This window comes from Pseudorasbora parva, chromosome 25 (genome assembly GCF_024679245.1).
Source record: "Pseudorasbora parva isolate DD20220531a chromosome 25, ASM2467924v1, whole genome shotgun sequence".
Taxonomy (NCBI): domain Eukaryota; kingdom Metazoa; phylum Chordata; class Actinopteri; order Cypriniformes; family Gobionidae; genus Pseudorasbora; species Pseudorasbora parva.
Window position 1 is genome coordinate 32,882,725 of NC_090196.1, and position 144,179 is coordinate 33,026,903.

The 144,179-nt window shown below is 32.7% G+C and overlaps 3 protein-coding genes across 6 annotated transcripts in view; 1 reads left to right on the top strand and 2 right to left on the bottom strand.

Annotated features, from left to right (window-relative positions):
• The window catches only part of mon2 (MON2 homolog, regulator of endosome-to-Golgi trafficking), a 65,536-nt gene extending 57,890 nt beyond the window's left edge, over positions 1-7,646 (top strand). For 2 of the 4 annotated variants that reach the window (XM_067437288.1, XM_067437289.1), the window contains 5 exons: positions 1,220-1,343; positions 1,682-1,738; positions 3,081-3,288; positions 6,263-6,345; positions 6,964-7,646. In XM_067437288.1, the coding sequence (XP_067293389.1) occupies positions 1,220-1,343; positions 1,682-1,738; positions 3,081-3,288; positions 6,263-6,345; positions 6,964-7,127 (636 nt within the window). In that variant the 3' untranslated portion in view covers positions 7,128-7,646. The remainder of the gene's footprint in view (positions 1-1,219; positions 1,344-1,681; positions 1,739-3,080; positions 3,289-6,262; positions 6,346-6,963) is intronic. The other 2 variants (XM_067437290.1, XM_067437291.1) reach the window with 1 other exon arrangement.
• Positions 7,647-18,982: 11,336 nt separating this feature from the next.
• On the bottom strand, positions 18,983-114,966 carry ppm1h (protein phosphatase, Mg2+/Mn2+ dependent, 1H). Its single transcript, XM_067436293.1, has 10 exons — positions 114,568-114,966; positions 110,587-110,749; positions 107,969-108,331; positions 106,217-106,329; positions 104,055-104,139; positions 103,732-103,850; positions 101,890-101,953; positions 98,793-98,900; positions 21,973-22,124; positions 18,983-20,503 (listed from the first exon to the last, which is right to left on the bottom strand). Exons 1-10 carry the CDS (start codon positions 114,795-114,797, stop codon positions 20,347-20,349), a joined length of 1,554 nt encoding a protein of 517 aa, XP_067292394.1. The 5' UTR covers positions 114,798-114,966; the 3' UTR covers positions 18,983-20,346.
• A 28,589-nt stretch (positions 114,967-143,555) lies between these two features.
• Positions 143,556-144,179, bottom strand: part of avpr1aa (arginine vasopressin receptor 1Aa) — a 9,937-nt gene continuing 9,313 nt past the window's right edge. The window contains exon 2 of the mRNA XM_067436844.1: positions 143,556-144,179. This exon is cut by the window's right edge and continues 1,415 nt beyond it. The gene's annotated coding sequence lies outside the window, so the exon portion shown is untranslated.

The window sequence follows — 144,179 nt, forward strand, 5'->3', positions numbered from 1 at the left end:
GAACTTCTTTTAAATTAAGCTCACTGTTTTAGAATGCCGTTTCTTACGCGACGAGAGACGCAGGCACAAAAGTAGTCAGCAACTAGTAGAAAGTAACGTTACTAGCCTACTGTGCGTTTGAGATTTCATGTTTGCATAATATTGACTGGCTCAAAGATGTTATCATAATCATTTTATATCAGGTTAATGATATGTTATATCCCCTAACCCAATCCCTATCCCTAAACCTACCCATCCCAAGAACGTGCAAAACAATAGATTTAAATAAAAACATGTTTTGGCCGATTTATAAGCCTTTTTAACTAGTCAGTTATCATAATATTTTACTAGATAAGTGAGGACATTGGTCCCCTTTACAATTATAGCACAACACACACACACACACACACACACACACACACACACACACACACACACACACACACACACACACACACACACAGCACAACAGTGTGTGTTGGCTGTATTCAGATGACTTTAGCTGTGCTCTTACACTGCTAGCCTGCATTGTACTACTGAAGAAATTAAAATAAGCTTTTAATTGTTTAACAAGATTTCATTTTTGTTATGAATGAGTTTGTCTGGAATTTATAATGTTTACTTTTATATTTTACGTTGCATTTATTTTGTTCTTTAAGATAGGCTAATACTCAGAGGATCTATGTCAAAAATATCAAATATAATTTTTTAATATCAAAATATAATTTATTTCATTTTTAATCTCCAGATCGTTGTTTGTATAGGTCATAGTTTGACTCAAGCTTTTTTGCTTAAAGGTGAAGACCCAACTTTATGCATGTTTTGTAAGGCCGTCCTGGGTTTAAACAATAATGCTCATTTATCAAGTTATTTCACTTAATGTTTAGTAAGATTAAACTCTAATCTGTTAATTAAACTTTGCTGAAATTAAAAACCTTGATTTGGCCTCTACACTTCATTATGGTAACTCTGCTAAACTATAATTACTAAAACTAAAACTGAAACTAAATAAATAAAAACTAAATAGAAATGTATTTGCAAAATAAAAACTAAACTAAAACTAGCAAAACCATTTGTAAAACTAACTAAAACTAAACTGAAATTTGTAGCAAAATTGAAAACGATACTAAAATAAAAACTAATTTCAAAAAGCAAAACTATAATAACCTTGACACACACACACAATAAATGTTATATATGTATAATGTAATCTATTAAAAATTCGTTTTTTGTCCTCTAGGTGGTGCAGTTGATCAGCACAGAGATTTTACCATTTGCCAATTTCATACCCAAAGAGTTCGTAGGTCGTATCATGAGCATGCTCAATAAAGGATCGATTCACTCCCAGTCGTCTTCATTCACAGGTAGAGAACATCAACTGTCTTCATCTGATTCAGAAAGTGTCAACTGTTCTTATAGCAATAGTTTACTCACTAAATGAAGATCTGCTCATTTACTCCACAAGATGATGTTAGGAAGATATTCATGCTGATGTTGTCAAAATCCTAAAAGCATCAAGTAGTACATAAGACTTCATAAGCTTGTGTAAAGAACAGAATGACATTAAAGGGGTCATGAACTGCACAAGGTTATCAAGATTATTACATAAAAAAACATCCTAATAAAGAAGTAATAAGGTATTTTTTGTGCTGTTTTTGACCCTCTCTTTTGAACACGTTTTGATGGGCGTGTCGCATTCAAGACTTGGAAGTAAACGCCCACTGCTTTGATTGGGTAACCGTGTTGCATATTAAAATACGTAAGTATTTGGAGTTACCACTGTTATAGTTGACAAAGGATGACTTGCGTGTAAATTATGAATGAATGTACCATTGTTTGTCACACTGTCGCTCTTATATTAATATATTCATAGTTCATAAATGCAGAAGCAAAGGAAAGAAAATCATATCTATTCAGTTTGACTGCGGTGCTATAGTATAAATACTCAGCACATATCAACGATCTGTTATCCTCAGAGGCGTCTTTGAGGTTTTGTTGCTGGAGTAATTGTGTGTTTCTGCCGGTGTCATATTTGCTACTACATGACGTGTGATTCGGTGGGCGGGGCTAAAGAGGTGATGATGTAGAAGTGGGCGTCGATCTTCTGCAGAGGCGGTCTTCCGCAGACTATGACATCATAATGTGACAAAATCCGAAACGAGACTTTTCTGAGCTTGGTTCGACTATCGAGGAAGTTTTAAAAACTTGCAGAACATTATTTAGTGAGCTCTTGTATGTCAAAAGATCAAGGAAAATACGATTTGGTAATTCATGACCCCTTTAAAGTCACTTAAAGGCACTTAGTCACTTAAATTTCACCCAAAAATGTAAATTGTGTCATTAGTTCCTCCTGTGGTTGGACACCCGTCAGACCTCCGTTCATCTATATTAGTGTTGAAATCCGATGGCTCAGAAAGGCCTTCATTGACACCAATGTCATTTCCTCTCTCAAGACCCATAAAGGCACTCAAGACGTCGTTACAAAGCCCATCTCACTACAGCGGCTCTACAATCATTTATGAAGACACCAGAAGAGTTTTAGTGCGGAAAAAAACTAAATAACGACTTATGTAGTGATGGCCGATTTCAAAACAAAGATTCGAACAGTTATGAATCAGTGAATCGATTCATGATTCGGATCTCCAAAGTCATGTGATTTCAGCAGTTTGACACGTGATCCGAATCATAAATCGATTCACTGATTCACAACGGTTCGAATCTTTGTTTTGAAATCGGCCATCACTACATAAGTCGTTATTTAGTTTTTTTCCGCACTAAAACTCTTCTGGTGTCTTCATAAATGATTGTAGAGCCGCTGTAGTGAGATGGGCTTTGTAACGACGTCTTGAGTGCCTTTATGGGTCTTGAGAGAGGAAATGACATTGGTGTCAATGAAGGCCTTTCTGAGCCATCGGATTTCAACACTAATATCTTCATCTGTGTCTGAAGATGAACGGAGGTCTGATGGGTGTCCAACAACATTAGGGTAAGTAATTATTGACAGAATTTTTATTTTTGGGTGAACAAACCTTTTCATAACAATGGTCAAAAGCAGGATTTGGAGTATGAAGGCACTAACTGTCCCTTCTCGTCCCGAGCAGAGGCCGAAATGGACATCCGTATGCGGGAGGAGTTCTCTAAAGTGTGTTTCGAGACGCTCCTGCAGTTTTCCTTCAGTAATAAAGTGTCGACGCCGCAGGAGGGCTACATCTCCCGAATGGCGCTGTCAGTGCTGCTGCAGCGGGCGCAGGACGTGCTCCGACGATACGTGGAGGACGAGAGACTCAGTGGACGCTGCCCGTTGCCCAGGTCAGCTGACGGAAATACACACTCAGGCCCTGTTACGCTGGTATTAAAGGGATAGTTCACCCTAAAAGGCAAATGTGATGTTAAAGCTACACTGTGTAACTTTTTTAGTGTATTCTTAGCCAAAAAACACTGTTCTTTCAAAAATATCTGTGCTCCTTAATGTATATTTACTTCTTTCAAGTAATAAAGTATTCTCGTAAGTTTATAATATGCCATTGAAAACACATACGGGTGAGGGGTTCGAATGCCGGTCGCCATGTTGCTCCTCCATCTTGAAAGTACATTAGCCAAAGAGGGACATACCCGTAAATTCAAGCTTCGCCTTTCGCGTTTTAACACTCGATGGCACCGTGTCGAATGTGAAGAGGGGGATTGCCATGTTAATCTTGGACTAAATCGGCCACCGTAGGAGTTAAAACGAAATCAGAATTGAGAGGAACAGAAACTAATATTCACTGGATGGTCCAAGCGGCAACCTCCCGCGATCTCTCTTGAAGCCAATACGGAAGTAATGTAAACTGTAATTCCTCAACGGGCCTCTAGGGACAGGCTCCAGAAGGAGCAGAATCTCATTGAGCCCCATGTTAAAATGCCTAACTTTACAGCAGAAAAAAAACATGTTTTCAGCCTGGCACAAATTGTGGTTTTGGCCTATACGGCTAATTTTGACCTTCATGACAACTGTGAGGGGGGTGAATTTATTTCTAACTCATTCGTTTACGTTATATAAAGCCTTAAAGTTCTGCATAATTAAGGGCGTGGTTACTTTGAGTGACAGGTGGATGGCCATTTATCCGCCGTCTATAGTCATTGTGTCACATATGCTCCGCCCACATCCCGCCTTTTTGCCCATTTTCTGTTTTTCGGGAGTGACACGCGAAGACTCACTCGCAAGATGGCGACGCCCAGCTCGCCCCTAATTTAAGCTTCAGAACGGCTTATCAGAATCCTATGGGTGACGTCACGGACACTACGTCCATATTTTTTTAGAGACTATGGGATGGTCATATACCTTTTCACCGCTAGATGGGGGAAAATATCACAGTGTAGCTTTAACCTGCTTACCCACAGGGCATCCAAGATATAGGTAACTTTCAATCAATCAACTTTATTTATACAGCGCTTTTACAATGCCGATTGTTTCAAAGCAGCTTCACAATGTTAAACAGGACAATATTGCAACAAAAATGTTTGGCTGTACAGTCGTTCTGGAGAAAACAATGATGTTATCAGTAAGCAGAAAAAAAAAACGCATGAATTCCGATATCCTCAGATCAGATTCAGGCCTCACTCATATGTGGGAATAAATCCGATATGATTCGGATGTGTGCATTTGCGTCTGCCATGTAAGCGGTCCAATCGGATATAATCCCCAGTTAATGCGAGTCTTACGTCATTGAAAAAGGGACAGAGGCGAAAGACGTCAACTCGGGTGGACACGAACTACGATCCCATGACACCAATCGCTCTCCTCTTTTTTTTCTCTGCTTTAGGAAAGCAATGTTTAGCTGGCCTTTAAAGATAGTGCTGAAAGCTAAACATTGAATAATAATTTCGTCTGCATCCATTGCGTCCATTGTATATTGTGCCATTTTACTTCCTTTTCCGGATCAGAACGTCTTGGGCTGTTTCACCAGTGTAAATGCAAATATCGGATACAGGTCGCTTTTAAAAGATGATGGTAAGCGGGTCGTCAAAAAATAGCGAATATAGTCACCAAATCAGAATTAGACCTGAGTGTAAAGGCGGCCTTAGTTTCTTCAGTAGAACACAAATGAAGATTTTTAACTCCAACCGTTGCAGTCTGTCAGTCGTATAATGCATGCGAATGAATAAAATCTATGAGAGTAAGAAAAACAAACACAGACAAACGCAAATTAAACCCTGCGGCTCGTGATGACACATTGATGTCTTTAGACACGAACCGATCGGCAGAGCTGGACAGTAACTCAGCTCATTTACTCGAGTTCTGTACTTAAGTTCACTTTTTGAGTATCTGTACTTTACTGGAGTATTATTTTTTCTGGAAACTTATGACTTTTACTTCACTACATTTGAAAGACATCGTACTTTTTACTCCACTACATTTCTATCAAGGTCGAAAGTCGTTTCTGTTGCAGCTCTGAAAGTCGGTGGATGATTTTTTCCTTCTATAAAAGGTTTTTTGTTGTTGTTGTTTCAGACAGTCGATCAGGAATCGCTCTTATAGGGTCATATACATTTCCCCAACTTTTTTTGAACACTGATCAGTTCCAAAATGGAAGAAGACGGTTCTTAGGCGCAGTGTGTGCACTCATAGCCATACTTTGAAAGTATGTTTCAGTTTTTAAAAAAAATCAAGATTTGTTTAGTTGGCATACACTTGGTGCATGTCTTATACAATATTAAAAATATAAACATCTGGGAGAAAGAGAAGAGTAAAGTTGTGAGAATATCAGATGTGTATCAGTGTATTTGATCCGTGCATTCTGCCTTAAAGTGACAGCAGCTTTATAAAGAGCTTTGTAACTTTTCTACAAGTATTTAAATGAGTTTAAGTTAGTCGTATGCTAGTGTGTCAGACGGAGCATCACTGACTGGCTTAAACCATGATGGCATAATGTGCATTTAAACAACTATAATACAATAATGCATTGGCATAAAAAAGGAAATTTACTTTTATACTTAAGTACTTTTGAAAACAAATACTTCTGTACTTTTACTTGAGCAAAAATCTGTTTTTACAACTTTCACTTGTAACGGAGTAATATTTGACCAGTAGGACTTTTACTTTTACTCCAGTAATAGTGTACTTTGTCCACCTCTGCCGATCAAAATTGACAATTCTGAGGAAAAAAAGTCTGTTACCATTTTTATTTATGTTTTTGTTCCTTGGGAAAAACAAGCTTCCATAGAAAGTGCGCTGGACACGCTCACAAATTCAGTGTTTTCACTCCCCAGCCTTGATTCTGAGTGTTTTTCACTATTTCTATAGGCAACAAGTGACTGAGATCATCTTTGTGTTAAAAGCCATCAGCACACTCATGGATTCCTTGAAAAAGACTCAACCAGAGAACGGTGAGACGGCTTTGTCCTTCAATGTTCAGATTTTTTTAATGCAACCATGACAAACTTCTGCATTTACGTGAAACATATATGTGACACATTGCAAAAGATCCTATTGCATCTCAAAACCTAGCACGCTGCCTACCTAGAAAGCATTTTGAGGCATCGCAGCACTGCAAAAAATGCTTTTCTTACTTAGTATTTTGGTCGTTTCTAGTCAAAATATCTAACAATTCTTACATTAAGAAACAAAGAATAAAATGATTATCTTGTTTTGGGAAAAAATTACTCAAAATTAAGAGAGTTTTTGCTTAAAATAAGCAAAATAATCTGCCAATGGGTAAGAAAAATAATGTTGCTTATTGTTTGAATTAAGTTTATTTTGCTTACCCCATCGGCAGATTATTTCGCTTATTTTAAGCAAAAACTCTCTTAATTTTGAGTTATTTTTCACAAAACAAGATAATCATTTTTACTTGTATATTAAATGTTTCCTAATGTAAGAATTGTTAGATGTTTTGACTAAAAACAAGACAAAAATACTAACTAAGAAAAGCGTTTTTTGCATCGTTTTGCATCCTTGTTTTTTGCTCATTTCTCTCCTCTGCCTCTTCGCTGTCGGGGCATCAGTGGATGGGAACGTGTGGGCTCAGGTGATCGCGTTATATCCGACGCTGGTGGAATGCATCACCTGCTCGTCTCCTGAAGTAAGCTCCGCCCTTAAAGACGCCCTGGGGCCCTTCAAAGACTTCATGCAACCGCCCGTCTCCAAAGTGCAAAATGGCGAGTCGTGACTGAGCGTTTTTATTCCACCGCGAACATGAATGTGACTGTTTCATACACCACATGCAAGGACTCCGATTCACCCCCATCGTCATGGCAAACTGTTGACTGACAGCTCCAAACCCCATCATTCTAAGCTTCTTCTAATACGAGCTGAGGGTAGACTCTGATTGGCCGACTTTAACGATGTATTAACTGCTATGTTAAATTTGCAGTGTTTGTTGTTTTTATGGGTTTTTGGTCCCCCCCTTAATGTACAGTGTTCGGTGATAGTGTTAAAGATGTAATTAAGAATTACGTATTTGGATTGAAAATCAAATCCAAAAAAAAAGCATTTAAAAAGAGAGGATGGAAACATCATAATAAATACATGAAGGATGGTCTTTTTTTGTGTGAAATTTTCTCAACAGCAATGAATTTTATGCAAGATCTTACTGTAACATTCCATGTCATCTTTAGTCGCATTGAGAAGGGTTGAACCCGGTGTGTGTACAATAATAAATGGTACAGTTCTATGAACATCAAACGTATCGCTCCTCTGGTTATTCATTGAAAGCATTTCACTTCAGGCTGCGCCGGTGCAGTAGTTCATTAACGCTTAAATATGACTATGAAAAAACATTTCAAGCTCTGAGTGTACATGAAGGATTAAATAAGTACGTTTTAAAGTATAGTCGGGCAGTAATTATCGCAGGATAATTGCAACCTGACATGTTGATCGGGATCCCAGGGCCTGTCCTGTGTTTGACATCCAATACTGCATCTAAAAGTATTTTAAACTGTTATAATTGCATGCGGCTGCTTTCATATTGAGTAACTACATGGTATATTTGTGCTTTAAAAAAGGGTTTTACCGCAGAACCATTTAAACGAGACAAAAACTGATTAAAACTTCAAACAAATGACAACCTAAAATGTTTTCCAATCTGTATTAAAGGGATTGTTCACTTTGAAATTAAATGTTGATATGTTTTAGCTTACCTCAAGGGCATCCGTAAGAGTATTTGTTTCCCCAGTAGTTTCAATTTTGATCATTTTAGGTCAAACCGTTCTTGTCTGTGCCTCACATAATGCAGGTCTATGGTCACCACCTCAAAGAGCACACACAGAGAAGTCCAAATGAAACAATCCCCCATCGTAAGTACACACTGATGGCCTAAGACACCAAACGAGCGGTTTGTGTGAGAAAACCAACAGTATTTATATCGCTTTTACCTCTTGTACACCACTACGTCCGACTGATCCGAGGGCACGCGTGCGTGTTTCCTGTGGTGTACGAGGGGTAAAAACGATATAAATAAATATATAAATAAAACCGTATTCTCATTCTTTTGGGCTGTCAGATTGGTTTCACTTTTGAGGGATAGTTCACCCCAAAATTAAAATTGTCATCATTTACATATGTGACCCTGGAGCACTTCACCAGTCATGCGTCTCACAGGTACTGTGGCAATAGCCAACAATAAATTGTATGGGTCAAAATTATAATTTTTTCTTTTTTGCCAAAAAACGTTAGGATATTAAGTAAAGATCATGTTCCATGATGATATTTTGTAAATTTCCTACCGTAAATATATCAAAATTGTATTATTAGTTGTAATATGCTTTGCTAAGTCCTTAATTTGGACATTTTCTTAATATTTAGATTTTTTTGCACCCATTTTTTCAAATACGTGCATCTTAGCCAAATATTGTCATATCCAAACAAACGGAAAGCTTATTCTACTAGTATCTTAAATTTACAAAATGGACCCTCATAATTAGTCTTGTGGTCCAGGGTAACATATTTTGAAAAATGTTGGAAACCAGACAGTTGACTTCCATCGTTTTTTCTAATATGGAAGTCGATGGCCGTTGTCATGACAAATCCTGTGCTATGAAATTGTGTCTGCAAGGACCCCCAGATCGATTCTATTGGCTGAAAGAAATTTTAATAGGTAATCTGTTCAGAGCCTGATTACAATTCTTACAAAATTGCATAGTCTTTAATGTCTTACAAATCATATGTTTCATATACTAGTAGTATGTAACTGAAGCTATAAGTGCTTATATAAGTATATAAGATATACGCATATCTCGTATGTCATCTATTTATTTTGTGCACCTGTTCTGTATATTGCTGTTTTTTTTTTTTTTAATGATTTATTATTTACATTATAGGTACATAACTATGTCATGATTTTGTATTGGTACTTAGTTTATCAGTCAAAATAATTCAGAACATGTTTTTGCTCCCATAGCAATCAATTACATATTTAAAATAAATGTGTTGCGTGTGTACTTTAGTATGGCAATGAATTCATAGTTTATTTTAAAGCAATTGCTTGTCAGGAACCATGCATAACAACTTTTGATCAGGCATTTAAAACCGCTACCAGCGGACACGATTTCATAGGCGGACAGGATTTGTCATGACACCTTGATTACCACAGTTCTTTATGAAGATCTTTTGTGTTCAGCTGAAGTAATACATCCATGCAGGTTTAGAACATCTTGAGGGTGAGTAAATAATTTCATTTTAAAAACTTTCCCTTCAACAGGTTTTTTTTAAACTGCCATTTCGCCTCAGCAAGACTGGAACGCCCAATCGGCCAATCAGCATCCAGGACCTAACTATCCGTTTTATGAAATATTTGTATTGAATTATTATTATTATTTTTGATCTGAAAAGGCTTGAACAAAACACGTAATTTGCCAAGTTAACCCACTATTTCAGCAAGTGAGAGTGAGTGAGTGCCAATCTTCTCATTCAAAATCACGAGCTCAAACTCTCGTGTGACCGCAAGACAGCGCCATTCGCTGGAGAATGCCGGAGGCGTGGCTTATTTTGGGGGGGTGTGTGTCGTGGGCGGTGTCCCTCTGACAGCCCATTGGCTGCGCTCCCAGCCAATGGCGGAGCAGCTGAAGGGAGTGTAGCCCGCTCACGAGACGAGTACTACGACCATTCAGCTCGGAATCTTCGCGCGCTGTGGAACGCTCAGCTCAAATTCTTGGAATTCTCTTTTTTCAACGGATGCCAATTCCCCGCGTTTTTTTTTTACGGACTACGAATCCGATCTGGCCGTGTACTGGCTGAGGTAGTAGTTTGTGCTGTTGGTTGGGATGTGACATTGCCCGTTATGGAGATGACTGCGCAAGCTACTCCCTTGCCAGTGCTGGTTACACTCTTCCCAAACTGGAATTCGCGTTGGAATCCAAATCATCTGGGGAAAGCTTGTTTTATGAGATGTGTGTGTAAATGTGTGTGATAAAATTGTTCTTAGAGTTGTAAACGTGTGGTAAGTCTTCAATAAATGTGTATCTTTTGAAACACGCTGCATTCAAGTGTCTGTTTTTTAAGCTTTTATTAATAATTAGTTGTAATGATCTGTTAACGCACACTGAACTGTGCATTCATGAGCCATATGGTCCAGTTTTCCTCAGTTTTTTTTTTTTTTTTTGTCGAGCACAGCAGAAAAGCAGGTATTACCCTCGGGAACACGACTGGTGGGGTTATTAATTTTAATATATACCTGATTTTGCCCTTGGGATGGCTAGTACATGTAGGTCATACTCTACTGTTGCTATGAAGAGAGCTGTGACGTGGCTTTTTCTGCCCACTACCGTAGAATCATCGATCGTGACGTCACGTGGTAACTATAACGACATTACCTGGATGGGATGGTTTGGACTACTCAACTTGGGCACGTGCATTTACTGTAGTTAGGGTTAATAATTTAATCTGTGTGGGATATTGAATGACGTGCTCTGGTGTCATAAAAGGGTTGTCCTGGTTTAACCCTGAAGACTCGCGTTAAACTATAACTTAGAAATATGACTGTAGATATATTGCACGTTCGAATCCAGTTTCATCCCAGAAGGAAAGTACGAATATCTTAATAACGTGTGTGTGTGTTAGAAGTTATAATATATATTGATAAACACATTTTAACATCGTGTTTTTGTTAATTGACACTGCTAAAGTATCTATCTATCTATCTATCTATCTATCTATCTATCTATCTATCTATCTATCTATCTATCTATCTATCTATCTATCTATCTATCTATCTATCTATCTATCTATCTATCTATCTATCTATCTATCTGTCTGTCTCTATCTGTCTGTCTCTATCTATCTATCTATCTATCTATCTATCTATCTATCTATCTATCTATCTATCTATCTATCTATCTATCTATCTATCTCTGTATGTCTGTCTGTCTGTCTGTCTGTCTCTCTGTCTGTCTCTATCTATCTGTCTGTCTGTCTCTATCTATCTATAACTATCTATCTATCTATCTATCTATCTATCTATCTATCTATCTATCTATCTGTCTGTCTGTCTGTCTGTCTGTCTGTCTGTCTGTCTCTATCTATCTATCTATCTATCTATCTATCTATCTATCTATCTATCTATCTATCTATCTATCTATCTATCTATCTATCTATCTATCTATCTATCTATCTGTCTATCTCTGTATGTCTGTCTGTCTGTCTATATCTGTCTGTCTGTCTGTCTGTCTGTCTGTCTGTCTGTCTGTCTGTCTGTCTGTATCTGTCTGTCTGTCTGTCTCTCTGTCTGTCTCTATCTATCTGTCTGTCTCTATCTATCTATATCTATCTATCTATCTATCTATCTATCTATCTATCTATCTATCTATCTATCTATCTATCTATCTGTCTATCTATCTGTCTGTCTGTCTGTCTGTCTGTCTGTCTGTCTCTATCTATCTATCTATCTATCTATCTATCTATCTATCTATCTATCTATCTATCTATCTATCTATCTATCTATCTGTCTATATCTGTCTGTCTGTCTGTCTATATCTGTCTGTCTATATCTGTCTCTCTGTCTGCCTGTCTGTCTATATCTGTCTGTCTATATCTGTCTCTCTGTCTGTCTGTCTGTCTGTCTATATCTGTCTGTCTGCCTGTCTGTCTCTTGATCTGGTGTGTGTGCTGTAGGTGGTCACAGTGAATAGGTTTTATTGCGGATGAACATGATTAATGTCGATAATATGCTGACGTCATTCACAGTGAATGCAGCACGTAGGATCAAAGCCTTTTGTGTAAATCTGAGAATCCTTCAGTGTTTCACTTCTTTACCAAATTCATGATCTAAAGAGGAAACGCTGTCCTTCAGAAACTCAAAAGACGTTCATGTTTGGACCAGATTATTACAGGCGAACTCTGGGAATATTATCACAGCTTTTGCCAAATCCATCCATTTGTCAAAATATGTAAACTTCAACTCTCTCTTAGATCATAAGACTATAGCTTACAATCACTTCAGTGCCAAGGACAGATCATTCCCAGAGGATGTAAATGGCCAAAATAAGTGAAATATCAGCAGATTATCTTTATGTGTTGGGCAGAATATTAAAGGTTTAAATCCTAACCTAAAATAAAAATCAGTATCCCCTGTCACTCACCAAAACCCGAATGATTTTCTAAAACACAAAAAATTTGTCGTTCCCATTACAAAAAGTACAAAACACCAAAACTTAGTCGGGATGGAGGCTGTGTGTATTTGAACATGATAGGGCATTCAGTGTTGTTTTCGATTACTTTAATCATACATAGACTTTTTCATAGAGTTAAATGTTTGTTATATGCCTTTTTCACATGATGTAATATAAATCCCAGAATGTGTCTGTGAAGTTTGCGCTCAAAATACCTCTCAGATAATTTATCGCTTGTCACACTTGCCCGGGTGTGAGCAAAAACACCATTTTTGTTTGTATCCCTTTAAATGCAAATGAGCTGCTGCTTCCAGGAGAGGGCGGATCCTTTACACAAGCTTCAGGTCAGAGTTGCCAAGTCTGCGTATAACGAGTCGCGGTAAAAAAAAGTCTTGAATTGATAAGCAATTTTGTTTCTTTACATTTATGGTCGCTGTTTTGTCCAATACATTGACTGACACTGTCTTCTCACAGCTAATAGCCTTTCAATGCATCGATGTAAGTGCTGTAGTAATTCGTCCTCATACATCCCGCCTCCTTCTTCCCCTCATTGAAGGAAAATCACGTTTAACGTGCAGGCATTTGATGTGACCTTATAAATGCACGTAATGATAGTTAGTAGACATAGATGTATCTTATATATTTTTACAAACACTGCAACCAGCAGGGATGTACAGAGATTAGAGTAAACAGGGAGGAGAGGCGCCTAATTTAATGTTTTAAATATTTTTATAATGTATTTATCATTACAGGCTCTTTATTACACAAAAAAACAAACAAGTACACTGTAAAAAAAAAAAGGCAAATTTTGAACATTTGCAGTACAATCGACTTGGATGTTGAAGTTATTTCAACTTAAATTATGTTAAACTGACTTTAAAAAGTTAGTTACATCTTGTATAACTAATAAAAACAAGTTTAACATTTAACTTATTTTGATGAGTTAAAAAAATGTAAAAACATGTTGTCATAACTTATTGAACATATAATTTTTTACAGTGTAGGTCTATACTAATAATAATACTTGGTATGGTTTGATTTTATTTTTTTAAATATGTGGCTATATTGCAGCGTTCTCTTAGTGCTTGCCTGTGTCCTAATCATAGACTGTATAAACACATTTCTGCATATTATTAATCCTAAATAGTATCTGACATTAGTCATTTTCAATACTATTTAGGGCAGATTGCACATTGAGATGCAGGGCATATCTTTTTCACGGTTTTGGTGTGTGTGTGTGTTCACCACGTCTCCTAATTTGTGTGCGCTAACTCCAACAATGGGTTACCATAATTGGTCTTTACGTCAGTTTTTCTCTTTTTCGCCAAACCTTTTCCGTTAAAAGCTGATCGGAGGAAATTTCATGCCCTTTACTGCAATTTAAAGATTTTTGTAAAAGGTTTTGCTTTTCAAACTCCAAGAGGTTTCAGTTTAATATGTTGCAGGCTAATTTATTGATAAATTATTTATCATAAATTATATTGATTGATGATAAAAAAAAATCTATATTAATGTTGGGCTTGTTTTTGAAGCTGTGGTTGCTTATTTGTCTCACGAGAGTTTGTAACACTGCTTCAGATACTCCGTCAACAACAAAACAGGCGAATCTCATTCACGCAGCCTTACATGTTTGAACCGGAGTCAGGCACTGATTAAGAGGTTCACACTTTTAGACGCACCTGGACGTTTCTGAACGTTTAATGGATACATGTATGTAACATTAGTTGTTCTGGAGTTACGTTGATTAAACTCTTCAACTAGCATTACCATCATGATAATCTATAAGTTGTTGTATAGGTGCTCATGTGGGAAGTAAAAAGTCTGTCACTTGACTATACAATGCATAATAAGCGAAGCGTTGCTATTGACCCATCCTTCTGAAACAACTTTTTTGCAAATCTAGCGTTGATGAAGCAGTAATGCGTAAAATGATTTGCGCAAATACAGGGAGTGCAGAATTATTAGGCAAGTTGTATTTTTGAGGATTAATTTTATTATTGAACAACAACCATGTTCTCAATGAACACAAAAAACTCATTAATATCAAAGCTGAATATTTTTGGAAGTTTTTAGTTTGAGCTATTTTAGGGGGATATCTGTGTGTGCAGGCGACTATTACTGTGCATAATTATTAGGCAACTTAACAAAAAACGAATGTATACCCATTTCAATTATTTATTTTTTACCAGAGAAACCAATATAACATCTCAACATTCACAAATATACATTTCTGACATTCAAAAACCAAACAAAAACAAATCAGTGACCAATATAGCCACCTTTCTTTGCAAGGACACTCAAAAGCCTGCCATCCATGGATTCTGTCAGTGTTTTGATCTGTTCACCATCAACATTGCGTGCAGCAGCAACCACAGCCTCCCAGACACTGTTCAGAGAGGTGTACTGTTTTCACATTTGATGATGGACCACAGGTTCTCAATGGGGTTCAGATCAGGTGATCACCTCCTTCAGGCTATTTCTTCTTCAATCACTCCTGCACTCACTCACATTGTCAACACTTCTCTTCACACGGGAACCTTTCCCACAGCATTTAAGCAGGCTCGGGTAACCCCACTGCTTAAGAAACCCTCTCTGAATCCAGCACTTTTAGAAAACTACCGACCGGTATCCCTTCTGCCTTTCATTGCAAAGACCCTTGAGCGAGTTGTGTTCAATCAACTCTCTAGGTTTCTTGAACAGGACAACCTCCTAGACAACAACCAATCCGGCTTCAAAAGCGGCCATTCGACTGAGACGGCCTTGCTCTCGGTAACTGAGGCACTGAGACTGGCAAAAGCAGCTTCCAAATCCTCAGTGCTCATTCTGCTGGATCTGTCTGCTGCTTTTGACACAGTTAACCACCAGATCCTCCTGTCAACACTTAAGAGGACGGGGATCTCAGGATCTGCTCTCCAGTGGTTCAGGTCTTACCTCTCTGGTAGGTCCTACAGGGTGTCATGGAGAGGTGAAGTGTCTAAGTCTTATAATCTAGCTACTGGGGTTCCCCAGGGCTCAGTCCTTGGACCACTTCTCTTCTCCATCTACATGTCATCATTAGGTTCTGTCATTCAGAAACACGGCTTCTCCTATCACTGCTATGCGGATGACACTCAACTCTACTTCTCATTTCAACCAGATGATCCTACAGTCAGTGTTCGTATCGCTGCCTGTCTGACAGACATTTCTGACTGGATGAAAGAGCATCATCTTAAACTCAATCTTGCAAAGACAGAATTACTTGTTTTCTCAACCAACCCAGCACTTCATCAAAATTTCTCCATTCAGCTTGGTTCATCGACCATAACTCCATCAAGGACAGCAAGAAACCTTGGAGTTGTGATTGATGACCAGTTAAACTTTACTGACCACATTACTGCAACAGCCCGGTCCTGCAGATTTGCTTTATACAACATTAGAAAGATTAGACCCTTCCTATCAGAACAGGCTGCACAACTCCTGGTTCAAGCTCTTGTTCTCTCCAGACTGGACTATTGTAATGCTCTTCTGGCTGGGCTTCCAGCATGCACTATCAAACCCTTGCAGCTGATCCAGAATGCAGCGGCGAGAGTGGTCTTTAATGAGCCGAAGAGAGCGCATGTTACGCCTCTCTTCATCAAACTGCACTGGTTGCCAATGGCTGCTCGCATCAAATTCAAGGCACTAGTTATCGCCTACAAAACAACCTCTGGCTCGGCACCAATATACCTAAATTCACTTGCTCAGACTTACACACCCTCCAGAAGCTTGCGTTCTGCGAACGAGCGGCGCCTCGTGGTTCCATCCCAAAGAGGCATGAAATCGCTCTCACGGACATTTTCCTGGACCGTTCCTACCTGGTGGAATGACCTGCCGATCTCAATTCGTGCTGCCGAGTCTGTAGCCATTCTTAAAAAACATCTTAAGACACATCTTTTCCATTTGCACTTGACCAATACAGAATAGCACTTACTGATCACCACAGCAACGACCAAAAGCGTACACTCCGGGATCATATCTACGTCTCTCATCCGGATTTGGGCCTTCAGGCGGGTATGTTACATAGTAATCATAACTATCAGAATCCAGTGTTCTGTATATTGCGTACGTGAGTTTTTGTTATAGATGGCTATTGCTGCGCGTTTAGCTAGAATACAAAACCAACCCATTGGGCCACTGAATCTGCATTAACGACAACAGCTGGGGCAACAGCCTTAGTCCTAATGGGTTGTAGCTATCTTAGCTATCAAAATCCAGTGTTCGGCACTGTGCGGACGTGAGTTTTTGTTGTAGATGTCTGTCTTTTAAAAAAAAAAAAAAAAAAAAAAAAAAAAAAAAATGGTGTATTGTGCTAATTAATTGAGATTTCTTACAGCTCTTACAGGTTTTTGGCCTTGTCTGTTCCGTTGCTTCTATTACTCTCCCCTTTTTTGTAAGTCGCTTTGGATAAAAGCGTCTGCTAAATGATTAAATGTAAATGTAAATGTGAACAAGGAGGCCATATCATTAGATTTTCTTCTTTTATACCCTTTCTTGCCAGCCACGCTGTGGAGTACTTGGACGCGTGTGATGGAGCATTGTCCTGCATGAAAATCATGTTTTTCTTGAAGGATGCAGACTTCTTCCTGTACCACTGCGTGAAGAAGGTGTCTTCCAGAAACTGGCAGTAGGACTGGGAGTTGAGCTTGACTCCATCATCAACCCGAAAAGGCCCCACAAGCTCATCTTTGATGATACCAGCCCAAACCAGTACTCCACCTCCACCTTGCTGGCGTCTGAGTCGGACTGGAGCTCTCTGCCCTTTACCAATCCAGCCACGGGCCCATCCATCTGGCCCATCAAGACTCACTCTCATTTCAACAGTCCATAAAACCTTAGAAAAATCAGTCTTGAGATATTTCTTGGCCCAGTCTTGACGTTTCAGCTTGTGTGTCTTGTTCAGTGGTGGTCGACTTTCTGCCTTTCTTACCTTGGCCATGTCTCTGAGTATTGCACACCTTGTGCTTTTGGGCACTCCAGTGATGTTGCAGCTCTGAAATATGGCCAAACTGGTGGCAAGTGGCATCTTGGCAGCTGCATGCTTGACTTTTCTCAGTTCACGGGCAGTTATTTTGCGCCTTGGTTTTTCCACACGCTTCTTGCGACCTTGTTGACTATTTTGAATGAAACGCTTGATTGTTCGATGATCACGCTTCAGAAGCTTGGCTATTTTAAGACTGCTGCATCCCTCTACAATATATCTCACTATTTTCGACTTTTCTGAGCCTGTCAAGTCCTTCTTTTGACCCATTTTGCCAAAGGAAAGGAAGTTGCCTAATAATTATGCACACCTGATATAGGGTGTTGATGTCATTAGACCACACCCCTTCTCATTACAGAGATGCACATCACCTAATATGCTTAATTGGTAGAAGGCTTTGCAGCCTATACAGCTTGGAGTAAGACAACATGCATAACGAGGATGATGTGGTCAAAATACTCATTTGCCTAATAATTCTGCAAATTAATGAAGAAATTAAATTAATCCACAGAGTCCTCAGTCTATGAGACCTGTGTGTTCGCTGGTACTTCAACAGAAGAACATTAGTAATGTTTTTTAGCGCTGGTGTTGATATACTCGAGCGCTAATACAGCGAGTAAACAGAAATGGCGTCTGTGGTTCTCACTCAGGGGGCGTGTCTAGGCTATAAGGGCCAATCATCAACAGTCATGGGCGGGGCTTCCCTACTCTTGCGTAGGAGTTGGGGGAAATATGAAAGATTAATTATGATTGATGGGGATCATAAAAAAAGTATTAGGTGAATTTGTACCATTATAGACTGGTAGCTTACACACACTAAACACATCTGAGTTCAAACATCTTGTGAATGGGTGTGAATTTTGCTTAAAAGGTGGCCTTTAACGATCAGCATCAACAACTGTTTCTATAATTCACACCCAAAAACTTTTTTTGTTTTTGGAGAAATTATGCCGTTTCGATAAATCATGGCATATATTTAATTTACTGCCTAAAGTCCAATAAAAATATAAAAGTATTCTAGAGCCCTATCTACAGTCTTCTTTAATCATATGAATTATGGTCTCAAAACTAAATCATTACACTTTAAAAAATGCTGGGTTAAAAAAATCATCAAAAAAACAACCCAAGCAAACTCAGAAATTGGGTTGTTTGAACCCTACTAAATGAACCCATTCCCATTGTCCATTTTCAACCCAACTTAGGTTGTTTTTAACCCAGCATTTTTTAGAGTGTACTCACTGAGAACATCCAGCTCACAAATCGCTGAAATTTGGCGCTTAAAAAAATGATTTTAAAAGAGAGGTGATTTGCAAAATGATCAAAAAAATGATTTAGAGAAGAGCCAATGAGATTTGAAAGGCGCAGCGCAGGAAATTATCCATCACATACAGTAGAAGACATGGTCAATAATGACAAAATGTTCAATTTGGTGTGAACCGTCTTTATTCTTTTAACAAGTGAATGTTTTACATAGGGAGCACATCATTTCGGAAAACATATGAAATTATTCCTGTTGTTTTAGGAACATTTTAGTGAAACATCTTCCGTGAGTTTTTTTTATTAAAATCTGTCGGCCATTTCAATAAGCATTAATAGAGCCACATAAGCAGTTTATGAATCATTTTTGCAGTGCATGTGTGTGTGCACTTCCCAGAATGTTCCTTTAGTAAGCATGTGATGCCCTTGCAGTGCCGTCCACCCACACAAACGACTGCGCTCAAGTGTGTTAGAGAGCGGCACACACACACACACACACACACACACACACACACACACACACACACACACACACACACACACACACACACACACACACACACACACACACACACACACACACACACACACACACACACACACACACACACACACACACACACACACACACAGCTGAATCTCTGGCCAAATTAGTCTTGTTTTGGTCACACTCAGGTTGTGCTGACCAGATGGCCACTCTCTAGGGGAGTGTGTATATGTGTGTTTGTGCACTGTGTGTGTGTGCGTGCGTTTACGAAAGCCTTTCCAAATGCTCACAGCGAGTTTGTGCTGTAGAAGAGGAAGGTGCCACTGTGAACATGATGTATCGCAAGTCAGACCTCAGCGAACCTCCACACGGGAGCCCTGAAGAACAGATTGCAGGTAGGTGTTAATTCACGACGAAGGGAACGCTTGCTATACATGACACAGGATTTACTGGTCCTTAATGCTTCATCCTAAAAATCTTACTGAGATAAATGGAAGATCAGGTCGGCATTATTTAGCTTAGTACGTATTGCAAATATACAGCGCACAGGAGAAACTAAACACTGATTTTTTTTTTCTTCATTTGAAAACAGGATGTACAAATAACAGCCAGAATTGCTTTGATTTTTTTTTTCAGGGAACGCAAAGAAGGAAAACCGCAAACTAAACATTCAGAGGATAAATTAATATCCTGAAAGGACAAACAAAACACGGTTGGTTCCGCCTAGCTGCCAGATGAGTGCGGATAAACAAACTGCGGAGGGTGCGCATCTGTCCACGGAGAACTTCAAAGAGACGGACCCTCCTTTAGTCATTGTGCAAAGTTATAACATATACTGATCCCTCCATCCCACGCGGACGTTGACGTGGGTCTTCAAAGTCAGTAGATGTTGACTTTTAAGTCTTAAAAGCAAATGTGCCTATTGTAAATGAGCTCAAACGCACAACGAGTTCCACAGACTCCAGCAGGACGCTGTCTGAGCATCTGAGCGACGCGTTAGAGATGGACTCAGCCCGATTCGGTTGGCGCCCTGCCTCCTGATTGGTCAGCTCGGCTGAGGCTGTTTATTGCCGTGCATTAGAGGAATTATGAAGACGGAGATGTCGTCTCCAGAGCCGAGCCGATCTCCGGCGATTCTCCAGCCTCGGTCCCTCAAGACGCCTCTGGCCTTCATCACCAGGTCTTGAGCTGCCATTGTGTACCTGAAAAACAGTGGAGATGCTCTTCAGTTAGGTTCTCCAGAGCGAAGGGAAAAGGTCACCAAAAACATGACGTTAAATCAAAACCCATATGGCATAATAGATGCAGAACTGCATAAGAAAGTCATACAGGATTGGAAAAACATGAGGGTGAATAAATGATGAAAGCCAATATCTTCATGTGCCTTTAAAGGAATACTCCACTGTTTTTAGAAATAGGGCTTATTCAACTTCTTTCCTACATTTAGATGTGTGGGCAAATACATTTTTTGTCTCAGTGCATTGTTTTAGTTTGGCAGGGTCGCCACTAGCTTAGCTTAGCATAACGAATGGAATCCTATGTTGCCAGCTAGCATGTCCCGAGTAAAAGTGATCCAAAAAAACCCTTTATTTCGAGAGAGCCGTGATATTTCTGCTTCGCCTGTGCTTTCCATTAATATAGTCAATATCTGCCTAGGAAATCGCCCAGTCTTTATCTGCATCGCTATTTGTACTCGTTGTGAATACGCAGGCCACAAGAAGTAATTACGTGTTTTTTTTTTTTTTTTTGGATCACTTACTCGGGACATGCTAGCTGGCAACATAGGATTCCATTCATTATGCTAAGCTAAACTAGCGGCGACCCTGCCAAACTAAAACAATGCATGCACTGAGAAAAACATGCATTTGCCCACATATCTAAATGTAGGAAAGAAGTTGAATAAGCCCTATTTCTAAAAACGCTGGAGTGTTCCTTTAATTAATGGTGATGGTTCTTGGCTTGCACCTCCAACCCAGACCATGCCAGAACTTCAACCACTACACTCTAAAAAACATGAAGCTTCTTTATAGGAATTTATGGCTCCATCTACAATGTAACAAACCCATTTGGTTCCCCAAAGAACCTTTCGTTGAACATTCTAAAAAGAACCCCTTTGATCAATGGAAACGTTCCATGGATTTTAGAGGTTCTTCGTGGAATTATCAATGCCAGTGACAAACCTTCATGTGCACAATATGTTCTTTAGAGTGTTCTTTTTAGAATGTTAATAATAATAATAGATTTTATTTATAATGCACTTTTCATTCAGAAGCATCTCAAAGTGCAACAATGGAAAAGGGAAAAAAAAAGAAAAGAAAAAAAGAATACAAAGTAAAAATATAGAATAATAAAAACAATCAACCAACACATAACAGTTATGACAGCAACATTCACCCAGACAGAAACATAGTGTTGGCCCAGATCCGGCCCACATCTGATACACGCCGAATCCACACATGCCAGATCTGGGCCAACACTGTTGCGATCTGGGGAACCCAAAATGGTACGTGCAAAAAAATAAAATGTTTTTGTAAGAGTGTAGGCTTCATCAGCTCATATTAAAAGCCCATTCTCTTGTACGTTGCCCAAAACCGCCCATCATCCTGCATTGTGTTGTCTTCAGGGTAGCACGAGTGGATCGCTGATGCTCTACAAAAACTGAGGAACCTGCCTGTGCTGGTCATCAGGGTCACAGTTTCCAAGGAAACCAGACACCGCCTCTGCCACTTCCTGATTGGACAGCACGTCCCAGAGTCCATCTGTAGCCAGGATCATGACATCATCAGCGCCGTGCTCATGCTGACAGAGGTTATAGACCTTCACCTGCAGAAATGACATAATACGCAAACATTAATAAAATCCTACTTTAATGCGCTAATAATTAGTACGTCAGGGATTTTAGATTTTTGTGCTCACGATTTAGCTATATAACTTGACAGAAGAACTGTTGAGTGTGATTATTATCATTAATCTATTTTTATATTCAAATTTTAATATTTCAATATTATGCTATTCATATTTTGTCCAGTAAGTGATAAACTACTTTATGATTTTGCTTTGGACCAATGTTCTGCTGGGAACCCTTGGGTCCATTTGTTTATTTATTTGTTCGTTTCATACAAAGGAGGTTTATTTAAGAGCAGGGTAAAATCAGAGCAAAAAAAATACTATATTATATATATATATATATATATATATATATATATATATATATATATATATATATATATATATATATATATATATACAGTCTTGTTCAAAATAATAGCAGTACAATGTGACTAACCAGAATAATCAAGGTTTTTAGTATATTTTTTATTGCTACGTGGCAAACAAGTTACCAGTAGGTTCAGTAGAATGTCAGAAAACAAACAAGACCCAGCATTCATGATATGCACGCTCTTAAGGCTGTGCAGTTGGGCAATTAGTTGAAAGGGGTGTGTTCAAAAAAATAGCAGTGTCTACCTTTGACTGTACAAACTCAAAACTATTTTGTACAAACTTTTTTTTTTCTGGGATTTAGCAATCCTGTGAATCACTAAACTAATATTTAGTTGTATGACCACAGTTTTTTAAAACTGCTTGACATCTGTGTGGCATGGAGTCAACCAACTTGTGGCACCTCTCAGCTGTTATTCCACTCCATGATTCTTTAACAACATTCCACAATTCATTCACATTTCTTGGTTTTGCTTCAGAAACAGCATTTTTGATATCACCCCACAAGTTCTCAATTGGATTAAGGTCTGGAGATTGGGCTGGCCACTCCATAACATTAATTTTGTTGGTTTGGAACCAAGACTTTGCCCATTTACTAGTGTGTTTTGGGTCATTGTCTTGTTGAAACAACCATTTCAAGGGCATGTCCTCTTCAGCATAGGGCAACATGACCTCTTCAAGTATTTTAACATATGCAAACTGATCCATGATCCCTGGTATGCGATAAATAGGCCCAACACCATAGTAGGAGAAACATGCCCATATCATGATGCTTGCACCTCCATGCTTCACTGTCTTCACTGTGTACTGTGGCTTGAATTCAGAGTTTGGGGGTCGTCTCACAAACTGCCTGTGGCCCTTGGACCCAAAAAGAACAATTTTACTCTCATCAGTCCACAAAATGTTCCTCCATTTCTCTTTAGGCCAGTTGATGTGTTCTTTGGCAAATTGTAACCTCTTCTGCACATGCCTTTTTTTTAACAGAGGGACTTTGCGGGGGATTCTTGAAAATAGATTAGCTTCACACAGACGTCTTCTAACTGTCACAGTACTTACAGGTAACTCCAGACTGTCTTTGATCATCCTGGAGGTGATCATTGGCTGAGCCTTTGCCATTCTGGTTATTCTTCTATCCATTTTGATGGTTGTCTTCCGTTTTCTTCCACGTCTCTCTGGTTTTGCTCTCCATTTTAAGGCATTGGAGATCATTTTAGCTGAACAGCCTATCATTTTTTGCACCTCTTTATAGGTTTTCCCCTCTCTAATCAACTTTTTAATCAAAGCACGCTGTTCTTCTGAACAATGTCTTGAACGACCCATTTTCCTCAGCTTTCAAATGCATGTTCAACAAGTGTTGGCTTCATCCTTAAATAGGGGCCACCTGATTCACACCTGTTTCTTCACAAAATTGATGACCTCAGTGATTGAATGCCACACTGCTATTTTTTTGAACACACCCCTTTCAACTAATTGCCCAATTGCACAGCCTTAAGAGCGTGCATATCATGAATGCTGGGTCTCATTTGTTTTCTGAGAATCTACTGAACCTACTGGTAACTTGTTTGCCACGTAGCAATAAAAAATATACTAAAAACCTTGATTATTCTGGTTAGTCACATTGTACTGCTATTATTTTGAACAAGACTGTATATATATTTATTTAACCCTTATTTAACCAGAGAAACCCTTTGAGAACTCTTTTCCGAAGGAGCCCTAAATAGATACTGATTCATTTAAAAACAATGTGTATTATTGGGTAATAATGAATATGGTAATTAAATAATGTCCCTAAACGATTTATAAAATAATATCGATGTCTTCTCTGATTACTTCTGCTACGTCGTGCCTTTAACCGCGGTAAAATCACTCGTAGCAAATTACTTATCTTGTCCTGACAGACTCAAACTCAGTGTTTTTGGTGAAAGCTGAATCTCCATTTAATAACCGACTATGTATTACTGAATATATTACAATAATAGAGTAGAATAATTATATATACTCAATATTTTAATTAAATATTTAAGATCAAGAGTCTGGTTGTCCTCGCTGACCCATCCTTTCACCCAGTGTTTGTGCAACAGGAAATGAGCGCCTCGATCCAACCTCAGTCTGCACCGCATGCACAGTTCACACAGTTCCTCATGTTGCACAATCGTATAACGGGGGAAAAGTGCACCGAGGAGGAGGAGGAATAAGAAAAACAGATCAAAGCGAAGCTGAGAGAGAAAAAACTCGGCTGAAGCGCAGACGGCGGGATGAACCGTGGATGAACTTTACACAGCGTGTGAATTAAAGATCAAGAGAGCTTCAGAAGATTTCAGGAGGGGAGAGACTCGAGTCGCTGGAGGATTAACTCCACAACTTCATTCTGAAACCGTCTTAAAGCATCACAGGAAACACTGACATACAGCACATTATCTAAATATCTCAGGTTATATAACCTATAGAGGCTTCCTTTACTTCAACAAGGAAAACAACAACAACAAAAGCTGATTTCTAACCCAGAAGCTAAAGTACTGTGGTGGTGCCGGCATCAGATGGGAATAATATAGATACTGATACACATATGATTTCATATTCACTGACATTTTCAAGGTACTTCTGAAAAACAAGGCATAACTATGAAACATTTTGTGGAGGGAACATTGATAACATAGTAAAAGTCCCCAAAAAAAACATGATACCATGGTAAATTTCACCCCAAAACATGACGATAATATGGTAATTGAATAATTTCCACTTTTATGTCATAGTATACACTGTCGTAATTTTGTATTTTTGTCCATTTTGACTTTAAGATAATTGAATAAATTCCACTTTTATGTCATAGTATACACTGTCGGAATTTCGTATTTTTGTACATTTTGACTTTGACATAAAAGTGGAAATTATTCAATTATCACAAAGTCAAAATGACAAAAATACAAAATTACGACAGTGTATACTATGACATAAAAGTGGAAATTATTCAATTTTTTCAAAGACAAAATAGACAAAAACACAAAATTACGACAGTGTATACTATTTTGTCTTTGAAATAATTGAATAATTTCCACTTTTATGTCATAGTATACACTGTCGTAATTTTGTATTTTTGTCCATTTTGACTTTGATAATTGAATAATTTCCACTTTTATGTCAAAGTCAAAATGGACAAAAATACAAAATTACGAAGGTGTATACTATGACATAAAAGTGGAATTTATTCAATTATCTCAAAGTCAAAATGGACAAAAATACAAAATTATGACAGTGTATACTATGACATAAAAGTGGAAATTATTCAATTATCACATAGTATACACTGTCGTAATTTTGTGTTTTTGTCTATTTTGTCTTTGAAATAATTGAATAATTTCCACTTTTAGGTCATAGTGTACACTGTCGTAATTTTGTATATTTGTCCATTTTGACTGAGATAATTGAATAATTTCCACTTTTATGTCAAAGTCAAAATGGACAAAAATACAAAATTACGAAGGTGTATACTATGACATAAAAGTGGAAATTATTAAATTATCCCATAGTATACACTGTCGTAATTTTGTATTTTTGTCCATTTTGACTTTGAGATAATTGAATAATTTCCACTTTTATGTCATAGTATACACTGTCATAATTTTCGTATTTTTGTCCATTTTGACTTTGAGATAATTGAATAATTTCCACTTTTATGTCATAGTATACACTGTCATAATTTTCGTATTTTTGTCCATTTTGACTTTGACATAAAAGTGGAAATTATTCAATTATCTCAGAGTCAAAATGGACAAAAATACGAAAATTATGACAGTGTATACTATGACATAAAAGTGGAAATTATTCAATTATCTCAAAGTCAAAATGGACAAAAATACAAAATTACGACAGTGTATACTATGACATAAAAGTGGAAATTATTCAATTATCTCATAGACAAAAATACAAAATTACGACAGTGTATACTATGACATAAAAGTGGAAATTATTCAATTATCTCATAGACAAAAACACAAAATTACGACAGTGTATACTATGACATAAAAGTGAAAATTATTCAATTATCTCAATTTTGTCTTTGAGATAATTGAATAATTTCCACTTTTATGTCATAGTATACACTGTCGTAATTTTGTATTTTTGTCCATTTTGACTTTGAGATAATTGAATAAATTCCACTTTTATGTCATAGTATACACTGTCGTCATTTTGTATTTTTGTCCATTTTGACTTTGAGATAATTGAATAAATTCCACTTTTATGTCATAGTATACACTGTCGTAATTTTGTATTTTTGTCCATTTTGACTTTGAGATAATTGAATAAATTCCACTTTTATGTCATAGTATACACTGTCGTAATTTTGTATTTTTGTCCATTTTGACTTTGAGATAATTGAATAAATTCCACTTTTATGTCATAGTATACACTGTCGTAATTTTGTAAATTTTGACTTTGAGATAATTGAATAATTTCCACTTTTATGTCATAGTATACACTGTCGTAATTTTGTATTTTTGTCCATTTTGACTTTGAGATAATTGAATAATTTCCACTTTTATGTCATAGTATACACTGTCGTAATTTTCGTATTTTTGTCTATTTTGACTTTGCGATAATTGAATAATTTCCACTTTATGTCATAGTATACACTGTCGTAATTTTGTATTTTTGTCCAATTTGACTTTGAGATAATTGAATAATTTCCACTTTTATGTCATAGTATACACTGTCGTAATTTTGTATTTTTGTACATTTTGACTTTGATAATTGAATAATTTCCACTTTTATGTCATAGTACACACTGTCGTAATTTTGTATTTTTGTCTATTTTGACTTTAAGATAATTGAATAATTTACACTTTTATGTCATAGTATACACTATGTCACTGTCGTATTTTGTATTTTTGTCTATTTTGACTAAGATAATTAAATAATTTCCACTTTTATGTCATAGTATACACTGTCGTAATTTTGTATTTTTGTCTATTTTGACTTTGAGATAATTGAATAATTTCCACTTTTATGTCATAGTATACACTGTCATAATTTTCGCATTTTTGTCTATTTTGACTTTGAGATAATTGAAGAATTTACACCTTTATGTCATAGTATACACTGTCGTAATTTTGTATTTTTGTCCATTTTGACTTTAAGATAATTGAATAAATTCCACTTTTATGTCATAGTATACACTGTCGTATTTTGTATTTTTGTCCATTTTGACTTTGAGATAATTGAATAATTTCCACTTTTATGTCATAGTATACACTGTCGTAATTTTGTATTTTTGTCCATTTTGACTTTGAGATAATTGAATAATTTCCACTTTTATGTCATTGTATACACTGTCGTAATTTTGTATTTTTTGTCCATTTTGACTTTGTGATAATTGAATAAATTCCACTTTTATGTCATAGTATACACTGTCGTAATTTTGTATTTTTGTCCATTTTGACTTTGAGATAATTGAATAATTTCCACTTTTATGTCATAGTATACACTGTCATAATTTTCGTATTTTTGTCTATTTTGACTTTGAGATAATTGAATAATTTCCACTTTTATGTCATAGTATACACTGTCGTAATTTTGTATTTTTGTAAATTTTGACTTTGATAATTGAATAATTTCCACTTTTATGTCATAGTATACACTGTCATAATTTTGTATTTTTGTCCATTTTTACTTTAAGATAATTGAATAAATTCCACTTTTATGGCATAGTATACACTGTCGTAATTTTGTATTTTTGTACATTTTGACTTTGATAATTAAATAATTTCCACTTTTATGTCATAGTATACACTGTCGTAATTTTGTATTTTTGTCCATTTTGACTTTGAGATAATTGAATAATTTCCACTTTTATGTCATAGTATACACTGTCATAATTTTCGTATTTTTGTCTATTTTGACTTTGAGATAATTGAATAATTTCCACTTTTTGTCATAGTATACACTGTCGTAATTTTGTATTTTTGTCCAATTTGACTTTGAGATAATTAAATAATTTCCACTTTTATGTCATAGTATACACTGTCGTAATTTTGTATTTTTGTACATTTTGACTTTGTTAATTGAATAATTTCCACTTTTATGTCATAGTATACACTGTCGTAATTTTGTATTTTTGTCTATTTTGACTTTGAGATAATTGAATAATTTACACTTTTATGTCATAGTATGCACTGTCGTAATTTTGTATTTTTGTCTATTTTGACTTTGAGATAATTGAATAATTTACACTTTTATGTCATAGTATACACTGTCGTAATTTTGTATTTTTGTACATTTTGACTTTGATAATTGAATAATTTCCACTTTTATGTCATAGTATACACTGTCATAATTTTTGAATTTTGTCCTGAAAATTGAATAATTTCCACTTTTATGTCATTGTATACACTGTCGTAATTTTGTTTTTTTGTCTATTTTGACTTTGAGATAATTGAATAAATTCCACTTTTATGTCATAGTATACACTGTCGTAATTTTGTATTTTTGTCCACTTTGACTTTGAGATAATTGAATAAATTCCACTTTTATGTCATAGTATACACTGTCGTAATTTTGTATTTTTGTCTATTTTGACTTTGAGATAATTGAATAATTTACACTTTTATGTTATAGTATACACTGTCGTAATTTTGTATTTTTGTCCACTTTGACTTTAAGATAATTGAATAAATTCCACTTTTATGTCATAGTATACACTGTCGTAATTTTGTATTTTTGACCATTTTGACTTTGAGATAATTGAATAATTTCCACTTTTATGTCATAGTATACACTGTCGTAATTTTCGTATTTTTGTCTATTTTGACTTTGCGATAATTGAATAATTTCCACTTTATGTCATAGTATACACTGTCGTAATTTTGTATTTTTGTCCAATTTGACTTTGAGATAATTGAATAAATTCCACTTTTATGTCATAGTATACACTGTCGTAATTTTGTATTTTTGTCTATTTTGACTTTGATAATTAAATAATTTCCACTTTTATGTCATAGTATACACTGTCGTAATTTTGTATTTTTGTCCATTTTGACTTTGAGATAATTGAATAATTTCCACTTTTATGTCATAGTATACACTGTCGTAATTTTCGTATTTTTGTCTATTTTGACTTTGCGATAATTGAATAATTTCCACTTTTATGTCATAGTATACACTGTCGTAATTTTGTATTTTTGTCTATTTTGACTTTGAGATAATTGAATAATTTACACTTTTATGTCATAGTATACACTGTCGTAATTTTGTATTTTTGTACATTTTGACTTTGATAATTGAATAATTTCCACTTTTATGTCATAGTATACACTGTCGTAATTTTGTATTTTTGTCTATTTTGACTTTGAGATAATTGAATAATTTACACTTTTATGTCATAGTATACACTGTCGTAATTTTGTATTTTTGTACATTTTGACTTTGAGATAATTGAATAATTTCCACTTTTATGTCATAGTATACACTGTCGTAATTTTGTATTTTTGTCCATTTTGACTTTGAGATAATTGAATAAATTCCACTTTTATGTCATAGTATACACTGTCGTATTTTGTATTTTTGTCCATTTTGACTTTGACATAAAAGTGGAAATTATTCAATTATCTCAAAGTCAAAATAGACAAAATACAAAATTACGACAGTGTATACTATGACATAAAAGTGGAAATCATTCAACTTTCAGGACAAAATTCCAAAATTACGACAGTGTATACTATGACATAAAAGTGGAAATTATTCAATTATCTCATAGTATACACTGTCGTAATTTTGGAATTTTGTCCTGAAAATTGAATGATTTCCACTTTTATGTCATAGTATACACTGTCGTAATTTTGTATTTTGTCTATTTTGACTTTGAGATAATTGAATAATTTACACTTTTATGTCAATGTATACACTGTCGTAATTTTGTATTTTTGTCTATTTTGACTTTGAGATAATTGAATAATTTACACTTTTATGTCATAGTATACACTGTCGTAATTTTGTATTTTTGTCCTGAAAATTGCCTAATTTCCACTTTTATGTCATAGTATACACTGTCGTAATTTTGTATTTTTGTCCATTTTGACTTTGAGTGGAAAAGTCACTCAGTGAAAAGTCACTGTCGTATTTTGTATTTTTGTCCATTTTGACTTTGAGATAATTGAATAAATTCCACTTTTATGTCATTGTATACACTGTCGTAATTTTGTATTTTTGTCTATTTTGACTTTGAGATAATTGAATAATTTACACTTTTATGTCATAGTATACACTATGTCACTGTCGTATTTTGTATTTTTGTCCATTTTGACTTTAAGATAATTAAATAATTTCCACTTTTATGTCATAGTATACACTGTCGTAATTTTGTTTTTTTGTCTATTTTGACTTTGAGATAATTGAATAATTTACACTTTTATGTCATAGTATACACTGTCGTAATTTTGTATTTTTGTACATTTTGACTTTGATAATTGAATAATTTCCACTTTTATGTCATAGTATACAGTGTCATAATTTTCGCATTTTTGTCTATTTTGACTTTGAGATAATTGAATAATTTACACCTTTATGTCATAGTATACACTGTCGTAATTTTGTATTTTTGTCCATTTTGACTTTAAGATAATTGAATAATTTCCACTTTTATGTCATAGTATACACTGTCGTATTTTGTATTTTTGTCCATTTTGACTTTGAGATAATTGAATAATTTCCACTTTTATGTCATAGTATACACTGTCGTAATTTTGTATTTTTGTCCATTTTGACTTTGAGATAATTGAATAATTTACACCTTTATGTCATAGTATACACTGTCGTAATTTTGTATTTTTTGTCCATTTTGACTTTAAGATAATTGAATAAATTCCACTTTTATGTCATAGTATACACTTTCGTATTTTGTATTTTTGTCCATTTTGACTTTGAGATAATTGAATAATTTCCACTTTTATGTCATAGTATACACTGTCGTAATTTTGTATTTTTGTCTATGAGATAATTGAATAATTTCCACTTTTATGTCATAGTATACACTGTCGTAATTTTGTATTTTTGTCTATTTTGACTTTGAGATAATTGAATAATTTACACTTTTATGTCATAGTATACACTATGTCACTGTCGTATTTTGTATTTTTGTCTATTTTGACTTTGAGATAATTGAATAATTTACACTTTTATGTCATAGTATGCACTGTCGTAATTTTGTATTTTTGTCTATTTTGACTTTGAGATAATTGAATAATTTACACTTTTATGTCATAGTATACACTGTCGTAATTTTGTATTTTTGTACATTTTGACTTTGATAATTGAATAATTTCCACTTTTATGTCATAGTATACACTGTCATAATTTTTGAATTTTGTCCTGAAAATTGAATAATTTCCACTTTTATGTCATTGTATACACTGTCGTAATTTTGTTTTTTTGTCTATTTTGACTTTGAGATAATTGAATAAATTCCACTTTTATGTCATAGTATACACTGTCGTAATTTTGTATTTTTGTCCACTTTGACTTTGAGATAATTGAATAAATTCCACTTTTATGTCATAGTATACACTGTCGTAATTTTGTATTTTTGTCTATTTTGACTTTGAGATAATTGAATAATTTACACTTTTATGTTATAGTATACACTGTCGTAATTTTGTATTTTTGTCCACTTTGACTTTAAGATAATTGAATAAATTCCACTTTTATGTCATAGTATACACTGTCGTAATTTTGTATTTTTGACCATTTTGACTTTGAGATAATTGAATAATTTCCACTTTTATGTCATAGTATACACTGTCATAATTTTCGTATTTTTGTCTATTTTGACTTTGCGATAATTGAATAATTTCCACTTTATGTCATAGTATACACTGTCGTAATTTTGTATTTTTGTCCAATTTTACTTTGAGATAATTGAATAAATTCCACTTTTATGTCATAGTATACACTGTCGTAATTTTGTATTTTTGTACATTTTGACTTTGATAATTAAATAATTTCCACTTTTATGTCATAGTATACACTGTCGTAATTTTGTATTATTGTCCATTTTGACTTTGAGATAATTGAATAATTTCCACTTTTATGTCATAGTATACACTGTCGTAATTTTGTATTTTTGTCCAATTTGACTTTGAGATAATTGAATAATTTCCACTTTTATGTCATAGTATACACTGTCGTAATTTTGTATTTTTGTACATTTTGACTTTGATAATTGAATAATTTCCACTTTTATGTCATAGTATACACTGTCGTAATTTTGTATTTTTGTCTATTTTGACTTTGAGATAATTGAATAATTTACACTTTTATGTCATAGTATACACTGTCGTAATTTTGTATTTTTGTCCATTTTGACTTTGAGATAATTGAATAATTTCCACTTTTATGTCATAGTATACACTGTCGTAATTTTGTATTTTTGTCCATTTTGACTTTGAGATAATTGAATAAATTCCACTTTTATGTCATAGTATACACTGTCGTATTTTGTATTTTTGTCCATTTTGACTTTGAGATAATTGAATAATTTCCACTTTTATGTCATTGTATACACTGTCGTAATTTTGTATTTTTTGTCCATTTTGACTTTGTGATAATTGAATAAATTCCACTTTTATGTCATAGTATACACTTTCGTATTTTGTATTTTTGTCCATTTTGACTTTGAGATAATTGAATAATTTCCACTTTTATGTCATAGTATACACTGTCGTAATTTTGTATTTTTGTCTATGAGATAATTGAATAATTTCCACTTTTATGTCATAGTATACACTGTCGTAATTTTGTATTTTTGTCTATTTTGACTTTGAGATAATTGAATAATTTACACTTTTATGTCATAGTATACACTATGTCACTGTCGTATTTTGTATTTTTGTCTATTTTGACTTTGAGATAATTGAATAATTTCCACTTTTATGTCATAGTATACACTGTCATAATTTTCGTATTTTTGTCTATTTTGACTTTGAGATAATTGAATAATTTCCACTTTATGTCATAGTATACACTGTCGTAATTTTCGTATTTTTGTCTATTTTGACTTTGAGATAATTGAATAATTTCCACTTTATGTCATAGTATACACTGTCGTAATTTTGTATTTTTGTCCAATTTGACTTTGAGATAATTAAATAATTTCCACTTTTATGTCATAGTATACACTGTCGTAATTTTGTATTTTTGTACATTTTGACTTTGATAATTGAATAATTTCCACTTTTATGTCATAGTATACACTGTCGTAAATTTGTATTTTTGTCTATTTTGACTTTGAGATAATTGAATAATTTACACTTTTATGTCATAGTATGCACTGTCGTAATTTTGTATTTTTGTCTATTTTGACTTTGAGATAATTGAATAATTTACACTTTTATGTCATAGTATACACTGTCGTAATTTTGTATTTTTGTACATTTTGACTTTGTTAATTGAATAATTTCCACTTTTATGTCATAGTATACACTGTCGTAATTTTGTATTTTTGTCTATTTTGACTTTGAGATAATTGAATAATTTACACTTTTATGTCATAGTATGCACTGTCGTAATTTTGTATTTTTGTCTATTTTGACTTTGAGATAATTGAATAATTTACACTTTTATGTCATAGTATACACTGTCGTAATTTTGTATTTTTGTACATTTTGACTTTGATAATTGAATAATTTCCACTTTTATGTCATAGTATACACTGTCATAATTTTTGAATTTTGTCCTGAAAATTGAATAATTTCCACTTTTATGTCATTGTATACACTGTCGTAATTTTGTTTTTTTGTCTATTTTGACTTTGAGATAATTGAATAAATTCCACTTTTATGTCATAGTATACACTGTCGTAATTTTGTATTTTTGTCCACTTTGACTTTGAGATAATTGAATAAATTCCACTTTTATGTCATAGTATACACTGTCGTAATTTTGTATTTTTGTCTATTTTGACTTTGAGATAATTGAATAATTTACACTTTTATGTTATAGTATACACTGTCGTAATTTTGTATTTTTGTCCACTTTGACTTTAAGATAATTGAATAAATTCCACTTTTATGTCATAGTATACACTGTCGTAATTTTGTATTTTTGACCATTTTGACTTTGAGATAATTGAATAATTTCCACTTTTATGTCATAGTATACACTGTCGTAATTTTCGTATTTTTGTCTATTTTGACTTTGCGATAATTGAATAATTTCCACTTTATGTCATAGTATACACTGTCGTAATTTTGTATTTTTGTCCAATTTGACTTTGAGATAATTGAATAAATTCCACTTTTATGTCATAGTATACACTGTCGTAATTTTGTATTTTTGTCTATTTTGACTTTGATAATTAAATAATTTCCACTTTTATGTCATAGTATACACTGTCGTAATTTTGTATTTTTGTCCATTTTGACTTTGAGATAATTGAATAATTTCCACTTTTATGTCATAGTATACACTGTCGTAATTTTCGTATTTTTGTCTATTTTGACTTTGCGATAATTGAATAATTTCCACTTTTATGTCATAGTATACACTGTCGTAATTTTGTATTTTTGTCTATTTTGACTTTGAGATAATTGAATAATTTACACTTTTATGTCATAGTATACACTGTCGTAATTTTGTATTTTTGTACATTTTGACTTTGATAATTGAATAATTTCCACTTTTATGTCATAGTATACACTGTCGTAATTTTGTATTTTTGTCTATTTTGACTTTGAGATAATTGAATAATTTACACTTTTATGTCATAGTATACACTGTCGTAATTTTGTATTTTTGTACATTTTGACTTTGAGATAATTGAATAATTTCCACTTTTATGTCATAGTATACACTGTCGTAATTTTGTATTTTTGTCCATTTTGACTTTGAGATAATTGAATAAATTCCACTTTTATGTCATAGTATACACTGTCGTATTTTGTATTTTTGTCCATTTTGACTTTGACATAAAAGTGGAAATTATTCAATTATCTCAAAGTCAAAATAGACAAAATACAAAATTACGACAGTGTATACTATGACATAAAAGTGGAAATCATTCAACTTTCAGGACAAAATTCCAAAATTACGACAGTGTATACTATGACATAAAAGTGGAAATTATTCAATTATCTCATAGTATACACTGTCGTAATTTTGGAATTTTGTCCTGAAAATTGAATGATTTCCACTTTTATGTCATAGTATACACTGTCGTAATTTTGTATTTTGTCTATTTTGACTTTGAGATAATTGAATAATTTACACTTTTATGTCAATGTATACACTGTCGTAATTTTGTATTTTTGTCTATTTTGACTTTGAGATAATTGAATAATTTACACTTTTATGTCATAGTATACACTGTCGTAATTTTGTATTTTTGTCCTGAAAATTGCCTAATTTCCACTTTTATGTCATAGTATACACTGTCGTAATTTTGTATTTTTGTCCATTTTGACTTTGAGTGGAAAAGTCACTCAGTGAAAAGTCACTGTCGTATTTTGTATTTTTGTCCATTTTGACTTTGAGATAATTGAATAAATTCCACTTTTATGTCATTGTATACACTGTCGTAATTTTGTATTTTTGTCTATTTTGACTTTGAGATAATTGAATAATTTACACTTTTATGTCATAGTATACACTATGTCACTGTCGTATTTTGTATTTTTGTCCATTTTGACTTTAAGATAATTAAATAATTTCCACTTTTATGTCATAGTATACACTGTCGTAATTTTGTTTTTTTGTCTATTTTGACTTTGAGATAATTGAATAATTTACACTTTTATGTCATAGTATACACTGTCGTAATTTTGTATTTTTGTACATTTTGACTTTGATAATTGAATAATTTCCACTTTTATGTCATAGTATACAGTGTCATAATTTTCGCATTTTTGTCTATTTTGACTTTGAGATAATTGAACAATTTACACCTTTATGTCATAGTATACACTGTCGTAATTTTGTATTTTTGTCCATTTTGACTTTAAGATAATTGAATAATTTCCACTTTTATGTCATAGTATACACTGTCGTATTTTGTATTTTTGTCCATTTTGACTTTGAGATAATTGAATAATTTCCACTTTTATGTCATAGTATACACTGTCGTAATTTTGTATTTTTGTCCATTTTGACTTTGAGATAATTGAATAATTTACACCTTTATGTCATAGTATACACTGTCGTAATTTTGTATTTTTTGTCCATTTTGACTTTAAGATAATTGAATAAATTCCACTTTTATGTCATAGTATACACTTTCGTATTTTGTATTTTTGTCCATTTTGACTTTGAGATAATTGAATAATTTCCACTTTTATGTCATAGTATACACTGTCGTAATTTTGTATTTTTGTCTATGAGATAATTGAATAATTTCCACTTTTATGTCATAGTATACACTGTCGTAATTTTGTATTTTTGTCTATTTTGACTTTGAGATAATTGAATAATTTACACTTTTATGTCATAGTATACACTATGTCACTGTCGTATTTTGTATTTTTGTCTATTTTGACTTTGAGATAATTGAATAATTTACACTTTTATGTCATAGTATGCACTGTCGTAATTTTGTATTTTTGTCTATTTTGACTTTGAGATAATTGAATAATTTACACTTTTATGTCATAGTATACACTGTCGTAATTTTGTATTTTTGTACATTTTGACTTTGATAATTGAATAATTTCCACTTTTATGTCATAGTATACACTGTCATAATTTTTGAATTTTGTCCTGAAAATTGAATAATTTCCACTTTTATGTCATTGTATACACTGTCGTAATTTTGTTTTTTTGTCTATTTTGACTTTGAGATAATTGAATAAATTCCACTTTTATGTCATAGTATACACTGTCGTAATTTTGTATTTTTGTCCACTTTGACTTTGAGATAATTGAATAAATTCCACTTTTATGTCATAGTATACACTGTCGTAATTTTGTATTTTTGTCTATTTTGACTTTGAGATAATTGAATAATTTACACTTTTATGTTATAGTATACACTGTCGTAATTTTGTATTTTTGTCCACTTTGACTTTAAGATAATTGAATAAATTCCACTTTTATGTCATAGTATACACTGTCGTAATTTTGTATTTTTGACCATTTTGACTTTGAGATAATTGAATAATTTCCACTTTTATGTCATAGTATACACTGTCATAATTTTCGTATTTTTGTCTATTTTGACTTTGCGATAATTGAATAATTTCCACTTTATGTCATAGTATACACTGTCGTAATTTTGTATTTTTGTCCAATTTTACTTTGAGATAATTGAATAAATTCCACTTTTATGTCATAGTATACACTGTCGTAATTTTGTATTTTTGTACATTTTGACTTTGATAATTAAATAATTTCCACTTTTATGTCATAGTATACACTGTCGTAATTTTGTATTATTGTCCATTTTGACTTTGAGATAATTGAATAATTTCCACTTTTATGTCATAGTATACACTGTCGTAATTTTCGTATTTTTGTCTATTTTGACTTTGCGATAATTGAATAATTTCCACTTTATGTCATAGTATACACTGTCGTAATTTTGTATTTTTGTCCAATTTGACTTTGAGATAATTGAATAATTTCCACTTTTATGTCATAGTATACACTGTCGTAATTTTGTATTTTTGTACATTTTGACTTTGATAATTGAATAATTTCCACTTTTATGTCATAGTATACACTGTCGTAATTTTGTATTTTTGTCTATTTTGACTTTGAGATAATTGAATAATTTACACTTTTATGTCATAGTATACACTGTCGTAATTTTGTATTTTTGTCCATTTTGACTTTGAGATAATTGAATAATTTCCACTTTTATGTCATAGTATACACTGTCGTAATTTTGTATTTTTGTCCATTTTGACTTTGAGATAATTGAATAAATTCCACTTTTATGTCATAGTATACACTGTCGTATTTTGTATTTTTGTCCATTTTGACTTTGAGATAATTGAATAATTTCCACTTTTATGTCATTGTATACACTGTCGTAATTTTGTATTTTTTGTCCATTTTGACTTTGTGATAATTGAATAAATTCCACTTTTATGTCATAGTATACACTTTCGTATTTTGTATTTTTGTCCATTTTGACTTTGAGATAATTGAATAATTTCCACTTTTATGTCATAGTATACACTGTCGTAATTTTGTATTTTTGTCTATGAGATAATTGAATAATTTCCACTTTTATGTCATAGTATACACTGTCGTAATTTTGTATTTTTGTCTATTTTGACTTTGAGATAATTGAATAATTTACACTTTTATGTCATAGTATACACTATGTCACTGTCGTATTTTGTATTTTTGTCTATTTTGACTTTGAGATAATTGAATAATTTCCACTTTTATGTCATAGTATACACTGTCATAATTTTCGTATTTTTGTCTATTTTGACTTTGAGATAATTGAATAATTTCCACTTTATGTCATAGTATACACTGTCGTAATTTTCGTATTTTTGTCTATTTTGACTTTGAGATAATTGAATAATTTCCACTTTATGTCATAGTATACACTGTCGTAATTTTGTATTTTTGTCCAATTTGACTTTGAGATAATTAAATAATTTCCACTTTTATGTCATAGTATACACTGTCGTAATTTTGTATTTTTGTACATTTTGACTTTGATAATTGAATAATTTCCACTTTTATGTCATAGTATACACTGTCGTAAATTTGTATTTTTGTCTATTTTGACTTTGAGATAATTGAATAATTTACACTTTTATGTCATAGTATGCACTGTCGTAATTTTGTATTTTTGTCTATTTTGACTTTGAGATAATTGAATAATTTACACTTTTATGTCATAGTATACACTGTCGTAATTTTGTATTTTTGTACATTTTGACTTTGATAATTGAATAATTTCCACTTTTATGTCATAGTATACACTGTCATAATTTTTGAATTTTGTCCTGAAAATTGAATAATTTCCACTTTTATGTCATTGTATACACTGTCGTAATTTTGTTTTTTTGTCTATTTTGACTTTGAGATAATTGAATAAATTCCACTTTTATGTCATAGTATACACTGTCGTAATTTTGTATTTTTGTCCACTTTGACTTTGAGATAATTGAATAAATTCCACTTTTATGTCATAGTATACACTGTCGTAATTTTGTATTTTTGTCTATTTTGACTTTGAGATAATTGAATAATTTACACTTTTATGTTATAGTATACACTGTCGTAATTTTGTATTTTTGTCCACTTTGACTTTGAGATAATTGAATAAATTCCACTTTTATGTCATAGTATACACTGTCGTAATTTTGTATTTTTGTCCATTTTGACTTTGAGATAATTGAATAATTTCCACTTTTATGTCATAGTATACACTGTCGTAATTTTCGTATTTTTGTCTATTTTGACTTTGCGATAATTGAATAATTTCCACTTTATGTCATAGTATACACTGTCGTAATTTTGTATTTTTGTCCAATTTGACTTTGAGATAATTGAATAATTTCCACTTTTATGTCATAGTATACACTGTCGTAATTTTGTATTTTTGTACATTTTGACTTTGATAATTGAATAATTTCCACTTTTATGTCATAGTATACACTGTCGTAATTTTGTATTTTTGTCTATTTTGACTTTGAGATAATTGAATAATTTACACTTTTATGTCATAGTATACACTGTCGTAATTTTGTATTTTTGTCCATTTTGACTTTGAGATAATTGAATAAATCTACTTTTATGTCATAGTATACACTGTCGTATTTTGTATTTTTGTCCATTTTGACTTTGAGATAATTGAATAATTTCCACTTTTATGTCATAGTATACACTGTCGTAATTTTGGAATTTTGTCCTGAAAATTGAATGATTTCCACTTTTATGTCATAGTATACACTGTCGTAATTTTGTATTTTTGTCTATTTTGACTTTGAGATAATTGAATAATTTACACTTTTATGTCATAGTATACACTGTCGTAATTTTGTATTTTTGTACATTTTGACTTTGATAATTGAATAATTTCCACTTTTATGTCATAGTATACACTGTCGTAATTTTGTATTTTTGTCTATTTTGACTTTGAGATAATTGAATAATTTACACTTTTATGTCATAGTATACACTGTCGTAATTTTGTATTTTTTGTACATTTTGACTTTGAGATAATTGAATAATTTCCACTTTTATGTCATAGTATACACTGTCGTAATTTTGTATTTTGTCTATTTTGACTTTGAGATAATTGAATAATTTACACTTTTATGTCATTGTATACACTGTCGTAATTTTGTATTTTTGTCTATTTTGACTTTGAGATAATTGAATAATTTACACTTTTATGTCATAGTATACACTGTCGTAATTTTGGAATTTTGTCCTGAAAATTGAATGATTTCCACTTTTATGTCATAGTATACACTGTCGTAATTTTGTATTTTGTCTATTTTGACTTTGAGATAATTGAATAATTTACACTTTTATGTCATTGTATACACTGTCGTAATTTTGTATTTTTGTCTATTTTGACTTTGAGATAATTGAATAATTTACACTTTTATGTCATAGTATACACTGTCGTAATTTTGTATTTTTGTCCTGAAAATTGCCTAATTTCCACTTTTATGTCATAGTATACACTGTCGTAATTTTGTATTTTTGTCCATTTTGACTTTGAGATAATTGAATAAATTCCACTTTTATGTCATAGTATACACTGTTGTATTTTGTATTTTTGTCCATTTTGACTTTGAGATAATTGAATAAATTCAACTTTTATGTCATAGTATACACTGTCGTAATTTTGTATTTTTGTACATTTTGACTTTGATAATTGAATAATTTCCACTTTTATGTCATTGTATACACTGTCGTAATTTTGTTTTTTTGTCTATTTTGACTTTGAGATAATTGAATAAATTCCACTTTTATGTCATAGTATACACTGTCGTCATTTTGTATTTTTGTACATTTTGACTTTGATAATTGAATAATTTCCACTTTTTTGTCATAGTATACACTGTCGTAATTTTGTATTTTTGTCCATTTTGACTTTGAGATAATTGAATAATTTCCACTTTTATGTCATAGTATACACTGTCGTAATTTTGTATTTTTGTCTATTTTGACTTTAAGATAATTGAATAAATTCCACTTTTATGTCATAGTATACACTGTCGTAATTTTGTATTTTTGTCCATTTTGATTTTAAGATAATTGAATAATTTCCACTTTTATGTCATAGTATACACTGTCGTAATTTTGTATTTTTGTCCATTTTGACTTTGTGATAACTGAATAAATTCCACTTTTATGTCAGTATACAATGTCGTAATTTTGTATTTTTGTCCATTTTGACTTTGAGATAATTGAATAATTTCCACTTTTATGTCATAGTATACACTGTCGTAATTTTGGAATTTTGTCCATTTTGACTTTAAGATAATTGAATAAATTCCACTTTTATGTCATAGTATACACTGTCGTATTTTGTATTTTTGTCCATTTTGACTTTGAGATAATTGAATAAATTCCACTTTTATGTCATAGTATACACTGTCGTATTTTGTATTTTTGTCCATTTTGACTTTGAGATAATTGAATAATTTCCACTTTTATGTCATAGTATACACTGTCGTAATTTTGGAATTTTGTCCTGAAAATTGAATGATTTCCACTTTTATGTCATAGTATACACTGTCGTAATTTTGTATTTTTGTCTATTTTGACTTTGAGATAATAGAATAATTTCCACTTTTATGTCATTGTATACACTGTCGTAATTTTGTAAATTTTGACTTTGATAATTGAATAATTTCCACTTTTATGTCATTGTATACACTGTCGTAATTTTGTAAATTTTGACTTTGATAATTGAATAATTTCCACTTTTATGTCATAGTATACACTGTCGTAATTTTGTATCTTTGTCCATTTTGACTTTGAGATAACTGAATAAATTCCACTTTTGTCATAGTATACACTGTCGTATTTTGACTTTGAGATAATTGAATAATTTACACTTTTATGTCATAGTATACACTGTCGTAATTTTGTATTTTTGTTCATTTTGACTTTGAGATAACTGAATAATTTCCACTTTTATGTCATAGTATACACTGTCGTAATTTTGTATTTTTGTCCATTTTGACTTTGAGATAATTGAATAAATTCCACTTTTATGTCATAGTATACACTGTCGTAATTTTGTATTTTTGTCTATTTTGACTTTGAGATAATTGAATAATTTACACTTTTATGTCATAGTATACACTGTCGTAATTTTGTATTTTTGTCCACTTTGACTTTAAGATAATTGAATAATTTCCATTTTTATGTCATAGTATACACTGTCGTAATTTGAATTTTTGTCCATTTTGACTTTGAGATAATTGAATAAATTCCACTTTTATGTCATAGTATACACTGTCGTAATTTTGTATTTTTTGTCCATTTTGACTTTGTGATAATTGAATAAATTCCACTTTTATGTCATAGTATACACTGTCGTAATTTTGTATTTTTGTTCATTTTGACTTTGAGATAACTGAATAATTTCCACTTTTATGTCATAGTATACACTGTCATTATTTTGGAATTTTGTCCTGAAAATTGAATAATTTCCACTTTTATGTCATAGTATACACTGTCATTATTTTCGTATTTTTGTCTATTTTGACTTTGAGATAATTGAATAATTTCCACTTATGTCATAGTATACACTGTCGTAATTTTGTAAATTTTGACTTTGATAATTGAATAATTTCCACTTTTATGTCATTGTATACACTGTCGTAATTTTGTAAATTTTGACTTTGATAATTGAATAATTTCCACTTTTATGTCATAGTATACACTGTCGTAATTTTGTATTTTTGTCCATTTTGACTTTGAGATAATTGAATAAATTCCACTTTTATGTCATAGTATACACTGTCGTATTTTGACTTTGAGATAATTGAATAATTTACACTTTTATGTCATAGTATACACTGTCGTAATTTTGTATTTTTGTCCATTTTGACTTTGAGATAATTGAATAAATTCCACTTTTATGTCATAGTATACACTGTCGTAATTTTGTATTTTTGTCTATTTTGACTTTGAGATAATTGAATAATTTACACTTTTATGTCATAGTATACACTGTCGTAATTTTGTATTTTTGTCCACTTTGACTTTAAGATAATTGAATAATTTCCACTTTTATGTCATTGTATACACTGTCGTAATTTGAATTTTTGTCCATTTTGACTTTGAGATAATTGAATAAATTCCACTTTTATGTCATAGTATACACTGTCGTAATTTTGTGTTTTTGTCCATTTTGACTTTGAGATAATTGAATAAATTCCACTTTTATGTCATAGTATACACTGTCGTAATTTTGTATTTTTGTCCATTTTGATTTTGTGATAATTGTATAATTTCCACTTTTATGTCATAGTATACACTGTCGTAATTTTGTATTTTTGTCCATTTTGACGTTGAGATAATTGAATAAATTCCACTTTTATGTCATAGTATACACTGTCGTTATTTTGTATTTTTGTCCATTTTGAGTTTGTGATAACTGAATAATTTCCACTTTTATGTCATAGTATACACTGTCGTATTTTGTATTTTTGTCCATTTTGACTTTGAGATAATTGAATAATTTACACTTTTATGTCATAGTATACACTGTCATTATTTTGTATTTTTGTCCATTTTGAGTTTGTGATAACTGAATAAATTCCACTTTTATGTCAGTATACACTGTCGTATTTTGTATTTTTGTCCATTTTGACTTTGAGATAATTGAATAATTTCCACTTTTATGTCATAGTATACACTGTCGTAATTTTGGAATTTTGTCCTGAAAATTGAATAAATTCCACTTTTATGTCATAGTATAAACTGTCTTAATTTTGTTTTTTTTGTCTATTTTGACTTTGATAATTGAATAATTTCCACTTTTATGTCATAGTATACACTGTCGTAATTTTGTATTTTTGTCCATTTTGACTTTGAGATAATTGAAGAAATTCCACTTTTATGTCATAGTATACACTGTCGTATTTTGTATTTTTGTCCATTTTGACTTTGAGATAATTGAATAATTTCCACTTTTATGTCATAGTATACACTGTCGTAATTTTGTATTTTTGTACATTTTGACTTTGAGATAATTGAATAATTTCCACTTTTATGTCATAGTATACACTGTCGTATTTTGTATTTTTGTCTATTTTGAATTTGAGATAATTGAATAAATTCCACTTTTATGTCATAGTATACACTGTCGTAATTTTGTATTTTTGTCCAATTTGACTTTGAGATAATTGAATAATTTACACTTTTATGTCATAGTATACACTGTCATTATTTTGTATTTTTGTCCAATTTGACTTTGAGATAATTGAATAAATTCCACTTTTATGTCATTGTATACACTGTCGTAATTTTGTATTTTTGTCTATTTTGACTTTGAGATAATTGAATAATTTACACTTTTATGTCATAGTATACACTGTCGTATTTTGTATTTTTGTCCATTTTGACTTTGAGATAATTGAATAATTTTCACTTTTATGTCATAGTATACACTGTCGTAATTTTGTATTTTTGTACATTTTGACTTTGAGATAATTGAATAATTTCCACTTTTATGTCATAGTATACACTGTCGTATATTGTATTTTTGTCCATTTTGACTTTGAGATAATTGAATAATTTCCACTTTTATGTCATAGTATACACTGTCGTAATTTTGGAATTTTGTCCTGAAAATTGAATGATTTCCACTTTTATGTCATAGTATACACTGTCGTATTTTGACTTTGAGATAATTGAATAATTTACACTTTTATGTCATAGTATACACTGTCGTAATTTTGTATTTTTGTTCATTTTGACTTTGAGATAACTGAATAATTTCCACTTTTATGTCATAGTATACACTGTCGTAATTTTGTATTTTTGTCCATTTTGACTTTGAGATAATTGAATAAATTCCACTTTTATGTCATAGTATACACTGTCGTAATTTTGTATTTTTGTCTATTTTGACTTTGAGATAATTGAATAATTTACACTTTTATGTCATAGTATACACTGTCGTAATTTTGTATTTTTGTCCACTTTGACTTTAAGATAATTGAATAATTTCCATTTTTATGTCATAGTATACACTGTCGTAATTTGAATTTTTGTCCATTTTGACTTTGAGATAATTGAATAAATTCCACTTTTATGTCATAGTATACACTGTCGTAATTTTGTATTTTTGTGCATTTTGACTTTAAGATAATTGAATAAATTCCACTTTTATGTCATAGTATACACTGTCGTAATTTTGTATTTTTTGTCCATTTTGACTTTGAGATAATTGAAGAAATTCCACTTTTATGTCATAGTATACACTGTCGTATTTTGTATTTTTGTCTATTTTGACTTTGAGATAATTGAATAATTTCCACTTTTATGTCATAGTATACACTGTCGTAATTTTGTATTTTTGTACATTTTGACTTTGAGATAATTGAATAATTTCCACTTTTATGTCATAGTATACACTGTCGTATTTTGTATTTTTGTCTATTTTGACTTTGAGATAATTGAATAAATTCCACTTTTATGTCATAGTATACACTGTCGTAATTTTGTATTTTTGTCCAATTTGACTTTGAGATAATTGAATAATTTACACTTTTATGTCATAGTATACACTGTCATTATTTTGTATTTTTGTCCAATTTGACTTTGAGATAATTGAATAAATTCCACTTTTATGTCATTGTATACACTGTCGTAATTTTGTATTTTTGTCTATTTTGACTTTGAGATAATTGAATAATTTACACTTTTATGTCATAGTATACACTGTCGTAATTTTGTATTTTTGTCCATTTTGACTTTGAGATAATTGAATAAATTCCACTTTTATGTCATAGTATACACTGTCGTATTTTGTATTTTTGTCCATTTTGACTTTGAGATAATTGAATAATTTTCACTTTTATGTCATAGTATACACTGTCGTAATTTTGTATTTTTGTCCATTTTGACTTTAAGATAATTGAATAAATTCCACTTTTATGTCATAGTATACACTGTCGTAATTTTGTATTTTTGTACATTTTGACTTTGAGATAATTGAATAATTTCCACTTTTATGTCATAGTATACACTGTCGTATTTTGTATTTTTGTCCATTTTGACTTTGAGATAATTGAATAATTTCCACTTTTATGTCATAGTATACACTGTCGTATTTTGTTTTTTTGTACATTTTGACTTTGATAATTGAATAAATTCCACTTTTATGTCATAGTATACACTGTCGTAATTTTGTTTTTTTGTACATTTTGACTTTGATAATTGAATAATTTCCACTTTTATGTCATAGTATACACTGTCGTAATTTTGTATTTTTGTCTATTTTGACTTTGAGATAATTGAATAATTTCCACTTTTATGTCATAGTATACACTGTCGTAATTTTGTATTTTTGTCCATTTTGACTTTAAGATAATTGAATAATTTCTACTTTTATGTCATAGTATACACTGTCGTAATTTTGTATTTTTGTCCATTTTGACTTTGAGATAATTGAATAAATTCCACTTTTATGTCATAGTATACACTGTCGTATTTTGTATTTTTGTCCATTTTGACTTTGAGACAATTGAACAAATTCCACTTTTATGTCATAGACAAAAATACAAAATTACGACAGTGTATTCTATTTTGACATTGAGATAATTGAATAATTTACACTTTTATGTCATAGTATACACTGTCGTAATTTTGTATTTTTGTCCATTTTGACTTTAAGATAATTTAATAATTTCCACTTTTATGTCATAGTATACACTGTCGTAATTTTGTACTTTTGTCCATTTTGACTTTGAGATAATTGAATAAATTCCACTTTTATGTCATAGTATACACTGTCGTATTTTGTATTTTTGTCCATTTTGACTTTGAGATAATTGAACAAATTCCACTTTTATGTCATAGTATACACTGTCGTAATTTTGTATTTTTGTCCATTTTGACTTTAAGATAATTGAATAATTTCCACTTTTATGTCATAGTATACACTGTCATAATTTTGTATTTTTGTCCATTTTGACTTTGAGATAATTGAATAAATTCCACTTTTATGTCATAGTATACGCTGTCGTAATTTGTATTTTTGTCCATTTTGACTTTGATAATTGAATAATTTCCACTTTTATGTCATAGTATACACTGTCGTAATTTTGTATTTTTGTCCATTTTGACTTTGAGATAATTGAATAAATTCCACTTTTATGTCATAGTATACACTGTCGTAATTTTGTATTTTTGTCTATTTTTACTTTAAGATAATTGAATAATTTCCACTTTTATGTCATAGTATACACTGTCGTAATTTTGTATTTTTGTCCATTTTGACTTTGAGATAATTGAAGAAATTCCACTTTTATGTCATAGTATACACTGTCGTATTTTGTATTTTTGTCCATTTTGACTTTGAGATAATTGAATAATTTCCACTTTTATGTCATAGTATACACTGTAGTAATTTTGTATTTTTGTACATTTTGACTTTGAGATAATTGAATAATTTCCACTTTTATGTCATAGTATACACTGTCGTATTTTGTATTTTTGTCTATTTTGACTTTGAGATAATTGAATAAATTCCACTTTTATGTCATAATATACACTGTCGTAATTTTGTATTTTTGTCCAATTTGACTTTGAGATAATTGAATAATTTACACTTTTATGTCATAGTATACACTGTCATTATTTTGTATTTTTGTCCAATTTGACTTTGAGATAATTGAATAAATTCCACTTTTATGTCATTGTATACACTGTCGTAATTTTGTATTTTTGTCTATTTTGACTTTGAGAAAATTGAATAATTTACACTTTTATGTCATAGTATACACTGTCGTAATTTTGTATTTTTGTCCATTTTGACTTTGAGATAATTGAATAAATTCCACTTTTATGTCATAGTATACACTGTCGTATTTTGTATTTTTGTCCATTTTGACTTTGAGATAATTGAATAATTTCCACTTTTATGTCATAGTATACACTGTCGTATTTTGTATTTTTATCCATTTTGACTTTGAGATAATTGAATAATTTCCACTTTTATGTCATAGTATACACTGTCGTAATTTTGTATTTTTGTCCATTTTGACTTTAAGATAATTGAATAAATTCCACTTTTATGTCATAGTATACACTGTCGTAATTTTGTTTTTTTGTACATTTTGACTTTGATAATTGAATAATTTCCACTTTTATGTCATAGTATACACTGTCGTAATTTTGTATTTTTGTCTATTTTGACTTTGAGATAATTGAATAATTTCCACTTTTATGTCATAGTATACACTGTCGTAATTTTTGTATTTTTGTCCATTTTGACTTTAAGATAATTGAATAATTTCTACTTTTATGTCATAGTATACACTGTCGTAATTTTGTATTTTTGTCCATTTTGACTTTGAGATAATTGAATAAATTCCACTTTTATGTCATAGTATACACTGTTGTATTTTGTATTTTTGTCCATTTTGACTTTGAGACAATTGAACAAATTCCACTTTTATGTCATAGACAAAAATACAAAATTACGACAGTGTATTCTATTTTGACTTTGAGATAATTGAATAATTTACACTTTTATGTCATAGTATACACTGTCGTAATTTTGTATTTTTGTCCATTTTGACTTTGAGATAATTGAATAATTTCCACTTTTATGTCATAGTATACACTGTCGTAATTTTGTATTTTTGTACATTTTGACTTTGAGATAATTGAATAATTTCCACTTTTATGTCATAGTATACACTGTCGTATTTTGTATTTTTGTCTATTTTGACTTTGAGATAATTGAATAAATTCCACTTTTATGTCATAGTATACACTGTCGTAATTTTGTATTTTTGTCCAATTTGACTTTGAGATAATTGAATAATCTACACTTTTATGTCATAGTATACACTGTCGTAATTTTGTATTTTTGTCCATTTTGACTTTAAGATAATTGAATAAATTCCACTTTTATGTCATAGTATACACTGTCGTAATTTTGTATTTTTGTACATTTTGACTTTGAGATAATTGAATAATTTCCACTTTTATGTCATAGTATACACTGTCGTATTTTGTATTTTTGTCCATTTTGACTTTGAGATAATTGAATAATTTCCACTTTTATGTCATAGTATACACTGTCGTATTTTGTTTTTTTGTACATTTTGACTTTGATAATTGAATAAATTCCACTTTTATGTCATAGTATACACTGTCGTAATTTTGTTTTTTTGTACATTTTGACTTTGATAATTGAATAATTTCCACTTTTATGTCATAGTATACACTGTCGTAATTTTGTATTTTTGTCTATTTTGACTTTGAGATAATTGAATAATTTCCACTTTTATGTCATAGTATACACTGTCGTAATTTTGTATTTTTGTCCATTTTGACTTTAAGATAATTGAATAATTTCTACTTTTATGTCATAGTATACACTGTCGTAATTTTGTATTTTTGTCCATTTTGACTTTGAGATAATTGAATAAATTCCACTTTTATGTCATAGTATACACTGTCGTATTTTGTATTTTTGTCCATTTTGACTTTGAGACAATTGAACAAATTCCACTTTTATGTCATAGACAAAAATACAAAATTACGACAGTGTATTCTATTTTGACATTGAGATAATTGAATAATTTACACTTTTATGTCATAGTATACACTGTCGTAATTTTGTATTTTTGTCCATTTTGACTTTAAGATAATTTAATAATTTCCACTTTTATGTCATAGTATACACTGTCGTAATTTTGTACTTTTGTCCATTTTGACTTTGAGATAATTGAATAAATTCCACTTTTATGTCATAGTATACACTGTCGTATTTTGTATTTTTGTCCATTTTGACTTTGAGATAATTGAACAAATTCCACTTTTATGTCATAGTATACACTGTCGTAATTTTGTATTTTTGTCCATTTTGACTTTAAGATAATTGAATAATTTCCACTTTTATGTCATAGTATACACTGTCATAATTTTGTATTTTTGTCCATTTTGACTTTGAGATAATTGAATAAATTCCACTTTTATGTCATAGTATACGCTGTCGTAATTTGTATTTTTGTCCATTTTGACTTTGATAATTGAATAATTTCCACTTTTATGTCATAGTATACACTGTCGTAATTTTGTATTTTTGTCCATTTTGACTTTGAGATAATTGAATAAATTCCACTTTTATGTCATAGTATACACTGTCGTAATTTTGTATTTTTGTCTATTTTTACTTTAAGATAATTGAATAAATTCCACTTTTATGTCATAGTATACACTGTCGTAATTTTGTATTTTTGTCCATTTTGACTTTAAGATAATTGAATAATTTCCACTTTTATGTCATAGTATACACTGTCGTAATTTTGTATTTTTGTCCATTTTGACTTTGATAATTGAATAGTTTCCACTTTTATGTCATAGTATACACTGTCGTAATTTTGTATTTTTGTCCATTTTGACTTTGTGATAATTGTATAATTTCCACTTTTATGTCATAGTATACACTGTCGTAATTTTGTATTTTTGTCCATTTTGACTTTGAGATAATTGAATAAATTCCACTTTTATGTCATAGTATACACTGTCGTTATTTTGTATTTTTGTCCATTTTGACTTTGTGATAATTGAATAAATTCCACTTTTATGTCATAGTATACACTGTCGTAATTTTGGAATTTTGTCCATTTTGACTTTGAGATAATTGAATAATTTCCACTTTTATGTCATAGTATACACTGTCGTAATTTTGTATTTTTGTCCATTTTGACTTTGTGATAATTGAATGAATTCCACTTTTATGTCATAGTATACACTGTCGTAATTTTGGAATTTTGTCCTGAAAATTGAATAATTTCCACTTTTATGTCATAGTATACACTGTCGTAATTTTGTATTTTTGTCTATTTTGACTTTGAGATAATTGAATAATTTACACTTTTATGTCATAGTATACACTGTCGTAATTTTGTATTTTTGTCCATTTTGACTTTAAGATAATTGAATAATTTCCACTTTTATGTCATAGTATACACTGTCATAATTTTGTATTTTTGTCCATTTTGACTTTGAGATAATTGAATAAATTCCACTTTTATGGCATAGTATACACTGTCGTATTTTGTATTTTTGTCCATTTTGACTTTGATAATTGAATAATTTCCACTTTTATGTCATAGTATACACTGTCGTAATTTTGTATTTTTGTCCATTTTGACTTTGAGATAATTGAATAATTTCCACTTTTATGTCATAGTATACACTGTCGTAATTTTGTATTTTTGTCTATTTTGACTTTAAGATAATTGAATAAATTCCACTTTTATGTCATAGTATACACTGTCGTAATTTTGTATTTTTGTCCATTTTGACTTTAAGATAATTGAATAATTTCCACTTTTATGTCATAGTATACACTGTCCTAATTTTGTATTTTTGTCCATTTTGACTTTGTGATAACTGAATAAATTCCACTTTTATGTCAGTATACAATGTCGTAATTTTGTATTTTTGTCCATTTTGACTTTGAGATAATTGAATAATTTCCACTTTTATGTCATAGTATACACTGTCGTATTTTTGGAATTTTGTCCTGAAAATTGAATAATTTCCATTTTTATGTCATAGTATACACTGTCCTAATTTTGTATTTTTGTCCATTTTGACTTTGTGATAATTTAATAAATTCCACTTTTATGTCATAGTATACACTGTCGTAATTTTGTATTTTTGTCCAATTTGACTTTGAGATAATTTAATAATTTACACTTTTATGTCATAGTATACACTGTCATAATTTTGTATTTTTGTCCATTTTGACTTTGAGATAATTTAATAAATTCCACTTTTATGTCATAGTATACACTGTCGTATTTTGTATTTTTGTCCATTTTGACTTTGAGACAATTGAACAAATTCCACTTTTATGTCATAGACAAAAATACAAAATTACGACAGTGTATTCTATTTTGACATTGAGATAATTGAATAATTTACACTTTTATGTCATAGTATACACTGTCGTAATTTTGTATTTTTGTCCATTTTGACTTTAAGATAATTTAATAATTTCCACTTTTATGTCATAGTATACACTGTCGTAATTTTGTACTTTTGTCCATTTTGACTTTGAGATAATTGAATAAATTCCACTTTTATGTCATAGTATACACTGTCGTATTTTGTATTTTTGTCCATTTTGACTTTGAGATAATTGAACAAATTCCACTTTTATGTCATAGTATACACTGTCGTAATTTTGTATTTTTGTCCATTTTGACTTTAAGATAATTGAATAATTTCCACTTTTATGTCATAGTATACACTGTCATAATTTTGTATTTTTGTCCATTTTGACTTTGAGATAATTGAATAAATTCCACTTTTATGTCATAGTATACGCTGTCGTAATTTGTATTTTTGTCCATTTTGACTTTGATAATTGAATAATTTCCACTTTTATGTCATAGTATACACTGTCGTAATTTTGTATTTTTGTCCATTTTGACTTTGAGATAATTGAATAAATTCCACTTTTATGTCATAGTATACACTGTCGTAATTTTGTATTTTTGTCTATTTTTACTTTAAGATAATTGAATAAATTCCACTTTTATGTCATAGTATACACTGTCGTAATTTTGTATTTTTGTCCATTTTGACTTTAAGATAATTGAATAATTTCCACTTTTATGTCATAGTATACACTGTCGTAATTTTGTATTTTTGTCCATTTTGACTTTGATAATTGAATAGTTTCCACTTTTATGTCATAGTATACACTGTCGTAATTTTGTATTTTTGTCCATTTTGACTTTGTGATAATTGTATAATTTCCACTTTTATGTCATAGTATACACTGTCGTAATTTTGTATTTTTGTCCATTTTGACTTTGAGATAATTGAATAAATTCCACTTTTATGTCATAGTATACACTGTCGTTATTTTGTATTTTTGTCCATTTTGACTTTGTGATAATTGAATAAATTCCACTTTTATGTCATAGTATACACTGTCGTAATTTTGGAATTTTGTCCATTTTGACTTTGAGATAATTGAATAATTTCCACTTTTATGTCATAGTATACACTGTCGTAATTTTGTATTTTTGTCCATTTTGACTTTGTGATAATTGAATGAATTCCACTTTTATGTCATAGTATACACTGTCGTAATTTTGGAATTTTGTCCTGAAAATTGAATAATTTCCACTTTTATGTCATAGTATACACTGTCGTAATTTTGTATTTTTGTCTATTTTGACTTTGAGATAATTGAATAATTTACACTTTTATGTCATAGTATACACTGTCGTAATTTTGTATTTTTGTCCATTTTGACTTTAAGATAATTGAATAATTTCCACTTTTATGTCATAGTATACACTGTCATAATTTTGTATTTTTGTCCATTTTGACTTTGAGATAATTGAATAAATTCCACTTTTATGGCATAGTATACACTGTCGTATTTTGTATTTTTGTCCATTTTGACTTTGATAATTGAATAATTTCCACTTTTATGTCATAGTATACACTGTCGTAATTTTGTATTTTTGTCCATTTTGACTTTGAGATAATTGAATAATTTCCACTTTTATGTCATAGTATACACTGTCGTAATTTTGTATTTTTGTCTATTTTGACTTTAAGATAATTGAATAAATTCCACTTTTATGTCATAGTATACACTGTCGTAATTTTGTATTTTTGTCCATTTTGACTTTAAGATAATTGAATAATTTCCACTTTTATGTCATAGTATACACTGTCCTAATTTTGTATTTTTGTCCATTTTGACTTTGTGATAACTGAATAAATTCCACTTTTATGTCAGTATACAATGTCGTAATTTTGTATTTTTGTCCATTTTGACTTTGAGATAATTGAATAATTTCCACTTTTATGTCATAGTATACACTGTCGTATTTTTGGAATTTTGTCCTGAAAATTGAATAATTTCCATTTTTATGTCATAGTATACACTGTCCTAATTTTGTATTTTTGTCCATTTTGACTTTGTGATAATTTAATAAATTCCACTTTTATGTCATAGTATACACTGTCGTAATTTTGTATTTTTGTCCAATTTGACTTTGAGATAATTTAATAATTTACACTTTTATGTCATAGTATACACTGTCATAATTTTGTATTTTTGTCCATTTTGACTTTGAGATAATTTAATAAATTCCACTTTTATGTCATAGTATACACTGTCGTATTTTGTATTTTTGTCCATTTTGACTTTGATAATTGAATAATTTCCACTTTTATGTCATAGTATACACTGTCGTAATTTTGTATTTTTGTCCATTTTGACTTTAAGATAATTGAATAATTTCCACTTTTATGTCATAGTATACACTGTCGTAATTTTGTATTTTTGTCTATTTTGACTTTAAGATAATTGAATAAATTCCACTTTTATGTCATAGTATACACTGTCGTAATTTTGTATTTTTGTCCATTTTGACTTTAAGATAATTGAATAATTTCCACTTTTATGTCATAGTATACACTGTCGTAATTTTGTATTTTTGTCCATTTTGACTTTGTGATAACTGAATAAATTCCACTTTTATGTCAGTATACAATGTCGTAATTTTGTATTTTTGTCCATTTTGACTTTGAGATAATTGAATAATTTCCACTTTTATGTCATAGTATACACTGTCGTAATTTTGGAATTTTGTCCTGAAAATTGAATAATTTCCATTTTTATGTCATAGTATACACTGTCGTAATTTTGTATTTTTGTCCATTTTGACTTTGTGATAATTTAATAAATTCCACTTTTATGTCATTGTATACACTGTCGTAATTTTGTATTTTTGTCCAATTGGACTTTGAGATAATTTAATAATTTACACTTTTATGTCATAGTATACACTGTCATAATTTTGTATTTTTGTCCATTTTGACTTTGAGATAATTGAATAAATTCCACTTTTATGTCATAGTATACACTGTCGTATTTTGTATTTTTGTCCATTTTGACTTTGATAATTGAATAATTTCCACTTTTATGTCATAGTATACACTGTCGTAATTTTGTATTTTTGTCCATTTTGACTTTGAGATAATTGAATAATTTCCACTTTTATGTCATAGTATACACTGTCGTAATTTTGTATTTTTGTCTATTTTGACTTTAAGATAGTTAAATAATTTCCACTTTTATGTCATAGTATACACTGTCGTAATTTTGGAATTTTGTCCTGAAAATTGAATAATTTCCACTTTTATGTCATAGTATACACTGTCGTAATTTTGGAATTTTGTCCTGAAAATTGAATAATTTCCACTTTTATGTCATAGTATACACTGTCGTAATTTTGTATTTTTGTACATTTTGACTTTGAGATAATTGAATAAATTCCACTTTTATGTCATAGTATACACTGTCGTAATTTTGTATTTTTGTCTATTTTGACTTTGAGATAATTGAATAATTTACACTTTTATGTCATAGTATACACTGTCGTAATTTTGTATTTTTGTCCATTTTGACTTTGAGATAATTGAATAAATTCCACTTTTATGTCATAGTATACACTGTCGTAATTTTGTATTTTTGTCCAATTTGACTTTGAGATAATTGAATAATTTACACTTTTATGTCATAGTATACACTGTCATTATTTTGTATTTTTGTCCAATTTGACTTTGAGATAATTGAATAAATTCCACTTTTATGTCATTGTATACACTGTCGTAATTTTGTATTTTTGTCTATTTTGACTTTGAGATAATTGAATAATTTACACTTTTATGTCATAGTATACACTGTCGTAATTTTGTATTTTTGTCCATTTTGACTTTGAGATAATTGAATAAATTCCACTTTTATGTCATAGTATACACTGTCGTAATTTTGTATTTTTGTCCATTTTGACTTTAAGATAATTGAATAATTTCCACTTTTATGTCATAGTATACACTGTCCTAATTTTGTATTTTTGTCCATTTTGACTTTGTGATAACTGAATAAATTCCACTTTTATGTCAGTATACAATGTCGTAATTTTGTATTTTTGTCCATTTTGACTTTGAGATAATTGAATAATTTCCACTTTTATGTCATAGTATACACTGTCGTATTTTTGGAATTTTGTCCTGAAAATTGAATAATTTCCATTTTTATGTCATAGTATACACTGTCGTAATTTTGTATTTTTGTCCATTTTGACTTTGTGATAATTTAATAAATTCCACTTTTATGTCATAGTATACACTGTCGTAATTTTGTATTTTTGTCCAATTTGACTTTGAGATAATTTAATAATTTACACTTTTATGTCATAGTATACACTGTCATAATTTTGTATTTTTGTCCATTTTGACTTTGAGATAATTTAATAAATTCCACTTTTATGTCATAGTATACACTGTCGTATTTTGTATTTTTGTCCATTTTGACTTTGATAATTGAATAATATCCACTAATATGTCATAGTATACACTGTCGTAATTTTGTATTTTTGTCTATTTTGACTTTAAGATAATTGAATAAATTCCACTTTTATGTCATAGTATACACTGTCGTAATTTTGTATTTTTGTCCATTTTGACTTTAAGATAATTGAATAATTTCCACTTTTATGTCATAGTATACACTGTCGTAATTTTGTATTTTTGTCCATTTTGACTTTGTGATAACTGAATAAATTCCACTTTTATGTCAGTATACAATGTCGTAATTTTGTATTTTTGTCCATTTTGACTTTGAGATAATTGAATAATTTCCACTTTTATGTCATAGTATACACTGTCGTAATTTTGGAATTTTGTCCATTTTGACTTTGAGATAATTGAATAATTTCCACTTTTATGTCATAGTATACACTGTCGTAATTTTGTATTTTTGTCCATTTTGACTTTGAGATAATTGAATAATTTCCACTTTTATGTCATAGTATACACTGTCGTAATTTTGTATTTTTGTCTATTTTGACTTTAAGATAGTTAAATAATTTTTACTTTTATGTCATAGTATACACTGTCGTAATTTTGGAATTTTGTCCTGAAAATTGAATAATTTCCACTTTTATGTCATAGTATACACTGTCGTAATTTTGGAATTTTGTCCTGAAAATTGAATAATTTCCACTTTTATGTCATAGTATACACTGTCGTAATTTTGTATTTTTGTACATTTTGACTTTGAGATAATTGAATAAATTCCACTTTTATGTCATAGTATACACTGTCGTAATTTTGTATTTTTGTCTATTTTGACTTTGAGATAATTGAATAATTTACACTTTTATGTCATAGTATACACTGTCGTAATTTTGTATTTTTGTCCATTTTGACTTTGAGATAATTGAATAAATTCCACTTTTATGTCATAGTATACACTGTCGTAATTTTGTATTTTTGTCCAATTTGACTTTGAGATAATTGAATAATTTACACTTTTATGTCATAGTATACACTGTCATTATTTTGTATTTTTGTCCAATTTGACTTTGAGATAATTGAATAAATTCCACTTTTATGTCATTGTATACACTGTCGTAATTTTGTATTTTTGTCTATTTTGACTTTGAGATAATTGAATAATTTACACTTTTATGTCATAGTATACACTGTCGTAATTTTGTATTTTTGTCCATTTTGACTTTGAGATAATTGAATAAATTCCACTTTTATGTCATAGTATACACTGTCGTAATTTTGTATTTTTGTACATTTTGACTTTGATAATTGAATAATTTCCACTTTTATGTCATAGTATACACTGTCGTAATTTTGTATTTTTGTCCATTTTGACTTTGAGATAATTGAATAAATTCCACTTTTATGTCATAGTATACACTGTCGTAATTTTGTATTTTTGTCCATTTTGACTTTGATAATTGAATAATTTCCACTTTTATGTCATAGTATACACTGTCGTAATTTTGTATTTTTGTCTATTTTGACTCTGAGATAATTGAATAATTTCTACTTTTATGTCATAGTATACACTGTTGTAATTTTGTATTTTTGTCCATTTTGACTTTGAGATAATTGAATAAATTCCACTTTTATGTCATAGTATACACTGTTGTATTTTGTATTTTTGTCCATTTTGACTTTGTGATAATTGAACAAATTCCACTTTTATGTCATAGACAAAAATACAAAATTACGACAGTGTATACTATTTTGACTTTGAGATAATTGAATAATTTACACTTTTATGTCATAGTATACACTGTCGTAATTTTGTATTTTTGTCCATTTTGACTTTAAGCTAATTTAATAATTTCCACTTTTATGTCATAGTATACACTGTCGTAATTTTGTATTTTTGTCCATTTTGACTTTGAGATAATTGAATAAATTCCACTTTTATGTCATAGTATACACTGTCGTATTTTGTATTTTTGTCCATTTTGACTTTGAGATAATTGAACAAATTCCACTTTTATGTCATAGTATACACTGTCGTAATTTTGTATTTTTGTCCATTTTGACTTTAAGATAATTGAATAATTTCCACTTTTATGTCATAGTATACACTGTCATAATTGTGTATTTTTGTCCATTTTGACTTTGAGATAATTGAATAAATTCCACTTTTATGTCATAGTATACACTGTCGTAATTTGTATTTTTGTCCATTTTGACTTTGATAATTGAATAATTTCCACTGTTATGTCATAGTATACACTGTCGTATTTTGTATTTTTGTCCATTTTGACTTTGAGATAATTGAATAAATTCCACTTTTATGTCATAGTATACACTGTCGTAATTTTGTATTTTTGTCCATTTTGACTTTGATAATTGAATAGTTTCCACTTTTATGTCATAGTATACACTGTCGTAATTTTGTATTTTTGTCCATTTTGACTTTGTGATAATTGAATAATTTCCACTTTTATGTCATAGTATACACTGTCGTAATTTTGTATTTTTGTCCATTTTGACTTTGAGATAATTGAATAATTTCCACTTTTATGTCATAGTATACACTGTTGTAATTTTGTATTTTTGTCCATTTTGTCTTTGAGATAATTGAATAATTTCAACTTTTATGTCATAGTATAAACTGTCGTAATTTTGTATTTTTGTCCATTTTGACTTTGTGATAATTGAATAATTTCCACTTTTATGTCATAGTATACACTGTCATAATTTTGTATTTTTGTCCATTTTGACTTTGAGATAATTGAATAAATTCCACTTTTATGTCATAGTATACACTGTCGTAATTTTGTATTTTTGTCCATTTTGACTTTGAGATAATTGAATAAATTCCACTTTTATGTCATAGTATACACTGTCGTAATTTTTTATTTTTGTCCATTTTGACTTTGTGATAATTGAATAATTTCCACTTTTATGTCATAGTATACACTGTCGTAATTTTGTATTTTTGTCCATTTTGACTTTGAGATAATTGAATAATTTCCACTTTTATGTCATAGTATACACTGTTGTAATTTTGGAATTTTGTCCATTTTGTCTTTGAGATAATTGAATAATTTCAACTTTTATGTCATAGTATACACTGTCGTAATTTTGTATTTTTGTCTATTTTTACTTTAAGATAATTGAATAAATTCCACTTTTATGTCATAGTATACACTGTCGTAATTTTGTATTTTTGTCCATTTTGACTTTAAGATAATTGAATAATTTCCACTTTTATGTCATAGTATACACTGTCGTATTTTGTATTTTTGTCCATTTTGACTTTGAGATAATTGAATAATTTCCACTTTCATGTCATAGTATACACTGTCGTAATTTTGTATTTTTGTCCATTTTGACTTTAAGATAATTGAATAAATTCCACTTTTATGTCATAGTATACACTGTCGTAATTTTGTATTTTTGTACATTTTGACTTTGATAATTGAATAATTTCCACTTTTATGTCATAGTATACACTGTCGTAATTTTGTATTTTTGTCTATTTTGACTTTAAGATAATTGAATAATTTCTACTTTTATGTCATAGTATACACTGTCGTAATTTTGTATTTTTGTACATTTTGACTTTGATAATTGAATAATTTCCACTTTTATGTCATAGTATACACTGTCGTAATTTTGTATTTTTGTCCATTTTGACTTTAAGATAATTGAATAATTTCTACTTTTATGTCATAGTATACACTGTCGTAATTTTGTATTTTTGTCCATTTTGACTTTGAGATAATTGAATAAATTCCACTTTTATGTCATAGTATACACTGTCGTATTTTGTATTTTTGTCCATTTTGACTTTGAGACAATTGAACAAATTCCACTTTTATGTCATAGACAAAAATACAAAATTACGACAGTGTATACTATTTTGACTTTGAGATAATTGAATAATTTACACTTTTATGTCATAGTATACACTGTCGTAATTTTGTATTTTTGTCCATTTTGACTTTAAGATAATTTAATAATTTCCACTTTTATGTCATAGTATACACTGTCGTAATTTTGTATTTTTGTCCATTTTGACTTTGAGATAATTGAATAAATTCCACTTTTATGTCATAGTATACACTGTCGTATTTTGTATTTTTGTCCATTTTGACTTTAAGATAATTGAATAATTTCCACTTTTATGTCATAGTATACACTGTCATAATTTTGTATTTTTGTCCATTTTGACTTTGAGATAATTGAATAAATTCCACTTTTATGTCATAGTATACACTGTCGTAATTTTGTATTTTTGTCCATTTTGACTTTGTGATAATTGAATAATTTCCACTTTTATGTCATAGTATACACTGTTGTAATTTTGTATTTTTGTCCATTTTGACTTTGAGATAATTTAATAATTTCCACTTTTATGTCATAGTATACACTGTCGTAATTTTGTACTTTTGTCCATTTTGACTTTGAGATAATTGAATAAATTCCACTTTTATGTCATAGTATACACTGTCGTATTTTGTATTTTTGTCCATTTTGACTTTGAGATAATTGAACAAATTCCACTTTTATGTCATAGTATACACTGTCGTAATTTTGTATTTTTGTCTATTTTGACTTTGAGATAATTGAATAAATTCCACTTTTATGTCATAATATACACTGTCGTAATTTTGTATTTTTGTCCAATTTGACTTTGAGATAATTGAATAATTTACACTTTTATGTCATAGTATACACTGTCGTAATTTTGTATTTTTGTCCATTTTGACTTTGAGATAATTGAATAAATTCCACTTTTATGTCATAGTATACACTGTCGTAATTTTGTATTTTTGTCTATTTTTACTTTAAGATAATTGAATAATTTCCACTTTTATGTCATAGTATACACTGTCGTAATTTTGTATTTTTGTCCATTTTGACTTTGTGATAATTGAATAATTTCCACTTTTATGTCATAGTATACACTGTTGTAATTTTGTATTTTTGTCCATTTTGACTTTGAGATAATTGAATAAATTCCACTTTTATGTCATAGTATACACTGTCGTAATTTTGTATTTTTGTCCATTTTGACTTTGAGATAATTGAATAAATTCCACTTTTATGTCATAGTATACACTGTAGTAATTTTGTATTTTTGTACATTTTGACTTTGAGATAATTGAATAATTTCCACTTTTATGTCATAGTATACACTGTCGTATTTTGTATTTTTGTCTATTTTGACTTTGAGATAATTGAATAAATTCCACTTTTATGTCATAATATACACTGTCGTAATTTTGTATTTTTGTCCAATTTGACTTTGAGATAATTGAATAATTTACACTTTTATGTCATAGTATACACTGTCGTAATTTTGTATTTTTGTCCATTTTGACTTTGAGATAATTGAATAAATTCCACTTTTATGTCATAGTATACACTGTCGTAATTTTGTATTTTTGTACATTTTGACTTTGATAATTGAATAATTTCCACTTTTATGTCATAGTATACACTGTCGTAATTTTGTATTTTTGTCCATTTTGACTTTGAGATAATTGAATAAATTCCACTTTTATGTCATAGTATACACTGTCGTAATTTTGTATTTTTGTCCATTTTGACTTTGATAATTGAATAATTTCCACTTTTATGTCATAGTATACACTGTCGTAATTTTGTATTTTTGTCTATTTTGACTCTGAGATAATTGAATAATTTCTACTTTTATGTCATAGTATACACTGTTGTAATTTTGTATTTTTGTCCATTTTGACTTTGAGATAATTGAATAAATTCCACTTTTATGTCATAGTATACACTGTTGTATTTTGTATTTTTGTCCATTTTGACTTTGTGATAATTGAACAAATTCCACTTTTATGTCATAGACAAAAATACAAAATTACGACAGTGTATACTATTTTGACTTTGAGATAATTGAATAATTTACACTTTTATGTCATAGTATACACTGTCGTAATTTTGTATTTTTGTCCATTTTGACTTTAAGCTAATTTAATAATTTCCACTTTTATGTCATAGTATACACTGTCGTAATTTTGTATTTTTGTCCATTTTGACTTTGAGATAATTGAATAAATTCCACTTTTATGTCATAGTATACACTGTCGTATTTTGTATTTTTGTCCATTTTGACTTTGAGATAATTGAACAAATTCCACTTTTATGTCATAGTATACACTGTCGTAATTTTGTATTTTTGTCCATTTTGACTTTAAGATAATTGAATAATTTCCACTTTTATGTCATAGTATACACTGTCATAATTGTGTATTTTTGTCCATTTTGACTTTGAGATAATTGAATAAATTCCACTTTTATGTCATAGTATACACTGTCGTAATTTGTATTTTTGTCCATTTTGACTTTGATAATTGAATAATTTCCACTGTTATGTCATAGTATACACTGTCGTATTTTGTATTTTTGTCCATTTTGACTTTGAGATAATTGAATAAATTCCACTTTTATGTCATAGTATACACTGTCGTAATTTTGTATTTTTGTCCATTTTGACTTTGATAATTGAATAGTTTCCACTTTTATGTCATAGTATACACTGTCATAATTTTGTATTTTTGTCCATTTTGACTTTGTGATAATTGAATAATTTCCACTTTTATGTCATAGTATACACTGTCGTAATTTTGTATTTTTGTCCATTTTGACTTTGAGATAATTGAATAATTTCCACTTTTATGTCATAGTATACACTGTTGTAATTTTGTATTTTTGTCCATTTTGTCTTTGAGATAATTGAATAATTTCAACTTTTATGTCATAGTATAAACTGTCGTAATTTTGTATTTTTGTCCATTTTGACTTTGTGATAATTGAATAATTTCCACTTTTATGTCATAGTATACACTGTCATAATTTTGTATTTTTGTCCATTTTGACTTTGAGATAATTGAATAAATTCCACTTTTATGTCATAGTATACACTGTCGTAATTTTGTATTTTTGTCCATTTTGACTTTGAGATAATTGAATAAATTCCACTTTTATGTCATAGTATACACTGTCGTAATTTTTTATTTTTGTCCATTTTGACTTTGTGATAATTGAATAATTTCCACTTTTATGTCATAGTATACACTGTCGTAATTTTGTATTTTTGTCCATTTTGACTTTGAGATAATTGAATAATTTCCACTTTTATGTCATAGTATACACTGTTGTAATTTTGGAATTTTGTCCATTTTGTCTTTGAGATAATTGAATAATTTCAACTTTTATGTCATAGTATACACTGTCGTAATTTTGTATTTTTGTCTATTTTTACTTTAAGATAATTGAATAAATTCCACTTTTATGTCATAGTATACACTGTCGTAATTTTGTATTTTTGTCCATTTTGACTTTAAGATAATTGAATAATTTCCACTTTTATGTCATAGTATACACTGTCGTATTTTGTATTTTTGTCCATTTTGACTTTGAGATAATTGAATAATTTCCACTTTCATGTCATAGTATACACTGTCGTAATTTTGTATTTTTGTCCATTTTGACTTTAAGATAATTGAATAAATTCCACTTTTATGTCATAGTATACACTGTCGTAATTTTGTATTTTTGTACATTTTGACTTTGATAATTGAATAATTTCCACTTTTATGTCATAGTATACACTGTCGTAATTTTGTATTTTTGTCTATTTTGACTTTAAGATAATTGAATAATTTCTACTTTTATGTCATAGTATACACTGTCGTAATTTTGTATTTTTGTACATTTTGACTTTGATAATTGAATAATTTCCACTTTTATGTCATAGTATACACTGTCGTAATTTTGTATTTTTGTCCATTTTGACTTTAAGATAATTGAATAATTTCTACTTTTATGTCATAGTATACACTGTCGTAATTTTGTATTTTTGTCCATTTTGACTTTGAGATAATTGAATAAATTCCACTTTTATGTCATAGTATACACTGTCGTATTTTGTATTTTTGTCCATTTTGACTTTGAGACAATTGAACAAATTCCACTTTTATGTCATAGACAAAAATACAAAATTACGACAGTGTATACTATTTTGACTTTGAGATAATTGAATAATTTACACTTTTATGTCATAGTATACACTGTCGTAATTTTGTATTTTTGTCCATTTTGACTTTAAGATAATTTAATAATTTCCACTTTTATGTCATAGTATACACTGTCGTAATTTTGTATTTTTGTCCATTTTGACTTTGAGATAATTGAATAAATTCCACTTTTATGTCATAGTATACACTGTCGTATTTTGTATTTTTGTCCATTTTGACTTTAAGATAATTGAATAATTTCCACTTTTATGTCATAGTATACACTGTCATAATTTTGTATTTTTGTCCATTTTGACTTTGAGATAATTGAATAAATTCCACTTTTATGTCATAGTATACACTGTCGTAATTTTGTATTTTTGTCCATTTTGACTTTGTGATAATTGAATAATTTCCACTTTTATGTCATAGTATACACTGTTGTAATTTTGTATTTTTGTCCATTTTGACTTTGAGATAATTTAATAATTTCCACTTTTATGTCATAGTATACACTGTCGTAATTTTGTACTTTTGTCCATTTTGACTTTGAGATAATTGAATAAATTCCACTTTTATGTCATAGTATACACTGTCGTATTTTGTATTTTTGTCCATTTTGACTTTGAGATAATTGAACAAATTCCACTTTTATGTCATAGTATACACTGTCGTAATTTTGTATTTTTGTCCATTTTGACTTTAAGATAATTGAATAATTTCCACTTTTATGTCATAGTATACACTGTCGTAATTTTGTATTTTTGTCCATTTTGACTTTGTGATAATTGAATAATTTCCACTTTTATGTCATAGTATACACTGTTGTAATTTTGTATTTTTGTCCATTTTGACTTTGAGATAATTGAATAAATTCCACTTTTATGTCATAGTATACACTGTCGTAATTTTGTATTTTTGTCCATTTTGACTTTGAGATAATTGAATAAATTCCACTTTTATGTCATAGTATACACTGTAGTAATTTTGTATTTTTGTACATTTTGACTTTGAGATAATTGAATAATTTCCACTTTTATGTCATAGTATACACTGTCGTATTTTGTATTTTTGTCTATTTTGACTTTGAGATAATTGAATAAATTCCACTTTTATGTCATAATATACACTGTCGTAATTTTGTATTTTTGTCCAATTTGACTTTGAGATAATTGAATAATTTACACTTTTATGTCATAGTATACACTGTCATTATTTTGTATTTTTGTCCAATTTGACTTTGAGATAATTGAATAAATTCCACTTTTATGTCATTGTATACACTGTCGTAATTTTGTATTTTTGTCTATTTTGACTTTGAGAAAATTGAATAATTTACACTTTTATGTCATAGTATACACTGTCGTAATTTTGTATTTTTGTCCATTTTGACTTTGAGATAATTGAATAAATTCCACTTTTATGTCATAGTATACACTGTCGTATTTTGTATTTTTGTCCATTTTGACTTTGAGATAATTGAATAATTTCCACTTTTATGTCATAGTATACACTGTCGTATTTTGTATTTTTGTCCATTTTGACTTTGAGATAATTGAATAATTTCCACTTTTATGTCATAGTATACACTGTCGTAATTTTGTATTTTTGTCCATTTTGACTTTAAGATAATTGAATAAATTCCACTTTTATGTCATAGTATACACTGTCGTAATTTTGTTTTTTTGTACATTTTGACTTTGATAATTGAATAATTTCCACTTTTATGTCATAGTATACACTGTCGTAATTTTGTATTTTTGTCTATTTTGACTTTGAGATAATTGAATAATTTCCACTTTTATGTCATAGTATACACTGTCGTAATTTTGTATTTTTGTCCATTTTGACTTTAAGATAATTGAATAATTTCTACTTTTATGTCATAGTATACACTGTCGTAATTTTGTATTTTTGTCCATTTTGACTTTGAGATAATTGAATAAATTCCACTTTTATGTCATAGTATACACTGTCGTATTTTGTATTTTTGTCCATTTTGACTTTGATAATTGAATAGTTTCCACTTTTATGTCATAGTATACACTGTCGTAATTTTGTATTTTTGTCCATTTTGACTTTGTGATAATTGTATAATTTCCACTTTTATGTCATAGTATACACTGTCGTAATTTTGTATTTTTGTCCATTTTGACTTTGAGATAATTGAATAAATTCCACTTTTATGTCATAGTATACACTGTCGTTATTTTGTATTTTTGTCCATTTTGAGCTTGTGATAACTGAATAATTTCCACTTTTATGTCATAGTATACACTGTCGTATTTTGTATTTTTGTCCATTTTGACTTTGAGATAATTGAATAATTTACACTTTTATGTCATAGTATACACTGTCATTATTTTGTATTTTTGTCCATTTTGAGTTTGTGATAACTGAATAAATTCCACTTTTATGTCAGTATACACTGTCGTATTTTGTATTTTTGTCCATTTTGACTTTGAGATAATTGAATAATTTCCACTTTTATGTCATAGTATACACTGTCGTAATTTTGTATTTTTGTCCATTTTGACTTTGAGATAATTGAAGAAATTCCACTTTTATGTCATAGTATACACTGTCGTATTTTGTATTTTTGTCTATTTTGACTTTGAGATAATTGAATAAATTCCACTTTTATGTCATTGTATACACTGTCGTAATTTTGTATTTTTGTCTATTTTGACTTTGAGATAATTGAATAATTTACACTTTTATGTCATAGTATACACTGTCGTAATTTTGTATTTTTGTCCATTTTGACTTTGAGATAATTGAATAAATTCCACTTTTATGTCATAGTATACACTGTCGTAATTTTGTATTTTTGTACATTTTGACTTTGATAATTGAATAATTTCCACTTTTATGTCATAGTATACACTGTCGTAATTTTGTATTTTTGTCCATTTTGACTTTGAGATAATTGAATAAATTCCACTTTTATGTCATAGTATACACTGTCGTAATTTTGTATTTTTGTCCATTTTGACTTTGATAATTGAATAATTTCCACTTTTATGTCATAGTATACACTGTCGTAATTTTGTATTTTTGTCTATTTTGACTCTGAGATAATTGAATAATTTCTACTTTTATGTCATAGTATACACTGTTGTAATTTTGTATTTTTGTCCATTTTGACTTTGAGATAATTGAATAAATTCCACTTTTATGTCATAGTATACACTGTTGTATTTTGTATTTTTGTCCATTTTGACTTTGTGATAATTGAACAAATTCCACTTTTATGTCATAGACAAAAATACAAAATTACGACAGTGTATACTATTTTGACTTTGAGATAATTGAATAATTTACACTTTTATGTCATAGTATACACTGTCGTAATTTTGTATTTTTGTCCATTTTGACTTTAAGCTAATTTAATAATTTCCACTTTTATGTCATAGTATACACTGTCGTAATTTTGTATTTTTGTCCATTTTGACTTTGAGATAATTGAATAAATTCCACTTTTATGTCATAGTATACACTGTCGTATTTTGTATTTTTGTCCATTTTGACTTTGAGATAATTGAACAAATTCCACTTTTATGTCATAGTATACACTGTCGTAATTTTGTATTTTTGTCCATTTTGACTTTAAGATAATTGAATAATTTCCACTTTTATGTCATAGTATACACTGTCATAATTGTGTATTTTTGTCCATTTTGACTTTGAGATAATTGAATAAATTCCACTTTTATGTCATAGTATACACTGTCGTAATTTGTATTTTTGTCCATTTTGACTTTGATAATTGAATAATTTCCACTGTTATGTCATAGTATACACTGTCGTATTTTGTATTTTTGTCCATTTTGACTTTGAGATAATTGAATAAATTCCACTTTTATGTCATAGTATACACTGTCGTAATTTTGTATTTTTGTCCATTTTGACTTTGATAATTGAATAGTTTCCACTTTTATGTCATAGTATACACTGTCGTAATTTTGTATTTTTGTCCATTTTGACTTTGTGATAATTGAATAATTTCCACTTTTATGTCATAGTATACACTGTCGTAATTTTGTATTTTTGTCCATTTTGACTTTGAGATAATTGAATAATTTCCACTTTTATGTCATAGTATACACTGTTGTAATTTTGTATTTTTGTCCATTTTGTCTTTGAGATAATTGAATAATTTCAACTTTTATGTCATAGTATAAACTGTCGTAATTTTGTATTTTTGTCCATTTTGACTTTGTGATAATTGAATAATTTCCACTTTTATGTCATAGTATACACTGTCATAATTTTGTATTTTTGTCCATTTTGACTTTGAGATAATTGAATAAATTCCACTTTTATGTCATAGTATACACTGTCGTAATTTTGTATTTTTGTCCATTTTGACTTTGAGATAATTGAATAAATACCACTTTTATGTCATAGTATACACTGTCGTAATTTTTTATTTTTGTCCATTTTGTCTTTGAGATAATTGAATAATTTCCACTTTTATGTCATAGTATACACTGTCGTAATTTTGTATTTTTGTCCATTTTGACTTTGAGATAATTGAATAATTTCCACTTTTATGTCATAGTATACACTGTTGTAATTTTGGAATTTTGTCCATTTTGTCTTTGAGATAATTGAATAATTTCAACTTTTATGTCATAGTATACACTGTCGTAATTTTGTATTTTTGTCTATTTTTACTTTAAGATAATTGAATAAATTCCACTTTTATGTCATAGTATACACTGTCGTAATTTTGTATTTTTGTCCATTTTGACTTTAAGATAATTGAATAATTTCCACTTTTATGTCATAGTATACACTGTCGTATTTTGTATTTTTGTCCATTTTGACTTTGAGATAATTGAATAATTTCCACTTTCATGTCATAGTATACACTGTCGTAATTTTGTATTTTTGTCCATTTTGACTTTAAGATAATTGAATAAATTCCACTTTTATGTCATAGTATACACTGTCGTAATTTTGTATTTTTGTACATTTTGACTTTGATAATTGAATAATTTCCACTTTTATGTCATAGTATACACTGTCGTAATTTTGTATTTTTGTCTATTTTGACTTTAAGATAATTGAATAATTTCTACTTTTATGTCATAGTATACACTGTCGTAATTTTGTATTTTTGTACATTTTGACTTTGATAATTGAATAATTTCCACTTTTATGTCATAGTATACACTGTCGTAATTTTGTATTTTTGTCCATTTTGACTTTAAGATAATTGAATAATTTCTACTTTTATGTCATAGTATACACTGTCGTAATTTTGTATTTTTGTCCATTTTGACTTTGAGATAATTGAATAAATTCCACTTTTATGTCATAGTATACACTGTCGTATTTTGTATTTTTGTCCATTTTGACTTTGAGACAATTGAACAAATTCCACTTTTATGTCATAGACAAAAATACAAAATTACGACAGTGTATACTATTTTGACTTTGAGATAATTGAATAATTTACACTTTTATGTCATAGTATACACTGTCGTAATTTTGTATTTTTGTCCATTTTGACTTTAAGATAATTTAATAATTTCCACTTTTATGTCATAGTATACACTGTCGTAATTTTGTATTTTTGTCCATTTTGACTTTGAGATAATTGAATAAATTCCACTTTTATGTCATAGTATACACTGTCGTATTTTGTATTTTTGTCCATTTTGACTTTAAGATAATTGAATAATTTCCACTTTTATGTCATAGTATACACTGTCATAATTTTGTATTTTTGTCCATTTTGACTTTGAGATAATTGAATAAATTCCACTTTTATGTCATAGTATACACTGTCGTAATTTTGTATTTTTGTCCATTTTGACTTTGTGATAATTGAATAATTTCCACTTTTATGTCATAGTATACACTGTTGTAATTTTGTATTTTTGTCCATTTTGACTTTGAGATAATTTAATAATTTCCACTTTTATGTCATAGTATACACTGTCGTAATTTTGTACTTTTGTCCATTTTGACTTTGAGATAATTGAATAAATTCCACTTTTATGTCATAGTATACACTGTCGTATTTTGTATTTTTGTCCATTTTGACTTTGAGATAATTGAACAAATTCCACTTTTATGTCATAGTATACACTGTCGTAATTTTGTATTTTTGTCCATTTTGACTTTAAGATAATTGAATAATTTCCACTTTTATGTCATAGTATACACTGTCATAATTTTGTATTTTTGTCCATTTTGACTTTGAGATAATTGAATAAATTCCACTTTTATGTCATAGTATACGCTGTCGTAATTTGTATTTTTGTCCATTTTGACTTTGATAATTGAATAATTTCCACTTTTATGTCATAGTATACACTGTCGTAATTTTGTATTTTTGTCCATTTTGACTTTGAGATAATTGAATAAATTCCACTTTTATGTCATAGTATACACTGTCGTAATTTTGTATTTTTGTCTATTTTTACTTTAAGATAATTGAATAAATTCCACTTTTATGTCATAGTATACACTGTCGTAATTTTGTATTTTTGTCCATTTTGACTTTAAGATAATTGAATAATTTCCACTTTTATGTCATAGTATACACTGTCGTAATTTTGTATTTTTGTCCATTTTGACTTTGTGATAATTGAATAATTTCCACTTTTATGTCATAGTATACACTGTTGTAATTTTGTATTTTTGTCCATTTTGACTTTGAGATAATTGAATAAATTCCACTTTTATGTCATAGTATACACTGTCGTAATTTTGTATTTTTGTCCATTTTGACTTTGAGATAATTGAATAAATTCCACTTTTATGTCATAGTATACACTGTAGTAATTTTGTATTTTTGTACATTTTGACTTTGAGATAATTGAATAATTTCCACTTTTATGTCATAGTATACACTGTCGTATTTTGTATTTTTGTCTATTTTGACTTTGAGATAATTGAATAAATTCCACTTTTATGTCATAATATACACTGTCGTAATTTTGTATTTTTGTCCAATTTGACTTTGAGATAATTGAATAATTTACACTTTTATGTCATAGTATACACTGTCATTATTTTGTATTTTTGTCCAATTTGACTTTGAGATAATTGAATAAATTCCACTTTTATGTCATTGTATACACTGTCGTAATTTTGTATTTTTGTCTATTTTGACTTTGAGAAAATTGAATAATTTACACTTTTATGTCATAGTATACACTGTCGTAATTTTGTATTTTTGTCCATTTTGACTTTGAGATAATTGAATAAATTCCACTTTTATGTCATAGTATACACTGTCGTATTTTGTATTTTTGTCCATTTTGACTTTGAGATAATTGAATAATTTCCACTTTTATGTCATAGTATACACTGTCGTATTTTGTATTTTTGTCCATTTTGACTTTGAGATAATTGAATAATTTCCACTTTTATGTCATAGTATACACTGTCGTAATTTTGTATTTTTGTCCATTTTGACTTTAAGATAATTGAATAAATTCCACTTTTATGTCATAGTATACACTGTCGTAATTTTGTTTTTTTGTACATTTTGACTTTGATAATTGAATAATTTCCACTTTTATGTCATAGTATACACTGTCGTAATTTTGTATTTTTGTCTATTTTGACTTTGAGATAATTGAATAATTTCCACTTTTATGTCATAGTATACACTGTCGTAATTTTGTATTTTTGTCCATTTTGACTTTAAGATAATTGAATAATTTCTACTTTTATGTCATAGTATACACTGTCGTAATTTTGTATTTTTGTCCATTTTGACTTTGAGATAATTGAATAAATTCCACTTTTATGTCATAGTATACACTGTCGTATTTTGTATTTTTGTCCATTTTGACTTTGATAATTGAATAGTTTCCACTTTTATGTCATAGTATACACTGTCGTAATTTTGTATTTTTGTCCATTTTGACTTTGTGATAATTGTATAATTTCCACTTTTATGTCATAGTATACACTGTCGTAATTTTGTATTTTTGTCCATTTTGACTTTGAGATAATTGAATAAATTCCACTTTTATGTCATAGTATACACTGTCGTTATTTTGTATTTTTGTCCATTTTGAGCTTGTGATAACTGAATAATTTCCACTTTTATGTCATAGTATACACTGTCGTATTTTGTATTTTTGTCCATTTTGACTTTGAGATAATTGAATAATTTACACTTTTATGTCATAGTATACACTGTCATTATTTTGTATTTTTGTCCATTTTGAGTTTGTGATAACTGAATAAATTCCACTTTTATGTCAGTATACACTGTCGTATTTTGTATTTTTGTCCATTTTGACTTTGAGATAATTGAATAATTTCCACTTTTATGTCATAGTATACACTGTCGTAATTTTGTATTTTTGTCCATTTTGACTTTGAGATAATTGAAGAAATTCCACTTTTATGTCATAGTATACACTGTCGTATTTTGTATTTTTGTCCATTTTGACTTTGAGATAATTGAATAATTTCCACTTTTATGTCATAGTATACACTGTTGTAATTTTGTATTTTTGTACATTTTGACTTTGAGATAATTGAATAATTTCCACTTTTATGTCATAGTATACACTGTCGTATTTTGTATTTTTGTCTATTTTGACTTTGAGATAATTGAATAAATTCCACTTTTATGTCATAGTATACACTGTCGTAATTTTGTATTTTTGTCCAATTTGACTTTGAGATAATTGAATAATTTACACTTTTATGTCATAGTATACACTGTCATTATTTTGTATTTTTGTCCAATTTGACTTTGAGATAATTGAATAAATTCCACTTTTATGTCATAGTATACACTGTCGTAATTTTGTATTTTTGTCCATTTTGACTTTGAGATAATTGAATAAATTCCACTTTTATGTCATAGTATACACTGTCGTATTTTGTATTTTTGTCCATTTTGACTTTGAGATAATTGAATAATTTCCACTTTTATGTCATAGTATACACTGTCGTATTTTGTTTTTTTGTACATTTTGACTTTGATAATTGAATAAATTCCACTTTTATGTCATAGTATACACTGTCGTAATTTTGTTTTTTTGTACATTTTGACTTTGATAATTGAATAATTTCCACTTTTATGTCATAGTATACACTGTCGTAATTTTGTATTTTTGTCTATTTTGACTTTGAGATAATTGAATAATTTCCACTTTTATGTCATAGTATACACTGTCGTAATTTTGTATTTTTGTCCATTTTGACTTTAAGATAATTGAATAATTTCTACTTTTATGTCATAGTATACACTGTCGTAATTTTGTATTTTTGTCCATTTTGACTTTGAGATAATTGAATAAATTCCACTTTTATGTCATAGTATACACTGTCGTATTTTGTATTTTTGTCCATTTTGACTTTGAGACAATTGAACAAATTCCACTTTTATGTCATAGTATACACTGTTGTATTTTGTATTTTTGTCCATTTTGACTTTGTAATAATTGAACAAATTCCACTTTTATGTCATAGACAAAAATACAAAATTACGACAGTGTATACTATTTTGACTTTGAGATAATTGAATAATTTACACTTTTATGTCATTGTATACACTGTCGTAATTTTGTATTTTTGTCCATTTTGACTTTGAGACAATTGAACAAATTCCACTTTTATGTCATAGTATACACTGTTGTATTTTGTATTTTTGTCCATTTTGACTTTGTAATAATTGAACAAATTCCACTTTTATGTCATAGACAAAAATACAAAATTACGACAGTGTATACTATTTTGACTTTGAGATAATTGAATAATTTACACTTTTATGTCATTGTATACACTGTCGTAATTTTGTATTTTTGTCCATTTTGACTTTGAGATAATTGAATAAATTCCACTTTTATGTCATAGTATACACTGTCGTATTTTGTATTTTTGTCCATTTTGACTTTGAGACAATTGAACAAATTCCACTTTTATGTCATAGACAAAAATACAAAATTACGACAGTGTATTCTATTTTGACATTGAGATAATTGAATAATTTTCACTTTTATGTCATAGTATACACTGTCGTAATTTTGTATTTTTGTCCATTTTGACTTTGAGATAATTGAATAATTTCCACTTTTATGTCATAGTATACACTGTCATAATTTTGTATTTTTGTCCATTTTGACTTTGAGATAATTGAATAAATTCCACTTTTATGGCATAGTATACACTGTCGTATTTTGTATTTTTGTCCATTTTGACTTTGATAATTGAATAATTTCCACTTTTATGTCATAGTATACACTGTCGTAATTTTGTATTTTTGTCCATTTTGACTTTGAGATAATTGAATAATTTCCACTTTTATGTCATAGTATACACTGTCGTAATTTTGTATTTTTGTCTATTTTGACTTTAAGATAATTGAATAAATTCCACTTTTATGTCATAGTATACACTGTCGTAATTTTGTATTTTTGTCCATTTTGACTTTAAGATAATTGAATAATTTCCACTTTTATGTCATAGTATACACTGTCCTAATTTTGTATTTTTGTCCATTTTGACTTTGTGATAACTGAATAAATTCCACTTTTATGTCAGTATACAATGTCGTAATTTTGTATTTTTGTCCATTTTGACTTTGAGATAATTGAATAATTTCCACTTTTATGTCATAGTATACACTGTCGTATTTTTGGAATTTTGTCCTGAAAATTGAATAATTTCCATTTTTATGTCATAGTATACACTGTCGTAATTTTGTATTTTTGTCCATTTTGACTTTGTGATAATTTAATAAATTCCACTTTTATGTCATAGTATACACTGTCGTAATTTTGTATTTTTGTCCAATTTGACTTTGAGATAATTTAATAATTTACACTTTTATGTCATAGTATACACTGTCATAATTTTGTATTTTTGTCCATTTTGACTTTGAGATAATTTAATAAATTCCACTTTTATGTCATAGTATACACTGTCGTATTTTGTATTTTTGTCCATTTTGACTTTGATAATTGAATAATTTCCACTTTTATGTCATAGTATACACTGTCGTAATTTTGTTTTTTTGTCCATTTTGACTTTGAGATAATTGAATAATTTCCACTTTTATGTCATAGTATACACTGTCGTAATTTTGTATTTTTGTCTATTTTGACTTTAAGATAATTGAATAAATTCCACTTTTATGTCATAGTATACACTGTCGTAATTTTGTATTTTTGTCCATTTTGACTTTAAGATAATTGAATAATTTCCACTTTTATGTCATAGTATACACTGTCGTAATTTTGTATTTTTGTCCATTTTGACTTTGTGATAACTGAATAAATTCCACTTTTATGTCAGTATACAATGTCGTAATTTTGTATTTTTGTCCATTTTGACTTTGAGATAATTGAATAATTTCCACTTTTATGTCATAGTATACACTGTCGTAATTTTGGAATTTTGTCCTGAAAATTGAATAATTTCCATTTTTATGTCATAGTATACACTGTCGTAATTTTGTATTTTTGTCCATTTTGACTTTGTGATAATTTAATAAATTCCACTTTTATGTCATTGTATACACTGTCGTAATTTTGTATTTTTGTCCAATTTGACTTTGAGATAATTTAATAATTTACACTTTTATGTCATAGTATACACTGTCATAATTTTGTATTTTTGTCCATTTTGACTTTGAGATAATTGAATAAATTCCACTTTTATGTCATAGTATACACTGTCGTATTTTGTATTTTTGTCCATTTTGACTTTGATAATTGAATAATTTCCACTTTTATGTCATAGTATACACTGTCGTAATTTTGTATTTTTGTCCATTTTGACTTTGAGATAATTGAATAATTTCCACTTTTATGTCATAGTATACACTGTCGTAATTTTGTATTTTTGTCCATTTTGACTTTGAGATAATTGAATAATTTCCACTTTTATGTCATAGTATACACTGTCGTAATTTTGTATTTTTGTCTATTTTGACTTTAAGATAGTTAAATAATTTCCACTTTTATGTCATAGTATACACTGTCGTAATTTTGGAATTTTGTCCTGAAAATTGAATAATTTCCACTTTTATGTCATAGTATACACTGTCGTAATTTTGGAATTTTGTCCTGAAAATTGAATAATTTCCACTTTTATGTCATAGTATACACTGTCGTAATTTTGTATTTTTGTACATTTTGACTTTGAGATAATTGAATAAATTCCACTTTTATGTCATAGTATACACTGTCGTAATTTTGTATTTTTGTCTATTTTGACTTTGAGATAATTGAATAATTTACACTTTTATGTCATAGTATACACTGTCGTAATTTTGTATTTTTGTCCATTTTGACTTTGAGATAATTGAATAAATTCCACTTTTATGTCATAGTATACACTGTCGTAATTTTGTATTTTTGTCCAATTTGACTTTGAGATAATTGAATAATTTACACTTTTATGTCATAGTATACACTGTCATTATTTTGTATTTTTGTCCAATTTGACTTTGAGATAATTGAATAAATTCCACTTTTATGTCATTGTATACACTGTCGTAATTTTGTATTTTTGTCTATTTTGACTTTGAGATAATTGAATAATTTACACTTTTATGTCATAGTATACACTGTCGTAATTTTGTATTTTTGTCCATTTTGACTTTGAGATAATTGAATAAATTCCACTTTTATGTCATAGTATACACTGTCGTAATTTTGTATTTTTGTACATTTTGACTTTGATAATTGAATAATTTCCACTTTTATGTCATAGTATACACTGTCGTAATTTTGTATTTTTGTCCATTTTGACTTTGAGATAATTGAATAAATTCCACTTTTATGTCATAGTATACACTGTCGTAATTTTGTATTTTTGTCCATTTTGACTTTGATAATTGAATAATTTCCACTTTTATGTCATAGTATACACTGTCGTAATTTTGTATTTTTGTCTATTTTGACTCTGAGATAATTGAATAATTTCTACTTTTATGTCATAGTATACACTGTTGTAATTTTGTATTTTTGTCCATTTTGACTTTGAGATAATTGAATAAATTCCACTTTTATGTCATAGTATACACTGTTGTATTTTGTATTTTTGTCCATTTTGACTTTGTGATAATTGAACAAATTCCACTTTTATGTCATAGACAAAAATACAAAATTACGACAGTGTATACTATTTTGACTTTGAGATAATTGAATAATTTACACTTTTATGTCATAGTATACACTGTCGTAATTTTGTATTTTTGTCCATTTTGACTTTAAGCTAATTTAATAATTTCCACTTTTATGTCATAGTATACACTGTCGTAATTTTGTATTTTTGTCCATTTTGACTTTGAGATAATTGAATAAATTCCACTTTTATGTCATAGTATACACTGTCGTATTTTGTATTTTTGTCCATTTTGACTTTGAGATAATTGAACAAATTCCACTTTTATGTCATAGTATACACTGTCGTAATTTTGTATTTTTGTCCATTTTGACTTTAAGATAATTGAATAATTTCCACTTTTATGTCATAGTATACACTGTCATAATTGTGTATTTTTGTCCATTTTGACTTTGAGATAATTGAATAAATTCCACTTTTATGTCATAGTATACACTGTCGTAATTTGTATTTTTGTCCATTTTGACTTTGATAATTGAATAATTTCCACTGTTATGTCATAGTATACACTGTCGTATTTTGTATTTTTGTCCATTTTGACTTTGTGATAATTGAATAAATTCCACTTTTATGTCATAGTATACACTGTCGTAATTTTGTATTTTTGTCCATTTTGACTTTGAGATAATTGAATAAATTCCACTTTTATGTCATAGTATACACTGTCGTAATTTTTTATTTTTGTCCATTTTGACTTTGTGATAATTGAATAATTTCCACTTTTATGTCATAGTATACACTGTCGTAATTTTGTATTTTTGTCCATTTTGACTTTGAGATAATTGAATAATTTCCACTTTTATGTCATAGTATACACTGTTGTAATTTTGGAATTTTGTCCATTTTGTCTTTGAGATAATTGAATAATTTCAACTTTTATGTCATAGTATACACTGTCGTAATTTTGTATTTTTGTCTATTTTTACTTTAAGATAATTGAATAAATTCCACTTTTATGTCATAGTATACACTGTCGTAATTTTGTATTTTTGTCCATTTTGACTTTAAGATAATTGAATAATTTCCACTTTTATGTCATAGTATACACTGTCGTATTTTGTATTTTTGTCCATTTTGACTTTGAGATAATTGAATAATTTCCACTTTCATGTCATAGTATACACTGTCCTAATTTTGTATTTTTGTCCATTTTGACTTTAAGATAATTGAATAAATTCCACTTTTATGTCATAGTATACACTGTCGTAATTTTGTATTTTTGTACATTTTGACTTTGATAATTGAATAATTTACACTTTTATGTCATAGTATACACTGTCGTAATTTTGTATTTTTGTCCATTTTGACTTTAAGATAATTGAATAAATTCCACTTTTATGTCATAGTATACACTGTCGTAATTTTGTATTTTTGTACATTTTGACTTTGATAATTGAATAATTTCCACTTTTATGTCATAGTATACACTGTCGTAATTTTGTATTTTTGTCTATTTTGACTTTAAGATAATTGAATAATTTCTACTTTTATGTCATAGTATACACTGTCGTAATTTTGTATTTTTGTACATTTTGACTTTGATAATTGAATAATTTCCACTTTTATGTCATAGTATACACTGTCGTAATTTTGTATTTTTGTCCATTTTGACTTTAAGATAATTGAATAATTTCTACTTTTATGTCATAGTATACACTGTCGTAATTTTGTATTTTTGTCCATTTTGACTTTGAGATAATTGAATAAATTCCACTTTTATGTCATAGTATACACTGTCGTATTTTGTATTTTTGTCCATTTTGACTTTGAGACAATTGAACAAATTCCACTTTTATGTCATAGACAAAAATACAAAATTACGACAGTGTATACTATTTTGACTTTGAGATAATTGAATAATTTACACTTTTATGTCATAGTATACACTGTCGTAATTTTGTATTTTTGTCCATTTTGACTTTAAGATAATTTAATAATTTCCACTTTTATGTCATAGTATACACTGTCGTAATTTTGTATTTTTGTCCATTTTGACTTTGAGATAATTGAATAAATTCCACTTTTATGTCATAGTATACACTGTCGTATTTTGTATTTTTGTCCATTTTGACTTTAAGATAATTGAATAATTTCCACTTTTATGTCATAGTATACACTGTCGTAATTTTGTATTTTTGTCCATTTTGACTTTGAGATAATTGAATAAATTCCACTTTTATGTCATAGTATACACTGTCGTAATTTTGTATTTTTGTCCATTTTGACTTTGTGATAATTGAATAATTTCCACTTTTATGTCATAGTATACACTGTTGTAATTTTGTATTTTTGTCCATTTTGACTTTGAGATAATTTAATAATTTCCACTTTTATGTCATAGTATACACTGTCGTAATTTTGTACTTTTGTCCATTTTGACTTTGAGATAATTGAATAAATTCCACTTTTATGTCATAGTATACACTGTCGTATTTTGTATTTTTGTCCATTTTGACTTTGAGATAATTGAACAAATTCCACTTTTATGTCATAGTATACACTGTCGTAATTTTGTATTTTTGTCCATTTTGACTTTAAGATAATTGAATAATTTCCACTTTTATGTCATAGTATACACTGTCATAATTTTGTATTTTTGTCCATTTTGACTTTGACATAATTGAATAAATTCCACTTTTATGTCATAGTATACGCTGTCGTAATTTGTATTTTTGTCCATTTTGACTTTGATAATTGAATAATTTCCACTTTTATGTCATAGTATACACTGTCGTAATTTTGTATTTTTGTCCATTTTGACTTTGAGATAATTGAATAAATTCCACTTTTATGTCATAGTATACACTGTCGTAATTTTGTATTTTTGTCTATTTTTACTTTAAGATAATTGAATAAATTCCACTTTTATGTCATAGTATACACTGTCGTAATTTTGTATTTTTGTCCATTTTGACTTTAAGATAATTGAATAATTTCCACTTTTATGTCATAGTATACACTGTCGTAATTTTGTATTTTTGTCCATTTTGACTTTGTGATAATTGAATAATTTCCACTTTTATGTCATAGTATACACTGTTGTAATTTTGTATTTTTGTCCATTTTGACTTTGAGATAATTGAATAAATTCCACTTTTATGTCATAGTATACACTGTCGTAATTTTGTATTTTTGTCCATTTTGACTTTGAGATAATTGAATAAATTCCACTTTTATGTCATAGTATACACTGTAGTAATTTTGTATTTTTGTACATTTTGACTTTGAGATAATTGAATAATTTCCACTTTTATGTCATAGTATACACTGTCGTATTTTGTATTTTTGTCTATTTTGACTTTGAGATAATTGAATAAATTCCACTTTTATGTCATAATATACACTGTCGTAATTTTGTATTTTTGTCCAATTTGACTTTGAGATAATTGAATAATTTACACTTTTATGTCATAGTATACACTGTCATTATTTTGTATTTTTGTCCAATTTGACTTTGAGATAATTGAATAAATTCCACTTTTATGTCATTGTATACACTGTCGTAATTTTGTATTTTTGTCTATTTTGACTTTGAGAAAATTGAATAATTTACACTTTTATGTCATAGTATACACTGTCATTATTTTGTATTTTTGTCCAATTTGACTTTGAGATAATTGAATAAATTCCACTTTTACGTCATTGTATACACTGTCGTAATTTTGTATTTTTGTCTATTTTGACTTTGAGAAAATTGAATAATTTACACTTTTATGTCATAGTATACACTGTCGTAATTTTGTATTTTTGTCCATTTTGACTTTGAGATAATTGAATAAATTCCACTTTTATGTCATAGTATACACTGTCGTATTTTGTATTTTTGTCCATTTTGACTTTGAGATAATTGAATAATTTCCACTTTTATGTCATAGTATACACTGTCGTAATTTTGTATTTTTGTCCATTTTGACTTTAAGATAATTGAATAAATTCCACTTTTATGTCATAGTATACACTGTCGTAATTTTGTTTTTTTGTACATTTTGACTTTGATAATTGAATAATTTCCACTTTTATGTCATAGTATACACTGTCGTAATTTTGTATTTTTGTCTATTTTGACTTTGAGATAATTGAATAATTTCCACTTTTATGTCATAGTATACACTGTCGTAATTTTGTATTTTTGTCCATTTTGACTTTAAGATAATTGAATAATTTCTACTTTTATGTCATAGTATACACTGTCGTAATTTTGTATTTTTGTCCATTTTGACTTTGAGATAATTGAATAAATTCCACTTTTATGTCATAGTATACACTGTCGTTATTTTGTATTTTTGTCCATTTTGAGCTTGTGATAACTGAATAATTTCCACTTTTATGTCATAGTATACACTGTCGTATTTTGTATTTTTGTCCATTTTGACTTTGAGATAATTGAATAATTTACACTTTTATGTCATAGTATACACTGTCATTATTTTGTATTTTTGTCCATTTTGAGTTTGTGATAACTGAATAAATTCCACTTTTATGTCAGTATACACTGTCGTATTTTGTATTTTTGTCCATTTTGACTTTGAGATAATTGAATAATTTCCACTTTTATGTCATAGTATACACTGTCGTAATTTTGTATTTTTGTCCATTTTGACTTTGAGATAATTGAAGAAATTCCACTTTTATGTCATAGTATACACTGTCGTATTTTGTATTTTTGTCCATTTTGACTTTGAGATAATTGAATAATTTCCACTTTTATGTCATAGTATACACTGTCGTAATTTTGTATTTTTGTCCATTTTGACTTTAAGATAATTGAATAATTTCTACTTTTATGTCATAGTATACACTGTCGTAATTTTGTATTTTTGTCCATTTTGACTTTGAGATAATTGAATAAATTCCACTTTTATGTCATAGTATACACTGTCGTATTTTGTATTTTTGTCCATTTTGACTTTGAGACAATTGAACAAATTCCACTTTTATGTCATAGACAAAAATACAAAATTACGACAGTGTATACTATTTTGACTTTGAGATAATTGAATAATTTACACTTTTATGTCATAGTATACACTGTCGTAATTTTGTATTTTTGTCCATTTTGACTTTAAGATAATTTAATAATTTCCACTTTTATGTCATAGTATACACTGTCGTAATTTTGTATTTTTGTCCATTTTGACTTTGAGATAATTGAATAAATTCCACTTTTATGTCATAGTATACACTGTCGTATTTTGTATTTTTGTCCATTTTGACTTTAAGATAATTGAATAATTTCCACTTTTATGTCATAGTATACACTGTCATAATTTTGTATTTTTGTCCATTTTGACTTTGAGATAATTGAATAAATTCCACTTTTATGTCATAGTATACACTGTCGTAATTTTGTATTTTTGTCCATTTTGACTTTGTGATAATTGAATAATTTCCACTTTTATGTCATAGTATACACTGTTGTAATTTTGTATTTTTGTCCATTTTGACTTTGAGATAATTTAATAATTTCCACTTTTATGTCATAGTATACACTGTCGTAATTTTGTACTTTTGTCCATTTTGACTTTGAGATAATTGAATAAATTCCACTTTTATGTCATAGTATACACTGTCGTATTTTGTATTTTTGTCCATTTTGACTTTGAGATAATTGAACAAATTCCACTTTTATGTCATAGTATACACTGTCGTAATTTTGTATTTTTGTCCATTTTGACTTTAAGATAATTGAATAATTTCCACTTTTATGTCATAGTATACACTGTCATAATTTTGTATTTTTGTCCATTTTGACTTTGAGATAATTGAATAAATTCCACTTTTATGTCATAGTATACGCTGTCGTAATTTGTATTTTTGTCCATTTTGACTTTGATAATTGAATAATTTCCACTTTTATGTCATAGTATACACTGTCGTAATTTTGTATTTTTGTCCATTTTGACTTTGAGATAATTGAATAAATTCCACTTTTATGTCATAGTATACACTGTCGTAATTTTGTATTTTTGTCTATTTTTACTTTAAGATAATTGAATAAATTCCACTTTTATGTCATAGTATACACTGTCGTAATTTTGTATTTTTGTCCATTTTGACTTTAAGATAATTGAATAATTTCCACTTTTATGTCATAGTATACACTGTCGTAATTTTGTATTTTTGTCCATTTTGACTTTGTGATAATTGAATAATTTCCACTTTTATGTCATAGTATACACTGTTGTAATTTTGTATTTTTGTCCATTTTGACTTTGAGATAATTGAATAAATTCCACTTTTATGTCATAGTATACACTGTCGTAATTTTGTATTTTTGTCCATTTTGACTTTGAGATAATTGAATAAATTCCACTTTTATGTCATAGTATACACTGTAGTAATTTTGTATTTTTGTACATTTTGACTTTGAGATAATTGAATAATTTCCACTTTTATGTCATAGTATACACTGTCGTATTTTGTATTTTTGTCTATTTTGACTTTGAGATAATTGAATAAATTCCACTTTTATGTCATAATATACACTGTCGTAATTTTGTATTTTTGTCCAATTTGACTTTGAGATAATTGAATAATTTACACTTTTATGTCATAGTATACACTGTCATTATTTTGTATTTTTGTCCAATTTGACTTTGAGATAATTGAATAAATTCCACTTTTATGTCATTGTATACACTGTCGTAATTTTGTATTTTTGTCTATTTTGACTTTGAGAAAATTGAATAATTTACACTTTTATGTCATAGTATACACTGTCATTATTTTGTATTTTTGTCCAATTTGACTTTGAGATAATTGAATAAATTCCACTTTTACGTCATTGTATACACTGTCGTAATTTTGTATTTTTGTCTATTTTGACTTTGAGAAAATTGAATAATTTACACTTTTATGTCATAGTATACACTGTCGTAATTTTGTATTTTTGTCCATTTTGACTTTGAGATAATTGAATAAATTCCACTTTTATGTCATAGTATACACTGTCGTATTTTGTATTTTTGTCCATTTTGACTTTGAGATAATTGAATAATTTCCACTTTTATGTCATAGTATACACTGTCGTAATTTTGTATTTTTGTCCATTTTGACTTTAAGATAATTGAATAAATTCCACTTTTATGTCATAGTATACACTGTCGTAATTTTGTTTTTTTGTACATTTTGACTTTGATAATTGAATAATTTCCACTTTTATGTCATAGTATACACTGTCGTAATTTTGTATTTTTGTCTATTTTGACTTTGAGATAATTGAATAATTTCCACTTTTATGTCATAGTATACACTGTCGTAATTTTGTATTTTTGTCCATTTTGACTTTAAGATAATTGAATAATTTCTACTTTTATGTCATAGTATACACTGTCGTAATTTTGTATTTTTGTCCATTTTGACTTTGAGATAATTGAATAAATTCCACTTTTATGTCATAGTATACACTGTCGTTATTTTGTATTTTTGTCCATTTTGAGCTTGTGATAACTGAATAATTTCCACTTTTATGTCATAGTATACACTGTCGTATTTTGTATTTTTGTCCATTTTGACTTTGAGATAATTGAATAATTTACACTTTTATGTCATAGTATACACTGTCATTATTTTGTATTTTTGTCCATTTTGAGTTTGTGATAACTGAATAAATTCCACTTTTATGTCAGTATACACTGTCGTATTTTGTATTTTTGTCCATTTTGACTTTGAGATAATTGAATAATTTCCACTTTTATGTCATAGTATACACTGTCGTAATTTTGTATTTTTGTCCATTTTGACTTTGAGATAATTGAAGAAATTCCACTTTTATGTCATAGTATACACTGTCGTATTTTGTATTTTTGTCCATTTTGACTTTGAGATAATTGAATAATTTCCACTTTTATGTCATAGTATACACTGTCGTAATTTTGTATTTTTGTACATTTTGACTTTGAGATAATTGAATAATTTCCACTTTTATGTCATAGTATACACTGTCGTATTTTGTATTTTTGTCTATTTTGACTTTGAGATAATTGAATAAATTCCACTTTTATGTCATAGTATACACTGTCGTAATTTTGTATTTTTGTCCAATTTGACTTTGAGATAATTGAATAATTTACACTTTTATGTCATAGTATACACTGTCATTATTTTGTATTTTTGTCCAATTTGACTTTGAGATAATTGAATAAATTCCACTTTTATGTCATTGTATACACTGTCGTAATTTTGTATTTTTGTCTATTTTGACTTTGAGATAATTGAATAATTTCCACTTTTATGTCATAGTATACACTGTCATAATTTTGTATTTTTGTCCATTTTGACTTTGAGATAATTGAATAAATTCCACTTTTATGTCATAGTATACGCTGTCGTAATTTGTATTTTTGTCCATTTTGACTTTGATAATTGAATAATTTCCACTTTTATGTCATAGTATACACTGTCGTAATTTTGTATTTTTGTCCATTTTGACTTTGAGATAATTGAATAAATTCCACTTTTATGTCATAGTATACACTGTCGTAATTTTGTATTTTTGTCTATTTTTACTTTAAGATAATTGAATAAATTCCACTTTTATGTCATAGTATACACTGTCGTAATTTTGTATTTTTGTCCATTTTGACTTTAAGATAATTGAATAATTTCCACTTTTATGTCATAGTATACACTGTCGTAATTTTGTATTTTTGTCCATTTTGACTTTGTGATAATTGAATAATTTCCACTTTTATGTCATAGTATACACTGTTGTAATTTTGTATTTTTGTCCATTTTGACTTTGAGATAATTGAATAAATTCCACTTTTATGTCATAGTATACACTGTCGTAATTTTGTATTTTTGTCCATTTTGACTTTGAGATAATTGAATAAATTCCACTTTTATGTCATAGTATACACTGTAGTAATTTTGTATTTTTGTACATTTTGACTTTGAGATAATTGAATAATTTCCACTTTTATGTCATAGTATACACTGTCGTATTTTGTATTTTTGTCTATTTTGACTTTGAGATAATTGAATAAATTCCACTTTTATGTCATAATATACACTGTCGTAATTTTGTATTTTTGTCCAATTTGACTTTGAGATAATTGAATAATTTACACTTTTATGTCATAGTATACACTGTCATTATTTTGTATTTTTGTCCAATTTGACTTTGAGATAATTGAATAAATTCCACTTTTATGTCATTGTATACACTGTCGTAATTTTGTATTTTTGTCTATTTTGACTTTGAGAAAATTGAATAATTTACACTTTTATGTCATAGTATACACTGTCGTAATTTTGTATTTTTGTCCATTTTGACTTTGAGATAATTGAATAAATTCCACTTTTATGTCATAGTATACACTGTCGTATTTTGTATTTTTGTCCATTTTGACTTTGAGATAATTGAATAATTTCCACTTTTATGTCATAGTATACACTGTCGTATTTTGTATTTTTGTCCATTTTGACTTTGAGATAATTGAATAATTTCCACTTTTATGTCATAGTATACACTGTCGTAATTTTGTATTTTTGTCCATTTTGACTTTAAGATAATTGAATAAATTCCACTTTTATGTCATAGTATACACTGTCGTAATTTTGTTTTTTTGTACATTTTGACTTTGATAATTGAATAATTTCCACTTTTATGTCATAGTATACACTGTCGTAATTTTGTATTTTTGTCTATTTTGACTTTGAGATAATTGAATAATTTCCACTTTTATGTCATAGTATACACTGTCGTAATTTTGTATTTTTGTCCATTTTGACTTTAAGATAATTGAATAATTTCTACTTTTATGTCATAGTATACACTGTCGTAATTTTGTATTTTTGTCCATTTTGACTTTGAGATAATTGAATAAATTCCACTTTTATGTCATAGTATACACTGTCGTTATTTTGTATTTTTGTCCATTTTGAGCTTGTGATAACTGAATAATTTCCACTTTTATGTCATAGTATACACTGTCGTATTTTGTATTTTTGTCCATTTTGACTTTGAGATAATTGAATAATTTACACTTTTATGTCATAGTATACACTGTCATTATTTTGTATTTTTGTCCATTTTGAGTTTGTGATAACTGAATAAATTCCACTTTTATGTCAGTATACACTGTCGTATTTTGTATTTTTGTCCATTTTGACTTTGAGATAATTGAATAATTTCCACTTTTATGTCATAGTATACACTGTCGTAATTTTGTATTTTTGTCCATTTTGACTTTGAGATAATTGAAGAAATTCCACTTTTATGTCATAGTATACACTGTCGTATTTTGTATTTTTGTCCATTTTGACTTTGAGATAATTGAATAATTTCCACTTTTATGTCATAGTATACACTGTCGTAATTTTGTATTTTTGTACATTTTGACTTTGAGATAATTGAATAATTTCCACTTTTATGTCATAGTATACACTGTCGTATTTTGTATTTTTGTCTATTTTGACTTTGAGATAATTGAATAAATTCCACTTTTATGTCATAGTATACACTGTCGTAATTTTGTATTTTTGTCCAATTTGACTTTGAGATAATTGAATAATTTACACTTTTATGTCATAGTATACACTGTCATTATTTTGTATTTTTGTCCAATTTGACTTTGAGATAATTCAATAAATTCCACTTTTATGTCATTGTATACACTGTCGTAATTTTGTATTTTTGTCTATTTTGACTTTGAGATAATTGAATAATTTACACTTTTATGTCATAGTATACACTGTCGTATTTTGTTTTTTTGTCCATTTTGACTTTGAGATAATTGAATAATTTTCACTTTTATGTCATAGTATACACTGTCGTAATTTTGTATTTTTGTCTATTTTGACTTTGAGAAAATTGAATAATTTACACTTTTATGTCATAGTATACACTGTCGTAATTTTGTATTTTTGTCCATTTTGACTTTGAGATAATTGAATAAATTCCACTTTTATGTCATAGTATACACTGTCGTATTTTGTATTTTTGTCCATTTTGACTTTGAGATAATTGAATAATTTCCACTTTTATGTCATAGTATACACTGTCGTATTTTGTATTTTTGTCCATTTTGACTTTGAGATAATTGAATAATTTCCACTTTTATGTCATAGTATACACTGTCGTAATTTTGTATTTTTGTCCATTTTGACTTTAAGATAATTGAATAAATTCCACTTTTATGTCATAGTATACACTGTCGTAATTTTGTTTTTTTGTCCATTTTGACTTTGAGATAATTGAATAAATTCCACTTTTATGTCATAGTATACACTGTCGTATTTTGTATTTTTGTCCATTTTGACTTTGAGACAATTGAACAAATTCCACTTTTATGTCATAGACAAAAATACAAAATTACGACAGTGTATTCTATTTTGACTTTGAGATAATTGAATAATTTACACTTTTATGTCATAGTATACACTGTCGTAATTTTGTATTTTTGTCCATTTTGACTTTGAGATAATTGAATAATTTCCACTTTTATGTCATAGTATACACTGTCGTAATTTTGTATTTTTGTCCATTTTGACTTTGATAATTGAATAGTTTCCACTTTTATGTCATAGTATACACTGTCGTAATTTTGTATTTTTGTCCATTTTGACTTTGTGATAATTGTATAATTTCCACTTTTATGTCATAGTATACACTGTCGTAATTTTGTATTTTTGTCCATTTTGACTTTGAGATAATTGAATAAATTCCACTTTTATGTCATAGTATACACTGTCGTTATTTTGTATTTTTGTCCATTTTGAGCTTGTGATAACTGAATAATTTCCACTTTTATGTCATAGTATACACTGTCGTATTTTGTATTTTTGTCCATTTTGACTTTGAGATAATTGAATAATTTACACTTTTATGTCATAGTATACACTGTCATTATTTTGTATTTTTGTCCATTTTGAGTTTGTGATAACTGAATAAATTCCACTTTTATGTCAGTATACACTGTCGTATTTTGTATTTTTGTCCATTTTGACTTTGAGATAATTGAATAATTTCCACTTTTATGTCATAGTATACACTGTCGTAATTTTGTATTTTTGTCCATTTTGACTTTGAGATAATTGAAGAAATTCCACTTTTATGTCATAGTATACACTGTCGTATTTTGTATTTTTGTCCATTTTGACTTTGAGATAATTGAATAATTTCCACTTTTATGTCATAGTATACACTGTCGTAATTTTGTATTTTTGTACATTTTGACTTTGAGATAATTGAATAATTTCCACTTTTATGTCATAGTATACACTGTCGTATTTTGTATTTTTGTCTATTTTGACTTTGAGATAATTGAATAAATTCCACTTTTATGTCATAGTATACACTGTCGTAATTTTGTATTTTTGTCCAATTTGACTTTGAGATAATTGAATAATTTACACTTTTATGTCATAGTATACACTGTCATTATTTTGTATTTTTGTCCAATTTGACTTTGAGATAATTGAATAAATTCCACTTTTATGTCATTGTATACACTGTCGTAATTTTGTATTTTTGTCTATTTTGACTTTGAGATAATTGAATAATTTACACTTTTATGTCATAGTATACACTGTCGTAATTTTGTATTTTTGTCCATTTTGACTTTGAGATAATTGAATAAATTCCACTTTTATGTCATAGTATACACTGTCGTATTTTGTATTTTTGTCCATTTTGACTTTGAGATAATTGAATAATTTTCACTTTTATGTCATAGTATACACTGTCGTAATTTTGTATTTTTGTACATTTTGACTTTGAGATAATTGAATAATTTCCACTTTTATGTCATAGTATACACTGTCGTATTTTGTATTTTTGTCCATTTTGACTTTGAGATAATTGAATAATTTCCACTTTTATGTCATAGTATACACTGTCGTATTTTGTTTTTTTGTACATTTTGACTTTGATAATTGAATAAATTCCACTTTTATGTCATAGTATACACTGTCGTAATTTTGTTTTTTTGTACATTTTGACTTTGATAATTGAATAATTTCCACTTTTATGTCATAGTATACACTGTCATAATTGTGTATTTTTGTCCATTTTGACTTTGAGATAATTGAATAAATTCCACTTTTATGTCATAGTATACACTGTCGTAATTTGTATTTTTGTCCATTTTGACTTTGATAATTGAATAATTTCCACTGTTATGTCATAGTATACACTGTCGTATTTTGTATTTTTGTCCATTTTGACTTTGAGATAATTGAATAAATTCCACTTTTATGTCATAGTATACACTGTCGTAATTTTGTATTTTTGTCCATTTTGACTTTGATAATTGAATAGTTTCCACTTTTATGTCATAGTATACACTGTCGTAATTTTGTATTTTTGTCCATTTTGACTTTGTGATAATTGAATAATTTCCACTTTTATGTCATAGTATACACTGTCGTAATTTTGTATTTTTGTCCATTTTGACTTTGAGATAATTGAATAATTTCCACTTTTATGTCATAGTATACACTGTTGTAATTTTGTATTTTTGTCCATTTTGTCTTTGAGATAATTGAATAATTTCAACTTTTATGTCATAGTATAAACTGTCGTAATTTTGTATTTTTGTCCATTTTGACTTTGTGATAATTGAATAATTTCCACTTTTATGTCATAGTATACACTGTCATAATTTTGTATTTTTGTCCATTTTGACTTTGAGATAATTGAATAATTTCCACTTTTATGTCATAGTATACACTGTCGTAATTTTGTATTTTTGTCCATTTTGACTTTAAGATAATTGAATAATTTCCACTTTTATGTCATAGTATACACTGTCGTAATTTTGTATTTTTGTCCATTTTGACTTTGAGATAATTGAATAAATTCCACTTTTATGTCATAGTATACACTGTCGTAATTTTTTATTTTTGTCCATTTTGACTTTGTGATAATTGAATAATTTCCACTTTTATGTCATAGTATACACTGTCGTAATTTTGTATTTTTGTCCATTTTGACTTTGAGATAATTGAATAATTTCCACTTTTATGTCATAGTATACACTGTTGTAATTTTGGAATTTTGTCCATTTTGTCTTTGAGATAATTGAATAATTTCAACTTTTATGTCATAGTATAAACTGTCGTAATTTTGTATTTTTGTCTATTTTGGTCTTTGAAATAATTGAATAATTTCCACTTTTATGTCATAGTATACACTGTCGTAATTTTGGAATTTTGTCCATTTTGTCTTTGAGATAATTGAATAATTTCCACTTTTATGTCATAGTATAAACTGTCGTAATTTTGTATTTTTGTCTATTTTGGTCTTTGAAATAATTAAATAATTTCCACTTTTATGTCATAGTATACACTGTCGTAATTTTGTATTTGTTCATTTTGACTTTGAGATAATTGAATAAATTCCACTTTTATGTCATAGTATACACTGTCGTAATTTTGTATTTTTGTCCATTTTGACTTTGAGATAATTGAATAAATTCCACTTTTATGTCATAGTATACACTGTCGTAATTTTGTATTTTTGTCCATTTTGACTTTGTGATAATTGAATAAATTCCACTTTTATGTCATAGTATACACTGTCGTAATTTTGGAATTTTGTCCTGAAAATTGAATAATTTCCACTTTTATGTCATAGTATACACTGTCGTAATTTTGTATTTTTGTCTATTTTGACTTTGTGATAATTGAATAATTTCCACTTTTATGTCATAGTATACACTGTCGTAATTTTGTATTTTTGTCCATTTTGACTTTGAGATAATTGAATAAATTCCACTTTTATGTCATAGTATACACTGTCGTAATTTTGTATTTTTGTCCATTTTGACTTTGTGATAATTGAATAAATTCCACTTTTATGTCATAGTATACACTGTCGTAATTTTGGAATTTTGTCCTGAAAATTGAATAATTTCCATTTTTATGTCATAGAATACACTGTCGTAATTTTGTATTTTTGTCCATTTTGGCTTTGAGATAATTGAATAAATTCCACTTTTATGTCATAGTATACACTGTCGTAATTTTGTATTTTTGTCCATTTTGACTTTGTGATAATTGAATAAATTCCACTTTTATGTCATAGTATACACTGTCGTAATTTTGTATTTTTGTCTATTTTGACTTTGAGATAATTGAATAAATTCCACTTTTATGTCATAGTATACACTGTCGTAATTTTGTATTTTTGTCTATTTTGACTTTGTGATAATTGAATAATTTCCACTTTTATGTCATAGTATACACTGTCGTAATTTTGTATTTTTGTCCATTTTGACTTTGTGATAATTGAATAAATTCCACTTTTATGTCATAGTATACACTGTCGTAATTTTGTATTTTTGTCTATTTTGACATTGAGATAATTGAATAAATTCCACTTTTATGTCATAGTATACACTGTCGTAATTTTGTATTTTTGTCTATTTTGACTTTGTGATAATTGAATAATTTCCACTTTTATGTCATAGTATACACTGTCGTAATTTTGTATTTTTGTCCATTTTGATTTTGTGATAATTGAATAATTTCCACTTTTATGTCATAGTATACACTGTCGTAATTTTGGAGTTTTGTCTATTTTGACTGTGATAATTGAATAACTTCCACTTTTATTTTATAGAATACACTAACGTAATTTGGGATTTCTGTCCATTTTGACTTTATTTGATAATTTAATTTTTTAATTTTTATGTCATAGTATACGCTGTATTCATTTTGGATTTTTGTCTTTTTTGACCTTGTGATAATTTAATAAATTCAGTTTTATGTCATAGTATATACACTTTTGGTATTCATGGTAAATGTCCACAAAAACATGATACAGTGGTAAATGTCCCCCCAAAAACAAGATGATACAGTGGTAAATATCCCCAAAACATGTTGATACCATGGCAAATGTCCCCAAAAACATGATGACACCATGGTAAATGTCCCCCAAAAATCAAGATGATACAGTGGTAAATGTCCCCAAAACATGTTGATACCATGGTAAATGTCCCAAAAAACATGATGTAACCATGGCAAATGTCCCCAAAAACATGATGATACCATGGTAAATGTCCCAAAAAACATGTTGATACCATGGTAAATGTTCCCAAAAAACACAATGGCCTTCATTTATCAATCTTGCGTGGAAACGGCCGTATATATTGGTGTAAGATTATGCTTACACTCCTCTCACTGCCTGATTTATGAAGCTGTGCACACCTCTGCAATCCAGGTGTACGCAATACCTGCCCTTGATAAATGCCGCGGCTGAAAACGATCGTCATTAGAATAACACGCCCCTATATATTCAAGTCTCCGCCTCCCCCACGCCCTCATTTTACGCCATGGACAAGCGGAAGACGGCAAAGAAGCGAAACTTCTCCGACGTGGAGATCGGGCGCGCTCAATCATCTCACTAGTCCACTAGTCAGGGCACAGATCAGGACATAAGTCAATGGGCTGATCCCTGATCAGTGCTCGGACTACTGAACTAGTGAGATGATTGAGACGCGCCCATCCAGACCATCACCGGGGAAGTGGAAAAAAGCAAAATTGTTTTATTTGGGAGTTTAAAGAGTGGGATTAAAGGCACCCAAAAAACAAACGAATATGGACCCAAATTACGAGTACTGTTAATAGTGTGTAGGTTGAGAAGCGCATTCCAGCAGTTTAAAGCTGTTAGGATGATAAATTAGACCTACCTCACAGTGCATTATTTTACAGCACGTTTTGAAACAATTAGCATTTAATTTCGTATTTCGATGATGTGATATGGAGTAGCCTCCATTCATTCACATTAATAATTGCATGACAATTTGTACGATTCTTTTTATTATATTATTATGATTTTTATTATTAATGACGCTTATTGTTATTTAGAAGAAGAATGTCGTTATTATTTATTTTATTAATATTTAAAAGAAGAAGAATGTAATTTTTATTATTTTGTCAGTCTGAATTATTCAGTCCCAGTCCGTGCGCAGCTGCCGTACAGGCTCGCAACTGGAGGAATACATGCATCAAATGCTTTGGTAGCCTATAGTCACACAAATTAAACATTGAATACGTTGCTCAAAAATAAACACAGAAGTTTATAATTACTATGTTGTTGTTGTTTTTTACAGTGGGTCATAATATAGCATTTCTTAGGAATAGTTTTTCTGTGCATTTTCGCACTAACTCAAACATGCGTACTCCACCTCCTGAGCTGGCGTAGGATTTGAGCGTGCTGTACGCCAACGTCCATTTTGATAAATCTCAAAGTCACCGTGGGTTTGGGTGTACGCAAGGTGTACGCTGGAAATTTGGTGTACGCACTTTTGATAAGCGAGGGCCATTGTAACCATGGCAAATGTCCCCAAAAACATGATGATACCATGGTAAATGTCCCCAAAAACATGATACTATGGTAGATGTCCCCCAAAAAACACGATGATACCATGGTAAATGCCCCAAAAACATGATGGTAAATTTCTAGCCTGACAAGCCAGACTCACATCAAGATGTTTGGTCTGGAAACTCACCATTGACAGCTCAATCCGAGGGGCGGATAAACGGTTGTCTTTCAAACTCCCTCTGCACGCGATAGGATAGCGCTACACCAACCAGAGCAACGAAGGTGAAGCAGAGCTCGCTGACAGATTAAACATTCGCCGTATCCGGTCGGCTAAACTCCGAACACATCTTCCCTTTTTAAGAATGACTTCAGTGCCGTTCTTTGTCCCTTTCTCAGAGAAAAGCTTAACTCAAGTCTTCCAGAATCGCGGTCAGAGCTGATTTGAAAGACCGCCGTTCGCCAGTTTCTGTGTTTACTAGAAGCACGCAAACACAACTCGGCCGTCGTCATTATGGCCCCGCCCGCCGACTCTATACACGATGTGATTGGCCCGTCCAGAGTGAGGGAATACAGCTCAGAAGAGTATTGAGAGTTCCTAGACGACGCTTGCGGGCAGATTAAATTTGCTGCCGCTAGGGTGCGTCTAGATTTCTAGGCTAGGGTAATACTATAATACAAAAAAAAAAAAAAAACAGTAATACAGTGGCTCTTTTTCCAACAATATAGAAATACCATGACAAATTGTCCACAAATCATAGTAATACCATAGTAGCATATCCAAAAACAATGCTATTACCAATCTGTGTGGACATTTACCACAGTATTACTTAGTACCATATCCAAAAATGTAGTAATACCATAATACCTTGTTAAAAAATCTTTATATAAACAAAATCATGGTATTACCATGATAAATAATCAACATAATATTACCTTTTCAGTAGGTACCTTACAGTACCTTTACAGTAATACCATGGTACTTTTTCCAAACAACATACCAATACGATGGTAAATGTAAGTATCACTGATATACTTTTATACTACTTTGAATTTTTTTATGTCTGTATAGTTTTTACAGTTTTATTTTATTTTGTTTGTTATTTTAGCACTTAATATTAATAATTATTTAAATTATAATATCAATCAATGTATTAATTATAAGAAGTCTTAATTATATTATATATTTTTTAAATTGTCAAAATTGTCAAAAAATTTTATTAAAATTTGCATGAACATAAATATATATATTTAATATTAAATTATAATATATTATATAAAATGTAGCCTATTTTTATTTAAAAAATAATTGTCATCTATATAGTTTTTATTATTATTTTGTTTTAGTTATTTTAGTACTTCAACTTGAACTAAATGAAAATGAGACATGATGCCTTGGCTTTCAGTTAATGATAATAACCCTGCCACACACACCACAGTAATACCACGGTACCATATCCCTCCAAAAAATAACTAAAGCATAATTCCTAAGTACACTCCAGAAGGTTTGGCAAAACCACGACAAAACAACATTTTACTGTGTTTAAAGGTGTCATGAATTGTCTTTTTTTCTTTTTTATACTTTTGTCTGAGGTCAACTACTGACGTTCGTGAGGTTTTTACATTCAAAAACATCATAACTAATCAGTAATAGGCTATTTTCCACACTGGTTTTGAGGCTCTCCCCTGAACGCTGGGTTTTGATGGGCGTGTCACTGGAGACTTTGAAGTAAACGCCCACGGCTAGGATTGGATAAGATATGCATATTTAATGAGCTTGTCCCCCCTATTGGCAGAAATGAGAGAGAGAGGTGAGGGAGGATTTTTCCGCCGGGACTTTTTACTGCCCCGAGTCAAAGTACTCTCAGAAGTGCAATTCCTCCACACAAAATAGTTCTCCTTTTTAATCCGCTAAGCGCCACGTTTTATTTTGTCACCATACTTGATCGTTCAGCTATTGGTGTAACTGTATTTAAATAGGGAAAACGTATATTCGTTTGGTCGCTTCTAACTTGATCTCTGTTTGGTACCATAGTGGGCTAAGCTAAATGCTATCAGATCGTCACCACGCGTCAGCGAGATTAAGGTGAGAGAGGTGTGTATCAGCTCATTTTATTTAAGGGAATAGCATAGTTTGATATGAAAAAGCGATGAAGTATCCCTTTAATGCAGGAGTCTCAAACTCGCGGCCCGCAGGATAATATTTTGTGGCCCTCTACTTGACATCAAAGCTTAGTGTTAGTGCGGCCCGCGCATTTTTTTGGCAGAGTTGTTGCGTGTGGTGCGCTTTATACCTCACTCTGTGTGTGTGTGTGTGTGTGTGCGTGTGCGTGTGCGCGCGTGTGTGCGCGTGTGTGTGTGAGAGAGAGAGTTAGCTCGGCCCTCTCTTATGCAGTATAATTGGTTGACACCGCATGATTGACATGAACAGAGGCTGATCAGAGAGTCTAAATGAATGTGGTTTAACTGCACTCAAATAGCCAATCAAATCAGAGTAGGCGGGGCTTACATTCACACACGCACACACGCACACACGCACACACGCACGCACGCACGCACGCACGCACACACGCACACACACGCATGCACACGCACGCACACACAGGCGAGCGCGTCAATCTATCGCGTAATGCCATTGCAGAGAGAGACTATTCTTACCGGTGGAATCACAAAACTGCACAAAAAATCCAACATGTCAATGCTCTTAATATACAATCATTAATGAACATTTTAATGAAGAAAACTATATGAGCAGATTATAACTCTGAACATTTGAGACGGTTTACTAAAAGTCTATTATTAATAAATTTGACACAAATTAATGCAAATATTTTTTGCAAATAGTCCCAAATAGATTATTTCCCAACTAGGATTAGACCTAGAATTTCTTTCCCTGTTCTGTTTGACCTGGTTATGGCCTTGTTTTGAATTAGTCAATTATTTTAAATAATAATAAAACATTTATTATTGCAGTATTACATAATTAATTAATTTCTATTGGCTATATTTCGATGCATTAGTACACAATTACCATCACACACCTGTTGGTAATAGATAGGTATGAAGGATAACAACCAAATCCAAAAATCCAAAAAAATATATTGGCTATATATATATATATATATAACGAGTAGGCAAGAGAAGACTATAAACCATTCATGTTCAGAAGAAACATTCATGTTGAAGAACTGTTAATAATACAGACTGAGGAGATTGGATCAGTTGTGCTCTTTCTTTTTTTGGGGGGGGAGGGGGGAGGGTTGCTCTTTCTTTTTCTTTTTTTCTACCTTCAGCGGCCCCCATGTAAATTGAGTTTGAGACCCCTGCATTAATGTGTGTGTAAAGTGAGTTCCAAACCTCAGGAGAACACGAGAGGAAGGGCTTGATGGCGATGTCAGAGTCGTGAACTTTCAGGTCGTGATCGCCGAGTCCTCGGGTGATGCCGATGGTGGCCAGAACACGAGCCTGAGCGACACAAACACAAACACACACACTTAATGCCAACATGAGACCGCTTTCCAAACCATTCTACATCTCTACCTTCCTCATATAAAGCTTCTTTAGTGACATCATGGTTCCATTGTATATACTATTATATATATATATATATATATATATATATATATATATATATATATATATATATATATATATATATATATATATATATATATATATATATATATATATATATACACATACTGATATACAAATGTCACTTCTTTATGTTTTTATGTGAACATGTGTTTGTGAACCGTGTGTGACAGTTTAAGCACAATAAGACGTAGTATAATACTAATGAAAATCATATATCAGAAGTGACACATGCAGAGAATAAACTCTCAGGATGACGAAGAACCGCAATGTCACGCGAGTGCGATAGAGATGATCATCAAAACCACACAGATGTTTTTGTTTTTGGCAGCGTATCGGAGGCACGAGCTGTAAAGGCTCCGCCCTCTTCTGGAAAGGGGGCGGAGCAGCAGCATATTTACATTTAAAGACACATGTATGAAAACAGCCCGCTTTTCCTTCCACTCAAAAATGGCCGTTTACAGCGTGGTATAATCAATGATCTGTGGCGTATTTTGAGCTGAAACTTCACACACATTCTGGGTACACCTGAGACTCATACTGCATCTTGTAAAAACAGGCATAATCCACAACTTTCCTGCAAGTCTTAGTGGGCGTCGCCATGACACTCAATACTTCCGGTTGACGGTATCTCAGTTCCGGTTTAGCACACATGACAGTTATGCTGCGTTCACACCAGACGCAAGTGACGCGAATAAATAGCGCTATTCTCGTGAACATGGACGCGTGAACATTTTGACTCCATTCGCTTCATTCACTACACAACAGACGCACATTTGCGTAATGGGAGGGGCTTCTGCCAGGCAGCGGCAGTCGTCAGAAGGACTAGCCGAGTTAAGGCTGCTCTCGCTGGGGTTAATGAGCGCCGAGCGCCGCCGAGCGCCTGGGTCTCACACCTTCGAAACCTACTTGCTTCCATAAACCATGCAACATAAACGGACCCGTTTGACACGTTGCCTAGCACCATACGCACCCATTCAAGGCCCAACGAGCTTCAAATAAACTCAAGAATTGTGATGTAGAAGTAATATTTATATTTTAATATTTGTAATTGTTGAAATATTGTCAGTAGACTTTTTTTTAATCCACATGATTAAATAGATGCATAAACTTCAAATAATTTAAGTGCATTGTAATAAAAATTAATATTTCATTGCTGTAAATTTAATCATTGAGTTTATATAATATATTAGTTTAACCTATTTAAAATACTGCAGTACAACTGTATAATGTTTTGCAAGGGGTATGTTTATTGTTTTCAATAATTTACAAATTTATTGTGTAGCAAGACCGCTCTAACAGCCTAACGTTAAATAGAGACATGCACTCCCGTGGGACCCAGCACAACCGAGTGCGGCGCAGGATCATATTTGATGGTGAATGCGGATGCGGGAGGCAAGATGTGTAATGTGTGCGTGTCGTGGGAAAATAAAATTATTTTGCGGGACTCCCGCAAAGTGGAAATATCTAACAAAATAAATAACTAGAAACAAATAAACCTTTATTTATAATCAAAAAAATCGATTTACAGGCGCATGGACGGAAGGTAACTCTTGCGTGGATCATAGGAACAGCCAAGCCTACACACGGTGGCAAAATGTCTGCGCCGCATAACTCAGGTGAACCGCTTAATGCTACAGATATTAGTAAGTTCTTGTAAGATAGTCAGATCCATGCGACCATTTGGGACATGTGATCATTTTGCCTGAAGCGTTGTGGTAAAAGTCTACTCCTGAATCCTCATAATACAACCAACATTTAGCTGATAAGAGTACAGACTAACGTAAACCGGAAGTTCGTTACCGGCGTGTTCTACATTGCCATAGCGATCATGGGAAAGTTCAGAGTTTGGGAAAGTTGTGGATAGGGTTCCCATGATGGAACCCCTAAAAGGTTCTATATATGAAGCACCTGAAGGAACCCTTGAAGGTTCCATGTAGAACCTTTTCTTCTCAAAGTGATATGAGTGAAAAGTAAAGGACATTTTTCACATTTCCAAGGTTTTCAGAATCTCCAATTTGCCCCAATAGAAAAAAAAACTGATAGTGTTTCTAAGACATTCCAAAAGAGGAAAAATATTGAGAGATTGATCACGTTTGGTCAGAAAGATGTCAAATTTGCCGTTACTCCCTCAGCCTTTCTTTTTTGTAATCGCTCTGTCTCGCTGACATCAGAACAATAGAGGTGCAATCTCATGTCGCAATTGCTTCAGAACATCTGAAGATGATAAGGCCTTGATGTTTTTTTTTCCTTTTTCAAATTCTCTGATATGATGGTTCATTCTCCAAATTTGGAAAAGAAAAACCCTTATAAAGGTCATCAAGATTTTTTTAACCTTATAATTCTTTCTTAAAGAGACGCAACTTAAAAAACCATTTAACTGTGGAGCTAAATCAGTCTCTAATCTCTACAAAATGGCTCAAGAATGTGTAAAGCAAACATATTTACTTTCACAAAGTTTTGCAAGCAGCAATTTACAAACTCAAACAAATTCATATTCACAAGATACCATGTGCAAATGCACGGACATTCACTAATGCAAAAGACAATACACAAGTATTTTTACACTTTTCTAAACGTTTCAAAACGTGTACGAATTAATGGTTGAATTTGCTGGTTATTGAATTTGAAAATCATCCTGTATGTGTAGACCGCTATGAATTTGTGTTTGACTATTTGGAAACTTTCTGCAATAAAGTGTTCTTTAAAAATGAGTCAAGAACCCTAGAGATCTATTACAATAAACCTTTTTTTCTAAGAGTGTAGAAATATAGCGATACAGGCAACTAAAATCATTTAAAGACATATATGACTCTAAGATGACCTTCTTGGAGTGAAGAAGGAATAACTGCCATCTTACCTTTTTTCCTTCTCCGTAAATGAGTGGAAACTTCAGATCTTCTTCCTGAACTGTTTTGTACGCCCTGCACAAAACAACACAACAAACATCAAACAGAGACGCATCGAAGAGACACTCGAGTGCAGGAAAACTCAAGAGTGTCTGAGATTTCACTGAAAGAAAAGAGTTTAAGCTACAGAGCGTGAATACTGATTCAACAAATTAGTATGGTTATAAAACCATCTATGTTAGTGTTGAACAGCCACACTATTTTTTTTGGAGGCCCAGGATGCTTCGATAGAGGCCTTAAGCTCATCCAGAGTGTTGGGTCTTGCGTCTCTCAACTTTCTCTTCACAATATCCCACAGATTCTCTATGGGGTTCAGGTCAGGAGAGTTGGCAGGCCAATTGAGCACAGTAATACCATGGTCAGTAAACCATTTACCAGTGGTTTTGGCACTGTGAGCAGGTGCCAGGTCGTGCTGAAAAACCAAATCTTCATCTCCATAAAGCTTTTCAGCAGATGGAAGCATGAAGTGCTCCAAAATCTCCTGATAGCGAGCTGCACTGACCCTGCCCTTGATAAAACACAGTGGACCAACACCAGCAGCTGACATGGCACCCCAGACCATCACTGACTGTGGGTACTTGACACTGGACTTCAGGCTTTTTGGCATTTCCTTCTCCCCAGTCTTCCTCCAGACTCTGGCACCTTGATTTCCGAATGACATGCAAAATTTGCTTTCATCCGAAAAAAGTACTTTGGACCACTGAGCAACAGTCCAGTGCTGCTTCTCTGTAGCCCAAAAGTGTCTTGACCTGGGGAATGCGGCACCTGTAGCCCATTTCCTGCACACGCCTGTGCACGGCGGCTCTGGATGTTTCTACTCCAGACTCAGTCCACTGCTTCCGCAGGTCCCCCAAGGTCTGGAATCGGTCCTTCTCCACAATCTTCCTCAGGGTCCGCTCACCTCTTCTCGTTGTGCAGCGTTTTTTGCCACACTTTTTCCTTCCCACAGACTTCCCACTGAGGTGTCTTGATACAGCACTCTGGGAACAGCCTATTCGTTCAGAAATGTCTTTCTGTGTCTTACCCTCTCGCTTGAGGGTGTCAATGATGGCCTTCTGGACAGCAGTCAGGTCGGCAGTCTTACCCATGATTGCGGTTTTGAGTAATGAACCAGGCTGGGAGTTTTTAAAAGCCTCAGGAATCTTTTGCAGGTGTTTAGAGTTAATTAGCTGATTCAGATGATTAGGTTAATAACTCGTTTAGAGAACCTTTTCATGATATGCTAATTTTTTGAGATTTCATGAGCTGTATGCCAAAATCATCAGTATTAAAACAATAAAAGACCTGAAATATTTCAGTGGGTGTGCAATGAATCTAAAATATATGAAAGTTTATTTTTTATCATTACATTATGGAAAATAATGAACTTTATCACAATATGCTAATATTTTGAGAAGGACCTGTACATTGCAGTTTGTTTAAATAACAGACTTTTGTGCAAGACTCATTGATAACGGTTATGGTGCATTTATGATGTTTTTAAATACTTTTTATTATAATTATAATTATATACATTATATATTATAATTGCATGGAAAAAATAAATGAGCACATTATTCAAAACATTCAAAATCATTTGGTTTTGTAATGACATTAAGAGAATTTTTGGGTGAACTACCTAAAATTCAGACATTCAAGAACCTTTTTTAAATTTATTGTTATTATTTATATGGTCCGTTTTTTGGTTATTTGATCAAGGCAAATAAAATTGTCCCTTTACATGCGAGTGTCTTCCTAAGTGGGCAACTTTTGAGCAGAATAATATGAACTGTTCTGCCAATAGTCAAACTCACCATCCGTTCATTGTGAAGTCTCGGTACAGCATTCTTTTCCCAACCTCTTTTTTCGTGACCCTTCTGGGAAACTCCAAGTGTGTGAAATCATTTCCCAGCAGAGATGGCTGCAGGTGAGCCTGGGAGAAATGAAAAACAGAGAGTAAAACCGCAAACATGCTCCATAATCTGGGATCTTGTCCTTGAAATAATTCAAACAAACATCTAAGTGTGGGGAAATCATTTTCCAAGGCCAGCTGCTGAACAAAGCACAGCTGAGGAATAAACGTTTAGTTTGCTAAATAAACTGGATCAGAATTCTCTGGGAAATCCAGATCTCTCACCAGGAACTGAAGTCGCTGGCGCTCCGATTCGGGAGTGAAGGAGCTGGACATGGGGATGATCTCCCCTGCACGGATGATCAGAGCCCTGAAACACACAACAAACTGATGCAAGAGATTTCATATGTAATAAAACTTACCAAACACAGGACTGTAAAGTTGACGCATGATGCAGAATGAACAAAAAACATTTTTAATAACCATCATGAATTACCAAAAAACACTACACTTTAACATAGACGACACAGAAAGAACAGAGGGCTTATAAACACACACACAAACATCTTACTGACCATAAGTTTTGGATGATAGTGTACGCAATATTGAAAATTATATATATATATATATATATATATATATATATATATATATATATATATATATATATATATATATATATATCAGCTAGAATTCTGACCCTTAAAGACCTGTTAGTCTGCCTTTAAAATGTCCGCCTCCACTCCATTTATTATCCTAAATTAGATGCACCTGTTTGAGGTCGTTATCTGCATATAGACACCTGTCCACCCCATACAATCAGTAAGAATCCAGCTACTAACATGGCCAAGACCAAAGAGCTGTCCAAAGACACGAGAGACAAAATTGTGCACCTCCACAAGGCTGGAAAGGGCTACGGGGAAATTGCCAAGCAGCTTGGTGAAAAAAGGTCCACTGTTGGAGCAATCCTTAGAAAATGGAAGGAGCTAAATATGACTGTCAATCTCCCTCGGACTGGGGCTCCATGCAAGATCTCACCTCGTGGGGTCTCAATGACCCTAAGAAAGGTGAGAAATCAGCCCAGAACTACATGGGAGGAGCTGGTCAATGACCTGAAAAGAGCTGGGACCACCGTTTTCAAGGTTACCGTTGGTTTTACACTAAGACATCATGGTTTGAAATCATGCATTGCATGGAAGGTTCCCCTGCTTAAACCAGCACATGTCCAGGCCCGTCTTAAGTTTGCCAATGACCATTTGGATGATCCAGAGAAGTCATGGGAGAAAGTCATGTGGTCAGATGAGACCAAAATATAACATAATTCCACTAAACTTGTTAGGAGGAAGAAGAATATAAGTATCATCCCAAGAACCTCATCCCTACTGTGAAGCATGGGGGTGGCAGCATCATGCTTTGGGGGTGTTTGTCTGCACATGGGACAGGGCGACAACACTGTATTAAGGAGAGGATGACTGGGGCCATGTATTGCGAAGCTTTGGGGAACAACCTCCTTCCCTCAGTTAGAGCATTGAAGATGGGTCGAGGCTGGGTCTTCCAACATGACAATGACCCGAAGCACAGCCAGGATAACCAAGGAGTGGCTCTGTAAGAAGGCTCTGGCGTGGCCTAGCCAGTCTCCACACCTAAACCCAATAGAGAATCTTTGGAGGGAGCTCAAACTCTGTGTTTCTCAGCGACAGGCCAGAAACCTGACTGATCTAGAGAAGATCTGTGTGGAGGAGTGGGCCAAAATCCCTCCTGCAGTGTGAGCAAACCTGGAGAAAAATGACAGGAAACGTTTGACCTCTGTAATTGCAAACAAAGGCTACTGTACCAAAGATTAACATTGATTTTCTCAGGTGTTTAAATACTTATTTGCAGCTGTATCATACAAATAAATAGTTTTAAAAAATCATATATTGTGATTTCTGGTTTTTTTTTATGTCTCTCTCAGTGGACATGCACCTACGATGACAATTTCAGACCCCTCCATGATTTCCAAGTGGGAGAACTCGCAAAATAGCAGGGTGTTCAAATACTTATTTTCCTCACTGTATAATAAAACTTACCAAACACAGGACTGTAAAGTTGACGCATGATGCAGAATGAACAAAAGACACTTTTAATAAACACCAATAATTACCAAAGCACACTACACTTAAACATAGACGACACAGAAAGAACAGAGGGCTTATAAACACACACACACAAACATCTTACTGACCACAAGTTTTTGGATGATAATGTACGCATTATTGAAAATTATATATTTTAATATATATATATATATATATATATATATATATATATATATATATATATATATATATATATGATTCAGTACTATCTCTTCAATCTCTTCAGTCTAGACATAAGCTCTCTTAAATGAAAATAAATGAAATATGCTTTATAAAATGGTGATGTGTTTTGGTGATATTTAGTCTCACCTGCTGTCGCCAGCATTGGCCACGTACAGCTTTCCGAGTAAATACATCACCACTAGCGCCGTACATCCTCCAGAGATAGAGTACACCGACCTCTCTCGAGCGATGTGAGCGTCCTGAGATCACACAAACACACGGGAACTCAACCCTTTACTAACACACACACCAGACTGGATTTAGCTGATGTTTAGGTAAAGAAAACACAAGCTATTTAAAAATCAATGCAATCATTTTCTATCTGAATACACACTACCAGCCTAAAGTTTTAGAATGGTAAGATTTTTTAATGTTTTTAAAGAAGTCTCAGGCTGCATTCATGCTATAAGAAATACAAAAAAAGCTGTAATATTGTGAAATATTATTATTATTATCTATTTTAATATATAGTAAAGTGTAATTTATTCCTGTGATCAAAGCTGAATTTATCATCATTACTCCAGTCTCCAGTGTCATATGATCCTTCAGAAACCCGCATCATATAATGCATCATTCATGCAAGATCTCTGCCTGCCATCTAGTGGCCGACTGCAAAAAACGCTCTTCTTTCTTAGTAATTTTGTCTTGTTTCTAGTCTATGTATTACGGAAGCTTATTGCATTCACTTGAGAAAAAAAAATCTACTCTGTTTTTCTGAATTAATGACTTAATTATCACAGAATTATGAGATAATTTTTTCTTGAAAAAAAATATTCTGTTTTTCTGAATTAATGAGATCCCTCAAAGTCCTGCCAAGAGCTCTATTTTAGCTGGTTTGCATCTAAGTAAACGCCCTAAAGTGCGTATCATAAGCACGTGAAAAACTGTGTACCATATGCACACCAAAACTCATTTTAGGGTATACATTCCACAAGATTGCACACTTATTTATACTACTATTTATACGCATTTTCATTGAGATTGGGCTCGCAAAGCATACCATATCTGATAAGTAGAAACTGACAGGTGTCTGTACAAAATTGACGCACTAAAACAATACCATTTATATTACATAAAGACAGCAGCAATGTTTCAAACCCAAAGTAAAATAAAACTGGATTAAACTTGAAAGGCGGGACATGTTTATTTCCCTGCAATCCAGCTAAAATAGAGCTCTTGGCAGGACTTTGAGGGATCTCATTAATTCAGAAAAACAGAACAATTTTTTTTTTTTCAAGAAAAAATTCTCTCATAATTCTGTGATAATTAAGTGAGTAATTCAGAAAAACAGAGCAAAAAAATTATTCATGAAAAATTCTCATAATTCTGAGATAATTAAGTCATTAATTCAGAAAAACAGAGTAGATTTTTTTTCTCAAGTGAATGCAATAAGCTTCCGTAATATATCTAACAATTCTTAAATCAAAATGCATTTACTATGCATATACCATATTTGTTCTTGTTTTGTTGAAAATAAAATCTAAATGAAGTGAGTTTTTGCTTAAAACAGGCAACATGATCTGCCAATGGGGTGAGAAAAATAATCTTATTTCTGATTAAAATCTTGTTTCTTGTTTCCATCCCAAACAGAAATAAGATTATTTTTCTCACCCCATTGGCAGATCATTTTGCTTGTTTTAAGAAAACTTCATTTTGATATTTTTCCCCAAAAAATAAGAAAAAATATCTTATGTAATTTTTCTTATCTGGTAAATGCATCTTGATTTAAGAATATTTAGATATTGTGACTGGAAACAAGACAAGAATACTACATAAGAAGAGCCTTTTTTGCAGTGTAGTGGCCGTGTGAGATACAGTTCACTGATCCAAATGACTCACCATTTCCTTAAAGGCGTTTTCTATGGCTCCCACCACCAGACTCTCCTGTTTGATCTTCTTCTCCATGAAGAACCGCGGGGCCATTGTGTTCGGGGACCCCGGGGCCCCCGCAGCCCCTCTGAGGGAGGCCGCCCTGGACAGGCCTCTCTGGGAGCAGCCGGCCGACGGGTGGAGGTGGTGAATGGGGTTCTCCTCACCCAGGCATGTGGGCGGCTGGAGCAACGGGTTCTGCAGGATCTCCAACACCTCCTGGAGCTGCTCCTCGATATGGAGGTGGAGAAACTTGGCCGCGAAAACAGCAGCTCCAGAACCGCCGTGGCCGTCGAACAGAGCCCAGTAGTGGAAGTCCAGCTCCTTCACCTCCTGCAGAAACAGATTTATGGTAAAACAAATGAAAGATTCACACAGTGGTGGATCAAGAGCTGGATAATCAATGAGTGTGTTTACACGCACAAACTTAAGCCGATTATGCCGATATTGAACATGGTCATGTAAACGCGGTAACCCGTTTTCTTTTATCAGAGTACGGTCATAAGCGGCGTAAGCATAAACCGGTCGACACAGGTCGTTTTTTGCCTCTTACCCTGATTTCGTGCGGCATGTAAACGCATTAACCTGCTTTCTGTCGGCTTATTGAAGAGCACATGTGTGATAGGAGACAAAAACACAAACTTAGAGCAGATTTAAACGCATCCATACAGAGCGAGCGAGCGTTTTACATGAAATAAGGACATATATCACAGACGCAGACTCTTTAAGACCCAGAGCATTGTAAAGATGTGTTCTCATCTCAGTCAGCAGAAGTAGAAGAGCTTCAGTCTAAACGCTGAATAACTGATGAGGGATAATATGAGCCGTAAATCTCCCACTGACATGCTTTAATAATTAAACATTTGGGATACTCAGAGTCAGATACAGACATTATTATTTTTGACGTCACTACAAGGAAATAACCAGGTTTATCAATAAAGTCAATAAGCTGATATTTGTGAGTTATCAGCTTACTGGTCACTCAATGTGATTACTCAGCAGTTTATATACATTTATACTACGAGGGCTGTTAAAGGCTTGAATCTAATTGGCTGATGAACGTTCTGTGAGGTGTGCAATTATTTCTAGAAAACGCACAGCAAACGTAGTTCCAGGCAGCGCTCTTGGCCGCACTACAGTTTCATATCCCTTTGCATAGGCAAAAAACAACAACATAACATGATTTTATCAGTTAGCCTATAAACGAATGAGTTATAAAAAAAATTCACCCCCTCAGTTGTCATGAAGGGCATTAGCCGTATAGACCAAAACCACAATTTATGTTAAAATACAATTTTTTTCTGCTGTAAAGTTGGGCATTTTAACATAGGGCTCAATGAGATTCTGCTCCTTCTGGAGCCTATCCCCAGTTTAGGAATTGCAGTTTACATTACTTCCGTATTGGCTTCAAGAGAGATCGCAGGAGGTTGCCGCTTGGGATCACATCTATACTGAGACAACACACTCAGTGCCCCAATATTCTGTTTTAAAGGATCCTAGTTTTGTTTTAGACAAAATGTGTGGACAACCTCCTAAAGGTTTACATGCATCCAAGTTCAGAAACACTTTAATTTTCTCATAATATATTGCAGCATCTGCTCTTCTCACAGCGTCTGAAGCAGTTCATAACTGAGATTCTAGCCCATTCTTAGTTATCTTCTCTAAACAGCGCTGTTATTACCTCGCTGGTGAAAAAATGTAATGTGTAGCCTTTAAGTTGCTACAATATATAAAGCCTTAAATGTCTGCATAATTAAGGGCGTGGCCACTTTGAGTGGCAGGTGGATAGCCGTTTATCCGCTGTCTATAGTCATTGCGTAACCTAAGCCCCGCACACTGTAGCAAGAACGAGGACACAGAAATGCTGGAGTACTTGACTATTCATGTTGTAAGCACCGGAGAACAGGCGCCCGCCAGCCGGGGCAATATAAACATGTAATGCTGAACATGAACACTAGATGGAGTATACATCGAAAGTCTTTGACATTCAGTTGGAACAAGTCAATGCTAACTATCTGCCATGGGCGTGTTGGTAGCTCGTGGGACATTATCGACTCTTTCTGCTGTTCAATGGCATACTCATTGCAGACTGTGCATTTGCCGACAAAGTCAATGATGTCAGCTCGCATCCCTGGCCAATACAGCATGTCGCGCGCTTTCCTGTAACAGGCCTCGCCCCCAGTGTGGGATGTATACTCCATCTAGTGTTCATTGGCTGTCATTTTCTCGCTTTAATTAATAGCTAAGCCACTTCTGACACCATGTAGAAAGAACGAGGACACAGAAATGCTGGTGTACTTGACTATTCATGTTGTAAGCATCGGAGAACAGGTGCCCGCCAGCCGGGGCAATATAAACATGTAATGCTGAACAAGAACACTAGATGGAGTATACATCCTGTAACACACACACATGCCACCTTTTTGCCCATTTTCTGTTATGCGGAAGTGATTCTCAATGTCGTGCAAGCAAGATGGCGATGGCCAGCTCGCCCCTACTTTAAGCTTCAGAACGGCTTATCGGAATCCTATGGTTGACGTCACGGACACTACAGCCATATTTTTTTACAGTCTATGCCTGATCCTCACCATGCTGTCAATGGTCTCCAGTATGTCTGCGCTGGGCAGAGAGGAGCGTCTCCTGGTGGGCGTGTAGCTGGGGCTGGACGGGTCTGCGGGTCTTTTCCTCAGCTCCACCACCTCACAACACGCTTGGTCCTCGTTTAGGGCACTTTTACCGGCATTGATCACCCTTAGAGACAGAAGAGCACAGCTACAGTTTCCTCATTAACACACAACTGCTGCTGTTATTAATGCTTCTGCTGATATATTACATCACATGACAATTTTGCCATAAGAATGATGGAAAAGTTAATCTTGCTTAAAGCAGCACTAGGTAACTTTTCAACCTTCATAATATATTTTTTAAGACTCTTGTGAGGATACATCGACTTACAATAGGTTGAATGACACGTCTGCCATAGCCTGACGGGGTCTGTATCGTTTTTAATCGTACTTTTAAATTTCGGGTTTCGGGTAGTAAACCGAGAACAAAATGAACTACAAAATTCGACTGCTTTACGGCATATACGTCACTTCCACCAACACACACACTTCCTTACATTCGGACGTGCGAGCCCAACTTTGTTCGTCGGATAATATAGTCATGTCCGAAGCAGTGCAGACAAATAAGAAAGAAAAGGTTTTGTTGGAGGAAAGCAGTAAGAGGGAACGAAAAAGTAATGGGATTAAAGGCAGGACGAGGATCAACATGTGACCAGCGTTTGCTCGTCGGCGTGAGCTGAAGGAGGCGTGCCCGACCGATGCTGTCCTGCTTGTTACGGTGAGCTACCACTCAAACATTGAACTGAAGTATCATATAGATTCTGTAAAACGCTAACCAATAGACTACTATAATGACGCTGGCTTGTAAACGTGGGCATCGAGATTATTTGGCGTTTGAAAAAAATAAAACCCATGAAATTATATTCCTATGACATGCTGAAACATCTGCCACTGACTGTACCTGGGATGAAGACATTTCACACGCGCCGCCAGAAGAACACCTGCATGTGAACTCCTCCTGCAGTGTTCAGGGGAACTGTTAGTGCTGCACCGACCCGCGGGACGCTTTTATGAAGTTATTTGGCCCGCACCGCACCACTGTATATATTTTTACAACCCGCCCGCACCCACGACCATTAAATAGACATACGGGGTCCGCGGGTTATGAGACGACCCGCGCATCACTAGTTCAGGGCTATCAGGGCTGTCATGTCAACAAATGCACGCGCGATGGCATCCCCTGTTGTAGGATGACAGAGCTTTCGACAGTAGTTGAGGACATTATTTTTTCCCAACTGTAGGGGGACCCCGAGAGCAAAAGTTGCCAAGTGCTGCTTTAAAGGAACTGTATGTAAGAAATGTATTTCAATGTATCATAAAATGGCGCTGATATGTCTCTAGACATTAAGAAATCATGTTAATTTCAAACACTTCTATCACTGCCAACAGTAGTCCGGCCAGGATATTGTCATTATAAAGTTGTTGTTGCAGCCCTCAACTGATGTTGATGATGTCATGTTGTGTTTTGGCCTGAAGCTCCGCCCTCCACCTATCGACCAATCACGAAGTCAGTCGTGTTTGGGGTTGCCAGATCTACTCTAGTGACCTCAGCTGCAGATCTACAAACTTTCTGCTGATCCTGCAGCCAATCTGGCAACCTCGAGTCAGGGGGAGGAGGAGACACCGCTCTACAGTCATTTGAAAGGGATTGCAGTACCAGTTTTGGCCACAATCTTACATACACTTCCTTTAAGTTTAAATCTACAACCTTCATCAGTTCTTCTTCAAACAAAGCTTTTCAAGCTCCTAAACGCTTCTTGATGATGCACAACTGCCATCATCTCCACAGAAGAGTCACAGCGTGAGTCTAAAGAGCAGCGGACAGCATGACGCTCGCTCACGAGCTTCTCATAATCGCCCTATCACAACAGGGTTTCCACGGAAACTGATTCTGCATCCTCATTTGTTAATGAGGATCTAAAAGGGTTGGCACAGTCCACACCGTCAGCAGGGGCATTTGTGACGTCTCATTCATGTTGCTGGAAATGCTGCTTTTTATGTAAAACATTTGAATGGATTCAAGGAAGTACATTTCTCACAACCAATCAGATTGCAGGGTCAGGTTCAAGGTTAAAAACACATAATCACTCAATTTTTGGGATGTTTATGGTTTGGGTTTTTGCCAATGATTGTTTAAACTTTTGTACACAATGTAGACAGACAGACAGACAGACAGACAGACAGACAGACAGACAGATAAACAGACAAATAGACAGATAGATAGATAGATAGATAGATAGATAGATAGATAGATAGATAGATAGATAGATAGATAGATAGATAGATAGATAGATAGATAGATAGATAGATAGATAGATAGATAGATAGATAGATAGATAGATAGAATCTTCCACTCTGGCTGTGTTTACGGTCAGTTGTTCTGGTTAATTCTCTACTGCTGAAGTTAAAGATTGACTTCCGATCAGTGGACATTAAGCCTGAGACCGCGGGACCCAGAGGACATTAAGAGAATGTTCTCCTGAGAGGAGTCATGTGACCAGGCCTTCGAGAGCTCTTTCCCAGTCTCTCACTTCTCTTCACCGACATCAGGAAGGGAAGTGAGCGAGTCGCGCTCTAACATCCTCATATCAGAGTCAACGGGGAATTCAACATCTTGAAGATGAAGGCATATATATATATATATATATATATATATACACGAGCAATGACATAATCAACTCACTGATTAGAATAATACAATAACAAATGGGTCAGTATTGATCATCATCTCACTGTCATATTAACAACAGCTTTTGTTTACATATTCTCAGTACAGTTTGATTCCTGATAAAGCACTCTGAGTTTGGGAAACAAACTATCGGCATATTAAAAACAGTATCCATATATCATTAATACCAAACATATGTTACATTCATACAACTTAAAGGGATAGTTCCCCCAAAAATGAGAGTGTGATGTTAATCTGCTGACCCCCAGGGCGTCCGAGATGTAGGTGTGTTTGTTTCTTCAGGAGAACACAAATGAAGATTTTTAACTCCAGCCGTCGCTCGTATAATGAATATCAAAATTAGACCCCATTGACATGCATTATACGAGCAACGGCTGGAGTTAAAAATCTTCATTTGTGTTCTGCTGAAGAAACAAACTAGGGGGTCAGCAGATAAACATCACACTCTCATTTTTGGGTGAACTATCCCTTTAACCAGGCCTGTCTGATATATTATTTGTGACCCTGGAGCACTTCACCAGTCACGAGTCTCACAGGTATATCTGTGGCAACAGCCGACAATACATTGCATGGGTCAAAAATCATTAGGATATTAAGTAAAGATCATGCTCATTGAAGATATTTGGTAAATTCTGTAAATATATCAAAAATGTAATAAAGTAGTAACATGCATTGCGAAGGACAAGCTTTCATTTGAACAACTCTAAAGGGGATTTTCTCAATATTTTGATTTTTTTGCACCCTCAGATTCCAGATTTACAAATAGCCGGGCCAAATATTGTCCTATGCTAACAACCCATATATCAATGGAAAGATTAGTTATTCAGCTTTCAGATGATGTAGGTTATTATAAATCTCAATTTCAATTTGGTTTTGTGGTCACATATTAAGCGTTTGTTTACATATTCTCAGTACAGTTTGATTCCAGATAAAGCATTCTGAATTTGGGAATCAAACCATCTGCATATTAAAAACAATATCCATAAATCATCATACAGTTATTTCAATGCGGTAATATTAGAGTCTGCTGTGTACAGTTTATCTGAATCAGATTATGATATAATGCGCAAAATGCGCGCATGCGCCCTGCTAAAACCTGCATGGAAATGAAAGCATGGATGCGTGTCGTGGATCTTTCATTCTCTATTCCTCATGCAATTATCATCACGAGAACACACACACACACACACACACACACACACATTCCGCAGCATCCGCGTGCTCGGATCCGCGCGCGCGCGTGCGTCGATACTCACTCCGCGTAACCGGCGGCCCAGGGCAGCTTCATCTCCTTGAGAATGAGGATGGGTCTGGAGATGTGATCCGCCGAGCACTCCACTTCATCCGGCGACAACGCGAGGAAATCCGGCCTGCTGTACTGGAACCGGGCCGGCAGATCCGGGTGGCTTTCGTGCGCGCTGGAGCCCGAAGCCATGATGCCGCCGATGATGTTGGAGACGGCGGACCGCACGCGTGTCATCATCATGATGATGTTGTGTGGTGATGGTGATGATGGTGGTGATGGTGGTGGTGGTGGTGGTGCACGCGCACTGAACGCTGGTGCTCAAACGCAGCGCACCTTCAGTAACCGGACGGAACTGAACCCTGGATGACGTCATTGGCATCGGAGACTTTGACCCTCACATTTATTTTGGTTCCTTATTATCTGTTTTACAAAAAAAAACATGCACGTTCCTTTTGTCTCTCCATCAAAAGTAAGTATTTACTTCCATGGTTTTAGTAAAATATAAATATCACCGCTGTAATATGCAAATCCCAGTGAAAGGTTGCAAAAAGTGCACAGTTATGCAACATACCACAACCATGTAGTTAATATTATTCAATACTTAGACTGACAACTTATAGGTGCAGTGTGTACATTTTAGTGACGAGCTTGTGAATTGCATCCACTCACCCCTCCCTTTCAAAGCACATAGAGAAGCTACAGTGGCCGACACAGGACAAAGATGTCATCATCTGAGACAGCAGAGAGTTACTAGCGCTCTGTAGAAAAGTTTGTCCCTGTAGGGCTACCGTAGAAACATGACGGCCCAAAATGGCGACTTCACTGTAAGGGGACCCGAGGTGTGTGTGTCTAGATAGAAACAGCTCATTCTAAGGTCATAAAAACATAATGCTTCGTTATGTAAGGCCTTTATACACCACTAAAATCATAGTTGTCCATATTATATTGCATTTCTTTCAATAGAGTACACACTGCACCTTTAAAATAAAGTGCAATTTTTTTCCACCATAAATTCAATTCAACCGTCAGCAACAAACCACAATAGAGGATTATTTAAATATTTTAAGTGTCAGATAACTTAATAATCAGTATAGTGAATAATGCAATAATAATAATTTGTTACATTTATATAGCGCTTCTCTAAGCACTCAAAGTGTTTTTACATATAGATGGAGGGACTCTCCTCAACCACCACCTGGATGACGAGACGGCAGCCATATTGTGCCAGAACGCCCACTACACACCAGCTGATTGGTAGAGAGGAGACCGAGTATATTCGGTTCAGTATTTTGTATTAAATATTATTCTTGTTTTGGTCTCATCTGACCACAACACTTTCTCCCATCACTCCTCAGGATCATCCAAATGGTCATTGGCAAACTTAAGACGGGCCTGGACATGTGCTGGTTTAAGCAGGGTGTTACAATCTTTCACCCATGTCTAAGGGTGGAATTAGCAACATTGAAATTATGACCACTGTGTGTGCGTGGTGGCGGTAAAACAAAAACGCTGTCACACTACTAGTGAACAAACCCGATTTATTATGAAAAAAAATCAAGGTATTTCCCAGACGTGAGATAATGAGTAATAATGATAATAGTAATAATGACAAGAAAGAACAATAAGGAATATAGACAATAAAAATAACAAACCTAAACCGGGGAAAACAAGACAAACAGTGGCACCAAATAAAAGAACAAAACAAAAAGGAAAACCCCAAGTCTAACTCAAGTTCAACCTCTAACCTAACTAATGAAAAGAAAATTAAGAAAAGCAAGTCTTCAGCGTTTTCCACGCCCTAACTTACCTACTCTCTCTAACCAAAACATACAGAAGTGGTGCTCACTTCTAAACTAGTGTGTCTATACATTGATCACTGGGTATTGCAAAATGTACGTCACGTGACATGCTACCTGTCCAGTTTTCCCACGGTCCACAAAGGTAGGCAGATGCACCCAAAAAAAATAGCCCAGGAAAGAATTAACAGACCACGTCAAAACCTAAACCAAATACCTAACTTAACAAACATAATCAAACGGGCAGATACACAAAGAAACAGGAGAATCAAGCCGCCCTCGTGTCCGTCTCTGTCGCTCTTTTAAGCTCTGGCACGGGACAGGATTCGCTGCGGAAGTCATGACGTCACACCCGTTTCGGACGACGAACGGTTTCTTGAGCCAATCAGCCGTTCCGTGTATAAGGCTAGGTGTGTCTAAGAAATTGACAGGGAAAGAGAGAGAGAGAGAAAGAGAGAAAAAAAGAAGAGCACACACACAAGCACAAACAACTGGGGACGTAACACAGGGGAACCTTCCATGCAATGCATGATTTCAAACCATGATGTCTTAGTGTATTACCAACGGTAACCTTGGAAACGGTGGTCCCAGCTCTATTCAGGTCATTGACCACCTCCTCCCGTGTAGTTCTGGGCTAATTTCTCACCTTTCTTAGGATCATTGAGACCCCACGAGGTGAGATCTTGCATGGAGCCCCAGTCCGAGAGAGATTGACAGTCATGTTTAGCTCCTTCCATTTTCTAAGGATTGCTCCAACAGTGGACCTTTTTTCACCAAGCTGCTTGGCAATTTCCCCGTAGCCCTTTCCAGCCTTGTGGAGGTGCACAATTTTATCTCTCGTGTCTTTGGACAGCTCTTTGGTCTTGGCCATGTTAGTAGTTGTATTCTTACTGATTGTGTGGGGTGGACAGGTGTCTTTATGCAGCTAACGACCTCAAACAGGTGCATCTAATTTAGGATAATAAATGGAGTGGAGGTGGACATTTTAAAGGCAGACTAACAGGTCTTTAAGGGTCAGAATTCTAGCGGATAGACAGGCGTTCAAATACTTATCATACATACATACTGTATCACAAAAATAAATAGTTAAAAAATAATACATTGTGATTTCTGAATTTTTTCCCTTAGATTATGTCTCTCACATGCAGTGGACATGCACCTACGATGAAAATTTCAGACCCCTCCATGATTTCTAAGTGTGAGAACTTGCAAAATAGCAGGGTGTTCAAATACTTATTTTCCTCACTGTATATATAATATACACACAGGGTTTCGGGTGTGTGGCTTTCCTAATCAAGTGGAACCAGTATGATCAAACACAGCTGGACTCAAATGAAGGTGGAGAACCATCTCAAGGATGATCAGAAAAAATGGACAGCACCTGAGTTAAATATATGACTGTCACAGCAAAGGGTCTGAATACTTAGATATGTGCTATTCTGGTTTTTCTTTTTTAATAAATCTGTAAAAATGTCAACAATTCTGTGTTTTTCTGTCAATATGGGGTGCTGTGTACAGTAATGAAATTTTTTTTAATCATAAATGATTTTAGAGAATGGCTGTAATATAACAAAGAGTGAAAAATGTCAGGGGGTCTGAATACTTTCCGTTACCCACTGTGTATATATATATATATACTGTATATGGGGATGATTAAGTGGCCAGGACGCCGGGTTACACCCCTTTTTTTCCCACAGGACATACTGGGATTTTTAATGACCACAGAGAGTCAGGACCTCGGTTTAACTTCTCAACCGAAGGACGGTGCTTTTTGACAATACTGTAAATAAAATTAAAAAAAATTAAAATAAGTTACCTGGTGTCCTTAAAATTAAGTTAATTAAAATTAATTTGCCCTAAAAAGTTCATTGAAATTAAAAATTTGAGTTAATACAATGAACATTTTTGAGTATCAAAAACCTTTATTCAAATATTATTAAAAGATTTTATAAGCATATTGTGTAATTGTGTGTTTTATTTGTGATGATGCAGTGAAACATGCCAAATTGTGCTATTTTTATATTTTATCAGTTTTTTATGTGGTTCAAATACAATAATATTTTGAAATAGTTTCTATCTATTAAACCAATTTCTTTCATTGTATCAACTCAAAATTGTAATTTCAATAAACTCACAATTTTAAGGCAACCAGGTTACTTACTTTTTTAAGTTAAATCAACAATATTTTTTACAGTGCAGTATAGTGTCCCCATCACTATACTGGGGTGTTAGGACCCCCACAGATCATAGGGTGAGCAGCGCCCCCTGCTGGCCTGACCAATACCTCCACCAGCAGCTTTTTCCAGTTGGTCTCCCATCCAGGGGCCGGTTGCATAAACCAGGGGTTTCAAACTTTATGACGCCAGGGACATGTTAGATAAATAGTAAACTGTTAGAGAAATAGACTTTATAAATACAGCATATTGTTTATAAACTAAAATTGGCTATACTTAATGTTGGATATAAACCTGAAGAAGAACATTTTTCAATAAAAAAAAAATATTTAAGCAACTTTCGCTAAATGTAAGCAGCTTACTTGCTGCATTAAGAATACTGCCTTACAACCCCATGAGTGAGCAAAATAAAGGGGACTATAGTGAGAGAAACTCAGAAAGAAACAAAGCAAACATATACAATTCTGGATAGTATGTATACATCAAGAAAGGGGAGAAACATTTAGAACCAAACCAGGAATGTTTGGTAGACTTTAACCATTTTTGCTTTGTCTTTTTATTCTCTGAAATTTTCTGGGGACCCCTTAGAAACTTCTGGAGGACCCCAGTTTGAAAACCCCTGGCATAAACCACTTAGACTAGTCTTAAAAGTTCGTCATCTAATTGTTTTCTTTAAGACTGGTCCTAACTTTTTTTTAAATCAGTTACATAAAGTGGTTGATCAGTACAATTTGAATTAGAAAAGTAAGACATTTTGACTCATTTCTAGTTCCAGGTACTGACCAGGCTCAGCCCTGCTTAACTTCAGTGGGAAACCAGTCTTGGGCTACAGGGTGATATGGCTGCTGCTGGCAATTTAATATATAATAATTTAATATTTCAGAGCTTGTCTTAAATAGTATTCGACCCAGATGGTGTCAGCAAAAATATCAACAGATATTTATGCATTCAGCATGCATATCAGACTTTAAAAAGTGCTTTATCTCCCGAACTTTAATATTGTGTGTTCAATGCAGGACTGTTTAAACAACATCACACTCAACAACTGTTTCAATAATACCAGGGGATTATGGGATTTGTGTGGAATCACTGGGAATATATGCCATCTGTTAGGCTATAGCTGTCATCTGGCTAATATGAATCACAAATCAGCCTGTAATCCAGCCCACCAACCAAAGCCTTGCAGATGATGAAAGGAACAGTTCATCTGATGAAAAGTAGCGCTGTTTACTCACCCCCTCAAAAAAGTAATTTTTTTCAAAAGTAATAGTAATAAATAAAAAAATAATTCGAGGCCTGTGCACAATATTTTGGATAAATGAAAATAAATAAAGCGCTGTCATGTCTCCAAGTGGCCGCTAGATGTCAGTGAACAATGGCTAAGAACAAATGGCTCTCAGCAGCACCCGTATCATTCTTGCTGGCTGTTTGGATAGATTTGAGAATGTCTAAAGAAACAAATCACGATAATCTGTTAGAAATTCATCTCGCTGATTAAAGCCCTGCTAAACTGACTGGATCTGTGCCGGGGGCTGCCAACTTTTGAGTTCGTAGCTTGCCTTGAGAATTACTAATACTGTAAACATATACAGGTCAGACATGTCAGCTGTTATTATTATTAAAGGTTCAAATTAACAACACAATTAACTAGTTAAGCTCTCTCAGTGCACTATATAGGGGATAGGGAACGATCAGACAGTGCACTAAATAGGGGGTACGGACCGATCAGACAGTGCACTTTGTAGGGGATAGGGAACGGTCAGACAGTGCACTATATAGGGGATAGAGGACGATCAGACAGAGCACCCTATAGGGGATAGTGGACGATCAGACAGTGCACTATATAGGGGATAGGGACCGATCAGACAGTGCACTATATAGGGGATAGAGGACGATCAGACAGAGCACTATATAGGGGATAGAGGACGATCAGACAGTGCACTATATAGGGGATAGGGAACGATCAGACAGAGCACTATATAGGGGATAGAGGACGATCAGACAGAGCACTATATAGGGGATAGGGGACGATCAGACAGAGCACTATATAGGGGATAGAGGACGATCAGACAGAGCACTATATAGGGGATAGAGGACGATCAGACCAGAGGTGTCAAGTAACGAAGTACAAATACTTCATTACCTTACTTAAGTAGAAATTTTGGGTATCTATACTTTACTGGAGTAATTATTTTTCTGCCTACTTTTTACTTCTACTCCTTACATTTTCACGCAATTATCTGTACTTTCTACTCCTTACTTTTTAAAAATAGCCTCGTTACTCTTTTATTTCATCTTGTTTTAAAAAAACTATGCAGATAAATCGCGTCATCCGGATAGTGTGAATTTGATTGTGGTTGGATGAGAAGTGTAAACATATACCATTCCAACACCCTATTGGTTACTACGTGATCCATCGCGCCTGCACATGACTCAAAGCACAAATCACACACGGTGTTGCCAGATTGGGCGGGTTCCAGCGCACGAGCACGCACTTTCAGTCAATCAGTGATCAGCAGGCAGACGCGCTCATTCATGACAGCCAGGTTTTTAGCGCGATAACTCGTTGTAGATGTATATTCAAGTGATCACTATGCTAAAGTGGCATACATACAGTATATATAAAAGCCGTTTCTACAGAAAACGTGGATTACACCTGTGACTCGAAGACTCTTTATAAATATAATCATGATTCCTGTCCATCATAATATACACACTCAGGACATCTGCAACTAGCAACCCCAACAGCTGCTGAAAGAGGTTTAAATCAATGATGAATCAGTTTTGACTGGGCTAAGTCCATGTTCTATGAACTTCACAAGGGTAGGCTACTGTAGTTTTGTCAGAGCAAAGCTAAGCGCATTGTTGTTATTTTTTTGTCGGCGGATTATTGTACAGTATCAATGAATTACGCATTTTGGCAGTGGCATGGGCGTAGATTGGGGGGGGGGGGGCGTGTCCCCCTCACTTTTAATAAAATGTATTTTCGTCCCCCGCACTTTTATTGGGTCTCACCGATTCTAGTCGACCCGCTCCGAGCGGGATTCGAACCAGCCTTACCCTGCGCGGCGACGGCCAAATTAACAAGGACGCTAAAGACAGCCTTCTCTAATCTCTGTTTTTAGAGCGCTTTTTGAGGTCACGGGCAAGTGTCTTTACATAGAAACCAATGTGAATTCATTAAGATTAAAAATCAGAGACAAAAAATAATCTATGCATGTCCTGCTGTCATTTTATTCGCATCTAAATATGAGGAGGGCGCTCTCACAGAAAGTCCAAATTCCAAAAGCGGATTCGTAGAAGTAATACGCTGTCACGCTGGAGCTGCAACTGAAGGAAAACAATCGTTATGATGATGAAACGTGACAAAGACAATCAGACGAGTGCGACAATACATGCTTTATGTGTGTTTTTCAAGCCATCTCAATGTAGCCTATTTATTGACAATAAAGTAGCCTATCATATGAATAATGCTGTTTTTTAATGTTTAGTATCTTCTGCTCACCAAGGCTGCATTTATTTAATCAAAAATAGTTAAAACAGTAATATTGTGAAATATTATTACAAATTAAAACAGCTTTTTTCCTATGTGATCAAAGCTCAATTTATCATCACTCCAGTCTTCAGTGTCACATGATCCTTCACTAATCATTCTCATATGAGGATTTTATAATCAACAAACATTTATGATTATTATCTGTGTTGAAAACAGTTGTGCTGCTTTAAAATGTTGTGGAAACCATGATACATTTTATTTTTCAGGATTCTTTGATGAATAGAAAGTTCAATGGACAGCATTTATTTGCATTTATTAAATAAATTATTATCTTTTGTGATATTAACAATATCACTTGTGATCAATTAAATGCATGTCTGATCAATAAAAGTATCAATTTCTCTCTTTTTTTAATTTTACCACAAATGTTTAGATGGTTTCCACAAAATTTAAGCATCACCATGAGCAGCACAACTGATAGACTAATAATCATAAATGTGTGTTGATCATCAAATCCTCATATGAGAATGATTAGTAAAGGATCATGGGACACTGAAGACTGGAGTAATGATGATAAATTCAGCTTTGATCACAGGAATAAATTGCATTTTACTATATATTCACAGAGGAGGACAGTGGGCTGGTTTTGTTGAGCTTTGAGCCCTGCACAGGCCCTGCACAATCCTATGACACACTCCTGCAGTCATTAAAATAGTTCAGCTTTGTTTGTAATGTCCAAGTAGTTATATTTCGTTTAGTTTCTTTATTAAAGTTAATTTAGAAAAATGTTTGGATAATTCGTTTGTTTGTTAATTTTTTTTAAAGTGACAACCAAGCAGTCAGCGGCCGACAGTGGGTATGAGGTTAGGGGTGTAAAAAAAGTCAGGGCCCGTAGGGCTCTAAAGCGTCGTCAATCTGGCAACACTGATCACACATGTAGCCTACATTTACATTCCAATAAAGGTTATTGATAACATTACTGATAGGCAACTAGTCATCATATCTTCCGCTTCAGGAAACACATGTTAATGCTCAGCAGTACACATATGGTATATTTCCATTGTACTAAAATGCATTCATTTTCAATGGGTATATATGTGGCTGAAACAGGTAGCCAGTGCCTCCCAAATTTTTCAACATTAACATTTTAATATAACATTATAGTCATTATGGCCTTTAGAAAAATGTTTTTGAGGAGGTGGGGTAGTGCACTATAGGCCCCTGTGGTGTGGCCTAAGCTTTTGTCTTTAAAGGCATTTTTTTCTTACATTACTTTTACTTTTATACTTTAAGTAGTTTTGAAACCAGTACTTTTACACTTTTACTTAAGTAAAAAGCTTGAGTTGATACTTCAACTTCTACAGAAGTATTTTTAAACCCTAGTATCTATACTTCCACTTGAGTAATGAATGCGAGTACTTTTGACACCTCTGGATCAGACAGAGCACTATATAGGGGATAGGGGACGATCAGACAGTGCACTATATAGGGGATAGGGAACGATCAGACAGAGCACTATATAGGGGATAGAGGACGATCAGACAGAGCACTATATAGGGGATAGGGAACGATCAGACAGAGCACTATATAGGGGATAGGGGACGATCAGACAGAGCACTATATAGGGGATAGAGGACGATCAGACAGAGCACTATATAGGGGATAGGGAACGATCAGACAGAGCACTATATAGGGGATAGGGAACGATCAGACAGTGCACTATAGAGGGGATAGGGAACGATCAGACAGTTCACTATATAGGGGATAGGGAACGATCAGACAGAGCACTATATAGGGGATAGAGGACGATCAGACAGTGCACTATATAGGGGATAGGGAACGATCAGACAGTGTACTATATAGGGGATAGGGAACGATCAGACAGTGCACTATATAGGGGATAGGGAACGATCAGACAGAGCACTATATAGGGGGTAGAGGACGATCAGACAGTGCACTATATAGGGGATAGGGAACGATCAGACAGTGCACTATATAGGGGATAGGGAACGATCAGACAGTGCACTATATAGGGGATAGGGAACGGACAGACAGTGCACTATATAGGGGATAGGGAACGATCAGACAGAGCACTATATAGGGGATAGAGGACGATCAGACAGTGCACTATATAGGGGATAGGGAATGATCAGACAGTGCACTATATAGAGGATAGAGGACGATCAGACAGTGCACTATATAGGGGATAGGGACCGATCAGACAGTGCACTATATAGGGGATAGGGAACGATCAGACAGTGCACTATATAGGGGATAGGGAACGATCAGACAGAGCACTATATAGAGGATAGGGAACGGTCAGACAGTGCACTATATAGGGGATAGGGAACGATCAGACAGTGCACTATATAGAGGATAGAGGACGATCAGACAGTGCACTATATAGGGGATAGGGAACGATCAGACAGAGCACTATATAGAGGATAGGGAACGGTCAGACAGTGCACTATATAGGGGATAGGGAACGATCAGACAGTGCACTATATAGGGGATAGGGAACGATAAGACAGTGCACTATATAGGGGATAGGGAACGGTCAGACAGTGCACTATATAGGGGATAGGGAACGATCAGACAGTGCACTATATAGAGGATAGAGGACGATCAGACAGTGCACTATATAGGGGATAGGGACCGATCAGACAGTGCACTATATAGGGGATAGGGAACGGTCAGACAGTGCACTATATAGGGGATAGGGAACGATCAGACAGTGCACTATATTGGGGATAGGGAACGGTCAGACAGTGCACTATATAGAGGATAGGGAATGATCAGACAGTGCACTATATAGAGGATAGAGGACGATCAGACAGTGCACTATATAGGGGATAGGGAACGATCAGACAGTGCACTATATAGGGGATAGGGAACGGTCAGACAGTGCACTATATCGAGGATAGGGAACGATCAGACAGTGCGCTATATAGAGGATAGAGGACGATCAGACAGTGCACTATATAGGGGATAGGGACCGATCAGACAGTGCACTATATAGGGGATAGGGAACGGTCAGACAGTGCACTATATAGGGGATAGGGAACGATCAGACAGTGCACTATATTGGGGATAGGGACCGATCAGACAGTGCACTATATAGGGGATAGGGAACGGTCAGACAGTGCACTATATAGAGGATAGGGAATGATCAGACAGTGCACTATATAGAGGATAGAGGACGATCAGACAGTGCACTATATAGGGGATAGGGAACGATCAGACAGTGCACTATATAGGGGATAGGGAACGGTCAGATAGTGCACTATATCGAGGATAGGGAACGATCAGACAGTGCGCTATATAGAGGACGATCAGACAGTACACTATATAGGGGATAGGGAACGATCAGACAGTGCACTATATAGGGGATAGGGAACGATCAGACAGTGCACTATATAGGGGATAGGGAACGGTCAGACAGTGCACTATTTAGGGGATAGGGAACGATCAGACAGTGCACTATATAGGGGATAGGGAACGGTCAGACAGTGCACTATATAGAGGATAGGGAACGATCAGACAGTGCACTATATAGGGGATAGGGAACGGTCAGACAGTGCACTATATAGGGGATAGGGAACGATCAGACAGTGCACTATATAGGGGATAGGGAATGGTCAGACAGTGCACTATATAGAGGATAGAGGACGATCAGAGAGTGCACTATATAGAGGATAGAGGACGATCAGACAGTGCACTATATAGGGGATAGGGAACGATCAGACAGTGCACTATATAGGGGATAGGGACCGATCAGACAGTGCACTATATAGGGGATAGGGACCGATCAGACAGTGCACTGTACAGGGGATAGGGAACGGTCAGACAGTGCACTATATAGGGGATAGGGAACGGTCAGACAGTGCACTATATAGGGGATAGGGAATGATCAGACAGTGCACTATATAGAGGATAGAGGACGATCAGACAGTGCACTATATAGGGGATAGGGACCGATCAGACAGTGCACTATATAGAGGATAGAGGACGATCAGACAGTGCACTATATAGAGGATAGAGGACGATCAGACAGTGCACTATATAGGGGATAGAGGACGATCAGACAGTGCACTATATAGGGGATAGAGGACGATCAGACAGTGCACTATATAGGGGATAGAGGACGATCAGACAGTGCACTATATAGGGGATAGAGGACGATCAGACAGTGCACCATATAGGGGATAGGGACCGATCAGACAGTACACTATATAGGGGATAGGGAACGATCAGACAGTGCACCATATAGGGGATAGGGACCGATCAGACAGTGCACTATATAGAGGATAGAGGACGATCAGACAGTGCACTATATAGAGGATAGGGAACGGTCAGACAGTGCACTATATAGAGGATAGGGAACGATCAGACAGTGCACTATATAGGGGATAGGGAACGGTCAGACAGTGCACTATATAGAGGATAGGGAACGGTCAGACAGTGCACTATATAGAGGATAGGGAACGATCAGACAGTGCACTATATAGGGGATAGGGAACGGTCAGACAGTGCACTATATAGAGGATAGGGACCGATCAGACAGTGCACTATATAGAGGATAGAGGACGATCAGACAGTGCACTATATAGGGGATAGGGAATGGTCAGACAGTGCACTATATAGGGGATAGGGAATGATCAGACAGTGCACTATACAGAGGATAGAGGACGATCAGACAGTGCACTATATAGGGGATAGGGACCGATCAGACAGTGCACTATATAGGGGATAGGGACCGATCAGACAGTGCACTGTACAGGGGATAGGGAACGGTCAGACAGTGCACTATATAGGGGATAGGGAACGGTCAGACAGTGCACTATATAGGGGATAGGGAATGATCAGACAGTGCACTATATAGGGGATAGGGACCGATCAGACAGTGCACTATATAGAGGATAGAGGACGATCAGACAGTGCACTATATAGAGGATAGAGGACGATCAGACAGTGCACTATATAGGGGATAGAGGACGATCAGACAGTGCACTATATAGAGGATAGGGACCGATCAGACAGTGCACTATATAGGGGATTAAGGACGATCAGACAGTGCACTATATAGGGGATAGGGACCGATCAGACAGTGCACTATATAGGGGATAGGGAACGGTCAGACAGTGCACTATATAGGGGATAGGGAATGATCAGACAGTGCACTATATAGGGGATAGGGACCGATCAGACAGTGCACTATATAGGGGTTAGGGAACGATCAGACAGTGCACTATATAGGGGATAGGGACCGATCAGACAGTGCACTATATAGGGGATAGGGAATGATCAGACAGTGCAATATATAGGGGATAGGGAACGATCAGACAGTGCACTATATAGAGGATAGAGGACGATCAGACAGTGCACAATATAGGGGATAGGGAACGGTCAGACAGTGCATTATATAGGGGATAGGGAACGGTCAGACAGTGCACTATATATCACTATAGATAGCACAGAGCAGATCATGTGATCGAGTTGCCGCAGACCAGAAAACATATCGAACCTGTTTGAATTCTGCACAGAATTAAGTATTTTAAAGCGATATGGAAGAGATTAGGAGGAGAAACGTTTAGCTATCAGGAGGATACTGAGCTGTGATATAAACTTAACGCTATTGGCTGTTTTAAAAAGAGGAGGAGCTGTTCGATATGTCATGCCCTGTCTTCAGTGAAAATTACGTCAACACATTGAATAATTCTGTGTGTTTCAGGAACACTTCAGTAGGCCACAAAAACACAGATCTCCAAATCAGATCAATTAACCTCAGAAATCGAGTGCTGATATTTAGGCAAAATGACAGAATTAAGGAGAGCGCAGCCATTCATCAAATGTGTTGAGGTGAGATTTTTGCTGCCATCTATGGTTAAGAAAACAAAACCCTTATATTTCAAACTTCTTTATTATCTCACACCATCACCATCACCACGCTCGACTGGACGCAGCAGGGAATCAGACGGGCTCACGCAGGAATGGAGTGACTTCAGATTTTGGAATGTTCTGGACGGACAATAAATATATCCAACAAAATCTCACCATCATTTATATGACGTCATCGCCATCATCTGCTGTTCACATGGTAAAAAAATCCATCCTTAATTCCTTCCAGATGACTGATCCAAGACCGGCATCACAAAACCAGCTCCCCTGAGATCATGACAAACCTCCATCAGTATCTCATGATGAGACACCGTGTCAGTAAGCCTGAGACCATCCCAAAGACTGACATTTCTCCAATCTAATTGGATTGGAAAGGCCAGCCGTGTTGTTTGGTGATGTTTTGACGTGTTTGCAGTTTGCACAGCGCTGGTTTGATGTGCAGGTCACAGTCAGTTTATGAAGACACAGACTCAAGGGCAAATGTCATTACAACAACAATCGAGATGTTTTAATATGATTTTTTGTGCTGCAGTCTGAGGAGGGTATTTTTTTTATGAATTGCACGCACTAATTTATTTGCATGTGTTATTTAAGTGGTTATTTAATGCAAATCAGTTAATACTGCAAACCTACCTGTTTATGCAATCTGAAGGGAACAATCTGTGTTGAAATCACATTTTTTTTAAAACATGCATATCCGACAGTTACTGCTTCAATGATTAATAGAACAGATCTACAAACCTGCCGTTTAAATAAACTAGTGGTAATAGGGTCCTGTTCATCATTTGTGAATACAGACCGTTCTAAAATGAACCTCATTTACATATAAAGTATTTTTGTGCTGAAATGAATGACTTAATTAGGTTTACATGGCACGCACTATACACCGGTCACAACATTATTACAAGGGAATAACACTGATGATCTCTTCATCACGGCTCCTGTTAGTGGGTGGGATATATTAGGCAGCAAGTGAACATTTTGTCCTCAGAGTTGATGTGTTAGAAGCAGGAAAAATGGGCAAGCGTAAGGATTTGAGCGAGTTGGGCCAGATTGTGACGGCTAGACGACTGGGTCAGAGCATCTCCAAAACTGCAGCTCTTGTGGGCTGTTCCCGGTCTGCAGTGGTCAGTATCTATCAAAAGTGCTCCAAGAGGACCAGTGGAGAACTGGCCACAGGGTCATGGGCGGCCAAGGCTCATTGATGCACGTGGGGAGCGAAGGCTGGCCCGTGGGGTCCGATCAAACAGACGAGCTACTGGAGCTCAAACTGCTCCAGAAGTTAATGCTGGTTCTGATAGAAAGCTGTCAGAATACACAGAGCAGCTCAGTTTGAGGCGTATGGGGCGGCATAGCCGCTGAACAAGCAGGGTGACCTCTGACCCCTGACCCCGCCGAAAGCACCAACAGTGGCACGTGAGCATCAGAACTGGACCACGGAGCAATGGAAGAAGGTGGCCTGGTCTGAGGAATCACGTGTTCTTTTACATCACGTGGATGGCCGGGTGTGTGTGTGTGTGGCTTACCTGGGGAACACATGGCCCCAGGATGCACTATGGGAAGAAGGCGAGCTGGCGGAGGCAGTGTGATGCTTTGGCCAATGTTCTGCTGGGAAACCTTGGATCCTCCATCCATGTGGATGTTACTTTGACACGCTCCACCTACCTAAGCATTGCTGATACCATGTTCAGCCTTTCATGGAAACGGTATTCTGGTGGCTGTGGCTCTTCCAGCAGGATAATGCTCCTGACACAAAGCACAAACGCTTCAGGAATGGTTTGAGGAGCACAACAACGAATCAAATTAATCTAATCAAATCGCCGGCAGATCAGGCTGAGTGTACCCAGATTTTTTCAGCTTTTTGTTAAAATTTTAGCTTTTTGTATGAAACTTACCCATATTGAAGTGTTGATTAAAAAAAGGAATGCATCAAGCTATAATAAAACTGGGTTTGTTTAAAAGAAGAGGGTCAATGTGAGGAATATCGAATGCATTTTTTCTTCAGTTTATCATATATCTGCTGACCCGCACAGGTCAATTGCACACATTCTCGCAGAAGCAGCTTTTGTTGTCTAAAAGTATACAATATGATAAAGACAAATGTGTTTGTGTTCCACTATAGGATGGGACTGTTATTGTAGTCGGCGCTGAGTTCTGGGAAATGCTCATTTATCACACTGGGACATCCGTTTAACGTACACAAAGAAGAAAATGTATGATTTTGACTTCCCTCCTGTCCCTCAATCAATCATTTACTCTCAGACTGCAACAACCTTCTCAACTGAACATTCCGAACATGGCTGCTTAATGAGCGTTTCCCACAGCAACAGCTGGAGAAGAATAACAAAAGGCCTGTTGTTAATGGAATGGGAGTTCATAATGAGGGAACTTTGGGGAAGGCTTTCAAATGGCCTTCAACTTCTCAGTTTGTAACCTGAAAACATGAGGAGTTCACTTATGTAACTTATTCTGGCTAATGACCACATAGACTGAAAGAGACCACTGCTATGTGGTCTTCTAGGGCAGGGATTTCCAAAGTGTGGTGCGCGCACCCCCAGGGGTAGGAGGAAAAATGTAATGGCAGTCTGTTTTTTTAAATGTGTTTTTCCATACTATAAAAAAAAAAAAAGATAAGATGATCGCGGAAGATTTGGTTTTAAAGTACTCGCTGGGGTGCGCAGGTAAAAAGTTTGGGAACCGCTGTTCTAGGGCATTGCTTTGCACTGGGTGGTTGCTAGGGTGTTGCTATGGGCTATATTTGATAACATATTTTTTAGTGATTTGTATTGTGCTGCTTTAGTGTCCTGGGTGTTTTTGATAAGGTGCTCTGCCTGGTTTGTAGGGTGTTGCAATGTGCTTGATATTTCTTGATGGCTGCAAGAGTTTTGCTATGAGCTTGTTAAAGTGTTCTGGGTGGTTCCTAGGGTGTTGCTATGCAGTTTATAAGGTGTTCTGGGTGGTTCCTAGGGTGTTGCTCTGCAGTTTATAAGGTGTTCTGGGTGGTTCCTAGGGTGTTGCTATGCAGTTTATAAGGTGTTCTGGGTGGTTCCTAGGGTGTTGCTATGCAGTTTATAAGGTGTTCTGGGTGGTTCCTAGGGTGTTGCTCTGCAGTTTATAAGGTGTTCTGGGTGGTTTCTATGGTGTTCTATGCCCTTTTTAACATGTTCTGTGTGTTTGTTTATTGTGTTGGGTTAACTGAATGGCTGCTAGGGTGTTGCCATACATCTGCTTAAGTGGTCTGGGTGGTTCTTAGGGCATTGCTATGCATTTGCTAAAGTTTTCTGGGTTGTTAGGGAGTTGATATGTGCTTTAAAGTGTTCTGGGTGGTTGCTAGGGTGTTGCTATGCACTTTCTAAGATTTTCTGGTGGTTTCTGGGTGGATGTTCTGGGTGGTTTGTTGATAAGGAATTACGAATCGCTACTAGGGTGCTACTATATGCTTACTGAAGTGTTCTGGGTGTTTGCCAGGGCATTGCAATGTATCTGTGGAGGTGTTTTATTTCGGTGTTTTTTGCTGTGTTGATAAGGATTTTTGGATGGTTGTTGGGTATTGCTATGTGCTTGATAAATTGTTCTGGGTGGTTGGTAGGGAATTGCTTGTTTAGGTGTTCTGGGTGGTTGCTATGGTGTTGCTAGGCACTTTCTAATATGTTTTTGGTGGTTTGTATTGTGTTGAGAAATTTTTCTGGATGGCTGCTAGGGTGTTGCTATGCACTTGTTAAAGTGTTACGGGTGTTCCTATACATCTCCTAAAGTGATCGGGCTGGTTGCTAGGGCATTGCTATGCATTGGCTTAAGTGTTATGGGTGTTTTTACTATGTCAATAAGGTGCTCTAGATGGTTGTTAGGGTGTTGCTATGCAGCTATGCTCGCTATTTTGTGTGGTTTGTATTGTGTTGATCAGGTTTTCAGGATAGTTGCTAGGACATTTTTATGTTTTTTACTGCTGTGCAATTGCTTAGGTGCTCTGGGTGGTTGCTAGGGCATTTCTAAGGTTTTCTGGGTGCTTGGTTAGTGGGTGAATAGGAATAAAATTTAAAGTTCTAATAAATTACACAATAAAAAGTGGCATAAACCCTCAGAACTTTTCTGGGATCGCTGTACCGTAAACAAGTGAAAATCAAAAGCTTGATGTCCCAAACGCATCACTGAGCTCAGAACATCTACAGATGAGTTCAATAGGAGCAGAAATATTTTCCACAACAACATGAATCGGTGGAAAAGATGGAGTTTATGAAAGCTTTGATGTGTCGACTCTTGTGTAACATCGGTCCGTACACAATGGAGGTGCCTCCTGATCACTTAATGTTCACTAACAGCTGGAGTTCATGTTATGGGAATACAGAGTCCTGGGTTTGTGTCAGATAGTGGGATTGCGATTCAATTACACTGGTTGGCCATTGTTTTGGGATTTCATGCTCCTTGTCGTGTTAAGTCAACATCTCTGAGAGCGCCTACATCACATTCAGAAAAGCACACTAGGCTTTGGTGGTTTAATAGTTTTAAATTAAGAAATAGTGTCAATCCCAGACCTCAGATTGAGATCTATACATGCAGGATACTGGAACGGCCACTTCAGACAAACTCATCTGGAAAGAACAAATGGAAAGGAGTCTGTTCAACTGAACAGGAGAAGCAATTTATCTCCATCAAGACAAGACAGAAACCCAGAATCCAAAATCCAGATGTGCATTTAAAGGGCTTCTATCTAGCATAATGGAGTTACGATCCTCCCAACTGATCTCTGATAACCAATTGCACAATTAAGATTAATGCAACAAGACTTTGCCAATCCCCCCCCCCCCAATCTTTCATAATAACAAACATGATTCATCGCAGTCATCAAGCATGCATCTCTAATGTGACATTAAAATTGATCATGAACTTTACAAAGGTCACTCCTACCGTGCAGTCCATTTGTATGTCCCTGAAATGAGGACATTTGTTTTAAAATATTGGATAAAATATTACATTCTTGAAATCATACTACACTATAAAAAAATATTTAGAAAAAAAGTTACCTGGTTGCCTTAAAATGTTGAGTTAATACAATGAACATTTTTTGAGATTCAACAACCTTTATTAAAATATTATTAAACGATTTTGTAAGCATATTGGGTAATTGTGTGTTTTATTTCTGATGACGCAGCCAAATAGTGCTATTTTCATGATTTATCATATTGTTTATGTGGTTCAGATACAATATTATTTTGAGTTTCTATTTATTAAACAAATTTCCTTCATTGTATCAACTCACATTTTTAATTTCAATACACCCAAAATTTTAAGGCAACCAGGTTACTTACTTTTTAATTTAAACAAAAAAACCCCAACTTTTTTCTCTTTTTTTTTTTACAGTGTAGATAACAATTGTTAAGCCATTGAATGTCAAACCATTCACTGCTTCTTCATTTGATCTTTCTCCAAATACGTTTTAATTATTGTTTAAAAACAAACAAAATCTGGTATCTGGTAAATATCTGGTTTTCAATATAAGTGTCCTCACCACATTTCCAGACTATTTTTATTCTGTCCCACAAAATCAATTTCCCTGTGTAAAATTGCATAATTGCATCAGGTTAGAACTAAACACGTTTGTCAAAGACAATCTTTGAAGTTGGGAAAGCCAGACCAGAAAGTTTGAAAAAGTTTGAAGGTTTTCAGTTTGAAGTTTAAAGTTTGAGGGCCCTATCTTGCACCCAGCGCAATTGACTTTGCACACCGACGCATGTGTCATTCCTATTTTGCACCCGTGCAAAGCGCGCTTTTCCCTCCACAGAAGCACGTCGCTAAACTAGTGAATGAACTTGCGCTCTCTGGGCGGTTCAGCGCAAAAAAAGGAGGCGTGTTTAAACAATCCCTGGAGCTATTTTGCTGTTCCATTAAACAGTTGCGCCACTGACCAGAAAAAACCTACTCTAAAGTCAGCGGCGCGTTGCGGATGTTCATTATGCTATTTTAAAGGCGCATGCTTGACCATAATGTATAGCGTGCACAACGCGCATACACTTTGCTCATGTAATCAACACAGATGCAATAGTTATTTTTGCAAATCATAAATTGTTACACTAAAAAAATATTAACACATGGGATGACGGAAATCATTGTGGTGTGCCACGAAGATGTGAAAAAATAGGCATAAATCTAGCTTACAAATTATTCAGGCTAATTGTAGTAATTAAGGATCAGACCTGTTTGCCCAATAGTGGCAAGACATATAGCCTATGTTTAAAGTACATCTGAAAAATTGGTTTGTCCGTCAAGAACCAGGAAAAAAAATCGACTGAACGGAAAAAAACTGTTTAACCGACGCTATTTCGGGTGGGTTTCTCCCATCCCCATACAACACAACTTCTCTGTCTTTCACTGCTCTTACAAGAACATCAGTCTCCTCGGCTGTGAACCGCTCCTGGCGTGCGCCTGGTAAATACGCCATAATAATAGCGACCCATAATGGAACTTGCGCAGCTGCTTTTACAGGGAATGTTGGATGCCGCTCTGATTGGTTTATTCACGTTACGCCCAAACCACACCTATGAATAATGAAGCTACTTCAGACCAACCCATTTTAGATTTGCGCCGGGCGCAAGAGCCATTTATCCCGCCGGGAAAATAGCAACAGCGCCGAGACCCGCCCACAAAGTTACTTGCGCTTTGACACTTGCTTTACAGATCGTTAAAATAGGGCCCTGAATGTTTTGAAGGCAATGGAGACCAACAGATTTTGTTCAACATTTTTCTAACATGAATTAGCACATTGCTAGCATGATTTATAAAGTTGATGGCGTGCTGCTGGTGTGATTTAACATTATTTAACATGCAGCTAACATGCTGCTAGCATGATTTAACACATGATTGTGAAAGCATTATTTAACACATTGCTGGCATTCTGTTAAGATTATTTAACATTTTGCTAGCAAGATTAAACACACTGCTATAATGTTACATGCATAATTTAGCACATTGTTAAAAGCTTGCCAGCATGATTTACCATGTTTGCTAACATTATTTACCACATTGCTAGTATGCAATTAGCACAATGCTAGCATGATTAAACATGTTGCTAACATTCTTTAACACATTGATAGCAAGATTTAACACATTACTACCATGTTTGCTAGCCTGATTAACGTGTTGTGCTAATAGCTTCTTGTTAGCATGATTTAACATTGTTTCCTAGCATGCTTAAGCATATTGTTTACATGATTTACATGCTGCGGGCATTATTTACCATGTTTCTAGTATAAATTAGCACATTGCTAACATTATTTTAACATGTAGCTAGCATGTTTTAGCATTATTGATGGATGATGGATGGATGTATGATGGATGCATGGGTAGGTGGATGGATGATGGATGGATGGATGGATGGATGGATGGATGGATGGATGGATAGATAGATAGATAGATAGATAGATAGATAGATAGATAGATAGATAGATAGATAGATAGATAGATAGATAGATAGATAGATAGATAGATAGATAGATAGATAGATAGATAGATAGATAGATAGATAGATAGATCAAAGGCTAGTGTGTGTCAGTTGAAAGTGAAGAATAAAAAGTTTAAATAGCATTTTGTTCTCAAGGCAGCTTCATTAACAACACTGAAATGTCTGAGTTTGATCAGAACAGATTTTCAAATGTCTGATATAGCCTTTTATAGAAATATTTTCTTGAATAACAACACAAGAGAAGTCATTCATTATTAATAGCTAAAGAGTTCAACATGTTCGGCAGAACAAAAAATGACCCGAAAACTGTCAAACCGACCAATCCTGAGAGGAACCGCCGTGATCAAGAGCGACTTGTTTTGAAGTTCCAGGCCAGAAATGTGCTAGCAGACATGCAGACGGCCAGAGGAAGCGAATAACGGTCCTCTTAACAATAACGGATGGTTCTATAAAGAACCTTCGACATCCGCGGAACCTTTCAAATGCACAAAAGGTTCTTATACTGGAAAAACATTCTCTAGAATTTTCAAATGTTCTTAAAACTAAGAAAAAGTGAGCACTAAACAAAAACGCTTTACCTGCAAAATCATCAAGATATGTGTGTTATAAACATAGAGATGAGGTTAAATATGCTCATGCTTTATGGCTCCCCTCAGCTTCAGGAACAGTGTTCATTATCTGAGAAGCACTGCAGGCTTTCTTCAGCTGGAATGAGCCGAGAGAAAACCAGACCTGTGCGGTTTCATTACATCTGATCGTTCAGCAGCAGGACACCAAATAAGAGAACATGAGAAATTATAGCCGCAGGAAATATTAATTGGACCCTGGTTTCCTTTGATACCTTGAAGACAGAGTGTTTGACAACCCCAGAGAACCTTAAATAACCCTGCTGAGGAAAACACACTGATTAAAGCGGCCTCGGGCACCCTGCTGGTTATCACTAGTCACGACTGAGGGGTACTTGCTAGTTTCAGCCTCACAGTCCAATCACTAAAGAGCGCAACCTTTTCAAGTCGGCAAGCTCTAATCTGATTGGCTGTTTGCAACTTCTGGCAGGTTTTGTTATCAGACAGCACTTTTGAGGAAAATCCAATCTCTGGATTTGCCATAGGTCAACCCTCTGGTGATGTTCGGTCATTTTTAAACCAAAAAAAAAAAAAAAAGTTTTTTATTTAATCGGAATGGTACAAAACTTGGTAATTTTTTTTTGGCACTTGCTGTGTGCACACAATAAGAAAAAACATGGACATGATTCGAAAAGATTAAATAGTCCTGAAAAAAATCCCTATTTTTCTCGTCAAAATAAGTGCACTGGAAACCAATGGGAATTGAATTACATCTAGTGGAAGCGTTTGGTACTGCGCCCAAATAAATATTACTGAAAGCTCATTTTTTGAGTTATCAACCTAAAATTTGGAAAACCACTTGTTTTATTTATTTGTTAATATATACTTCATATCAAATTTAAAGGCATTATTTTATTGTTTTATAATGTTTCCTGTGGTGCACTAATGTTAGTATGATTTTTACATAATTTAGAAATAAAAGCCATTTTGCTATCCTGATTTTAGCCTCTGATTTGGATGCTCTGTTTGAAGGGGCGTGTCTGCTGTGAGACTTCAGTGTAAACGCCCACTGCTGTGATTGGCCGCTGTGAGACTTCAGTGTAAACGCCCACTGCTGTGATTGGCCGCTGTGAGACTTCAGTGTAAACGCCCACTGCTGTGATTGGCCGCTGTGAGACTTCAGTGTAAACGCCCACTGCTGTGATTGGTTGCTGTGAAACTTGTGATCTAAACCACTATAAACCTACTTGTTTTTATTTTTCAGCAGGGAAGACTGCATGGAAATGATTAAGAGCACACAATGTGGTCTTGGTTTTCATGTCACATCTCTTCAACGTCATCCCTCAGACACAAAATAACTTACAAGAGTTACATGAGGCACGATCTGGCATCATTTGTTCCGCTGGTGTTCCCGGTTCACGGCTACTCCTGGAATACATTGAGGTCAAAGGTGGCAGGAGAGAATGTTAATAGACATGTGAGTCTAATGTGAGAAGCTCGGGAGATTGTAACTCTTTCTCACACACACACACACACACACACACACACACACACACACACACACACACACACACACACACACACACACACACACACACACACACACACACACACACACACACAGACCACAGCTGTCTCGCCTCTGGACTCGAGGAAAAGAGAAAAGTTGGTTAATTCAGGGGAAAGAACATGCATCCTTAAACAGGAAACAAACAGGAAACTCTCAAGCTATTATGGGATGTTTGGAAATGATCCTAGTAGGCAATTCACATTGTGATGAAGAGTCCGGTGTTGGATTTGCACAAACACTTACGAAAAAGAAACATAGTGTCATTAGTCCACTTTTTGTTTTTCACTACGTGCTTGTAATGGAGAAGTCATTTACCTTTCATCAAACTACCAACACTGGAACAATATTCTATCGGTTAATCAGTGGGGCGCATACCTGTCAAGTATCCCATTTTGGCCGGGAAAGTCCCGTATCTTTCCTGCTGTCCTCCCTTCTTAGTATTTTCCTGTATATATCCCGTATTTTAATCTGCGTTATTAAAAAATAATAATATGGAGGAAAAAAACTAAAACATTTCCAATCTGAGCTCTGTAACTAGCCTCACGATAACTGCAGTAGCCTACAGTAACGTTACTGTAGTGGCCGTTGTTGCGAGGTTAGTGTGTGAGGTCAGATGACGAGTGACAACGCGGGAAAAAAACAAAAACAAAACAGAGACGGATGATGGACGTACCAAGCGGGTAATCTAGCGCTCAGAAAGCGTTCCTCCCATAGGGGCTGCCATTGCTAACCAAGCCATCACCTGCTGTTAGCATCCCATTGACTCCCATTCATTTTTGAGTCACTTTGACAGTGAATAACTTTACATCTGAGGCGTTTAAAGACTCCATTTGTCCATTGTTTATTTCTAAAGAAACACGACAATGCATAAAAGGCTCCATTACCTTGTATCTTACACTATCGCCCCGTAGAAGCTGTTTTTGTAAAAAATAGGCTAACGATTGCGTCATAACCAACGCGACTCTGTCGCACAGTTGAGAAATTACCGTATAGACAGGAGGAGACGCTCAGAAGCAATCTTTAGCTGACTATGAGGCAGTCGGGGGGTCGTGGAGACCCATACAGAAATGTAATATATGTACATGTCCCTATATCCAAGTTGTGATGTCATATATGTTTCATATAAGGCAATACATTATTAGCACATATATACATTCTCACGATATATGAAGATATAGGTTTATACCATGTATGAAATACCCATAGAATAATTATTATATATACATATATTAAAATTATTTATATGATGATTTTTTTATATGGTACTGTATGTTAATGCCATATATGTAAACAATATATGTCGAATTTATATATGTAAGTTTATTTAAACATAATATATGCAAACATTCAGTATGCTCGTATAGGATTTTATATGGATTTATATAGTGGTGTTTGAATCCTGGCATTTCATAATGTGGTTTTGGTTCAGGCTTTGGACATTAAAAGCTCCATGTGTGTTTTTCTCCCCGTTGTGAGTTTGAGCATTTGCTTGGTCTCGTGTGAGCATCTCGTTTTGCTTGGGCAGTATACACTCTTTTGTCTTTTGTTACTCTGGTACATGGGCGACATTTTTCATCCTGTCCTCTAGAGGGCAACAAATGGAGGAAGTGGTTTTAAGGTTACGAGTAGCATAGAGAAGAGGCATGGCAAAGGAGAATGGGTGAAAATGCCTGGAATCACATTGTGTTTGAGAGTTAAGTGAATTGTACATTCTAATGCTTTACAATCTTGTTCAAATGCACATTTTTATGTACCCATAAAAATGTTAATTCAAAGTGTTTGGAAGTTTGTAGAGAAGCTTGCAGAGGACTCTGTTATGGGGCTTGAGTGCACTGATACCTACTTCTTACCTGTGTTGGATTGTGCCAGTGCCTAATCTAGGATTTAGGATTGTATATCTTCATTGCCTGCTGGGACTGGGCCTTCTACAACACTCATATAAGAGACTTGCATTGCAGACTGTATATCCTTTTCCCTCTACAGCATTTTGAATGGTTTGGTACTGTTTTTTGTTTGTGTATCACTAGTATTTTGGGTTTGGAATTGATTTACTGTTTATTTGTTTACTTATAGTGTTGAGCTTTGATATTCACAATGCTGTCTTGGATTTCCATCCATGTGCTAATTGTTACTATGTTATCTCATTCAGTGGTTAAATAGATATGATTTATTTTCACTCCCTCATTGAGAATCTTACAGTTAGTTTGAACACAAACTATTGGCAAAAGTGAATTCCCGTTTTTTTTTTGAGGATTTCTTATTGTATAAAAAACTAAGACGAGCCAAATACAAGCATGAAGGTTTGTTTGTGTTTTGATTGTTTATTTTTGAAGTCTAATAAAAAGCCCATTAACCTCTGCACCCTTGAGTCCTTCATCTCTTGCCTCACCTGACAAGTAACTTTATAAATATTTTATATTTTAAATGTCATTTGTTTTATACATAGTATAGATTTTAAGACTCTACGACATTTGACAGTGATATTGATTTGTCACATATATAATTTAAACATATATAATATGTGGACTAAAGATATATGTCAATATATGGAATTTCTGATGCTGTGCATATATGTGCATTTGTTTTTACTCTATATGAGCATATTAGGATATTTCATATATGAGACCTATATGTCAAAATATGTATTATACATACATTAACATAATATATGGGATACATTTATATGTCAATATATGGAATTGTTCCAATTTCTAATGTTTCATATATGTTTTTACTTTATATATCACATATATCGCATATATTGATTTTTCATATATAGACATATATTACATTTCCGTATGGGGACATAAAGCCTGATAAAGTCAAGGGGGAAGAATGAGGAGAAGCCCATAGTGAGCCAAAAGCAACGGGAGAAAACATTTAAACAACGTGATTCAGATTTCACTTTCCACAACTACTAGAAGACCTGCAGCTGTCAGACAGGAGGCTCACGTCACATCTACGTCCTCAAGCTCAGTCTGAGTCTGCGCAGTTCACTCCGCCATCAGGAAGTGAGTGCTCCTGATTGGCCTCATTTTTCCGCCGTTGAAGTCAATGGGATCGCTCTGTCCATTTCTTTTACTGTCTATGGGACGTACCGATAGAGACAGAAGCCACTCCTGCCAAAAAACCCAAACCCTCGTGTAAATACAGTGATCAATGGGACAGCGAATTTAATTTTCTGAAGAGGAGCAGATGGGGGACAGTCACGCGTTTTGTTTGTTTTGTAACTGCGACTTCAGCATCTCACATCCATATCATGTGCGACAGCGGAAGATCTTTTAAAGTGACAGTAACCACTTATAATGACAATGTAAAGAACAAAAGTAATTGCTCACTAAATATGACTAAATAACTTCAGTACCTTTAATAAGGATTAATCTATATATAATTCATAATGATCTCTCCCGGATTTTAATACCCAGATGCTGACAGGTATGGTGGGGTGCGTACTCAAAGCCTTAATAATAAAAAGCCAATAAAGTTAAACTTGCATCTGTGCATGTGGTATAAAGTTGCATTTGATTTGCAGGCGGTCATGAAGAGTGCTAGAAACAGCTCGGTTGCTAAAACACATTAGATCCAGAACTAATATTTCTCAAAGGTTTGATTTATTGGATTTGGCACACGGATACACCGAGACATTTGTGAAAGGTGCAGCACATTTAAAGCTGGCAGTGAACAATTCTGACTTCAACAAAACATATCTGATTTCATAAAGATATTCTATTATAGCTGTGCATTTATTTATATCTTTAATATATACACAAACACTGTAAAAAAATATTTAAAAAATAACTTACTTGGTTGCCTTAAAATATTGAGTTCATTTAAAATTTAGTTAATACAATGAACATTTTTTTTTGAGTATCAACAACCTTTATTGAAATATTATTAAAAGATTTTGTAAGCATATTGGGTAATTGTGTGTGTTTTATTTGTGATGACGCAGCCAAATTGTGCTATTTTCATGATTTATCAAATTTTTTATGTGATTCAGAGACAATAATATTTTGAGTTTCTATTTATTAAACCAATTTACTTCATTGTATCAACTTATATTTGTAATTTCAAAATGTTAAGACAACCAGGTTACTTATTTTTTTTAAGTTAAACCAACAAAAGAAATGTACAGTGTGGAATAACATAGCATTAAAACACCTGAAAAGAGTCTTAGACCTGACGAATGACCAGTAAACACATGCTTGGCCAAGTAAAAACATTCATTTATAAGACAGATCTGATACGATTCATGCCCTGAAGGTTTCATGCCGCCCCGTGACAGCCAAAGTGACATTAATATTTCATAAAGCAGAGCGTTTCCTGTGTTTTATTTAGTGCAACATTCATTTCTTTTCTGGAAACCGCTATATTATATCCCCAGCCCTGTGTGAAATCCACACGCTCGCTGTAAGTTTGTCCCTGGCAGCAGGTGTCTGGTTTACTTTGGCGTGAGGGTCATGTAATCAGGGCCAAAATACATCCAGCGCCAGGCTTAAGTAGACGCTTATCGCAGGAAATGCCTCGCCGGACTCATTGTGCCGCAGTCCCTAAAGAGATTTACTGCGTTTTCCATGTTCCCACTGTTTCCATAATAGACAATGATCTATATAAGCAACACGACGCGAGAGATTGTAGATATTGCGAGTTGTTAAGCTTGACATGCGGCGGTGTGAATATATTCGCAATATACTGTAACACAACCTCAAGTGCCTTTTTGTAAGATGCGATAAACTACCATTTTAAATTAAAATTACATTAGTGAGGTCTTAAAAGAGTCTCTTCTGTTCACCAAAGCTGCGTTTATCCGATCAATAGCTTCCAGGAAATTTTTTGACTATTATTCCGTTGTAAAACAGCTGTTTCCTATGTGAATATAAAGTGAAGTGTAATTTTTTTAAGTGATAAAATGTTCAGCGTCATTTCTCCAGTCTTCAGTGTTACATAATCCTTCAGAAATCATGGATTTGCTGCTTATTTATGCTCATTATCAATTGTGCTTCTTCATATTTTCGTGCAACTGTGATGTTTTATTTGTCAGGATTCTTTAATATATAGAGCGTTTTAAAAGATCAGCATTTATTTGAAATACAATGTTTTGTAGCATTATAAAAGCAATTACTGAACAATTTAATGCGTCCTTTCTGAATAAAAGTTTTTATTTTTTATTATTTTTTATGGTAGTGTATCACGGTTTCCAACGAAATATGACGCAGCATTAGAATGATGGAGGATCATGTCATGATCATGAAAATTCAGCATCATTATTATTAGTTGAGTCATATTTATTTACACTAATATCTGGCATAATACCTAGTTAAATAATGACTAAAAACTATCTCTCTCTCTCTCTCTCTCTCTCTCTCTCTCTCTCTCTCTCTCTCTCTCTCTCTCTCTCTCTCTATATATATATATATATATATATATATATATATATACACACACACACACACACACACACACACACACACACACACACACACACACACACACACACACACACACACACACACACACACACACACACACTGCCCCTGCCCCTAAACCTACCCATCACAGGAAACATTCTGCATTTTTACTTTCTCAAAAAAACATCATTTAGTATGTTTTTAAGGCCATTTGAATTATGAGGACATTTGATATGTCCTCATAAACCACATTTATTGTGTAATACCAGTGTAATACCCATGTAGTTATACAAATTTGTGTCCTCATAAACCACATAAACAGGCTCTCACACACACACACACACACACACACACACACACACACACACACACACACACACACACACACACACACACACACACACACACACACACACACACACACACACACACACACACACACACACACACAAAATTTTAAATCTGCAGATCTCTTGACTCTTGATGAAGTGACATTGTGTAATATAATTACAGTTCCACAACCTGGATGCTGATTGGCCAATACAGTGACCGTAGAATCTGATTGGATGATGCATGTTCTAAAAAGCTGATAGTTACATTCTAGTATATTATTTATTTATTTATTTATTTATTTATTTATTTATTTATTTATTTGAATGGTAGTGTATCAGTTTCCTCAAAAATATGAGTCATCATATTTGAATGATTAGTAAAGGATCATGTGACTGAAGACTGGAGTAATAATGATACATTCAGCTTTGATCACAGGAATAAATTACACTCTACGCTATATTCACATGGAAACAGCTGTTTTACATCAGAATCATACTTCAGAATATATTCTGTACTTTTGATCAAATAGACTTTCAAAAAAAAAAAAACCGAGAGACTCAAAAACATGAAACAATCTTAATTATTCCAAACTTCTCTCTGACGACAGCAATGAATTGCGGAGAAAACGATTTCAGAAGAGAAAGTCTCAGATGAGGTGCTCTCCATATGCGCTCCGTACTCCTCCTGGATGCCCGTTTTTAGGCCCCGTCTACACGAAACCAGAGCTTTTCGCATCCGATCTTTCCCCCCCACGTTTCAAGAAATATCTGCGTCCATACGAGAGCTATGAAAACGACTCAAAAGTATGTATGCCAGGCCAGTGTGTGGCGCTGTAATTCTTCCACAGAAATACACTAAAACCGGAGAAGAAGAGTTGTGTCTAGAGCCCCTTTCACACTGCGATTCCGGCAAATACACGGATAAT

Coding starts and splice junctions, on each gene's coding strand:
- ppm1h (XM_067436293.1), bottom strand. CDS start 114,797: ATGATGATGACACGCGTGCGGTCCGCCGTCTCCAACATCATCGGCGGC. Junction 104,140..106,216: donor GCCAATGCTGGCGACAGCAG/GTGAGACTAAAT, acceptor TGTGTGTTTCAG/GGCTCTGATCATCCGTGCAG. Junction 101,954..103,731: donor GACTTCACAATGAACGGATG/GTGAGTTTGACT, acceptor TGTTTTGTGCAG/GGCGTACAAAACAGTTCAGG.